Below are 121,896 nucleotides of genomic sequence, written 5' to 3'. Positions count from 1 at the left end.
AGGGTTCGTAGAGATCACAAGTAGAAAATGAAAAAAACTAAAAAATTAGGGTTTATGTTCTTCGATTGGAACTCAAGATTAATCGCATCTCTCATTGCTCTTCGATTCAATCAAAGAAGAACAAAACGACTCTTCCGATTTCTCTTTTCAGGTAAGGTTTTACTCTCTTTATCTTTCGTTCCATCTTTCGAGATTTGAGATTTTGAGATTCTTTGATCACATGAGGTTTCTACACTAGTGGATCGAATTACTTTAGGGTTGTTGTATGATCTGAGTATTTTTTTGGTAATTAGGGTTCGATTGGTTTTGTTATGGTTTGTTGAGATTTGGTAATTAGGAAAATTGAAACTTTGACCAGACACCCAATTTAAGGCTGTTTTTTTTTTTTTTTTCAAAAAATGGTTTCGATTTATCTTGAGCTAAATTTTTTTATTTTTTTTACCTTATTTATTATGCTCTTAAAGTGTTCAAAGAAGATTTTGTTTGAATGTATTTATATTTGATTCCAAGATTTGATATATTTTTCCACATTGGCATTAACTTAGCCTCTTGTCGCATAGAGTACGTGTGGCACTCAAGCTAATCCCCTTATATAGCCTCACCCAAGAGTCCATGGAGTTCCTTTGATTTCACTAAGACACTCACATACTCAACAAAATGCTCACACACTTAGAAAGGGGGATCCACATACTGGGACACTGGCGACAATGATTGTGGTAAGCTTTGTGTTGCTTCTCTTTTGTGTAGCTCTTTGTGAGGCTTTCTCGGCCTCTTGTAATCTTTTTCCCCTCTTTTTCAATATATTATACTTATCAAAAAAAAAAAAAATTGATTGTGGTAAGCTATGCTTCTTGTTGTCCTTTTGCTTTACCCTCCAATTCCATCACTTTATGTTTCTTGCAAACCATCATTACTTAGTTTTTAGTTTTAATTTGCTTCTAGTTTAATTTATTTTCCTACTCATTTAGTTGTTGTATTTTGTGGTTCACATTCATCATAAAAACAAAGTAACAAAAAAATTAAGAAAAAAAACGTGAGAGTAGAGTGCATCTGCTTCTCTCTCTTGGTTGGCAACAATCAACCCAGTAAGTTAGGTTGTATCTGCTACATATTAGTCTTTTTCTTAACTTGTTAGTCTTGGTTCCATATAGTTTTCCTTAATGCTTTTGGTTTGGTCTTTTTCTTCCCTTATAAATAATTGTGATTACTAAAAGTTAGCAAGTGGTTCTTCCCTTATAAATCGAACTTAGTATTGCAGCAGTTTGAGACTCATTCAGTGTGGACGACAATCCCGCACTTAACCTTCTGGCCAGTGTGTCATCTATTTGTAAAGAACAGCGATCACAGATTTCCTTGGTCTGCAAATAAATAAACTTCAAATCATTTTGTACATAGTTTCATCTAATATAATAATAGGCTTCTAATTGCATTTTCTATCCAAATCCAATTAGACTTTTATAAACAGCGATTAAAGAAGAACAGAATGCACTATTAGGAAGAAAATTAAACAAGAGTCCCAAATGAAGTGGACCCACACTCACAATTTGACATATTCAACATTGGAGATTTCATAGTAAAAACAATGACTAAAACTATAACTTAGTCATAAGCATCCAGCTTGTAAGTCTTCTTGTTCCATTCGACACAAAATTCCATAGTTACAGATGATTACAATACCAAAAATGGTCTAGATTATTTAGTTAAGAGATATCAAGCCATCCAACTGTGAATATGAACCTCCTTCTTGTCCATCATGTGTCCTACACATGACCGGGACAAGACCAAGGTTTTATATATCATACTGATTGAATGTTTTGGTTAATGGGACCGATATGGCATCGACCGATACGTTTGATACAAACCAAAACATACCAAAAACATTCAATGTTTCGTATTCATCTTGGTCGATACCGATACGTATCGACCGATACCTTCTGATATTTTTAACCATGTACAAGACATTAACACGTTTCGGATAAATCTAGATTCTTGAACTAGTGCACATTTCATACCGTGCAATTGGGGAACAAAACCTCCTTGATAATCGTAACATTTCCCAACATGTGAAGCGCTTTCCATATCCTATTGTTGTTATATTTATCAGAAATACTGCAAAAAGTGATTTGCCCATGCCCTCTTTGGCCTCTATGGGTTTTGAAGTTATGATATTAAAATGTGCGTGCATGTCATGATTATCCTGAGAAACTTTGGAATCAGTGGTCAAACGCTCATCCTCCGAAACTTTAGTGATTGATGCAAAAGTCCACGTCCTTCCATAACACTCTAAATGAGAAACAATTTCAGGAACAACAGCTGACAAAAAGAAAACATCTTCGGGTTTTTGTTTGTATAATTCCTTTGCCACTTACACCAGACATGTTTCTCCAAGAATCAATCTTAACAACATATGAGCATGACCCATGTCATTTACACTCCTCTAGGGAAATCACTTCGGGCGAAAGGTGCCTTGGACATAACTTCCATACTTGAACACAACTCGGCATGAGTTTCTTCTATTAAGGGAAAAAAGAAAAGAGCAACTCGGCATGAGTTTCTTCAATTAAGGGAAAAAGAAAAGAGTCAAGATAATGCTCTACTGATTGAAAATATTCGGGAATCTTTTCCACCAACAAAATTCATTAGAAACAGTTAAATTTTAACAAATAATCCAACGGAAGCTTGTAGTAGACAATCACAATTTTTGAAATATACCAATACATTGACAGAAATTTTCCAATAGAAGAAAAAGAAAGATACAAGTATATATATATGACAGAAATCATAAAATTTTAGTGAATGTCTTCAATATCTTTATTATTATTATTTTATTTTTTTGTGGAGCAAGCTATTTTTTATTTTTCAATATAAGAAGGGGTTCAAGGGGTTTGAACCTAAGACCTTGAGAACATCCTCCCAAGGTCTTACCACTTATCTTTATTTGTACAACATTTGAATCATATTTTTCTTACATGAGAATGCTCACAAATAAACTCATTAGATGTTAGCTGAGATGGTAAGGGCGACTGGCCAGTATGCTCCCTAGGTCACACCTTTGAGTCTCTCTATGTCCCTCCACATAAAGTGATATATTTAACTATTGTCACGTGCAAGTGGTTGGTACGTACGGTCCACCAAAGCAAAAAAAATGTTAGCACCATTATTTCTATTTAACCATCATTCCTCTACACCATAGGATCTAGAGTTGATCGAGCAATCACCACCCTTGGACTCTAATTGAAGATTACGAGAGTAAAGTATTAGATAAGGCAATTATTTAGCTCATGTTGTGACAAATCATGGTGTTAAGTTTAAAGTATCTTTTCATTTTTGTTCATCTTCTCATCAATATGTAATTTGCCTACTTAGAAAAATAAAAGTGTCCATTGTTTAGAACTTGAAAAATGGGATTTGATATGATGGCATGGCAACAAGGACTACTGTTTTTTCATTCGAGTTGCATCTATAAACATACAGTGACACTAAAGTATTGTTTTTTTACTATTGTCAAAATGATCTATAACAATGTCGATTTTCTTTGCAACTTAAAATTTTCCAATCAATTATGACTAAAGTGAAGGCTTGGTCAATTCCTTAATTAATCCTACAATAATTCGATTTAAAATGGAAATTTTTTTAGAGTTGCTATTGCCACCCTAACTTTTACTTATTACACTAACATTTACTTAAATTATTTATCACACCCCAATCAAAGATTAAAACGCACTCTTCAACCATTACAAAAATTTGGCTCAAATTATTATAATCTCAATATTACAAAATATTATATCACTCGTTCAAATAATTTCAGTAGTAATTCTAAACCCTTATAAAAAGAGGGGGAGAACTTCTAATGACACCCCAACTTTTACTTATTCTGAAATCATTCACTTATTTTCTTTATTTTTTTAATTGGGGTGTAATAAGTAAAAGTTAGGGTGCCAATTAATAACACAATTTCCGAAGAAATTAGAATGAAACCCTGACAGACGACGAACTTCGATCTATTCTGTCGAAATTACGATAGTAATTAGATCTCTCTCAATCTGCTTCTCGTTCGTTCTATCCTGGAGTCACTGATTCAGATCTCTCTGTCATTGCCTCTGGATTTCGTTGCTTACAGATTCTCAATCTTCAGAATTGTAAAGGTGATTTTTTATTTATTTATTTATTTTGTTATCTTTGATTATTTGAGATTATCGGTATTTTTCTGTGCTTGTGTGGTGAATTTAGGGGTTTGATCGGATAAAAGATGATGCCTTTGTTTGGTTTTATTTATTTATTTTCATAATTGTTATACTTTTGGAGGGAAATTCACTTTGGAATTACTATAAGAAATAGAGTATTTAGGTAAACTTGTGAGATCGCATTATTGCTTTATGTGGCAATTCAATTTAGCTCATGCTCTATTTATATTCAAGTCGTGGGATCCGAAAATGTTCATTTCAGATTCTGATAAAATATTGAATTTGGTGAACTCGGGGTTTTGTTTGTAGTGAATTTCACTCTGGATGATTAAACAAACTGGGATTTCTTTTGTTGATTTGTGCTGGAGCTCACCGTAGTAGTTCCTTCTGTTTTTTTTTTTTTTTTTTTTTTTTCAACAGATTCCGTAAGTTGGAAGTGTTCATAAATTGGAATCTTGTGTTTAGTAGCTTGCTCTGTTGAAGTTAGTTTCATGATTTGACCCTCATGGGAGTGTTTGAATTATTCTCTATATTTGACAATATATGTTTGTGCATGTAAACTAGGGTCTGGTTCTTGTGATCTTTATGGAGTTCTTTTTGAAAGATGAAATGCATGTCGCATTTGGTGAAAGAGATTGAATTATGCTGTTATTATTGAATATGCTATATATATATTTTTATTGACAATGATCAATGAAAGGTTCTTTCTTCTTTTTTTGGTGTTAACTATTTCATAAAATATTATATTGTTTGAATGTCAGAGTAATAATGTACTATGCATGCATGGGATGTCACTCACTAACCACTTTGACACTCTTGAGATCGGTTGACATTCTTAGTTACTTTCTAACTTCTTGTAACTCCTCGCACACTTGTATAGTGCACTTTTCATATAGGACAAGTAGTTGTAACTATCGGATGACAAGGTAAGACACTTGTCTATTCATTCTTTGTTTGTAATTCTATAAATAATCATTGTAGTAGGATGAGACAAATCGATAAAAGAAAACCAGAGATCATTCTCTGTTTATTAAAAGCATTTCATCATGTTCTCTGTTTAGTAAAATCAATAAAGTTGTGAATTGGTAACAGCTTAACTGATTCTTGACTGGAACCAGAACTAATTATCATGGTTTTGAGGGTACCTTTATCTGTGTTGGAATCGAAACCGATAGGAATAAGAATAGTTGTGTATGATAACGGCCATGGTTTAAAATATTGTTTTGTTCGATGTTTCGATTTCTAAAAGTTGTAACGATACAGAGATTACCGAAACATTCTAATACATTTAAAAAGGAGGTGAGGAGAAGAAGAGAAATTGACTCTCTAAGAATGTTGAAACAACAAAATTTTCGATTCTATGCCCATATCATCTAAGAATGTTGAAAAAAGGAGATGTCTTGATCAATACATTCCAAGACAATACAACATTTTGAACCACGACAATATTGGTAACCAATTTGAACTGATCTATAACTAGTTAAGACTGATAACCATCAATTATAACATTGCCAATGGTGTCAATTTCTTCTAAGAGAGTCAATTTTAATTTTTTTTTATACGAATCTTGTAGGGAATGGAATTTTTTTTTAACTATCAGAAAAAAATGATAGTACCGTGATAGTTGAGCACAATAGGTTTCTGCCTTGTGTACATTAATACTCGAACTAGAACCTGCCCATCAAAACCTCTGCATGTCAAGCCATAAGGTCTAGATCCGTTGACTTTTTGATTCAATATACTTGTATTTTTAAATTGTTGGTTTGCTTGTGGAATACTATTTGAACAATGCATCCCAATCAAACTAAAAGAATTTTTTTATAAGACGACGGTAAGACTAGCTATGCCCTATAGAGAAGAAAGCTGGCAACAAAGAAACATGTGCATGATTTAGCATCGCAAAGATGAGGATGTTGAGTGGAAAAATTAGGAAAGATAAAGTTAAGAAAATGTTGGAGTAGCTCCAATGGGTAATAAACTAAGCCGATTGAGATGTTTTTTTATGTGCAATGAAGCCGTTACAGCACCCAGTTAGAAGGAATATGCAAGTTGATGGTTCTAATAGGTCAAGGGGGAGATAAAAAGAATGTGGATTGTATAGATTTAGGACAAAACAGGTCCATCTCCAGTGTTTATGTGTTACAAAGACACGAAAACATGTGTCGGTGTTTAACATAGGTATGAAATGTCTAACATTGGACTTTTGAGAAGCCCAAAAACACAGACAAAGCCCCCAAATATATATTAAAAAAAAGTCTACATATTTCTATTATACTGTAGTGCTTTAGTAATGGTAAATTATAATATTTTAAAACAAAAATAAGGAAAGAAATATGAGATGTAGAAGAAAACATTTCATTTATCACAGAGTTCTTCATTAACTTAATAAATATAGGTAGATTTATAAGAGGGGATACTATCAAACAACTATGGTTGTGTTCAACAACTTAATAAAGAAGGCACCGAGGATGGAACACATCAACTTTTTTTTTTAATAAAAAATTTAAAATAAAGAATGACACAAGCATTAGTGTTAATCAGATAACGCTAGCCATGTGGCAGAAAGATGTATAATTCTTTCCACTTTTGTCCTCTAAAGAATTTTACAAAATCTAATGGATTTGTGTGGTCATAGCACAAACCTGGATCAAAACCCTACTGTCACACGTACGCCTAGCAAAAAATGCTACGAGAGTTTGTAAAAACATCTATGAAACCTGCCAATTATTTCTTGCCTCTTCCCTGCTGTAAACATGGGTTTTGTAAATTTTTTTAAATTAAAAAAAAAAAACACTAGGTAGTCAGGCATGACAGATTGATGTCTATTGGATGGATATGGTCTGAGTTGGCATGTGTTGGTGTTCAACATAGGTATGAAATGTCTAACATTGGACCTTTGAGAAGCCCAAAACACAGACAAAGTCCCCAAATATATATATATGGGAGCGGTTCGGCAGCCCTAAAGTTTGCCAAGTTTGGTGCCAAACTTTTTTTGTAAATCACTTTTGATGGGGCTAGAAGTTTTGGAATAGACTGATTTTTTGTGAGGATGATCTCTACGGTGAAGAGATCATCCTCACAAAAAATCAGCTCATTTTGAAACTTCTAACCCTAGTTTACAAGTTGAAGAATCGTGGACCGTCCAATTTTTGTAAATCACTTTTGATGGGGTTAGAAGTTTTGGAATAGGCTGAGTTTTGGTGAGGATGATCTCCTCATCATAGAGATCATCCTCACAAAAAATCAGCTCATTCCAAAGCTTCTAACCCATTTTGTAACATATAAGAACCACCAAAGCACATTTTACACTTTGTGGTGTAGAAGATAGTCATCTGACGCTTGAAGTGTGGTTGTGTCATACCAACTTTAGGCTGAATATGGAAGGAGATTTCTCTGTCCCGTAAGAAATTGGATTACAAATTCTGTTACGCCTTTACATGAAAGACTATATAAGGTTTTCTTTTGGCATTTGTCAATAAGGTTTTTTGTAACTCTTAGTTTTGCTTTTGTTTGTTCTTTTGTTTTGCTTTTCTCCTTTTCTGTGCTTTCTCTTGTTTGGGAGTTATCTCGGCCTCCTTTGTACTCTTCTTCTCTTTTGGTATTTATAAAATCTTTATACTTATCAAAACAAAAATAAGGTTTTTGTTCTTCGTGTTGAACCGTTTCAGTAATGGGAATGTTGCTTTTGAAATGGTATCTCATACACATCTCTTCAGGTGGGTTACTCTATCCCTCCTGTCTGTCTGCACCTTGGAGTGAGAGCATTGATATTGAGAAGGTATCTCATAATGGTTTATTAGATCATAGGGTACTTCCATTCTTGTTGTGAGCTTCGAGGAGATTCATCAAACCTATATAATTATACTTTCTTGAAGGTGTGACCTGGGTGAGGTGGTAAAGTCTGTATTCCAGTGATCAAAACCCCTTCTCCCCACTTAGACCTATATAAAAAGATATATTTATAGTTCCATTCAGCATTGTGTCACCTGGGTGAGGTGGTAAAGTCTGTGTGCCTGGGATCAAAACCCTACCTCCCCACTAAAACCTATATAAAAAAGACATATTTATAGTTCATGCAGCCTTGATTCCCTAGCTCACAAGTCAAATTGACTGGAGGCCAACCAGATGATAAATAAATGTTTGATATAGAACTAAACCAGTGACGGCTGATAAAATAATGTTACTGGTTGAAAAAATGTTTCTTACATGTTACACCATGGGGTTTGGTGTATTTGTGTGCTCTCTCTTATATTGGAAGGATGCCTCGTACAAAAGGCGCCTCCAATACTCTCTGGATCATTGAATTGGTAGTCAGGTCTGATATCTATCAAGGTCTACATGTTCTAAAAGCATCGATACTTTCCAATGAATCCACATTTTCCCCAAGTGAGTTTTTTTAAAGGACTTTTCATTGACAACATGTCAATTCATATTTCTCTGTTGCAGGTGTTACAGATGCTGGGTTGATTTCTCTTGGAAATGGTCTTCCATGTCTACAGTCATTGGATGTATCCTGCTGTAGAAAGCTCAGTGACAAGGGGCCGATTGCCATTGCTGAGAGCTGCTGCAACTTAAGAAGCTTGCACCTTTTGGCCTATAGATTCATTACGGATGGATTATTAAAATCCCTTTCGAAAAACAGCCCCAATCTTGAAAAGTTGGGGCTACAAGGATGCATCAACATAACCAATTCGGGTCTTGGAATTCTTGTTGAAGGATGTTAGCGAATCAATTTTTTGGACATCAGTAAATGTAGCCATATTGGAGATACCGGGGTTTCGAGTGTTGCCAAGGCTTGTTCTTCTTCTCTAAGAAACTTAAAGCTATTAGATTGTTACAAAGTTGGAGACAATGCTATATTTTCCTTGGCCCAGTCGTGCAAGATTCTTGAGACTCTGGTCATTGCACTACGTCACAAACAGTTAAAAACGACTAAATATTGCGGAAAAAACGACGGACTAAAGCCGTCGTTTATATACGACGGCTTTCACCAATTGTTTAACACTTAATGACGATTATAATAATCGTTTATTAACAACTAATTTAATCCGTCATTTAATTAGTAAAAGAATCATTACTGCCACACCAAATTTTACTAATGTTACATCGATTGGTGTGGCATTAATAAAATGTGATAATACTATTGCCGCACCAACTTTACAAAATCCCATATTCGATTTCTTCTTCGATTTCTTCTTCCTTTCTTCTCTGTATCTTCTTCCTCTATAACACCCTAGAGTTTTAAATCTCTAAAGAATAAATCCTATTTTCGATTTCTTCTCTCGTTTATATCTTCTTCCCCTAAAAAAAACCCTAGAGTTTTAAATCTCTAAAGAAAATATCCGATTTCGATTTCTTCTCCGTTTCTTCTCTCACGATTTTGAGTTTCGGACTTACGAAACCAGGCGAGGTTCGTGCGGCAATTCTCTCTCTCTCTCTCTCTCTCTCTCTCAGGCATAATGTTTTCTACATCCATTTGGGAACAATCTCTATCTATTTCTTGAATTTAAGCTAGGTTTTGCTTGAATAATGGAGATTTCTTCTTAACTTTTATTTATTTGTAGATCTCAAAGTTCTGATTTTATCCTCACTGATTTTATTCGCAGATCTCACAGTTCTGATTTTATTCTCACTGATTTCGGACTTACGAAATCAAGCTAGGTATGATTTTAACGATTCTCACTGATTTTTTTAGTTTATATAGTGAACAATCTCCCATTATTTATTTCTTTGTATCCACTTGCTGTGAGAGTTCAAGTTATGGTTAAGGATTGAGCTAGTGTTGTTGAGAAATGATGTAGACATAACTGTTTTTTAGTTTGTGTGTTTGTGGGTGTGTATGTGTACACAAGACAAGAGTCCAACAACATAAATAGATTTATGGATCTTAGCTATTAACAATTAGATTATCAAATTAAGGTTCTAGAGACCTCATAACGTATCTTAAAATTTTCTTTGACTTTAAAACAGTTCATATTGGGTTCATCAAAGCTTTTGCAATTTGGCTCTTTTAGTAGCTTTACAGAGATTTGAAATATTTTACCAAGTTTCCCTTAACTTTTCATTCAAAATCAGAGCCTTTGTTTACAAATGTGCTACAGCTTTAATTTGTTGCTGTAAATCTGGATTGAACACCTCATTCTTGTAAATTTGAGATGGGGGTCAATTTGAGACTAATCCAACAAGGATTGGATCAAAACCGTAACTGATCTGATAAACATCAGATCAGATTCTTGTTGAATCAGGTTTATTAACCCTGTATCATGGTATTTATGGTTCTAAAATTTGGGCACTTGGCAAGTCATTCCAGTCTTTGGAAACTATTAGGTGAGATGTCCAATGTGAATTCTCTTGCCACCCCATCCACCGTGAAGTATCCTGTCTTTTGGGATGAGATTAGTCCTTACGGTCACACGTTTTTCGTATCTTCTTTGAAGTAAAATGAGATTTCTTGGTGAAGGTTGCACAAGAATATCAACCTATTAAACATTAGATATAAACGTAAGGCAAGAAGCAATGGAGAGAAATTTAGCCAAAGTCATCCAGTTTCATTATTTGCACTTGTTAAAGAAACTACTAACAGTTGATTATTTGAGAGATATTGAACACTTGCACCTTAACAAATAGATACACAGACATAATGAACCTTTATCTTGGTTGGGCTTTTATTCTCTTGATCTTATTGTAATTATGTGTATCACGATGGAAATCTGTTATGAGGAAAAATGAGTTTTGTATAAGAATAGCACTTAAGTCTGTATGGTTGGCTGTAGCAAAAACATTTTGGAAGGGAAAATGGTCATGTTAAAATGAATTCTGTTGTGTCATTGCATCTAGGAAAATTTCAAAAAGAGTGGATGTTTTTAAAAAAAAAATTTCAACGGATCATATTCTTCATTGCTTGGAGGCAAGGGCTGTTTGGGTGCATTTTCTTCAAAGTATTACTAGAATTCTATGCACAATTTTAAATATATTTTGGGATTAATACTATAAGGTTTTGAATCTTGGCCTATACCTATCTTATCTTTTCCATTCTTTGCCTAGGACTTTCCATGTCAACTTACATCATTCAGTGACAGTTTCCATCGCCTTACAATGTGATATGGAAATAGTTATTTTCGTTACTTGTTTGCTGGTCAACTAATCTATTTTATTTATAAATGCTTGTAGACATTGGGAAATTCAAATTGGGCTCATTACCAAGGTTGGGAACATCCAGGTTCGTTGTGCTCTGCAACTTAGTGCTTACCATGTGTTGCTCATCTTTAAATAGTATGTTATCTGTTGAACCAAAGCAAAGCATGTTAGCTGATCATGTGGTCCAATTGGGCTTAATCTCTTGTATCGAGCTTTGCTTTATTAATATTGATTTCTCTAGTCATGGGACTGTAGCAGTGGGCATGAGGCAATTTTTGCCATTATCTTGGTGGCCCATTGCTAATAGAAGCATAAGAATTGAACTTAATGTTTTTCCTTTTCTCCATTCTTAGAAGCATAAGAATTGAACTTAATGTTTCCACCACCATTCTTTATGAGTCTTATAAAAACAATGTTAAGTCTGTTAGCATAGTCCCACATCGTCTGGGTACTCGGGTTGTGCAAATGTATAAAGCAGGGGAAACCCTCTCCTTGCAAGCCAGTTTTCAAGGATAAGTTAGGCCCATTGGTTAGAAATCATCAATCACTCTTGTTATTGGTATTAAGGTCTACAAAGGATGGGTATAAACATTAATAGATCACTCTAGACGCTTGAATTTGAATTGGCTTTTGTGAACTGTTATGTACTTGGACTGGTTCCAAGCCATGAAAGAAAATGCTTGAACCCAACATCTGGAAATCGTCATCAGTGAGATTTTTGATGTGCAGCTCCATAAAAAATTGAACCAAACATTTATGAGTTAGTAAGCCAGAAAAGAATATTACAAGACGAACAATGATTCGTAATGATGTATGGTCTCATTACTAAACATATAGAGAAGTTTAGATCCAAAATTGATATTTTCACCCATGTTTGTGTTTTTATATGGTTTGTCATTGGAGGTTTAGTGAGTTTGGGCTTGTACATGTTAGGCATATACTTCATCTTTTCTTATAGTTGTCTTAAAGGTCTTTACAGCCCCTCTTTTTCTTTGGTCATTATTTTTGTCTGCTCCTGGTGTTGTATGTATGCATTCTTGAGTGCAAAACATGTCCATAGTGTGGTTACTATACTGGAACACCAAATTCCAAATATGCCCAAACACTCGTAAACTTTAACCAACGATGGTACCTTGCACTTTTGATATTTCTGAACTTGTGAAAAATGATTTACAAGTATAACTATTATGGACTCTTAATCATTATTAACTCAAATGGTTGCAACTCTCAAAGTGGTGCGGGATGGTTGAACAATTACATAAAAATCTTGTAATTTGATCCCTCTTAGAGTTGAGGGAAATATATTTATATATATATATATATATATATATATATATATATATATATATATATATAGTTTATTATTTTATATGAGTTGGGTTTGATAGACAAAGAGGTATGTCCTATATAGGTTAAACATTTCATAATAATGGTCTGATTTTATATGAGGATGATTTTATCATAAAAAAAATTAAATTTTCTTTCCCGATATTGTCTACCAAATGCCGTTTATTATATATATATATATATAGATTTTAATTTAAAACGTTCGGTCAAAGACTTCACAAATTTCTTCAAAGGTTATAAGCAACCTGATATTGTGGCTTAGATCATGAGATGTTTTTAGAGATTTGTGTAGTGCAGTCTGGAAGCAACTTCGGCTGAACGATGTTAATAATCTTCATGAAGAAAGACAATAAATAAATAAATTAAAGAGAGCGAACACTTCAGCATTGAAATTAACACTTAAGCATTATTGAAATTGACCCCAGGACTTGACTTGACTTCAATTATTGTTATGATACACTTCAGCATTATTGTTATTATAGTTGATTGGCAGAATTGGCTTGATTTACTTCAATTATAGTGCACATTGTACACTATTTCTCTTTAGTGGAGCTATGGAATAAATGCTCTTAAATTCATCATTTGTTGGGGGAGGGTATGTAATTGGTGGAGGTTTATGGGTTGGGGGTCGGTATGTAATTGGTGGTGGCTGTATTGGTGTTGGTTTATGTGTTGGGGGAGGATATGTAATTGGTGGTGGTTTATGTGTTTGGGGAGGATATTTAAGTCATTCTCCACCTTATGGACCTCATGACTTGGGAGTATTCAACTTAGAAGATGGGAGTATTGAAAAATATTATATGATACAAGGGTGAGTTATGTTGAGGTTGAGGTTGAGGTTGAGATGAGAGAGATGGGGGCCAGTAGAAAAGAGTAGAGTAATTGCAGCCTTTGAACATGGGAATTAATTATGAGTACAACAAGTTTTGTATGGGCCTTTTTGTTTGGGCTGATCCTGCAACTTGTTTCTCGATAACTCTTTTAAAAAGAAGCCTTCACCGAGATCATTGTACTTGATCTAAAAATGATCTAGAGTTATTGGTAACCAATTTAATTCATTTTAATACAATCCTAAATGATTTATCCCAACCTGTTCTCTCTTTCTTCACCTTCATCATTTTTTTTTTTTTTTTATTAACTTTTTATGCTGCCTAGGATTTGAACCACAAATCATACAGTGAGTACTTTTTTTTTCCATAGAGACCAATATTTGGTCATAGAGTACTAGATTGAGTGTGATATTGAAAGGTCCAACTTGCAAGTCCCTTCAAACTTGCTGACTCCTCAAATTCTCCAAACAATAGTTCTAAAACTTGGCCACTCGGCAAGTCATTCTAGTCTTTGGAAACTATTAGGTGAGATGTCCAATGTGAATTCTCTTGCCACCCCATCCACTATGAAGTATCCTGTCTTTTGGGATGAGATTAGTCCTTACTTGTTGTTGTTGTTCATGAATAACTTTATGTGATTTAATTAGTTCAATTGGTTTTGGTTTTTTGTGGGTCTTCTCTAATCATGTTGAGAAACAAATCAAATTTAAAGGGATTTGTTTTGTTTTTTTTTTTAATAGTTGTTATTCTTTATATTTCTTAATTATTATTTATTTTGCAGGAGGCCATCAATAGAATGATTGCTAATGACCCTTCTAATAAACATAACGATCTAGACCATGACCCTGTGGCTGTGGTATGTACATTATTTTAATTAGGATATTTTGTAATTATGATATAATATTGTGTAGTAGGCATTAATATTAGTAAGTATGATATCATATCGTTAGTAGATATTGATATTAGACACTTTTTGTACATGTTTGTGGTCCTGATAGTCGGGGTCGTGTTCGGGGAATGGGTTCAGGTGTTTCCAAGACTTCCGTGTGTGCTTCAATTCCTTACAAGCAAGCCTTGGCGTATGAGACGACAATCCTTCATAATAGAGTGGATAAGTTGACGGAAGCGGTGCAAAAGATGAATGAGACTTTACAACAATCAAATTTTTCTACTAGAACACTAATGCGGTCTTCTACCAATCTCGGTAGTTTTTCACAGGTATTACATTGGCATTTTACTTTTGATAGATGAGTGAACTTCTATTGTTGCAATGATATTGTCTACATTATTTTATAGGTAAGGCCCGATTATCCACATCATGAGTCACATTCTAATCCACCAAGCATACAAACAGGTCATTGTAAGGTGAATCGCTTACAACGACCACATGATTGTGTTGCCGAAGGAAGAGTGATAGATGCATCTAATGCAGATTCAGATAGTTACGATATTCTTATAGATGAGGTCCTTAATGGTAATGTGATTCTACAGAGTGGAGAAGGAACATTCGCTGATTTGACATGTGGTGATATTATTGATTGGCCCAAATTTCGAATAAAGTTTTACTGAACAAAGGTACTTTTCTTACTTTATATGGTAGATAGACACTAAACATAAAAAATTATAATAAAATAATTAAATGTTTGACAATGATAGTTATGAGAACTCTTTTATTTTGTAATTTAGTATATTCATCTTTCTTGCATAATTACTTGGATTGCTTTAGGTAGTCGGTATCATTACTATATATCTGACAATGTTTTTTAATTTTTCAATCACAGATTTCGGCAATATGTCATCCTTACGAATCGCTGCGTCATTCTTCCAAGGACCGAGAAAGACATACGTTGGTTTTGATTTCTACAAGTAAAGTGAAGTTGGTAGAAGATATTTTTTGAAAAACATCTTTAAACATTGGGATGTATATTAAAATCGACACCATGAAAACGGGGCATGTTGGACTATGATTGCACATGTAAAATTTGAATGAATATGGTTTCCATTTGAAAAATGTAAAATTTTGTTTTTTTGGTGTATTTATTTATTTTGTTAGATTTTAATTTTCTATCCAATGAAAATTGTTATTTTCTTTTTAGGTGAAAAATAATAAAAATAACAAACAATATTGGCTAAAATTTAAAAAAAAAATTTTGACAAAAAAAACGACGGCTTTAAGCCGTCGTTTATATCTACTAATTTAATTTAAAATCGACGAATAAAAATGACGGGTTTGAGCCGTCGTTTTTTTTTGACAGATTATGACCGTCGTTTTTTAGAACAGTTTGTTGACGCGTGCCAACCGTCGTTCACCAAAAACAACTTCGTTATTTACAACTGCTCTTGCGACGGCGGGGGCCGTCATTTTTCTTAAAAAACGACGGCTTTGGCCCGTCGTTTTTTGTGAAATATGACGTAGTGTTGGTGGTTTCCGTAAAGTTTCTGATGAATCCATAAAATCATTGGTCATCAACTGTAACCATAGTCTAAAACACTTGAGGATGGACTGGTGTTCGAGTGTTTCCGATTCTTCCTTGGGTTTCATCTTCTCGCTATGCAGAAACTTAGAGGCCCTTGATATTGGGTGCTGTAAGGAGGTGACGGATGAATCTTTTCGTGAATTGAGGAACATTGGTTTTGAGTCTCATCTAAAGGTTTTGAAGATCAACAACTGTCCGAAGATTACAGTTTCTGGAAAAGGCAAGCTTCTGGATTCCTGCAAATACCTAGAATATCTCGATCTGAGGTCGTGCCCAAATGTCACAAAGGCTGATTGTTTTCAGGCTGGGTTAGGGTTTCCCGTAAGTTGTAAAGTCAACTTCACAGGTAGTTTATCGGAGCTTGATGCTTTTGTTGACGTTTTTCTTTGAATTGAAGATGCCCAATGGTTCGGTAAGCCCAGGGATTCTTTGAAACAAATACTAAACAAGCAGCTCTAAGTAGTCTGGGCAACAGATGATCACCAGTCCAACTTTTAATTATTTGTGTCAGTTGTTCATGTTTTATATGTGGATTTGTTGTTTGAAGAACATTTCTTCTGTCATATTTGTCACAATATGCAGAGAAAAATACATTAAGGGGAGTGTATGTTTTAAAATCTGTTAGTAATTTGTTGATATAAGAACCACTTTGAATGGCAATCTCTCTAGTTTTTCTTGGTGAAGGCAAGACTTGAACCGATCCTCCATTAGGTCTCCTTGACCTCTTTGTTTGTTTCCGCCCTTTGGTTTAATGAAATTATTATTATTTTTTCTATTATAGGTGGATTTGTAGGTCAGTTTTTTTAAATTCAGCTAAGATTTTCAAAACACGAAAGAATAATCTTGGATCTCATATCATATATGTCTAAGATGAGTTGAATCGTTCAAAACATTGACCATCTTGCCTGATAACCTCATAGACTGCGATGACTAATGACTTGCCTTAGAAAGCCTGAGCACATTTCCCCTTGAATTCTCAATCTAGGGTTCGAGTTCTGATTTGTTCCAGTTTCAGTCCGAAAGTTGAAAAGAAAATACTGTAATTTGAAAGATCAAGAACACGACTGGAGCTCTAATTCTAACAGCAACATCATTGATGATCGGGAAATTCTGTGTTTTTCTTGGGAGAACTGAAAATCCGATTTCCATAGTTGAAGTAGGAGAGAGAGATAAAGAACAAAGAATCTCCATTGTCGGAGTTAATGGAGTCGGATTCTGAGTTAATCGATGCCTTGAAATCTCAATTATAACGACAGATCAAAGATCGAGAAGATGAAAAAGCTTTGGAGATCTTGAATCACGTGATTTCAGCAGAATCGATGGGAAGATCAGAAGTTAGAAAGGTTTTGGAAGCGATTTTGGCTATAAATCCTCTCTATTATGAAGCTCTCTTACAGAAATCCTTGATCATGGAAACATGCGGAGAAAGCCAAATCGCGCTCTAACAGCTTGAATAAACCCTAAAACTTGCTTACGAAGAATGAAAGGAGAAAGAAGTTTGAGATGTTCAGTTGGTCATCGCCCCAATTCATCTTCTACAGAAGAACATTGAAGAAGCAATGAAGATTTATCAAGATCTTGTTGATGAAGATCTTGAGGATTATCGGTCGTTTTTCTGCCAAGGTGTGATTTTTTGCTTGCTCGATCTGATCGATGAGGCGAATGAGCGATTCACGAAGTGTAAAGAGGTCTATCCTCCAATCAGACTTAAGGTGGAAGGATTCTCACTGAATCCACTATGTAAACAATATTCTTTGAGACAAATGCAGATAATTGAATTTGGAACATTTTTCAGATTGTAATCAAGAAAATAATTGGAGATTAGAGGGTTACTTCATTTTGGTAGACTTTCTGCATTTTTTCCTCTTTCTTTTTGAAGAGATGCTATTGAATCTGCATTGCACGACACACCCAATCAAGTTCCCATTCTTACAAAGACTTCTGTCATCGATTTCTTTCTTCCAATAGGCATTATTCTTTAGCAACGTGTAGAAGGTACTCTGATAAACTTCATTTTCCGTGCACCCAAGAAACCCAAACAGAACTCCCCATAAGTCATGTACTCTCTTTCATGCGGTGTTCCAAGAGATCGAAAGTATCTAAATATATTTATAATTTTCTCCCTCCATAAATTCTGAAAGTAAACGAGAGATTCAATAGAAACATCGTTACGTGAAATCACATAGTCTACGTGTGAAAATGGACATCAAGGATTTTCCAAGCAGGTGTAACAAGCTAACATCTTGGTTTGACAGTATGCTCGCCTCTGTACAAACTGACTCGTAGAAGACATCTGACATGTCTTTAGCAATCATCTTGGCTTTTGTAAGAAGTTCTTTCTTCGTTGTAAATTGCTTTGAAGGCCAACACTTGCTTTTGGTTGCCCAAAGAGAGTTCCCAAGAACATACAATAGAATCAGACTTGATGCATCTTCTCAACTCCCACCCTTTCCTAGAAAATAAGCCTCAAGAAGATCACCTTTCAGCATTGCGCTGATCGCTTCAAGAAAACTCCCCCATTCTTTCTCCAACAACATGAGGTCGCCAAGATAATTCCGAGTTCTTAAGAAAGTATGTATGGAATTCATAGAATGGAAGGCCATAACAAACTTCATCAAAGTTGAGGTATCTTTCAACTCATGATAGTGAAGTGCACCTCTCCACAAAAGCTTGCTCCATTTCTTTTAATTCTTTACTTCTTCTAACCATATCAACGGTTGTATCTGCACTCCCTTTCATGAAGTGAGAAACGTGTTTGAGGACTCAAATTAGGAGATCCGTGTCAGAGATGTCATTGCCAAAAATCCTACTGATGAGATGGTTGTAAAACCCTACAATTTTAGTTTTTTTTTATAGTAATTTCTCAATTAGCAAATGGTGAGAGTTCTCCCAGATAATCAAATTCAAGACTGTCTGATTCGTGTGCACACTGTAGTGTTCTGTGTTCTCATTGTTTGTCTATGATTTGCATTTTAATAATCTAAACGAAAACCTTGTATTGGTAAGATTTAATGGAAGGTAGTAACACATCAAAGACGGGTCCAATACATGATAGTGTCTCACACGCTCAAACACTAACTAGAAGACAGTCCCTCCAAAAGGTTGGTTCTCAATCAATAGTGACACTTGTTTCTTAAAAATGAAATGCGAACTTGGGCACTGAGTGAACTCTATCGTAAGACATGAAAAACAAGAGTAGCTACTAAAAGACTTCAAAAAAAGAAAAAAACATAAATGATATTGCGAATATGCAAGTTGACAAACCCAACTGAAGGTTTCCTACTTCAGAAAGATAACAGAAAATATTTCATAGAAAGATCGCATACATACAATCAAAAAACCCAACCAAAATTTTCAGAGACAAGATATAATACAATGACAAATCTAAAATATATACATTCCTCTAACTCAATAAAACATTGGGCAGCTATCTCAGCATTGCCAATAGTTTCAAAAATTGTGGCAGCCTCCATAAGGGCAATACGAGCCAATTCAAGATTTGAACTAGGCATACGTTCGGCTGAAGCTCGAAGGCCAGCAGCCCGCGCCCATTTCTCCCTGTACAGGTCTCCAGCTCTTTCAAAGCACATTGTTGCCATCTCAAAGTTACCCTCGTTGAATATCTGCAAAGATGTTAAATACGTAAGAGAATCCTCGGAATGACTCAGAACTTCTCTACCAAATATAAGAACAAGTGATGAAGTCGAACAATAAGGAAAAAAAAACAAATATGAAAAAAGAAAGAAGAGAAAACTCAAACATCCCAGTTCAAACCTTGATACCACATGAACTCCAATCCTCTTTGCTGCTAGCAACTTGCATCACCTGTGCAAGTGAGTCATCAAGTAATCTAACTTGGACAAGGCACAACTTCTTCCAATAGTCAAACATAGGCTTCGAAAATCTTCTATATTCTCACAAATCCATAACCTTTGCCTTGTACGTTTTATGGCAACGTTCCAATTGCTTAAGTTCAGATCAAAGGATGTTGTGTTTGGCCTTACCAAATTTTGTGAAACTTGGTGCAGCGGAGTCAAGCACGTCTTGCTCCTTCATATAAACATAGATTACTATCAATTGATTTTTCAGAGGAGATGTGCCAAAAAAATTGTACATCAATACATCCTGCAAAAGCAACAAAATGTAAGAAGACATATGATCTAAAAGGAAAAAAGTTACAAAAATTGATTAGACCAATATTTGAACTGAGCTAACATTTTATGCCACATTGCAAATGAAAAATCAATACATGTATGTCTTGGACATGAAAATGGGATTTATCCTAGAAATGAAATAATCAATCACCTGAAACTCTAGGCCCTTGCACTCAAGTATTGTCAAAACAAGGGCGAAACCCCAAAATTAGGCATTGAATTCATAGACGGACCCTGAAATCCAATTAAGCAAATACCAAGTTCACAAAAAAATTTAAATGTAAAGTTTCTTACATTGTAAGCTATCTCTGGCCATAAGTTCTCCTTGGAACTATTGGTGACCTTTCAGAATCAAGTGAGCTTCTACTTATTGTTTCTGCATTAAGCTTGTCTTCCGCTGTATGAGATGCCAACTTTTTCTTTCGCTGCAGCTCCTATGCATGTCGACACCATAGGGATTCTCTATCTTTTCTCGGCATCCTAGGATCAGACTTTAGAAGGCGTTTAGCAGTCGACCAAGAAGTAAGAACGGTCTTCCCATCTTCAGTCACTTTGGTAGCTGCTTCTGCAGTTATAACATCCTCTAATAGAGTTTGGAAGTCACGTGCACATCGTTGAAGGGAAAATCAAGCATTGAATTTATGTTCTTTGAATGTCTATTTAAGTTGGCCAAGAAATTGAAATATTTTGATCAGAGTGGCAATTATAGATTCTTGAAGGAATTGATGGAATAGGGGAAATGTGTGAAACTTTAGGACATCATGAAACAAGCATAAAACCTATGTCATCAGATTAAAATTAAAATAAGAGTCATGATATCTGACATACGCCCCCATCATAGAATCGTAGATTATTTGCCTCGAGATACGCAAGGAAAAGATTTATGGTTCTGTGTATCCCGAGGAAATGATCTATGGTTCTGTGATGGGGCATCAGAAAATCATTATTCTTAAAATAACCATATGGTATGTGAAAAATGACGATTGATTACATTTCGTTATATGTTGGTGTGAGTATCGAAGAGTAAAAAATTCCCTTCTAAAATGATCGTAACCATCAAATTGGAGTCCGACTTTGAAGCAGCCTGGCAACTTCAAAATTTTGGAGGAACCCTCCTAGCAACACAACACGTAACCTCTTTTGTTTTTATTTCACTCCTATTTTTCGTTAATATTTGGGATACCTCCTTGAAGAAGCACATGTCATCTAAGCGAGAGGGTTCTATCGAAATTTTAAAGCGGGATGGGCACTTCAAAGTTTTTTCCATCAAATTGTTCCACACAAAAAAGCAAAATAGAGATCTTTGAAACCTTATTGCCTCCATCCTAGCTAGGACATTCAAAGAGCGTGTACCTTCAATAATTACAGGATCAACAACATGGTGTAATAGCAACAATTCTGATATGGAAATCCTAACAGGTGACACGAAATGGTTGTGGAATTACCTTGTGAAGTGCCTTAATGTGCTCCCGAAAGAACTTTTCTGTGTCAGCTTGATCTAATTCAGAGTTAATAGTACGCCTTTGGGGATCTGTCTCCAATTTAGGCTTTGATTCATTCCACGATGCCTAAAAAATGCATATGCAGGCACAAAAGTTATATTTAATTAACTCAAAGTAGGTACTAACCAGGAAACTATAAACTTGGGATCCAATTAGATAGTCACAAAACTCTCCGAATTAGGGATTAACCGATTAAATCGGCAAATTGATGAATTAATTGAGTATTCCTCAATTAATTGGGGAACATTTTTACTCTTCACCTCCAAAATTTTAAATATTTACAGGGTTTTTAGAGAGTTTGAAGATGTTGGGTTTTGGCAAGAAACTCAAAAACATATTTTGTATAATCTCTGAAATTTTGCCGATTTTTCACGAAACTTTCCCGAATTTTTTTTGAACTAACCCCCCCACAGTGAATAATTAACAAATCCGAATTTTGATACCATTATTAGCCAAAATAGGAAATTTAATTTGAAGTAATAGACTTCTAGAGAAGAATGTTAGGTGTGAATCTAGTTTTGTGTTGCATGGTCCACCAAACATCATTGAACTAGCCAAGGTAAGATTTGGAAACTACCTGAGGATCTTTAATTGTTTCTACTAGTAAAGCTTGATAAGAAGCTGAGAACTTTCAACAAAGAGCTCATTCCAACATATCTAGCATTACCAAAAGAGGATCACAAATTGAAAAAATTTGGGTTGTCCATTATACCATTAACTTGAAACCCTCATTTGACATGGTCAGAAGTTCCAGAAAGAGATTATCTTTCACCCAGATAATCTCAAGTGATTCAACATATAACATCTACACCAATATCTGTCATCATCCAAAAATGAATCCCTTCATCAAATCATTGGAATCACTCTGAAGTGCGCAGATCAATGACCACATGATCATATTGATTGGTTTTGTGCAAACTTTGGAACCTAAGTTTCACATTTAGGTTACTTGGGTATAGTTCGGCATCACCTTGTATATAACCCATTCCAAACAGTTCAATAGCAAAACATGTGTGCTTACCGACTCGTCCCTTTTGGCTTTTGTTGCTTGTTCAGCTTCCTCTTCCACAACCCTCAATTCAGATATATACTTGTCAAATAAAATCCCTCTTTCTTCATGCTTGACAGATTTGTACCTAGGGTCATTCCTTAGCCTATCCTTTTTTTTTTATAAGTATAATATATTGAAGAAAAGAGGAAGAACAAAGTACAAGGAGGCCAAGGACGCCTCACAAATAGCAGCAAACCAAAAGAAAACTACAACATTAGTTATTACATAAAGAGTTCCATCTAAAAACAAAATCATCAAAAGTAATCCCCACAAACTCTATGTAGTGTTTTGATGAAAGGTACAAAAAGCCCAAGATCTCCAAGAAACCTGCATGAGAGCTTCTAATCTTATTATTGAACACCCTGCCATTTCTCTCGTTCCACACCCCCCAAGCAATAACCGAGGCCATCCTTCATCTGTACCAATAACAATTAAACATATCCTTTATAAAGATGAATAAATACGCAATGAAAGGAACATCAAGAGAAAAATACCCCATGCATGTGTGTAGCAATGTTGTCAAAATCAAATCAGTGTGAGAAATTGTAAGATTTAGAATTCATACTGAATCAAAAGATTCATGAATATTTTTCTTTATGAGCTAAAACAAATGGGATGATACACTCCATGTAATGACAAAACAATCTATGTACTACAAATACGTAGGTCTAAGCTCATAGTCATTTGCACAACAAATCTTTTCTCGAAAAGAAGTATCAAACCCATGTATCATTTATCATGCCATAACTTTTTGTAAACAATCAATGATATGCAAACCAATCAAAATTGTACAATTGATAAAACAACTCTTGAATGGACCATAACCAAAACTCGCCCCCATTGAGTATTGATGATCCAATCAATCCATTTCTTTTGGAATCAATTAAGTAGGTGTAATCTTCTTCTAAAATTTCATCACTAAGTCCAGTTCTCTTGGAATCAATTATGAATAATATAGGTGCAATTTTGCAAAAATTAATGTGATTTTGATAATGTCAAGAACACAAAATCCTGTTTTGGTCCCCATTTCTCTAAGACCCAAATGGATCAGGAAAAGAAAAAAAACAAGTTTCCTGAGAACATATGATTTGAAATTTCAAATCTGAAGAAGTTCATTTGGCTGATGCAACTCATCTTTCTGATGTGCAGAATGTTTTCACATGCAACTCATCCTTCAGTACCTTTTAATAGGTGTTTGTAAACAATATAAAGAAGATATGTTAAGCCAAACATGTGATTTCATACAAAATCACCTACCTGGGACCAACGGGTATTTGTATTTATATCCCATTTGTCGCAAAGCATGGACTTGAATATTAGAATACACCATTCAAACATTACAAAAGTTAGATTTAAGGTATTACCTCAGCATTACAAAGAAATATAACATATTCAACTTCAGCAAGTGTTTACAATTGGCACCTCAATTTTTACTATATCTAACAAATAGAAATCTAAACCAAACAAAACAAAAAAGAGAAGATAGAGAGTTTCTATTGGCACCTCAATTTTTACTATTTCTCAACCATGACTTATTTTTTTATTAGATATTTCTCAAAACGTGGGCAACTTATGTCAAAATTCTCTTTCCGGTATAGTGTTCATTTTAATTCCTAAAACATGTTTTTCCAATAAAGAAACTATTGGCAATGCACGACTTTTTCTCAACTATTAAAGAAAATATGGGAGTCAGAGATTCAGTCCATGTCTCTCTATGTACCCTAGTGGTACTTATAGAAAAGAAAACATAAACACGTATCTATAATTTTGGACTTCTTCTCTGATTGGACCACTGTTATCATCATATTTTTTTTATCTTCATTCTTCTTTTAATGATTTTCTCATTTTTCTTTTATATGATTTAACTTTAATTTTGAATTACAAACTAGTTTGTTTGTTAAATCAGATTTCTACTTAGAATTACTAGAGTGGTTGAATAATTGGGACAGTGCACGTTCCAAAATACTTACCAATCCCTGTTTTTTCATTTTGTGAAATATATTTAAATTTTAAAATGGTTAGCTTTTACACTAAAATACCCTAAATACTCCTTACCCATGTGCATTAATTGTAGGGGCACAACAGATGCTCAAATTCGAATTGGAAGTTTATAGATGTATGTATGTATGTATATTTAAATGATTATTATCTATTAAAAGGTGGTTCAATTCAACAGATGCTCAAATGCTTAACCACAAATTCATATCTTATATAGATCACAACCATTTAAAGTACTAGAAGACAATATAAAATATGAAATTACATTGGTTAATTAGGCTGACTTTTCAAAAGCTTCACCAAGATTTCAAAATATCGGTTGAGTCATCCCAGATCACGAATGATTCAATTTGACTTTCTCGCATGATTGCCTCCAAGACCAAGATGACATTCTTAATTTATCTCAACCTCTTTAATGCATTTAAAATATAAAAAAGAAGAAAAAAAATGCTTCATAATGCTTAGTCTTTCCACATTAATGGGTTTAAAAGTGTAGTCACATTTGAGAAATTTCTATAGACCTATCAAGACCATCCAGCATCTCTATATATATTTAACACAAAGAAAGCTCTTGTAACCACAATTCATAAGTTGATAAATAACAACCATTTTTTAACACCATCGATCAACATGTTGTCAAGAAATAAAATCTAAAAGTGAAGAATTTTACCAATAAAACTCTATCCTTGGGATGTGTTTGATCTTATAATTCTCTGGGCCTCTGTCACGACTCAACTTCCGTGCAAGATCACCGTGACAACTGGGCATACTCAATTTTCGGAGTGTGGTGATTAATTGCAAACCTTCGGGGAGAGTTCTCAATTTCGGACATCTAAAGATGAGGAGCTTCAAGCTTGGAAGAGATCCTTGTTCAAGCTCCGTCCATTCAATTAGAGAATGGGATGTAATTTTGAGAGTCTCTAGACTAGGAAACCCACCAGACCTGCAGAACTCTCTACCAATATACCTTGCTTTGTAGGCGTCAAGTAATTCAAGAAATTTCAAGTTAGGAAGAGACTCAAGGACAGAAGCTGGGTTCTCCAATAGATTAGAAAACCTTAAAACTAAGTGAGTGAGGTTTTTGATGGAGCTGAAGCAATCAGGCATTTCCTGTAAGGACCCTACTAGACGAAGCTTTTGAAGGAGAGGCGGAGGCGAGAATGGTTCCAAAGAAGGTAGGAAGTCTTCTTCGCTGTTACAATAGTCATCCCAGGCTGTTGGTGATAGAGATAAGGAGAGAAGTCCAGTCATCTTCATTATAGAAGCATATAACTCACTTGCATCTTCTTCCGTTAACTCAACAATTCCAAGCTCTCTGATTTGGGTTAAGTTACTTAACTCACTGGCAATGCCATCACCGACGTATAAACCACTCAAAGTCTGGAGGTTCGTCAATCGTCCTATCCCTGTAAGGGCCAAAGTTTGTTTCCCCCCAAAACTCAGTAATTTAAGGTGCCTTAATTGTAGCAGATTCAGAATTCCACTTGGTACTTCTTTCAACGGACGATTTTCAATTTTCAAAGTTTGGAGGTTTCGAAGATTGCCTATACTCTCTGGAAGCTTCTCTAAACCAAACAATGTCAAATATAGATATCTTAGGTGTATCAGATTTCCCACTTCTTCTGGTATAATGTTACTTTCATAATTGTAACATTTGAGTTCCAACACCCGCAACAATTTCAAATTGAATAATTTTTCCAAGGAATTCACATGAGAGTTCTTGAAAATAGTACGTAGAGATCGAATTGATGAGATATGGATATTTTCCCAGAAAGATGCTATTTCGCTGCTGTCGTGAAAAGAGATACTTACGTGACGAATATTGAGAGGGATAATTGTATATCCATCGTAAATTGTGTTGAAATATTCATCTCCAATTTTGGACCGAAATGTATCTCTTTTCAAATATTCATTTTGAACACGAACCATTCCTAGTTCAATTAACTTGTTGATATTGCCTTCAACAATATCCTCCATTCTCTCTCCTCCTGGAATTTCTTCAATTACACCTTCGGCCATCAATAGCTCAACCAACTTGTCTTTGTCTGCATTCCAATGTCGAAGGTAATAGCCAAAGTACATGAAGCAGGATTTAAGGTCTATTGGTAAAGAATTAAATTTTTGTATAAAAGAATTTGCACCTTCATCATGAATAATAGAGGCAATTGAGGTATCCAGTTGAGACTTGGCATCCAAAATTTCAACGAGACATTCGTTGATAATTCTCAATTCACACCCGAGCAGAGCAGCAGCTACTATTCGATCTGAGTCGTCCAACCCATCTTTGTTATTATTATTCATCCGAATGATGAATAGATCGATACAATCATCGGCATCATGGATGGTTTCTCTGAACCTAACCAACCAATTGTGAATCGATTCTTTCAATTTGATGCTTAGTATCTTGGACGTGGCACCATCTTCTTCAGTCTTGAAATAACCGATTTCAACGAGTTCGCTCTGGAAAGGTTGGATATGAGAATTTAGATGTGAAAGTTGGGACTTGAGAAGTAGGATTTCATCTTCTAGGCCACCAAATATTTCAGACTCCTCACGTAATAGTGAATTTAATCTCCGAAGGAAAATGGTTGCTATGACTTCTTCCATCAATTCTCTTGATTATGTGAAGAAATAGATAAAATCATAGCTTTTTTGAGGTTTAAGAGAACAAGGAGCTCTTGATTGTTTAAATAAATAAATAGCATATGAGATAAGAAAAATATGGAACATCATTATAAAGTCAAGGTCGTCTCCGTCGTCTCTCTTTCTCTCTGTTTTATTTTTATTTTTCTAAAGCAATTATTGCACCTTCTTTCTTAAAATAATATCACAACTAATCCCCACTTCTCTCTTTTTCTAATGCCATTATCTGTCTTCTTTCTCTATAGAATATCAAAACTAACCTCGTTGTCAAAGGAAGAGAAAGTAAAACATTAACTCACTTCTTTCAAAGAGAGATACCATTTAAAAAATATTCTTTTACCGAAATACCCTCACATCCTTATTCCAAGGTTTACGTATCGCATCCGTTAAGTTGTTAATAAAACCATTTTAATTATTACATCCCAATTTCTTAAATTATTTATCGAGTCGAGTCGTGCTAGAGTAACATTGAAATTGACATCCTTTCAAACATTGGTGTACACATAATCCTAAATGCTTCTCCTTGTATCTCGATGAAAGATACAGAAAAAGATGTGCGTTTTGTGCCCTTGTCACGTCAGCTATGTTCCTTCATCATTATTCAAACATTAACTCACCTTTATCAATTCGAAGAGAGATGTTATTGGCACCCGAAATTTTATTTAGGGTTTTGTTAACATGTGCCTTAAACTAAAGTTCAATAAATACACTTTGAAAATGGATTTTGTATCAAAAATGCCCTTTTAAAAAATATTTTTTGTATCAAAAATGCCCTTTTAAAAAATATTTTTTTTGCCAAAATACCCTCACATGCTTATTTCGTAAATCCTTTTACCTGGAGTCGTGATGAGTGCATGCGGTTTTGGTACATGATTGGGTATGTAGCTGACTTGGCAAGTGCACAAAATCATTGATCGATCTTTTTCATTCGGATACATAAAAAAAAGATGTGTGGTTTCATACCCTTGCCACGTCAACAACATATCCAATTGTGTGCATTCATCATTATTCTTTTACTTATTACATCCCAATTTAATAAAGACTAGTGCTGGAATGACACAAACAGAGAGGTGACACAAAGGATGTGGTGGTGTGCGCAACCGTAGATGCTTTTTACTCATATCTCGCGGAAAAGCATCTATGGTTGTGTGCACACCACCAAGTCATTGTGTCACTCCAACAAGACTCTTTCATAAATTATTTATCAGTCTTGCTAAGGTAATATTGAAATTGACATCATTTCAAACATTGGTGTGCACATAACCATAGATGTTTCTCATTCGTCTCTTGATGAAAAAGTATCTATGGTTATGTACCCAAATCCACATCAATAATGTTTGAAATGATGTCAATTTCAATGTTACCTTAGTAAGACTGATAAATAAATAACATCAAAGTATCTATGATTTTTTAAACAAATAAATAACAAATGAGATAAGACATGGAATCATTATTGGAGTCAAGGTCTTCTCCATCTCTCTCAATCTCTTTTTCCAAAGCAATTAGTGCACGTTCTTTCTTTAGAGAATACCAAAACGAACCTCGATATCAATGCAAAGATTCTCTAGAGAATACTAAAACCAACCCCATTGTCCAAGCAGAAAATAGATTACACAAAAGATTCTCTAGAGAATACCAAAACCAACCCCGTGTTGTCGATGCAAAAGATAAATCACCGCAAAAGATTCTCTAGAGAATACCACCACCAACCCCGCTATCAATGCAAAAGATTCTGTAGAGAATACCAAAACCAACCCCGTTGTCGATGCAAAAGAAAGAGAAAGCAATGCACGCGGTTTGGATGGGCGATTGGGTACGTGCCTAACGTGGCAAGTGCACAAAATCATGAATCTTTTTCCATCGGAATACATTAGAAACTCGCCATGTCAGTCTGTGCATTCATCATTATTCAAACATTAACTCACTTCTTTCAATTCGAAGAGAGATGCTATTGGCACCCGAAATTTTACTTAAGGTTTTGTTAACATGTGCCTTAAACTAAAGTTCAATAAATACACTTTGAAAATGAATTTTGTACCAAAACTACCTTTTTAAAAATACATTTTTTTTTTACCAAAATACCCTCACATGCTTATTTCGAAAACCCTTTTACTTAAAGAGTCGTGATGAATGCATGCAATTTTGGTACGGGGTTAGGTACATGGCTGACTTGGCAAGGACACAAAATCATTGATCTTTTTCATTGGAATACATAGGAAAAAGATGTGTGGTTCCATTCCCTTGTCATGTCAACAACATATCCAGCTGTGTGCATTCATCATTAATTATTACATCCCAATTTTCATAGACTAATGCTGGAATGACACAAACAAAGATACAAGGGTGACACAAATGACGTGGTGGCGTGCACAAACGTAAATGCTTTTTACTCATATCTCGCGGAAAAGCATCTATGGTTGTGTGCACGCCACCAAATCATTGTGTCACCCCAACATGACTTTCATAAATTATTTATAAGAGTCTTGTTGAGGTAACATTGAAATTGACATCATTTCAAGCATTGGTGTGCACATACCATAGATGTTTCTCATTTGTATCTTGATAAAAAAGTATCTATGGTTCTATACCCAAATCCACATCAATGATGTTTGAAATGATGTCAATTTCAATGTTACACAGTATTTTCCTTATTTATTACAACCTAATTCAAGATTAAAATTTAGAACACACCATTCCAAAATTAAGAAAGTTTGATTCAAGTTATAGCCTCAACATTACAAAGAATTATAACACATTCAACTTCAACAGTTGTTTACTATTAGAATCAAGCTCATATAAAATCCTAAATCTAACCAATAGAAATCTAAACTAAACAAAATAAAAAGGGAAAGAGAGAGAGCTTCTTTTTGCACCCGAATTTTTACTATTTCTCAACCATTACATATTTTTTTTATGAGATATTTTCCAAAACGTGCGCAACTTATGTCAAAATTTTGCTTCTAGCACACTGTTCATTTAATTCCCAAAATATGTTTTTCCAATGAATTCATCACTTTTATATCAACAGATTCATTGATAAATTACCAATGAGATTGTTGATATGGAAAAATCATTGACGATTCACTGAAAAAAATGATTTGAGAATTAAAATGAACAGTGTACTAGATTTGAAATTTCGTCATATTCAACAAACGAAATGGAGATCCTTCTTTTTTTTTTTTTTGATTAGTGTAATAAGTCAAAAGTTGGGGTGCCAACAACTCTCTTTTCGAAACACACTAACTAATTTCAAACTTGCCAGAAAACGAGATGACTCGGCCAAGTCATATGGATCTGGGGTACCAAGCAAGTAGGTCTGTCAATGGATCGGGTCTAGATGGGATTGTGGTCAATCTGGGACCAATACAATGAGGATCGTATTCGATTTGGACTAGAACTAATTATGCAAAACAGGCAAAGCCACTAACCCTAGTTTACGAGACTAAGGAGCAACTGTTCTCTTACTGATCATTTGTGAACAAACCTGTCTCTATAATATTATTCGGTCAACATTTTGAGAATTCCCCACAAGGTTTTGATTCTTGGTCATGATTCTTGTCTCTTGACGCTGGGAAATCACCCAGTCCATTAGTTACCTAGCAAAAAAAATGAGGAAATTTATGAAAGTATGGCTCTTCTAGAATTGATGAGTACCCTATCAACTGATTTTTCATCGAGATGATACCCCATAGACTAAACAATCAAAATGTTGGGTACCTTACCTTCAACATTAGAAATGTCGGGCACCCCATCTTTTACTTATTACACCCAAATTTCTTAAATTGTTTATCACCCTATTAAAGATTAAAACATACCATTCAAACATCCAAAACGTTTGGTCCAAGTTATTACAAAGCATTGTAAGGCATTTAAACAATTTCAACAATTGTTTACAATTAGAATTAGGCTCATATAAAATCCTAAATCTAAAAAATAGAAATCTAGAGTTTTTATTGGCACCCCAACTTTTGTTGACAAACCATTTCCCCAAAAAATCGATATGTTGGAAAAAGGGAGAACAATGAATATAAAAGGGTCAGGGGACTTGACTGGGGTATGGCACGCTCGAGTGGAGGAAAATATACACTCAACACTCCCCCTCACTCACCCATAAGGGTGGAAAGATTTGAACCCGTGACCTATACGAACCTAACGCTCTAATATCATGATAAGTTTGGGGGTCCAACTCAAAATCAATTGGCAATGAGTGAAAACGCCCATGAACTTATAAGAAGAGACAAGGAAATTTGTGTTCGATGTAGGACTACACTCAACACACCCCTGCAAGTATGGGCCGAACTGGGCAAAAGCACATGAAGATATGAATTGGATGAGGAGAGGAGAGGAAGGCCCGTTCTGATACCAAGTTGACAAACCATTTACCCCAAAAAACCAATCTATTGGAAAAAGGGAAAACAATGAATATTAGGTCACGGGACTTGATTGGGATATGACACACCCGAGAGTGGAGGAAAATATACACTCAACTATTACATATTTTCAACCATTGACTTATTTTATTATTTTTAAAGGGGTGCAATAAGTAAAAGTTGGGGTGACAATAGCAGCTCACTAAAATTATCATTTCAGGTGAAACCCCAAAATTAGACGTTGAATTCATAGACGAACCCTGAAATCCACTTAAGCAAATACCAAGTTCATAAAAACAATTGAAATGTAAAGTATCTTACATTCTAAGCTATTGCCAGCCATGAGTTCTTGAAATTATTGGTGACCTTCCGAATCAAGTGAGCATCTACCTATTATTTCCGCATCCGCATTAAACTTGTCTTCCGTTGTATAAGATGCCAACTTTCGCTTTCGCTGCAGCTCCTCCGCATGTCGACACCATAGAGACTTTATCTTTTCTCGGCACCTTAGAATATCTAGGATCAGACTTTAGAAGGTGTTTAGTAGTCAACCAAGAAGTAAGGCAGTCTTCCCAACTTCAGTCACTTCGGTGGCTGCTTCTGCAGTTATAATATCAACTAATAGAGTTTGGAAGTCACGTGCACATCGCTGAAAAGGAAAATCAAGCATTAAATTTATGTTCATTGAATGTCTATTTAAGTTGGCCGAGAAATTGAAATATTTTGACCAGAGTGGCAATTATAGATTCTTGAAGGAATTGATGGAATAGTGGAAATGTGTAAAACTTTAGGACATCATGAAACAAGCATAAAACCTATGTCATCAGATTAAAATTAAAATAAGAGTAGTGCTAATTTGACGTCCCCTTCTGACATACGCCCCCATCACAGAACCATAGATCATTTGCCTCAAGATACACAAGAAAAAGATTTATGATTCTACATATCTCAAGGAAAATGATCCACGATTCTGTGATGGGGGCATCAAAAAATCATTATTCTTAAATATAACCATATGGTATGTGAAAATGACGATTGATAACATTTCGTTCATGTTGGTGTGAGTATCAACGAGTAAAAATTTCCCTATTAAAATGATGGTAACCATCAAATTGGAGTCCGACTTTGAAGCGGCCTAGCAGCTTCAAAATTTTGGAGGAACCCTCCTCGCAACACAACATGTAACCTCTTTTGTTTTTATTTCACCCTTATTTTTCGTTAATATTTGGGATACCTCCCTGAAGAACCACATGTCATCTAAGCAAGAGGGTTCTACCGAAAGTTTAAAGAGGGATGGGCGCTTCAGAGTTTTTTTCCATAAAATTGAAATTGTTCCACACAAAAAAAGCAAAATAGAAGAGTATGTGATACATGAGGTCACAATTATAGAGATCTTTGAAAACTTATTGCCTCCATCCTAGCTAGGACATTCAAAGAGCGTGTACCTTCAATAATTACAGGATCAACAACATGGTGTAATTAGAAACAATTCTGATATGGAAATCCTAAGAGGTAACATGAAATGGTTGTGGAATTACCTCGTGAAGAACCTTAATGTGCTCCCGAAAGAGCTTTTCTGTGTCAACTTGATCTAATTCAGAGTTAATAGCACGCCTTTGGGGAATTTTCTCCAACTTAGGCTTTGATTCAGTCCAAGATGCCTAAAAAATGCATATGCAGGCACAAAAGTTATATTTAATTAACTCAAAGTAGGTACTAACCAGGAAACTAGAAACTTGGGATTCAATTAGATAGTCACAAAACTCTCCGAATCTTTCAAAAAAAATGTAAAATTCTCCAAATTAGGGCTTAACCGATTAAATCGGCAAATTGATGAATTAATTGTATTCCTCAATTAATGGGGAACATGGGAATAATTTTTCCCTTCACCTCCAAAATTTTCATTTTTTACAGGATTTTCAGAGAGTTTGAAGATGTTGGGCTTTGGCAAGAAACCCAAAAACATATTTTGTATAATCTCCAGAATTTCGCCAATTTTTCACGTAACTTTCGAACTAACCGAATTGAATCCCCCACTGAATAATAACAAATTCGAATTTTGTTACCATTATTAGCCAAAATAAGAGATTTAATTTGAAGTAATAGACTTCTAAAGAATAAGTGTTTGGTGTGAATCCAGTTTTGTGTGAAACCACAAAAAAAGAAGGGTATTTAATGCCATTTCACAAGTGTTTGCACGGTCCACCAAACATCATTGAACTAACCAAATAAGATTTGGAAACTACCTGAGGATCTTTAATTATTTCTACTAGTAAAGCTTGATAAGAAGCAACTATCTCCTTTCTACAAACTTTTAATCGCACTCTCTCCATTTCTTGCTCATCTCTCTTTCCGCTTCCTCATTTCTCTCTCCCTTTCCTTTAATTTATCCTAACAATCAACAAAAGCACACCAAAATCATGTGCGCTTCCAAAACAAAACAAACAAAAAAAACCAATGACATCTCTTCACCATCGAGAACATACTCGCAACAAAGAGCTCATTCCAACATATCTAGCCTTACCAAAAGAGGATCACAAATTGAAAAAAATTGGATTGTCCATAATACCATTAACTTGAAACCCTCATTTGACATGACCAGAAGTCAACAACTTTGTATTTCAACACCTAATGGAGTGCCTAGAGAAGGTGAAGCGATTTGGCCTTGCATGGCAACACCTAGACAAGTGTCTTTTGCCCCTTTTGATAACACTGATAAAAAAGGAAAGGAACGACAGGTGCCCCTATCTCAACCCTATGGAGCTTTGAAATATGTTGAAAAAGACCCATAATTAGGATGACGAGAAACATGCATTTTTTGCACATACCTTCACCACTTCAGGACAATATCTTCTTTCAAGGACTATTATTCCTTGCAATTTCCTTTATTATTTTAGTCATAATGTATTTATAATCCATCGGTATTTGAATTTATACCAAGCAAGAAAAATATTAATCCTACCGATGTATTCTTTATTTTTTTTTTAGTAGAATTTCTTTGCAGAAAATTATGTTGTGTTGCATATTCATTCTCAAAAGAACTTTCAGTCAACTCAAAGATTTATGTAAAACATTTTTCATATAGTTTGCTAAGTTGGTAAAGTCGATGAGTGTTGATGCCATGATCTATGTTCGAATCATGCCTTCACCTACAAATTTCTAACCTCTATGATGCTACTTATCAAAATATTATAGAGCTATAATATTACATTGTCATAGATTCTAGCTTCAATTTGGAAATATGGCTAGCTCAACAAAAAAAGGGTTCTATGAATAGTGTAGTTATCTTTGTAAAACGGTTATGATTTTTATGTATCTTTCTTAAACTTATAAGGTCTTATAAAATTGCCTCATTAAGAAAATAATTTTCCTAAGAAGCACACACTAATATTTTTTTTATAATGTTTTTTTGGGTGTCAACAATATCTATAAAGATCATATAATTGACTCACTACACAACCTTGCATAATTCAACATTAGCCCTATGATACATGCACAATTCAATTATAACGTATAAATTGTAAAACCTAGGCACAAAAAAGAATAGTAGCAGCACATTGGCAAAGCATCTCCAGAAGGCACAGCCCCTTTTTTTCTATTAAATAAGCCCAAAAGGAAAGATGTCACCTTCTAGACATATATAAATGAATAGGTGGGAAAAAAATAGAAAAATGAGCTGATAGAATCAATTATGAATATCAACCTTCGAAACTTTCCAGAAATCCCACAAAGCATGCAAACGATCAAACTAGAACACAAGTTAGATTAATCTTACATTGGACAAGACCAATCATTTGGACCAAAGAGCCCTGTAGGAGCACCAACTGGATGGCCACGACCCCCAGATTCATCACCTCCACGACCCCTCCCACGACCACCAGCACCTCCACCGGTACCAGAGACACCAACAGGCCGAGCACTTCCACAATGGTTGCACACACCACGAAATGCGAAGTTTACATTGGAACAACTACTAGCAAAATGAAACAGAATCCCCTGATGTATCCTTAATAATATATAACACAACAAAAGAGTCAAAAGAGTCTAAAACTAGATGTACAAGAAAGAGCTGCTCACCAATGTCACATAACAGACGTTGAATTTGGACACAACCAGTCTCCTTTTTGTTGCCGTGCTTTCCCTGAAGCATCACCCCAACCTCTACCTCTACCTCTTCCTCCACTCTCATTCATATCACTAGCATCCTCTTGCCCAACAAAATCACCAACCAAACCTGGATCTTCCGTCTGATTCATTTGATTCCCCGAGTTATATAATTGATCATCTTTATTCTTTGACTCAGCTATAAATACTCCAATGATACTCCCATGGAAATCCTTGTTGTTGAACCATTCCACGGCAGCCAATGCTGCATGTGGATCCTCATATGTGACAGTTGCATCTCCCTTTGGCTCATTCGTGACTTTGTTTCAGACGAAACATTTCGATACAAACGAAACATTGAAGGATCATTAGATTATTGCATGTTTCTTCTTGGCAAGTTAAAATTCCGAAATGTTTCGTACAAAACGAGATGAAATTTTAAACCATGAATGAGACCTTTGGTTCTTGGTATGGTAAAAAATCGCGAAAGAGGGGGTTCATTGAAAAAATCAATGATTAATGGGTCGATTGCAAAAATCCGCAATTTTTTTAATAAGTCATCAATTATTTAGAAAAAAAAACTCACCGATTTTTCAAAATAGTCAGAAATTCTTTTAATCTATCCCTCTACTTGAATTTTTTGTAGCCTATTCCTCCACCTGAAAATTTCCCAAATTTTTGTGCATTATCCGAATTTAATCAAACTGACCCATGCGAAATAATTTTCAGAATCCAAACTTCGTTGCTATGGTTTCTTGAAATAGTAACCAATTTTGGATTGGGCAAAACAAAAATAATAACTTGAGCAGAGCAATAGAGTCAAAATTCTAATTTTGCAACAACATAGGTTCCTGAACTATATATTATTTTCTGATCCGTAAAACATGATACATTATTGGGACAATTTAATTTAACAAATACATCTGGTTTGAGAAATTTATAATGTCGATTAACAATTTGAGAGACCGCCCGATCTCTCAAATTCTAATTTATTTATTTATTAGGGTTAAGGTTTAAGAGAAACAAATTTCAACAAACAATATACACTGAAATCGATCGATCGATCGATTCGATGTACATCAAGAGAGAAGAAAAAAACCAAACCCTAAAATCAACCTCCTGGATGAGATTCAAATTCCAAAGAAACCTTAATTCTTGTAAAAAAAAAATAATTAAATTAAATTAAAGAAAGAAAGTTCGATCCACTCACCTAAAGATAAATCTGCAGACAATACAAAGCACATTGTTGCCATCTCAAAGTTACCCTTGTTCAATATCTGCGAAGATGTTAAATACGTAAGAGAATCCTAGGAATGACTCAGAACTTCTCTACCAAATATAAGAACAAGTGATGAAGTCGAACAATAAGGAAAAAAAAAAACAAATATGAAAAAAGAAAGAAGAGAAAACTCAAACATCCCAGTTCAAACCTTGATACCACATGAACTCCAATCCTCTTTGCTGCTAGCAACTTGCATCACCTGTGCAAGTGAGTCATCAAGTAATCTAACTTGGACAAGGCACAACTTCTTCCAATAGTCAAACATAGGCTTCGAAAATCTTCTGTATTCTCACAAATCCATAACCTTTGCCTTGTACGTTTTATAGCAACGTTCCAATTGCTTAAGTTCAGATCAAAGGATGTTGTGTTTGGCCTTACCAAATTTTGTGAAACTTGGTGCAGCGGAGTCAAGCACGTCTTGCTCCTTCATATAAACATAGATTACTCTCAATTGATTTTTCAGAGGAGATGTGCCAAAAAAATTGTACATCAATACATCCTGCAAAAGCAACAAAATGTAAGAAGACATGATCTAAAAGGAAAAAGTTACAAAAATTGATTAGACCAATATTTGAACTGAGCTAACATTTTATGCCACATTGCAAATGAAAAATCAATACATGTATGTCTTGGACATGAAAATGGGATTTATCCTAGAAATGAAAAAATCAATCACCTGAAACTCTAGGCCCTTGCACTCAAGTATTGTCAAAACAAGGGTGAAACCCCAAAATTAGGCGTTGAATTCATAGACGGACCCTGAAATCCAATTAAGCAAATACCAAGTTCAAAAAACAATTGAAATGTAAAGTTTCTTACATTGTAAGCTATCTCCGGCCATGAGTTCTCCTTGGAACTATTGGTGCCCTTTCAGAATCAAGTGAGCTTCTACCTATTGTTTCTGCATTAAGCTTGTCTTCCGTTGTATGAGATGCCAACTTTTTCTTTCGCTGCAGCTCCTCTGCATGTCGACACCATAGGCAATGCACGACTTTTTCTCAACTATTAAAGAAAATATGGGAGTCAGAGATTCAGTCCATGTCTCTCTATGTACCCTAGTGGTACTTACAGAAAAGAAAACGAAAACACGTAGCTATATATATATATGGGATTTCTTCTCTGATTGGACCACTGTTATCATCAGATTTTTTTTATCTTCATTCTTCTTTTAATGATTTTCTCATTTTTCTTTTATATGATTTAACTTCAATTTGAATTACAAACTAGTTTGTTTGTTAAATCAGATTTCTACTTAGAATTACTAGAGTGGTTGAATAATTGGGACAGTAAACGTTCCAAAATACTTACCAATCCCTGTTTTTTCATTGTGTAATATATATTTAAATTTTAAAATGGTAAGCTTTTACACTAAAATACCCTAAATACTCCCTACCCATGTCCATTAATTGTAGGGGCAGAACAGATGCTCAAATTCAAAATGGAAGTTTATAGATGTATTAAAAGGTGGAAGTTTATAGATGTATATTTAAATGATTATTATCTATTAAAAGGTGGTTCAATTCAACAGATGCTCAAATGCTCAACCACAAAATCATATCTTATATAGATCACAACCATTTAAAGTATTAGAAAACAATATAAAATATGAAATTACGTTGGTTAATTAGGTTGACTTTTCAAAAGCTTCGCCAAGATTTCAAAATATTGGTTGAGTCATCCTAGATCACGAATGATTCAATTTGACTTTGTCGCATGACTGCCTCCAAGACCGAGATGACATTCTTAATTTATCTCGACCTCTTTAATGAATTTAAAATATAAAAAAGAAAAAAAAAATTTCATAGGCTTTCCACATTAATGGGTTTAAAAGTGTAGTCACATTTTGGAAATTTCTATAGACCTATCAAGACCATCCAACATTTCTATATATTTAACACAAAGAAAGCTCTTGTAACCACAATTCATAAGTTGATAAATAACAACCATTTTTTAACACCATCGATCAACATGTTGTCAAGAAATAAAATCTAAAAGTGAAGAATTTTACCAATGAAACTCTATCCTTGGGATGTGTTTGATCTTATAATTCTCTGGGCCTCCATCAGGGCTCAACTTCCGTGCAAGATCATCGTGACAATTGGGCAAATTCAATTTTTGGAGTGTGGTGATTAATTGCAAACCTTCGGGGAGAGTTCTCAAACTCCAACAATGAAAGTAGAGGAACTTCAAGCTTGGAAAAGATCCTTCTTCAAGTTCCGTCCATTCAATTAGAGAATGGGATATAATTTTGAGAGTCTCTAGACTAGGAAACCCACCAGACCTGCAGAATTCTCTACCAATATACCTTGCTTCATAGGCCTCATAGAATTCAAGAAATTTCAAGTTAGGAAGAGACTCAAGGACAGAAGCTGGGTTCTCGAGTATATTAGAAAACCGTAAAACTAAGTGAGTGAGGTTTTTCATGGAGCTGAAGCAATCAGGCATTTCCTGTAAGCACCCTACTAGACGAAGCTTTTGAAGGAGAGGCGGAGGCGAGAATGGTTCCAAAGAAGGTAGCAACTCTTCTTTGCTGTAACAATAGTCGTTCCAAGCTGTTGCTGATAGAGATAAGGAGAGAAGTCCAGTCATCTTCATTATAGAAGCATATAACTCACTTGCAGTTGCATCTTCTTCCCCCAACTGAACAATTCCAAGCTCTCTGCATCTTCTTACCCCAACTGAACAATTCCAAGCTCTCTGATTTGGGTTAAGTTACTTAACTCACTGGCAATGCCATCACCGACGTATAAAATACTCAAAGTCTGGAGGTTCGTCAATCGCCTTATCCCTATAAGGGCCAAAGTTCGTTTCGGCTCAAAAATGTATCTGTTTATTTTACAATTAAGGTGCCTTAATTGTAAGAGATTCAGAATTCCACTTGGTAGATCTTTCGACGGAGGACAATCAATATCCAAAGTTTGGAGATTTCGAAGATTGCCTATACTCTCTGGAAGCTTCTTTAACTTATGAAATGTCAATTTTAGATATCTTAGGTTTATCAGATTTCCCACTTCTTCTATCATGATGCTCTTACTTCCTTCATAATTGAGTCTTAACACCCGCAACAATTTCCAATTATATAATTTCATTTCCAAAGGATTTGAAATAAATAGAGATCGAATTGATGAGATATGGATATTTTCCAAGTTGACTACTATTTCTTTGTCGTAGATACGTAGGTGACGAATATCCTTAATGTACAAATATGCATCTCCTTTTGCAACACAGTGATGATATGGCTTGGGAACAGAGCAGAGAAGAGAGTCGGGCAGATATTCATTTTGAACTTGAACCATTCCTAGTTCAATTAACTTGTTGATATTGCCTTCGACAATATCCTCCATTCTCTCTCCTCCTAGAATTTCTTCGACAATATTACCTTCGGCCATCAATAGTTGAACCAAATCGTATTTATTTGTACACCTACTTTGAATGTAAAAGCAAGAGTACATGAAGCAGGATTTAAGGTCTATCGATAAAGTAATAAATTTATTTATAAAAGAATTTTCACCTTCATCATTAATAATAGCACTATGTTCGATCGACAATGACGCGATTGAAGTATCCAGCTGAGACTTGACACCCAGAATTTCAACGAGACATTCGTTGATAATTCTCAATTCACATCCGAGCAGAGCAACAGCCACTATTTGATCTGAGTCGTTCAAACCATCTTTGCTATTATTTTTCATCCGAACGATGAATAGATTGATAGAATCATCAGCGTCATGGATGGTTTCTTTGAACCTAACCAACCAATTGTGAATCGATTCTTTCAATTCGATACTTATTATGTTGGACATGGCACTGAAGTAACCGATTTGAACGAGTTCGCTTTGGAAAGGTTGGATATGAGAATTTAGATGTGAAAGTTGGGACTTGAGAAGTAGGATTTCATCTTCTAGGTCACCAAATATTTCAGAATCCTCACGTAATAGTGAATTTAATCTCCGAAGGAAAATGGTTGCTACGACTTCTTCCATCAATTCTCTTGATTATGTGAAGAAATAGATAAAATCAAAGCTTTTTGAGGTTTAAGAAAACAAGAAGCTCTTGATTGTTTAAATAAATAAATAGCATAGGAGATAAGAAATATATGGACATCATTAGAGTCAAGGTGGTGTGCAAAAGAAAGAGAAATCAACGCACGCGATTTAAGTGGGCATGCGATTGGATACGTGGCTGATGTGGTAAATGCAAAAGAAAGCGAAATCAATGCACGCAATCTGGGTGGGTGTGTGATTGGGTACATGGCTGACGTGATAAATGTAGAATCATAGAATACACTAGAAAAAAATGTGCATTCCGTGCCCTTGCCACGTCAGCTGTTGTATTCATCATTATTCAAACATTAACTCACCTCTTTCAATTGGAAGAGAGATGCTATTGGCACCCGAAATTTTACTTAAGATTTTGTTAACATGTGCCCTAAACTAAAGTTCAATACACTTAGAAAAATTGGATTTTGTATCAAAAATACCCTTTTAAAAGAAATATTTTTTTACCAAAATACCCTCACATGCTTATTCCAAGGTGTACGTTTTGCATACGTTAAATCGTTAACAACACCCTTTTACTTATTACATCCTAATTTCTTAACTTATTTATCGAATCATTCTAGAGTAACATTGAAATTGACATCCTTTCAAACATTGGTGTACACATAATCATAAATGCTTCTCCTTGTATCTCGATGAAAAATATATATATGATTTTTACTCACATGCCCTTTAAAAAATATATTTTTAAGAAGAAAAATGTTGAAGTAACGTCTGACTAGAATCTCATATTGCACTTCTTGACGTGAAAGTGTATGGGAACCATATATACTTTTAATCGAGATAGGAGTGAAATAGCATACATAGTTCCTATCCACTTTCACGTGAAGAAGTGCCATATAGGATTCCACCTTAAGGTCACTCTAGCATGACTCTTTTAAGAAAGCAAGAAGCTTTTGTTTTGTTTAAATAAATGATAGATGGGATAAGAGATGGACACCAATATTGGAGTCAAGCCTTCTCCGTCTCTCTCTCTTTTTCTAAAGCAATTACTGTACCTTCTATCTCTAGAGAAGACTAAAACTGACCCTATTGTCGATGGAAAAGAAAGAGAATGCAATGCATGCGGTTTGGGTACGTGGCCAACATGGTAAGTGCACAAAATCATAGATCTTTTTCTTTGGGATACACTAGAAAAAGATGTGCGTTTTATGCCCTTGTCACGTCAGCTATGTTCCTTCATCATTATTCAAACATTAACTCACCTTTATCAATTCGAAGAGAGATCTATTGGCACCCGAAATTTTACTTAGGGTTTTGTTAACATGTGCCTTAAACTAAAGTTCAATAAATACACTTTGAAAATGGATTTTGTATAAAAAATGCCCTTTTAAAAAGTTTTTTTTTTTTTGTTGTCAAAATACCCTCACATGCTTATTTCGTAAATCCTTTTACTTGGAGTCATGATGGCATGCGGTTTTGGTATGTGATTGGGTATGTAGCTGACTTGGCAAGTGCACAACATCATTGATCTTTTTCATTCGGATACATAGAAAAAAGATGTGTGATTTCATGCCCTTGCCACATCAACAACATATCCAACTGTGTGCATTCATCATTATTCTTTTACGTATTACATCTCAATTTAATAAAGACTAGTGCTGGAATGACACAAACAGAGAGGTGACACAAAGGACGTGGTGGTGCGTGCAACCGTAGATGCTTTTTACTCATATCTTGCGGAAAAGCATCTATGGTTGTGTGCACTCCACCAAGTCATTGTGTCACCCCAACAAGACTCTTTCATAAATTATTTATCAGTCTTGCTAAGGTAACATTGAAATTGACATCACTTCAAATATTGGTGTGCACATAACCAGAGATGTTTCTCATTTGTCTCTTGATGAAAAAGTATCTATGATTATGTACCCAAATCCACATCAATAATGTTTGAAATGATGTCAATTTCAATGTTACTTGAGTATTTCCCTTATTTATCACAACCAAATTAAAGATTAAAATTTAAAACACACCATTCAAAAATTACAAAAGTTTGATTCAAGTTATTGCCTCAACATTACAAAGAATTATAACACATTCAACTTCAACAGTTGTTTATAATTAGAATCAGGCTCATATAAAATCCTAAATCTAACAAATAGAAATCTAAACAAAACCAAACAAAACAAAAGGGGAAGAGAGAGATATTCTATTTGCACCTGAATTTTTACTATTTCTCAACCATTCTTACTAATCGTGTGTGAATAACCCGTGTCAATAATATTCTTTGGTCAACATTTTGAAATTTGAAAGTGAAGCCATTTTGGAAATTTTTTCGTATAAATATATGAAAAGACTCAAAAATAAATAAATAAAAAATGAACCTAAAAATTAGAAGTGCTCAATAATGATAATTTTGGTATGTGTGTAAAGATTTGCAAACAACTTGAGAACTCAATAGTTTTACAAAAGGCAACAGAGCAGACCCAATCTCAATTTTACAAAAGGCAACATGATCCCCAACAGAGGTTGCAGCAGCAACAACAAGGTCAGAAACAAAATTTCAATTTTATGTTCTAAAGTTCTGTCGAAGTGTTCGACTCTGAAATAATGTACAAACTATAAACCTTAATGGTTATAATTTTGTGAACAACTCTATTGTGTTCCGAACTATTTGCGCATAACTTGGTCTCTGCTGCAAGGTTATTGGTTATGATTCCTGTCTCTTGACGCTCGGAAATCACTCAAGTCCATTACTTTACCTACCAAAAAAATGAGGAAAACAATGTAAGTATGCCTCTAGGATTGATGAGTATCCTATCAATTGATTTTTCACCGAGATGATACCCATTCACTAAACAATCAAAATGTTGGGTACCTTACCTTCAACATTAAAAAGGTTGGGCATCCCATCTTTTACTTACTACACCGGAATTTCTTAAATTGTTTATTACCCTATCAAAAATTAAAACACACCATTCAAACATCATAAACTTTTGGTTCAAGTTATTACAAAGCATTATAAGACGTTCAAACAACTTCAACAGTTGTTTACAATTAGGATTAGACTCATATTAAATCCTAAATCTAGAGAGTTTTTATTAGCACCCCAACTTTTGTTGACAAACCATTTCTCCTAAAAAATCAGTCTGTTGGAGATGGAGAGAACAATGAATATAAGAGGGTCAGGGACTTGATTAGGGTATGACACACTCGAGAGTGGAGGAAAATATACAAAAGCATCAATAAGGTTTTTTGTAACTCTTAGTTTTGCTTTTCTCCTTTTCTGTGCTTTCTTTTGTTTGGGAGCTATCTCGGCCTCCTTTGTACTCTTCTTCTCTTTTGGTATATATAAAATCTTTATACTTATCAAAACAAAAATAAGAACTAACTTCTTCGTCTCCATTGACTTTAAAATTCCAAATGATTTCCTAAAGTTATCGTTGAAAACAACCTGGGAATATTAGAATAAAATAGAAGACAATTTTGAAAACCTATATAAAAGAAAAATACAATAAATTGTGGTAAAAGTTTAGAACAAATCTTCCACTATTGAAGACAAAATTACCTTCCACTGTGCACTTTTGAAAAGTATGCTACCCCCCTTACGCAAATCATCCAACTAATTCAGTTCTTTCTTGACATTTAATATTTCTTTGGCGAGGGCTGTCTTAACATTTGCCCTAAAGTACAATAGAAAATTGGATTTTGTATCGAAAATACCATTTAAAAAATATTCTTTTACCAAAATACCGTCACATGCTTATTCCAAGATTTACGTATTGCATCCGTTAAGTCATTAATAAAATCATTTTACTTATTACATCCCAATTTCTTAAATTATTTATCGAGTCTAGTCGTGCTAGAATAACATTGAAATGGACATACTTTCAAAAACATTGCTTTGCACATAACCATATATATATTTCTCCTTCATATCTCGATGAAAAATATCTATGATTTTTACGTACTCATATGCCCTTTAAAAATATATTTTTAAGAAAATAAAAAACATTTTTTTTTAAATAAATAATAAGATAATAGATGGACATCATTATTGGAGTCAAGGTCTTCCGCATCTCTCTCTCTCCCTCTTTCTAAAACAATTATTCTACCTTTCTTCTCTAAAGAATACGAAAACTTACTCCTCTATCGGTGGTGTGCAAAAGGAACAGAAATCAATGGACGAGATTTGGTTGGGTGCACGATTGGGTACGTGGCTGACGTGGTAAGTGCAAAATCATAGAATACACTAGAAAAAGATGTGTGTTATGTGCCCTCGCCATGTCTGCTTCTGTATTCATCATTATTCAAACATTAACTCACCTCTTTCAATTGGAAGAGATATGCTATTGGCACCCGAAATTTTACATAAGATTTTGTTAACATGTGCTCTAAACTAAAACTTAATACACTTTGAAAAATTGGATTTTGTATCAAAAATACCCTTTTAAAAAAATATTTTTATCAAAATACCCTCACATGCTTATTCCAAGGTGTACGTATTGCATACGTTAAGTCGTTAACAAATTACATCCTATTTTCTTAAATTATTTATCGAATCATGCTAGAGTACCATTGAAATTGACATCCTTTCAAACATTGGTGTACACACAATCATAAATACTTCTCCTTGTATGTCGATGAAAAATATATATGATTTTTACTCACATACCCTTTAAAAAAAAATATTTTTAAGAAGAATAATGCTGAAGTGACCTCAGACTAGAATCTCATATCGCACTTATTGACGTGAAAGTGTATAGGAACCATAGATACTTTTCATTAAGATAGGAGTGAAAAAGCATACATGGTTCCTATCCACTTTCACGTGAAGAAATGTCACATAGGGTTCCACCTTGAGGTCACTCCAGCACGACTGTATTAAGAAAGCAAGAAACTTTTGTTTTGTTTAAATAAATGATAGATGGGATAAGAGATGGACACCATTATTAGAGTCAAGACTTCTCCATATCTCTCTCTTTGTCTACAGCAATTACTGTACCTTCTTTCTCTAGAGAATACCAAAACTGACCCTATTGTCGGTGGAAAAGAAAGAGAAAGCAATACATGCAATTTGAGTATGAGATTGGGTACGCAGCTGACGTGATAAGTGCACAAAATTATAGATCTTTTTCATCGGGATACACTAGAAAAAGATGTGCGTTTTGTGCCCTTACCACATCAACCGTGTGGATTCATCATTATTCAAACATTAACTCACTTTTATCAATTTGAAGAGAGATGCTATTGGCACCCGAAATTTTACTTAGGGTTTTGTTAACATGTGCCCTAAACTAAAGTTCAATAGATACACTTTGAAAATGGATTTTGTATCGAAAATGCCCTTTCAAAAATATTTTTTTACCAAAATACTAATAAGGTCCCAATAATATCATTTTGGGACCGTAATTTCACCGAGATTACCATCATATAAATACTAGTTCCCTTAAAATAATAATAAATTTTATTAAATCCCAAATTAATGTGACTAAGAATAGTTTGTTACTAATTTCAGGTGAAAAGGGCACATTCGAAAATCAACAAAAGAAATAACAATTATGGTTACAATACGCGGGCCGAAAGGAAGTTTCTAGAAAAATATCGATCGATTTGGGCGCCACGTCACCGCGCAGCGGCTAGCCAAGACCGCGCCGCGGTCATTTTGAGGAATTTATCCTCGAGATTTTTACATAAGCTTCTAGAAGCTTCGGTGGTTGTAACTGATTGGGTCATTTGAATCGAATTATCCGCTAAATTGACCCGATTACCCGAATACAAACATTATAAATTTGAGGGTTGATTTCAAAGAAGGGGTCCCCTCTTGGGTCCCTCTTAGGCTCTTTTCTTCTTTAATTTTCTTTAGTTTCTTCTTAGAATTCTCTATAATTTCCTTTTGGTGAGCTTTTGAGAGGAGTGAGAACATCAAGAGTAATCCATTAGCTTAATTGTAACTCTTTTGAGAGATCATCAAGGAAGGAATCAAGTTGCAACACTATTCTACATTCTCTTCTCCATCTATCATCTTCTTACTTTATTATTGTTGCAATATGATCCTTGCGATGATCGGCTAGATCCTCTTTAGAGAGATCAAGGATGTCGGAGCAAGTTCATTCTACTCATGTTATTTCAATTCTATATTTCTATGTTTAATGTTAAATCTATGAATCTCTTCATGATAAGATCATCTAACTTATGCTTCTAATTCAACCTTTGATGAGTATTACTTAGATAAGTTCAAGAACACTCATGCTCTGTGATGAATGGAAGCATAAGTCGGATAATCTTGCCTAAATCAGAGATCTTCATGGATACTTTTGGGTGCCAATCAATGGATACATCGAATCATCTTCCGATCCACGAGCAATGACTTGCTACGTGGATTGAGTCATATTTAGAATTAATTAGCATTTTGGATGACTTGCAATGGTAGACTTGAGCTCTCTAAGCCCTTTCTCACTAGTTTCAATTTCTATTTTCTATTGTTAATTTTCATTTTCTAATTTGCAACAAATCAATTCTGTTTTAAAATCAATTTGTTTCTAATTCTGTTTTTGTTTCTATCCGAATGAGATTTTGAATCCAAACTGTCCCTGTGGAACGAATTCGACTTGCCCAAAGTCCATTTCTTAATCTTAATCTTTGCATCTTTATTGCAAGTTTTACAACCGACCAAAATGGCACCGCTGCCGGGGACAGCGAGTTGATTCATGTTTCAATTCGGAAAGTATCCGAAATAGTTTCCGAAACATAACCGAATGTGTTTTGCTTAAAACAGAAGCCAAACGAACAGAAAAAAATTTGAAAAAAATTTCATTACAATCCTCAGGATATCAGAAACCATTTCCAATTTGAAAAATCGATTTTCATCAAAATTTTACCGCGCCGCGGTTTCCCCTTAGTGCGCCGCGGTGACGTGGCAACATTTTCTGCTGATTTTTGTTGGAAAAGTTTCTGACATCATGGACATTGTAATGGTCATATTTTTTTTTCTTAGTATTCTGATTTGAATAATTTTGTTCTGTTCAGGTGAAGGACTCGACGGAAGTCAACGGAAATTGACGGAAGGCGACACGTGGAATTTTTATCCACTGAATTGATTTCCTCACTAAGAAGATCAGTAATTTTCAATTCTCTGCATTTTATTTTATTTAGAAACCAACTTGTATTAGGAACTTGAATTTGTATTAATTTTTAATCGTATCCGAGAGGGCTCGGATTGTAATAGATTTAGGGACGGACGATAGTGGGACGAAACTATCTCAGCCCCTCGGGTTCGTACACCAAATTTGGTGTTGGTGGCCCGAGTCGACTCAACTCGATCATCCCCCGTCTAGAACGGGAGGTAAATTTCGAAACACTCACGCATCTCTCGCTAGTGAGTTTCTGTATTGATTTTGAGTGACTAATCTGTACACATTGGATTGCACCTAGTAATAAGGGCACCCTTACGAGGATGGTACCATAAGATAAGAATCGGATTTCATCACCGATATCTTGCCCTTTTAGGAAAATTGAATTCACAGCAAATTAATTAATTAAAATTTGATTAGACTGGACTCTAGGTTCCATCGAGCTCATTAAGCAAAGCTAATCAAAAGTTGCACCAATTGCACTTCTTGATCGTGAACAGTGCCTAGCGCAATCTTGCCCTGTAGTTCTACGTGAATTCAGGGGATAGACTACGTCTATTCAAGACGAGAGGTGATCTAAGAGTGCCCTTGCTCAGCATTGTGCGCCACCTCTCCTCTGGAGATTAAACTGGCTGTTCCGATTTCAGAGATTTGGGTTGGAGGCTTTGATTAATCCTTTGAACCAGTTAGGAGCTGTCTAGTAATAGGCACCCAGTTATCACGTGTGAATTCCTCCCTCTCTTGTGTGCAAGTCCAAAGTGTGTGTTACAGTAGATACAGAACCTCGAGCAGATTTATATTGTCATGGAGTTTAGGAGAGAATCCTTGATCTCATGCGGCTTATGTGATAATTATGGTCATTCTCCCGAGCATTGTCCGAGTCAGCCCATGCTTCATGCTACACAGGCCAATATGCATCATTCTCAAAACTCGTATTGGATGCCGACACCCAGTTCGTTCGACCAACCATACCACGTAGATAATTTGTTTCCCCAAAATTCCATGCCGTGTCAGAACGAGTTCACTCAGGGTAGTCATTTTGGTAACCATGAGGATTTTTATTTGCATAACACCTCGATGATGAATCCAACCATAATTTCCCAACAATCCTATGATTCTCAACATTTCTCCGATTATAGAGCTACAGAGCCTGAGCCAACATCCACTCACTCATATTTGTCTTCTCTTCAATCATCGTCATTAGAGTCTATGATGTCTGCCTTCTTAATTCAACAACAACAGTTAATCCAACAACAACAGCTCCATCAACAAATGTTGGTAAATCATCAACAACAGTTGTTAAATCATCAACAACAATGGGATATGGGTCAAGCCTTAGTCAACATAAGAACTCAACTGAGTCACCTAGCGTTATCCTTAGAAGAAGGAAAATTTGATAAATTCGAAAATGAGGATATCTCAATCCTAGAAAATCCACCATTCTTTCAAAATAACTTTAGTGACCAGTTTTATTCTTTTGAAGATGTCGATGATTATCCATCAACAATTGATAACCCTGTCTCAATTGAAGTTCAAATTCAAACCAATGAGGTTACAATTCCAACCGAAGCAACGATGGAAGTCCAACCAGGTCAGCTTATTGTACCCTCAGAAGAAAGAGAGAATGGACAATTTTCAAATGAGATAACCCATGAGAGCCAACCAATGTTTCAAAGTCCTAATGAGCAAGGTGATTGTACAAATTTGGCTAAGCAAATTGATCCGTCATCAGAGGAGACTGTTATCCAAGAGGAATCAACAACCAATTCTAATTTGTTAGTCACACCAATTCCGACCATTATTGATTCAACTTCGTATCCCATCCAACACATCATTTCACAAAAGTGTAAAGACCCTTCATGTCTTACAACTTTCATTCTCTTTGGGAATATGATGATTGAAACTTGTTTTGAAAAGGTGATGACCCTAAGAACTGAGGACAAACGAGGGTTGTTGATCATTTTAAAAAATCATTTTCAAGTCCTAACGATGATCAAAATCTGTCGGCCTATCAATTGGGGTGGGAAGTCAATCGTTGTGTCCGTCAAAATGAATTTTGGGAAAATTCCTATATATCAGACCTTTTGATAGGTCCGGCTGAAGACGTTAAACTTAGCGTTGCTTGGGAGGCAACCCATGTGTTTTTATTTTAATAAGTAGTGTAGTTAGGAAATAAAATTTTTCTTAAAAAAAAAAAAAAAAAAAAAAAAAAAAAAAACCTCTAACCTTAATCCCTTTCTCATTCTCTTCATCTTCAAGGCCACTCTTAACCAAACCAATCAATCAACGTCACTAGGACTGCAGCCTAGTCAGCAATTGTTGATTAAGTAATAACAACAGATGTTGGTCTATATTGAGGAGACGAAGGCACAGACCACTGAATGTTCGGATTAAGATAGGTTTAAATTTTAGATTATGATGTTCTTAATTTCTTCATTAGGTTGTTTTTCTATTTTAGAAAGGATTTCCTTTATGCAAAAAAAAAAAAAAAAAAAAAAAAAACTGCTTCGGAAATTCTCATTGTTATAACTTTCATTCTTTTCAGATTAGTTGTAATAAGACTTTGCACATTAATGCTCAATCCGTTTCAGGTGTGATCTAACCTTTTTATTTTTCCTTACTGTGTACATATTGAGGACAATATGTCATTTAGGTTTGGGGGTATTAGGTTAGTTCACAATTGCATTGCATTAGTAGTTTAGTTTCAGGTTTATTTCATTGCTAGTTTAATTTCATGTTTAAAAAAAAAAAAAAAATTCAAAAATATTCAACACTTTCGAAATATTTTCTTCAAAATCTTTGTATATACTTTTTACATATGAATTTCAAATCTCAGGCTCATGTTCTAACTTTTGATCAAAAGTTCTTTTTGGTTATTCCTCATTAAGAAAATTATGAAAGAATTACTTTAAAATTTTACTTCTGATTAAGTATTTGGAAAGATAAGATTTTATGGAACAAAAGTTGACCTTCTTTTCTGACTAGAGTGTTAGGGAAAACCTAGTCTAGTGAACTATGACTTCTTTGTCCCTTGGTTGGCTTGTTAGAAGAAAAACAGAATTGAAGTTAGTATTACTTGGACAGCAACCATAGGATTAGACTGGGTACCTTGAAAAGGGCTACCTGCTTTTTGTAAAAAGAATACCAGAAAATGGTGAAGTGTGATAAAATCTAAAAAAAGAAGCAGAAAATACGAGAAAAATGTCAAAGATGGCTACAACTGCAAAAATGAAAAAAGAGTCCAATGAGACCAAATAGTGCAGTAGGGTGAAAGCCGTCAATGGTAAAAACGTGAGTAAACTGGAATATCACAGATAAAGCCCCTTAGAGGTATTAAAGTGAATATCCACACCTCTCACAATCCCAGACAAGATGCTTAGTTTCGAGTTAGAACTTAGGTAGAACCGACCATTCTTAGCAGTTAGGAGGTGAAATCTTGTTCCTAAAAAGATATTGCTTTTAAAAAGAAAAAAAAATCAGAAAATCACAAAAGCACTCAAGTTATCCTTCAAATTTTCTGAAAATGAGGAATAAAAAAAAAAAAAAAAAACTTAGAACTTTGTTCAAACATAAATGACCTTTGACTGATTTATGAAATGTCGTTATGTTCACTTTACATACTTTGATTTTGATTTTAATATTTTTGTAAAATGTTAGAATTTTGTGGGTATATTCTTTCACTGCAAACCCTCACGAGTCAAACTCGTCCACTAGGGGTAACCTAGGGGTTTAAGGGCTTACTGCATAAGCTAAATGCAGTCGGGAACCTCACGAAAGAGGAGTTGTTTAGATTTAAGTTTTGCTCGGGACTAGCAAAATTGAGGTTTGGGGGTGTGATAAGGTCCCAATAATATCATTTTGGGACCGTAATTTCACCGAGATTACCATCATATAAATACTAGTTCCCTTAAAATAATAATAAATTTTATTAAATCCCAAATTAATGTGACTAAGAATAGTTTGTTACTAATTTCAGGTGAAAAGGGCACATTCGGAAACCAACAAAAGAAATAACAATTATGGTTACAATACGCGGGCCGAAAGGAAGTTTCTAGAAAAATATCGATCGATTTGAGCGCCACGTCACCGCGCCGCGGCTAGCCAAGACCGCGCCGCGGTCATTTCGAGGAATTTATCCTCGAGATTTTTACAGAAGCTTCTAGAAGCTTCGGTGGTTGTAACTGATTGGGTCATTTGAATCGAATTATCCGCTAAATTGACCCGATTACCCGAATACAAACATTATAAATTTGAGGGTTGATTTCAAAGAAGGGGTCCCCTCTTGGGTCCCTCTTAGGCTCTTTTCTTCTTTAATTTTCTTTAGTTTCTTCTTAGAATTCTCTATAATTTCCTTTTGGTGAGCTTTTGAGAGGAGTGAGAACATCAAGAGTAATCCATTAGCTTAATTGTAACTCTTTTGAGAGATCATCAAGGAAGGAATCAAGTTGCAACACTATTCTACATTCTCTTCTCCATCTATCATCTTCTTACTTTTATTATTGTTGCAATATGATCCTTGCGATGATCGGCTAGATCCTCTTTAGAGAGATCAAGGATGTCGGAGCAAGTTCATTTTACTCATGTTATTTCAATTCTATATTTCTATGTTTAATGTTAAATCTATGAATCTCTTCATGATAAGATCATCTAACTTATGCTTCTAATTCAACCTTTGATGAGTATTACTTAGATAAGTTCAAGAACACTCATGCTCTGTGATGAATGGAAGCATAAGTCGGATAATCTTGCCTAAATCAGAGATCTTCATGGATACTTTTGGGTGCCAATCAATGGATACATCGAATCATCTTCCGATCCACGAGCAATGACTTGCTACGTGGATTGAGTCATATTTAGAATTAATTAGCATTTTGGATGACTTGCAATGGTAGACTTGAGCTCTCTAAGCCCTTTCTCACTAGTTTCAATTTCTATTTTCTATTGTTAATTTTCATTTTCTAATTTGCAACAAATCAATTCTGTTTTAAAATCAATTTGTTTCTAATTCTGTTTTTGTTTCTATCCGAATGAGATTTTGAATCCAAACTGTCCCTGTGGAACGAATTCGACTTGCCCAAAGTCCATTTCTTAATCTTAATCTTTGCATCTTTATTGCAAGCTTTACAACCGACCAAATACCCTCACTTGCTTATTTTGTAAATCCTTTTGCTTGGGATTGTGATGAATGCATGCCATTTTGGTACGCGATTGGGTATGTGGCTGACTTGGCAAGTGCACATAATTATTTATTAGTCTTGCCAAGGTAACATTGAAATTAACATCATTTCAAACATTGGTTTGCACATGACCATAGATATTTCTCATTCGTATCTTGATGAAAAAGTATCTATGGTTATGTACCTAAATCCACATCAATAATGTTTGAAATGACGTTAATTTCAATGTTACTTCAATATTTTCCTTATTTATCACAATCAAATTAAAGATTAAAATTTAAAACACACCATTCAAAAATTACAAAAGTTTGATTCAAGTTATTGCCTCAACATTACTAAGAATTATAACACATTCAACTTCAACAGTTGTTTACAATTAGAATCAGGCTAATATAAAATCCTAAATCTAACAAATAGAAATCTAAACAAAATCAAACAAAACAGAAGGGGAAGAGAGAGAACTTCTATTTGCACCTGAATTTTTACTATTTCACAACCATTCTTACTAATCATGTGTGAATAACACGTGTCAATAATATTATTTGGTCAACATTTTGAAAATTCCTCCACAACGTTTTGAAATTTGAGAGTGAAGCTATTTTGGAATTTTTTTCATATAAACATATGAAAAGACTCAAAAATAAATAAATAAAAAATGAACCTAATCATTATAGATCGTTCTATCCTGGAGTCACTGATTCAGATCTCTCTGTCATTGCCTTTGGATTTTGTTGCTTGCAGATTCTCAATCTTCAGAATTGTAAAGGTGATTTTTTGTTTTTTTTTTTTAATCTTTGATTATTTGAGATTATCAGTGTTTTTATGTGCTTGTGTGGCGAATTTAGGGGTTTGATAGGATAAAAGATGATGCCTTGGTTTTATTGATTTTTTTTTTTTTTTTCATAATTATTATACTTTTGGAGGGAAATTCTCTTTGGAATTACTATAAGAAATAGAGTATGTAGGTAAACTTGTGAGATTGTATCATTGCTTTATGTGGCAATTCAATTTAGTTCATTCTCTATTTATATCCAAGTCGTGGGATCTGAAAATGTTCATTTCAGATTCTGATAAAAAAATTGAATTTGGTGAACTCGGGGTTTTGTTTGTAGTAAATTTCACTCTGGATGATTAAGCAAATTGGGATTTCTTTTGTTGATTTGTGCTGGAACTCGGGGTTTTTTTCCTTCTGTTTTTTTTTTTTTCAACAGATTCCGTAAGTTGGAAGCGTTCATAAATGGGAATCATGTGTTTAGTAGTTTGCTCTGTTGAAGTTAGTTTCATGATCGGACCCTCATGGGAGTGTTTGAATCATTCTCTATATTTGACAATATATGTTTGTGCATGTAAAATGGTTCCTGTGATCTTTATGGAGTTCTTTTTGAAAGATGAAATGCATGTCACATTTGGTGAAAGAGATTGAATTATGTTGTTATTATTGAATATGCTATATATATTTTTATTGACAGTGATCAATGAAAGGTTCTTTCTTCTTTTTTAGGTGTTAACTATTTCATAAAATTATATTGTTTGAATGTCAGAGTAATAATGTACTATGCATACATGGGATGTCACTCTCTCTCTATGAATGTTGAAACAACAAATTTTTCGATTCTATGCCCATATCATCTAAGAATGTTGAAAAAATGAGATGTCTTGATCAATACATTCCAAGACAATACAACATTTTGAACCACGACAATATTGGTAACCAATTTGAACTGATCTATAACTAGTTAAGACTGATAACCATCAATTATAACATTGCCAATGGTGTCAATTTCTTCTAAGAGAGTCAATTTTAATATTTTTTTATACGAATCTTGTAGGGAATGGAATTTTTTTTTAACTATCAGAAAAAAAAATGATAGTACCGTGACCACCGTGACCGTTGAGCACAATAGGTTTCTGCCTTGTGTACATTAATACTCGAACTAGAACCTGCCCATCAAAACCTCTGCACGTCAAACCATAAGGTCTGGATCCGTTGACTTTTTGATGCAATATAATTGTATATTTAAATTGTAGGTTTGCTTGTGGAATACCATTTGAACAATGCATCCCAATCAAACTAATAGAAATTTTTTATAGGACGACGGTTAGACTAGCTATGCTCTATAGAGAAGAAAGCTGGCAACAAAGAAACATGTGCATGATTTAGCATCGCAAAGATAAGGATGTTGAGTGGAAAAATTAGGAAAGATAAAGTTAAAAATTAACACATTTAAGAAAATGTTGGAGTAGCTCCAATGGGTAATAAACTAAGCTGATTGAGATGGTTTTTTTATGTGCAATGTAGCTGTTACAGCACCCAGTTAGAAGGAATATGCAAGCTAATGGTTCTAATAGGTCAAGGGGGAGATAAAAAGAATGTGGATTGTATAGATTTAGGACAAAACAGGTCCATCTCCAGTGTTTATGTGTTACAAAGACACGAAAACATGTGTCGGTGTTCAACATAGGTATGAAATGTCTAACATTGGACTTTTGAGAAGCCCAAAACACAGACAAAGTCGCCAAATATATATAAAAAGAAGTCTACATATTTCTATTATACTATAGTGCTTTAGTAATGGTAAATTATAATATTTTAAAACAAAAATAAGGAAAGAAATATGAGATGTAAAAGAAAACATTTCATTTATCACAGAGTTCTTCAGTAACTTAATAAATGTAGGTAGATTTATAAGAGGGGATACTATCAAACAACTATGGTTGTGTTCAACAACTTAATAAAGAAGGCACCGAAGATGGAACACATCAACTTTTTTTTTTTAATAAAAAATTTAAAATAAAGAATGACACAAGCATTAGTGTTAATCAGATAACACTAGCCATGTGGCAGAAAGATGTATAATTCTTTCCACTTTTGTCCTCTAAAGAATTTTACAAAATCTTTACTTTTGTCCTGTAAAGAATTTTACAAAATCTAATGGATTTGTGTGGTCATAGCACAAACCTGGATCAAAACCCTACTGTCACACGTACGCGTAGCAAAAAAATGCTACGAGAGTTTGTAAAAACATCTATGAAACCTGCCAATTATTTCTTGCCTCCCCCCTGCTGTAAACATGGGTTTTGTAAATTTTTTTAAATTAAAAAAAAAACACTAGGTAGTCAGGCATGACAGATTGATGTCTATTGGATGGATATGGTCTGAGTTGGCCATGTGTTGGTGTTCAACATAGGTATGAAATGTCTAACATTGGACCTTTGAGAAGCCCAAAACACAGACAAAGTCCCCAAATATATATATATATATAAAAGTCTCCATGTTTCTATTATAATATAGTGCTTTAGTTATTGCAAATTATAATTTTTTAAAACAAAAATAAGGAAAGAAATATGAGATGTAAAAGAAAACATTTCATTTATCACAGGCTTAACTAAAGCACTATATCAGTCCTCCATATGGGGTGTGTGTCGGGTGTGCATGCATGTTTGTAACATAGAAGAAGCGCCAAAGCACATTTTAACACTTTGTGGTGTAGAAGATAGTCATCTGAGGCTTGAAGTGTGGTTGTGTCATACCAACTTTAGGCTGAATATGGAAGGAGATTTCTCTGTTCCGTAAGAAATTGGATTACAAGTTCTGTTATGCCTTTACATGAAAGACTATATAAGGTTTTCTTTTGGCACTTGTCAATAAGGTTTTTTGTAACTCATAGTTTTGCTTTTGTTTGTTCTTTTGTTTTGCTTTTCTCCTTTTCTGTGCTTTCTCTTGTTTGGGAGCTATCTTGGCCTCCTTTGTATTCTTCTTCTCTTTTGGTATTTATAAAATCTTTATACTTATCAAAACAAAAATAAGGTTTTTTGTTCTTCGTGTTGAACCGTTTCAGTAATGGGAATGTTGCTTTTGAATTGGTATCTCATACGCATCTCTTCAGGAGGGTTACTCTATTCCTCCTGTCTGTCTGCACCTTGGAGTGAGAGGATTGATATTGAGAAGGTATCTCATAATGGTTTATTAGATCATAGGGTACTTCCATTCTTGTTGTGAGCTTCGAGGAGATTCATCAAGCCTATATAATTATACTTTCTTGAAGGTGTGACCTGGGTGAGGTGGTAAAGTCTGTATGCCTGGGATCAAAACCCCTTCTCCCCACTTAGACCTATATAAAAAGATATATTTATAGTTCCATCAGCATTGTGTCACCTGGGTGAGGTGGTAAAGTCTGTGTGCCTGGGATCAAAACCCTACCTCCCCACTTAAACCTATATAAAAATGATATATTTATAGTTCATGCAGCCTTGATTCCCTAGCTGACAAGTCAAATTGATTGGAGGCCAACCAGATGATAAATAAATGTTTGATATAGAACTAAACCAGTGACGGCTGATAAAATAATGTTATTGGTCGAAAAAATGCTTCTTACATGTTACATCATGGGGTTTGATGTATTTGTGTGCTCTCTCTTATATCGGAATGATGCCTCGTACAGAAGGCGCCTCCAATACTCTCTGGATCATTGAATTGGTAGTCAGGTCTGATACCTATCAAGGTCTACATGTTCTAAAAGCATCGATACTTTCCAATGAATCCACATTTTCCCCAAGTGAGTTTTTTTAAAGGACTTTTTCATTGACAACATGTCAATTCATATTTCTCGGTTGCAGGTGTTACAGATGCTGGGTTGATTTCTCTTGGAAATGGTCTTCCATGTCTACAGTCATTGGATGTATCCTGTTGTAGAAAGCTCAGTGACAAGGGGCCGATTGCCATTGCTGAGAGCTGCTGCAACTTAAGAAGCTTGCACCTTTTGGGCTGTAGATTCATTACGGATGGATTATTAAAATCCCTTTCAAAAAACTGCCCCAATCTTGAAAAGTTGGGGCTACAAGGATGCATCAACATAACCGATTCAGGTCTTGCAATTCTTGTTGAAGGATGTCAGCAAATCAATTTTTTGGACATCAGTAAATGTAACCATATTGGAGATACCGGGGTTTCGAGTGTTGCCAAGGCTTGTTCTTCTTCTCTAAGAAACTTAAAGCTACTAGATTGTTACAAAGTTGGAGACAATGCTATATTTTCCTTGGCCCAGTCATGCAAGATTCTTGAGACTCTGGTCATTGGTGGTTGCCGTATAGTTTCTGATGAATCCATAAAATCGTTGGTCGTCAACTGTAACCATAGTCTAAAACACTTGAGGATGGACTGGTGTTCGAGTGTTTCCGATTCTTCCTTGGGTTTCATCTTCTCGCTATGCAGAAACTTAGAGGCCCTTGATATTGGGTGCTGTGAGCAGGTGACAGATGAATCTTTTCGTGAATTGAGGAATATTGGTTTTGAGTCTCATCTAAAGGTTTTAAAGGTCAGCAACTGTCCGAAGATTACAGTTTCTGGAATAGGCATGCTTCTGGATTCCTGCAAATACCTAGAATATCTCGATCTGAGGTCGTGCCCAAATGTCACATAGGCTGATTGTTTTCAGGCTGGGTTAGGGTTTCCCGTAAGTTGTAAAGTCAACTTCACCGGTAGTTTATCGGAGCTTGATGCTTTTGTTGACGTGTTTCTTTGAATCAAAGATGCCCAATGGTTTGGTAAGCCCAGGGATTCTTTGAAACAAATACTAAACAAGCAGCTCTAGGTAGTCTGGGCAACAGGTGATCACCAGTCCAACTTTTAATTATTTGTGTCAGTTGTTAATGTTTTTCACTCATGTTTTATATGTGGATTTATTGTTTGAAGAACATTTCTTCTGTCATATTTGTCACAATATGCAGAGAGAAAAATACATGAAGGGGAGTGTTTGTTTTAGACTCTGTTAGTAATTTGTTGATATAAGAACCACTTTGAATGGCAATCTCTCTAGTTTTTCTTGGTGAAGGCAAGACTTGAACCGATCCTCCATTAGGTCTCCTTGACCTCTTTGTTTGTTTCCGCCCTTTGGTGTAATGAAATTATTATTATTTTTTCTATTATAGGTGGATTTGTAGGTCGGTTTCTTTAAATTCAGCTAAGATTTTCAAAATACGAAAGAATAATCTTGGATCTCATATCATATATGTCTAAGATGAGTTGAATCGTTCAAAACATTGACTATCTTGCCTGATAACCTCATAGACTGCGACGACTGATGACCTGCCTTAGAAAGCCTGATCACATTTCCCCTTGAATTCTCAATCTAGGGTTGGAGTTCTGATTTCTTCCAGTTTCAATCCAAAAGTTGAAAAGAACATACTGTAATTCGAAAAATCAAGAACATGACTGGAGCTCTGATTCTAACAACAACATCCTTGATGATCGGGAAATTCTGGGTTTTTCTTGTGAGAACTGAAAATCCAATTTCCATAGTTGAAGTAGAAGAGAGAGATAAAGAACAAAGAATCTCCATTGTCTGAGTAAATGGAGTCGGATTCTGAGTTAATCGATGCCTTGAAATCTCAATTGTAACGAAAGGTCGAAGATCGAGAAGATGAAAAGGCTTTGGAGATCTTGAATCACGTGATTTCAGCTGAATCGATGGGAAGATCAGAAGTTAGAAAGGTTTTGGAAGCGATTTTGGCAATAAATCCTCTCATTATGAAGATTTATCAAGATCTTGTCAATGAAGATCTTGAGGATTATCGGCCATTTTTCTGCCAAGGTGTGATTTTTTTGCTTGCTCGATCTGATCGATGAGGCGAATGAGCGATTCACGAAGTGTAAAGATAATTGAATTTGGAACATTTTTCAGATCGAAATCAAGAAAATAATTGGAGATTAGAGGGTTACTTCATTTTGGTAGACTTTCTGCATTTTTCCCTCTTTAATTTTGAAGAGATGCTACTGAATCTGCATTGCACGACACACCCAATCAAGTTCCCATTCTTATGAAGACTTCTGTCATTGATTTCTTTCTTCCAATAGGCATTATTCTTTAGCAACGTGTAGATGGTACTCTGATTAAACTTCATTTTCCATGCCCCCAAGAAGCTCAAACAGAACTCCCCATAAGTCATGTACTCTCTTTCATGCGGTGTTCCAAGAGATCGAAAGTATCTAAATATATTTATAATTTTCTCCCTCCATAATTCTGAAAGTAAACGAGAGATTCAATAGAAACATCGTTACGTGAAATCACATAGTCTACGTGTGAAAATGGACATCAAGGATTTTCCAAGCAGAGATAATTTCAGCTTGGAGATGCTTAAGTCTCTGGGAAGAACTCAAACATTCTCCAAGGTGTAACAAACTAACATCTTGGTTTGACAGTATGCCCGCCTCTGTACAAACTGACTCGTAGAAGACATCTGACATGTCTCTAGCAATCATCTTGGCTTTTGTAAGAAGTTTTTTCTTCGTTGTAAATTGCTTTGAAGGCCAACACTTGCTTTTGGTTGCCCAAAGAGAGTTCCCAAGAACATACAATAGAATCAGACTAAATGCATCTTCTCAACACCCACCCTTTCCTAGAAAATCAGCCTCAAGAAGAAGATCACCTTGCAGCATTGCAATGCTGGTCGCTTCGAGAAAATTCCCCCATTCTTTTTCCAACAACATGAGGCCATCAAGATAATTCCGAGTTCTTAAGAAAGTATGTATGGAATTCATAGAATGGAAGGCCATAACAAACTTCATCAAAGTTGAGGTATCTTTCAACTCATGATAGTGAAGTGAAGTGCACCTCTCCACAAAAGCTTGCTCCATTTCTTTTAATTCTTTACTTCTTCCAACCATATCAACGGTTGTATCTGCACTCCCTTTCATGATGTGAGAAACGCGTTTGAGGACTCAAATTAGGAGACCCGTCTCAGAGATGTCATTGCCAAAAATCCTACTGATGAGATGGTTGTAAAATCCTACAATTTTAGTTTTTTTTTTTAGTAATTTCTCAATTAGAAAATGGTGAGAGTTCTCCAAGATAATCAAATTCAAGACTGTCTGATTCATGTGCTCGCTGTAGTGTTCTGTGTTCTTATTGTTTTTCTATGGTTTGCATTTTAATAATCTAAACGAAAACCGTGTATTGGTAAGATTTAATGGAAGGTAGTAACACATCAAAGATGGGTCCAATACATGATAGTGTCTCACACGCTCAAACACTAACTAGAAGACAGTCCCTCCAAAAGGTTGGTTCTCAATCAATAGTGACACTTGTTTCTTAACAATGAAATGCAAACTTGGTCACTGAGTGAACTCTATCGTAAGTCATGAAAAACAAGAGTAGCTACTAAAAGACTTCAAAAAAAAAAACAAAAAAAAACATAAATGATATTGCGAATCTGCAAGTTGACAAACCCAACTGAAGGTTTCCTACTTCAGAAAGATAACAGAAAATATTTCATAGAAAGATCACATACATACGATCACAAAACCCACCCAAAATTTTCAGAGACAAGATATAATACAATGACAAATCTAAAATATATACATTCCTCTAACTCAATAAAACATTGGGCAGCTATCTCAGCATTGCCAATAGTTTCAAAAATTGTGGCAGCCTCCATAAGGGAAATACGAGCCAATTCAAGATTTGAACTACGCATGCGTTCGGCCGAAGCTCGAAGGCCAGCAGCTCATGCCCATTTCTCCCTGTACAGGTCTCCAGCTCTTTCAAAGCACATTGTTGCCATCTCAAAGTTACCCTCGTTGAATATCTGTGAAGATGTTAAATACGTAAGAGAATCCTAGGAATGACTCAGAACTTCTCTACCAAATATAAGAACAAGTGATGAAGTCGAACAATAAGGAAAAAAAAAACAAATATGAAAAAAGAAAGAAGAGAAAACTCAAACATCCCAGTTCAAAGCTTGATACCACATGAACTCCAATCCTCTTTGCCGCTAGCAACTTGCATCTCCTGTGCAAGTGAGTCATCAAGTAATCTAACTTGGACAAGGCGCAACTTCTTCCAATAGTCAAACATAGGCTTCGAAAATCTTCTATATTCTCACAAATCCATAACCTTTGCCTTGTATGTTTTATAACAACGTTCCAATTGCTTAAGTTCAGATCAAAGGAGGTTGTGTTTGGCCTTACCAAATTTTGTGAAACTTGGTGCAGCGGGGTCAAGCACGTCTTGCTCCTTCATATAAACATAGATTACTCTCAATTGATTTTTCAGAAGAGATGTGCCAAAAAAATTGTACATCAATACATCCTGCAAAAGCAACAAAATGTAAGAAGACATATGATCTAAAAGGAAAAAAGTTACAAAAATTGATTAGACCAATATTTGAACTGAGCTAACATTTTATGCCACATTGCAAATGAAAAATCAATACATGTATGTCTTGGACATGAAAATGGGATTTATCCTAGAAATGAAAAAATCAATCACCTGAAACTCTAGGCCCTTGCACTCAAGTATTGTCAAAACAAGGGCGAAACCCCAAAATTAGGCGTTGAATTCATAGACGGACCCTGAAATCCAGTAAGCAAATACCAAGTTCAAAAAACAATTGAAATGTAAAGTTTCTTACATTGTAAGCTATCTCCGGCCATGAGTTCTCCTTGGAACTATTGGTGACCTTCCAGAATCAAGTGAGCTTCTACCTATTGTTTCTGCATTAAGCTTGTCTTCCGTTGTATGAGATGCCAACTTTTTCTTTCGCTGCAGCTCCTCTGCATGTCGACACCATAGGGATTCTCTATCTTTTCTCGGTATCCTAGGATTAGACTTTAGAAGGCGTTTAGCAGTCGACCAAGAAGTAAGAACGGTCTTCCCATCTTCAGTCACTTCGGTAGCTGCTTCTGCAGTTATAACATCATCTAATAGAGTTTGGAAGTCACGTGCATATCGTTGAAAGGAAAATCAAGCATTGAATTTATGTTCTTCGAATGTCTATTTAAGTTGGCCAAGAAATTGAAATATTTTGATCAGAGTGGCAATTATAGATTCTTGAAGGAATTGATGGAATAGGGGAAATGTGTGAAACTTTAGGACATCATGAAACGAGCATAAAACCTATGTCATCAGATTAAAATTAAAATAAGAGTCATGATATCTGACATACGCCCCCATTATAGAACCATAGATTATTTGCCTCGAGATACGCAAGAAAAAGATTTATGATTCTGCGTATCCCGAGGAAATGATCTATGGTTCTGTGATGGGGCATCAGAAAATCATTATTCTTAAAATAACCATATGGTATGTGAAAAATGACAATTGATTACATTTCATTATATGTTGGTGTGAGTATCGAAGAGTAAAAAATTCCCTTCTAAAATGATCGTAACCATCAAATTGGAGTCCGACTTTGAAGCAGCCTGGCAACTTCAAAATTTTGGAGGAACCCTTCTAGCAACACAACATGTAACCTCTTTTGTTTTTATTTCACCCCTATTTTTCGTTAATATTTGGGATACCTCCTTGAAGAAGCACATGTCATTTAAGCAAGAGGGTTCTACCGAAATTTTAAAGCGGGATGGGCACTTCAAAGTTTTTTCATCAAATTGTTACACACAAAAAAGCAAAATAGAGATCTTTGAAACCTTATTGCTTCCATCCTAGCTAGGACATTCAAAGAGCGTGTACCTTCAATAATTACAGGATCAACAACATGGTGTAATAGCAACAATTCTGATATGGAAATCCTAACAGGTGACATGAAATGGTTGTGGAATTACCTTGTGAAGTGCCTTAATGTGCTCCCGAAAGAGCTTTTCTGTGTCAGCTTGATCTAATTCAGAGTTAATAGCACACCTTTGGGGATCCTTCTCCAATTTAGGCTTTGATTCATTCCACGATGCCTAAAAAATGCATATGTAGGCACAAAAGTTACATTTCATTAACTCAAAGTAGGTACTAACTAGGAAACTATAAACTTGGGATTCAATTAGATAGTCACAAAACTCTCCGAATTAGGGGTTAACCGATTAAATCGGCAAATTAATGAATTAATTGAGTATTCCTCAATTAATCAGGGAACATTTTTACCCTTCACCTCCAAAATTTTAATTTTTTATAGGTTTTTTAGAGAGTTTGAAAATGTTGGGTTTTGGCAAGAAACTCAAAAAAAAAAAAAAAAAATTGTATAATCTCTGAAATTTTGCCGATTTTTCACAAAACTTTCCCGAATTTTTTTTGAACTTACCAAATTGAACCCCCCCCCCCCCCCCCAGTGAATAATTAACAAATCCGAATTTTGATACCATTATTAGCCAAAATAGGAGATTTAATTTGAAGTAATAGACTTCTAGAGAAGAATGTTAGGTGTGAATCTAGTTTTGTGTGAAACCACAAAATAAAGAAGGGTATTTAATGCCATTTCACAAGTGTTTGCATGGTCCACCAAACATCATTGAACTAGCCAAGCTAAGATTTGGAAACTACCTGAGGATCTTTAATTGTTTCTATTAGTAAAGCTTGATAAGAACAACTGCGTCCTTTCTGAGAACTTTCAATCACACTCTCCATTTCTTCACCATCCAGAACATACTCGCAACAAAGAGCTCATTCCAACATATCTAGTATTACCAAAAGAGGATCACAAATTGAAAAAATTTGGGTTGTCCATTATACCATTAACTTGAAACCCTCATTTGACATGGTCAAAAGTTTCAGAAAGAGATTATCTTTCACACAGATAATCTCAAGTGATCCAACATATAACATCTACACCAATATCTGTCATCATCCAAAAATGAATCCCTTCATCAAATCATTGGAATCACTCTGAAGTGTGCAGATCAATGACGACGACATGATCATATTGATTGGTTTTGTGCAAACTTTGGAACCTAAGTTTCACATTTAGGTTACCTGGACATTGTTCGGCATCACCTTGTATATAACCCATTCCAAACAGTTCAATAGAAAAACATGTGTGCTTACCGACTCGTCCCTTTTGGTTTTTGTTGCATGTTCAGCTTCATCTTCCACAACCCTCAATTCAGATATGTACTCGTTAAATAGACTCTCTCGTTCTTCATGCTTGATAGATTTTGTATCTGGGGTCATTCCTTAGGCTATCCTTCACCTGTACCAATAGCAAAAGATTAAACATATCCTTTATAAAAATGAATAAATAAGCAATGAAAAGAACATCAAGAGAAAAATACCCCATGCATGTGTGTAGCAATGTTGTCAAAATCAAATCAGTGTGAGAAATTGTAAGATTTTGAATTCAGACTGAATCAAAAGATTCATAAATATTTTTCTTTATGAGCTAAAACAAATGGAATGATACACTCCATGTAATGACAAAACAATCTATGTACTACAAATACGTAGGTCTAAGCTCATAGTCAACTGCACAACAAATCTTTTCTCGAAAAGAAGTATCAAATCCATGTATCATGTATCATGCCATAACTCTTTGCAAACAATCAATGATATGCAAACCAATCAAAATTGTACAATTGATAAAACAACTCTTGAATGGACCAAAACAAAAACTCACCCCCATCAAGTACTGATGATCCTATCAATTCATTTCTTTTGGAATCAATTAAGTAGGTGTAATCTTCTACTAAAATTTCATCACCAAGTCCATTTCTCTTGGAATCAATTATGAATAATATAGATGCAATTTTTCAAAAATTAATGTGATTTTGATAATGTCAAGAACATAAAATCCTGTTTTGGTCCCCATTTCTCTGAGAAGCAAATGGATCAGGAAAAGAAAAAAAAAAACAAGTTTTCTGAGAACATATGATTTGAAATTGCAAATCCAAAGAAGTTCGTTAGGCAGATGCAACTCATCTTTCTAATGTGCAGAATTTTTTCACATGCAACTCATCTTTCAGTACCTTTTAATAGGTGTTTGCAAACAATATAAAGAAGATATGTTTAGCCAAACATGTGATTTCATACAAAATCACCTACCCTGGACCATCGGGTATTTGTATTTATGTGGGTTAATTAGGCTGACTTTTCAAAAGCTTCACCAAGATTTCAAAATATCGGTTGAGTCATCCCAGATCACGAATGATTCAATTTGACTTTCTCGCATGATTGCCTTCAAGACCGAGATGACATTCTTAAGTTATCTCAACCTCTTTAATGAATTTAAAATATAAATTAAAAAAAAAAAAAATGCTTCATAATGCTTAGTCTTTCCACATTAATAGGTTTAAAAGTGTAGTCACATTTGAGAAATTTCTATAGACCTATCAAGACCATCCAACATCTCTATATATTTAACACAAAGAAAGCTCTTGTAACCACAATTCATAAGTTGATAAATAACAACCATTTTTTAACACCATCGATCAACATGTTGTCAAGAAATAAAATCTAAAAGTGAAGAATTTTACCAATGAAACTCTATCCTTGGGATGTGTTTGATCTTATAATTCTCTGGGCCTCCATCAGGACTCAACTTCCGTGCAAGATCACCATGACAATTGGGCATTTTCAATTTTTGGAGTGTGGTGATTAATTGCAAACCTTCGGGGAGAGTTCTCAATCTCAGACAATTAAAGAAGAGGAACTTCAAGCTTGGGAATGATCCTTGTTCAAGTTCCATCCATTCAATTAGAGATCTGGATTTAATAATGAGTCTCTCTAGAGTAGGAAACCCACCAGACCTGCAGAACTCTCTACCAATATACCTTGCTGTGTAGGCATCATGTAATTCAAGAAATTTCAAGATAGGAAGAGACTCAAGGACAGAAGTTGGGTTCTCCAATAGATTAGAAGACATTAAAACTAAGTGAGTGAGGTTTTTCATGGAGCTGAAGCAATCGGGCATTTCCTGTAAGCACCCTACTAGACGAAGCTTTTGAAGGAGTGGCGGAGGCGAGAATGGTTCCAAAGAAGGTAGCAACTCTTCTTTGCTGAAACAATAGTTGTTCCAAGCTGTTGCTGATAGAGATAAGGAGAGAAGTCCAGTCATCTTCATTATAGAAGTATATAACTCACTTGCATTTTCTTCCCCCAACTGAACAATTCCAAGCTCTCTGATTTGGGTTAAGTTACTTAACTCACTGGCAATGCCATCACCGACGTATAAATCACTCAAAGTCTGGAGCTTCGTCAATTGCCCTATCCCTATAAGGCCCAAAGTTCGTTTCTGCCGAATACTGTCCCTGTTTATTATAAGGTGCCTTAATTGTAAGAGATTCAGAATTCCACTTGGTAGTTCTTTCAACGAAGGACAATTAATATCCAAAGTTTGGAGGTTTCGAAGATTGCCTATACTCTCTGGAAGCTTCTCTAAGTTATGAGACGTAAATTTTAGATATCTTAGGTTTATCAGATTTCCCACTTCTTCTAGTATGATGCTCTTACTTCCTTCAAAATAGAGTTTTAACACCCGCAAATTGTATAATTTCATTTCCAAGGGAGTTGAAATAAATAGAGATCGAATTGATGAGATATGGATATTTTCAAAGTTGGATGCTATTTCTATGTTGTTGATCACTAGGTGACGAATATCCTTAATGTACAAATAGTCATCTCCTTGTGCAACACAGTGATGATATGGCTTGGGAACATAGCAGTGAAGAGAGACGGGCAGATATTCATTTCGAACTTGAACCATTCCTAGTTCAATTAACTTGTTGATATTGCCTTCGACAATATCCTCCATGCTCTCTCCTGGAATTTCTTCAATTAGATCTTCGGCCATCAATAGTTGAACCAAAGTGTGATTATATGTACACCAACTTCGAATGTAAAAGCAAGAGTACATGAAGCAGGATTTAAGGTCTATCGGTAAAGTAATAAATTTATGCATAAAAGAATTTTCACCTTCATCATCAATAATAGCACTACGTTCAATCGACAATGACGCAATTGAGGTATCCAGTAGAGACTTGACATCCAGAATTTCAACGAGACATTCAGTGATAATTCTCAATTCACATCCGAGTAGAGCAGCAGCCACTATTCGATCTGAGTCGTTCAATCCATCTTTGCTATTATTATTCATCTGAATGATGAATAGATTGATACAATCATCAGCGTCATGGATGGTTTCTTTGAACCTAACCAACCAATTGTAAATCGATTCTTTCAATTCAATGCTTATTATGTTGGACATGGCACTGAAGTAGTCGATTTGAACGAGTTCGCTATGGAAAGGTTGGATATGAGAATTTAGATGTGAAAGTTGGGACTCGAGAAGGAGGATTTCATCTTTTAGGCCATCAAATATTTCAGACTCCTCACGTAATAGTGAATTTAATCTCCGAAGGAAAATGGTTGCTATGACTTCTTCCATCAATTCTCTTGATTATGTGAAGAAATAGTTAAAATCAAAGCTTTTTTGAGGTTTAAGAAAACAAGAAGCTCTTGATTGTTTAAATAAATAAATAGCATATGAGATAAGAAATATATGAACATCGTTAGAGTCAAGGTCGTCTCTCTTTCTTTCTGTTTTTTTTTTCCTTCTAAAGCAATTATTGTGCCTTCTTTCTTTAAAAAATATCAAAACTAACCACTGTCGGTGCAAAAGAAAAAAAAAAAAAAAACAAAAGATAGGACATCGTCAAATGTTATCCACCTCTCTCTTTTTCTAATGCCATTATCTATCTTCTTTCTCTATAGAATACCAAAACAAACCTCGTTGTCAAAGGAAGAGAAAGTAAAACATTAACTCACTTCTTTCAAAAAGAGATGCTATCGTCACTCGAAATTTTACTTAGGCCTTTTTAACATTTACCTTAAAGTGCAATACAAAATTGGATTTTGTATCGAAAATATCATTTAAAAAATATTCTTTTACCAAAATACCCTCACATGCTTATTCCAAGGTTCCGTATTGCATCTGTTAAGTTGTTAATAAAACCATTTTAATTATTACATCCCAATTTCTTAAATTATTTATCGAGTCAAGTCGTGCTAGAGTAACATTGCAATTGACATCCTTTCAAAAACATTGGTGTGCATGTAACCATATATACTTACATCTCGTATCGTATCTCGATGAAAAATATTTATGATTTTTACTCATATGCCCTTTAAAAAGATATTTTTAAGAAAATAAGAAACATTTTTTTTCTTTAAATAAATGATAAGATAAGAGTTTCTCTAAAGAATACTAAAACTAACCCCGGTGTCGGTGGTGTGCAAGAGAAAGAGAAATCAACGCACGCAGTTTAGGTGGGTGCGCAATTGGATACGTGACTGATGTGGTAAATGTAAAAGAAAGAGAAATCAATGCATGCGGTTTGGGTGGGTGCGTGATTGGGTACGTGACTGACGTGATAAATCTAGAATACACTAGAAAAAGATGTGCATTCCGTGCCCTCGCCACGTCCGCTGCTGTATTCATCATTATTCAAACATTAACTCACCTCTTTCAATTGGAAGAGAGATGCTATTGGCACCCGAAATTTTGCTTAAGGTTTTGTTAACATGTGCTGTAAACTAAAGTTCAATACACTTAGAAAAATTGGATTTTGTATCAAAAATACCCTTTAAAAAAAATATTTTTTTACCAAAATACCCTCACATGCTTATTCCAAGGTGTACATTTTGCATATGTTAAATCGTTAACAAAACCCTTTTACCTATTACATACTAATTTCTTAAATTATTTATCGAATCATGCTAGAGTAACATTGAAATTGACATCCTTTCAAACATTGGTGTACACATAATCATAAATGCTTCTCCTTGTATCTTGATGAAAAATATATATATGATTTTTACTCAAATGCCCTTTAAAATATATATTTTTTAAGAAGAAAAATGTTGTAATGGCGTCTGACTAGAATCTCATATTGCACTTCTTGACGTGAAAGTGTAAGGGAACCATAGATACTTTTCATCGAGATAGGAGTGAAATAGCATACATGGTTCCTATCCACTTTCACGTGAAGAAGTGCCATATAGGATTCCACCTTGAGGTCACTCTAGCACGACTCTTTTAAGAAAGCAAGAAGCTTTTGTTTTGTTTAAATAAATGATAGATGGGATAAGAGATGGACACCAATATTGGAGTCAAGCCTTCTCCATCTCTCTCTCTTTTTCTAAAGCAATTACTGTACCTTATTTCTCTAGAGAACCAAAACTGACCCTATTGTCGATGGAAAATAAAGAGAAAGTAATGCATGCGGTTTGGGTATGAGATTGGGTACACGGCCAACGTGGTAAGTGCGAAAATCATAGATCTTTTTCATTGGGATACACTAGAAAAAGATGTGCGTTTTGTGCCCTTGTCACGTCAGCTATGTTCCTTCATCATTATTCAAACATTAACTCACCTTTATCAATTCGAAGAGAGATGTTATTGGCACCCGAAATTTTACTTAGGGTTTTGTTAACATGTGCCTTAAACTAAAGTTCAATAAATACACTTTGAAAATGGATTTTGTATTAAAAATGCCCTTTTAAAAAATATTTTTTTTTTCCAAAATACCCTCACATGCTTATTTCATAAATCCTTTTACTTGGAGTCGTGATGAATGCATGCGGTTTTGGTACATGATTGGGTATGTAGCTGACTTGGCAAGTGCACATAATTATTGATCTTTTTTATTCGTATACATAAAAAAAAGATGTGTGGTTTCATATCCTTCCACGTCAACAACATATCCAATTGTGTGCATTCATCATTATTCTTTTACTTATTACATCCCAATTTAATAAAGACTAGTGCTAGAATGACACAAACAGAGAGGTGACACAAAGGACGTGGTGGTGCGCGCAACCGTGATGCTTTTTATTCATATCTCGCGGAAAAGCATCTATGGTTGTGTGCATGCCACCAAGTCATTGTGTCACCCCAACAGGATTCTTTCATAAATTATTTATCAGTCTTGCTATGGTAACATTGAAATTGACATCATTTCAAACATTGGTGTGCACATAACCATAGATGTTTCTCATTTGTCTCTTGATGAAAAAGTATCTATGGTTATGTACCCAAATCCACATCAATAATGTTTGAAATGATGTCAATTTCAATGTTACCTTAGCAAGACTGATAAATAAATAACATCAAAGTATCTATGATTGTTTAAACAAATAAATAACAAATGAGATAAGACATGGAACCATTATTGGAGCCAAGGTCTTCTCCATCTCTCTCGATCTCTTTTTCCAAAACAATTAGTGCAAGTTCTTTCTCTAGAGAATACCAAAACCAACCCCATTGTCCAAGCAGAAAATTGATTACACAAAAGATTCTCTAGAGAATACCAAAACCAACCCCGTTGTCAATGTAAAAGATAAATTACCGCAAAAGATTCTCTAGAGAATACCAACACCAACCCCGCTATCGATATAATAAAGAATACCAAAACCAACCCCACTATCGATGCCAAAAGATTCTCTAGAGAATACCAAAACCAACCCCGTTGTCGATGCAAAGGAAAGAGAAAGCAATGCACGCGGTTTGGATGGGTGATTGGGTACGTGCCTAACGTGGCAAGTGCACAAAATCATAAATCTTTTTCCATCGGAATACATTAGAAACTTGCCATGTCAGTCTGTGCATTCATCATTATTCAAACATTAACTCACTTCTTTCAATTCGAAGAGAGATGCTATTGGCACCCAAAATTTTACTTAAGGTTTTGTTAACAGGTGCCTTAAACTAAAGTTCAATAAATACACTTTGAAAATGGATTTTGTACCAAAAATACCTTTTTAAAAAATACATTTCTTTTACCAAATACCCTCACATGCTTATTTTGTAAACCCTTTTACTTAAGAGTCGTGATGAATGCATGCAGTTTTGGTACGGGGTTAAGTATGTGGCTGACTTGGCAAGGACACATAATCATTGATCTTTTTCATTGGAATACATAGGAAAAAGATGTGTGGTTCCATGCCCTTGTCATGTCAACAGCATATCCAATTGTGTGCATTCATCTTTATTCGTTTACTTATTACATCCCAATTTCACAGACTAATGCTGGAATGACACAAATGACGTGGTGGCGCGCACAAACGTAAATGCTTTTTACTCATATCTCGCGGAAAAGCATCTATGGTTGTGTGCACGCCACCAAGTCATTGTGTCACCCCAACATGACTCTTTCATAAATTATTTATAAGAGTTTTGTTAAGGTAACATTGAAATTGACATCATTTCAAGCATTGGTGTGCACATAACCATAGATGTTTCTCATTTGTATCTTGATAAAAAAGTATCTATTGTTCTGTACCCAAATCCACATCAATGATGTTTGAAATGATGTCAATTTCAATGTTACACAGTATTTTCCTTATTTATCACAACCTAATTAAAGATTAAAATTTAGAACACACCATTCAAAAATTAAGAAAGTTTGATTCAAGTTATTGCCTCAACATTACAAAGAATTATAACACATTCAACTTCAACAGTTGTTTACCATTAGAATCAGGCTCATATAAAATCCTAAATCTAACCATAGAAATCTAAACTAAACAAAATAAAAAGGGAAAGAGAGAGAGCTTCTTTTTGCACCCAAATTTTTACTATTTCTCAATCATTACTTATTTTTTTTATGAGATATTTTCCAAAACGTGAGCAACTTATGCCAAAATTTTGCTTCTAGCACACTGCTCATTTAATTCCCAAAATATGTTTTTCCAATGAATTCATCACTTTTATATCAACAGATTCATTGATAAATTACCAATGAGATTGTTGATATGGAAAAATCGTTGACAATTCACTGAAAAAAAATGATTTGAGAATTAAAATGAACAGTGTACTAGACTTGAAATTTCGTCATATTCAAACACACGAAATGGAGATTCACCTTTTTTTTCTTTTTTTTTTTGATTGGGGTGCCAACAATAACTCTCTTTTCAAAACACACTAACTAATTTCAAACTCGCCAGAAAACGAGATGACTTGGCCAAGTCATATGGATCTCAGGTGCCAAAGCAAGTAGGGCTGTCAATGGATCGGGTCTAGATGGGATTGGGGTCAATCTGGGACAAATACAATGAGAATCGGATTCGATTTGGACTAGAACTGATTATGCAAAACAGGCAAAGCCACTAACCCTAGTTTACGATACTAAGGAGCAACTGTTCTCCTACTGATCGTTTGTGAATAAACCCGTCTCTATAATATTATTCGGTCAACATTTTGAAAATTCCCCACAAGGTTTTGAAATTTTTGAGTGAAGCCATCTTGGAATTTTTTTCATAAAAATATATGAGAAAATTATATATATATATCTGTTGTGTTCTGAAATATTTTGCTCATAACTTGGTCTCTACTGTAGAGTTCCCAATACTTTCAGGGTTCTTGGTCATGATTCTTGTCTCTTGACGCTCGGAAATCACCCAATACTTTCGGGCACCCCATCTTTTACTTATTACACCCAAATTTCTTAAATTGTTTATCACCCTATTAAAGATTAAAACATACCATTCAAACATCCTAAACGTTTGGTCCAAGTTATTACAAAGCATTGTAAGGCATTCAAACAATTTCATCAGTTGTTTTCAATTAGGATTAGGCTCATATAAAATCCTAAATCTAAAAAATAGAAATCTAGAGTTTTTATTGGCACCCCAACTTTTGTTGACAAACCATTTCCCCAAAAAATCAATCTGTTGGAAAAAGAGAGAACAATGAATATAAAAGGGTCAAGGGACTTGACTGGGGTATGGCACACTCGAGTGGAGGAAAATATACACTCAACACTCCCCCTCACTCACCGAGAAGGGTGGAAAGATTTGAACCCGTGACCTATACGAGCCTAACGCTCTAATACCATGATAAGTTTGGGGGTCCAACTCAAAACCAATTGGTAATGAGTGGAAAAACCCAAGCACTTATAAGAAGAGATAAGGAAATTTGTGTTCGATGTGGAACTACACTCAACACGCCCCTGCAAGTATAGGCCGGACTTGGCAAAAGCACGTGAAGATATGAATTGGATGAGGAGAGGAGAGAAAGGCCCGTTCTGATACCATGTTGACAAACTATTTACCCCAAAAGACCAATCTATTGGAAAAAAGGAAAACAATGAATATAAGGTCACGGGACTTGATTGGGATATGACACACCCGAGAGTGGAGGAAAATATACACTCAACTTTTACATATTTTCAACCATTGACTTATTTTATTATTTTAAAAGGGGTGCAATAAGTACAAGTTGGGATGACAATAGCAGCTCACTAAGGTTATCATTTCAGCTGAAACCCCAAAATTAGAAGTTGAATTCATAGACGAACCCTGAAATCCACTTAAGCAAATACCAACTTCAAAAAAACAATTGAAATGTAAAGTATCTTACATTCTAAGCTATCGCCGGCCATGAGTTCTCCTTGAAATTATTGGTGACCTTCCGAATCAAATGAGCATGTACCTATTATTTCCACATTAAACTTGTCTTCTGTTGTATAAGATGCCAACTTTCACTTTCGCTGCAGCTCCTCCGCATGTCGACACCATAGGGACTTTATCTTTTCTCGGCACCTTAGAATATCTAGGATCAGACTTTAGAAGGTGTTTAGTAGTCAACCAAGAAGTAAGGCAGTCTTCCCAACTTCAGTCACTTCGGTGGCTGCTTCTGCAGTTATAATATCAGCTAATAGAGTTTGGAAGTCACGTGCACATCGCTGAAAAGGAAAATCAAGCATTAAATTTATGTTCATTGAATGTCTATTTGAGTTGGCCGAGAAATTGAAATATTTTGACTAGAGTGGCAATTATAGATTCTTGAAGGAATTGATGGAATAGTGGAAATGTGTAAAACTTTAGGACATCATGAAACAAGCATAAAACCTATGTCATCAGATTAAAATTAAAATAAGAGTCGTGCTAATTTGACGTCCCCCTCTGACATATGTTCCCATCACAGAACCATAGATCATTTGCCTCAAGATATACAAAAAAAAGATTTATGATTCTACATATCTCAAGGAAAATGATCCACGATTCTATGATCAAAAAATCATTATTCTTAAATATAACCATATGGTATGTGAAAAATGATGATTGATAACATTTCATTCATGTTGGTGTGAGTATCAACGAGTAAAAATTTCCCTATTAAAATGATCGTAACCATCAAATTGGAGTCCGACTTTGAAGCGGCCTGGCAGCTTCAAAATTTTGGAGGAAACCTCCTCGCAACACAACACGTAACCTCTTGTTTTTATTTCACCCTTATTTTTCATTAATATTTGGGATACCTCCTTGAAGAACCATTGTTGGAAAAAATCTGCATTTCTATCCAGATTTTTGTGATCGAGTAGGGATATTTGAGCTACGATTCAAGTGGGTCCCATTACTTTTTTGTAGTTGGACCACTTGGAAACTTATTCATCTCTTTGAAGAGAATAATTTCATGTTTTAAGATGTCAAAAATTCATTATGGGTGAATGACAAATCAGCTCCAAAGAACCCCTATTAGCCATGGTTTGTTGTATGTGGTTTATAAGATTATTGAGTTTATAAGAGAAACTCTTTAGTCCCACATCGGATAGGAATAAGAAAATTGTCTAGTTCTTATATAGAACTTCTTATATCACTTAAGTGTATATGAGAGAGAGACATGGATAAGCCCACGCACGCGCACAAGGGGCCCATGGGCTCAAGAAGGATTTGATCCATTGGTCCAAAATATCCTTAATGCGCGCGCAGGGGGGGTGTAAATCCCGTCAATTTGGCTTCACGTGGGTGCGCGCGACGGGCCCTTTTGCTAATTTCGTATTGGGCTTGGGCTGGGCTCAAAATCCGTTTTCTTATGAAGGGGCACACCCCTCACCGTCCATTAGAACACCATGGGTGCCTGTTCGGCCAGTAAGGACACATCCTTTGATTTCTTTGGGTGTCTCTTAAGAGACACTTGCACATTCCTTTTCCTAAGAGACACCTTGTCTCTTAAATTTCTATAATTAGGTCATCTCGACCTCAGTTTTATTCACTCAAAAAATTTTCTCTTCTTCTTCTTTGCTGTTTAAACGTGCAAGCATTCTATTTTCCTTTTGCATTCTTTGAGAGTATAAACAGTAGCGTTCGGTTCGCTAGACGTGTAGATTGTAGTGCTGCCTCTACACGTGTGATCGTTGTATCCTGGGAGACAATTGTTCTTGATCCGTGTGCACCAAGTTGCGGGAACAAAATTGTCTTAAGGACATTGTGTTCAACACAAGCCTCGGTCAAACTTTTATTTTGTTCATTCTCGGGTATCTACCGCTTCAACTATTCAACAAACCACATGTCATCTAAGCGAAGGGTTCTACCGAAAGTTTAAAGAGGAATGGGCGCTTCAAAGTTTTTTTCCATAAAATTGAAATTGTTCCACACAAAAAAGCAAAATAGAAGAGTATGTGATACATGAGATCACAATTATAAAGATCTTTGAAAACTTATTGCCTCCATCCTAACTAGGACATTCAAAGAGCGTGTACCTTCAATAATTACAGGATCAACAACATGGTGTAATTAGAAACAATTCTGATATGGAAATCCTAAGAGGTAACATGAAATGGTTGTGGAATTACCTCGTGAAGAACCTTAATGTGCTCCCGAAAGAGCTTTTCTGTGTCAGCTTGATCTAATTCAGAGTTAATAGCGCGCCTTTGGGGATCTTTCCCCAATTTAGGCTTTGATTCAGTCCAAGATGCCTAAAAAATGCATATGCAGGCACAAAAGTTATATTTAATTAACTCAAAGTAGGTACTAACCAGGAAACTAGAAACTTGGGATTCTATTAGATAGTCACAAAACTCTCCAAATTTTTCAAAAAAAATGTAAAATTCTCCAAATTAGGGGTTAACCGATTAAATCGGCAAATTGATGAATTAATTGAGTATTCCTCAATTAATGGGGAACAAGGGAATAATTTTACCCTTCACTCCAAAATTTTCATTTTTTACAAGATTTTCAGAGAGTTTGAAGATGTGGGGCTTTGGCAAGAAACCCAAAAACATATTTTGTATAATCTCCAGAATTTTGCCGATTTTTCACGTAACTTTCCCGAATTTTTTTCGAACTAACCGAATTGAACCCCCCACCGAATAATTAACAAATTCGAATTTTGTTACCATTATTAGACAAAATAAGAGATTTAATTTGAAGTAATAGACTTCTAGAGAATAAATGTTTGGTGTGAATCCAGTTTTGTGTGAAACCACAAAAAAAGAAGGGTATCTAATGCCATTTCACAAGTGTTTGCACGGTCCACCAAACATCATTGAACTAATCAAATAAGATTTGAAAACTACCTGAGGATCTTTAATTATTTCTACTAGTAAAGCTTGATAAGAAGCAACTGTCTCCTTTCTGCGAACTTTCAATCGCACTCTCTCCATTTCTTGCTCATCTCTCTTTCCGCTTCCTCATTTCTCTCTCCCTTTCCTTTAATTTATCCTAACAATCAACGAAAGCATACCAAAATCATGTGTGTTTCCAAAACAAAAAAAACAAAAAAAAACAATGACATCTCTTCACCATCGAGAACATACTCGCAACAAAGAGCTCATTCCAACATATCTAGCCATACCAAAAGAGGATCACAAATTGAAAAAAATTGGATTGTCCATAATACCATTAACTTGGAACCCTCATTTGACATGCCCAGAAGTCAACAACTTTGTATTTCAACACCTAATGGAGAGCCTAGAGAAGGCGAAGCAATTTGGCCATGCATGGCAACACCTAGACAAGTGTCTTTTGCCCCTTTTGATAACACTGATAAAAAAGGAAAGGAACAACATGTGCCCCTATCTCAACCCTATGGAGCTTTGAAATATGTTGAAAAAGACCCATAATTAGGATGATGAGAAACATGCATTTTTTGCACATACCTTCACCACTTCAGGTCAATATCTTCTTTCAAGGATTATTATTCCTTGCAATTTCCTTTATTATTTTAATCATAATGTATTTATAATCCATCGGTATTTGAATTTATACCACACAAGAAAAATATTAATCCTACCGATGTATTCTTTATTTTTTTAGTAGAATTTCTTTGCAGAAAATTATGTTGTGTTGCATATTCATTCTCAAAAGAACTTTCAGTCAACTCAAGGATTTATGTAAAACATTTTTCATATAGTTTGCTAAGTTGGTAAAGTCGATGAGTGTTGATGCCATGATCTATGTTCGAATCACGCCTTCACCTACAAATTTCTAACCTCTATGATGCTACTTATCAAAATATTATAGAGCTATAATATTACATTGTCCTAGATTCTAACTTCAATTTGGAAATATGGCTAGCTCAACAAAAAAAGGGTTCTATGAATAGTGTAGTTATCTTTGTAAAACGGTTATGATTTTTATGTATCTTTGCTTAAACTTATAAGGTCTTATAAAATTGCCTCATTAAGAAAATCATTTTCCTAAGAAGCACAAACTAATATTTTTTTTATAATGTTTTTTGGGTGTCAACAATATCTATAAAGATCATATAATTGACTCACTACACAACCTTGCATAATGCAACATTAGCCCTATGATACATGCACAATTCAATTATAATGCATAAATTGTAAAACCTAGGCACAAAAAAAAAATAGTAGCAGCACATTGGCAAAGCATCTCCAGAAGGCACAGCCCCCTTTTTTCTATTAAATAAGCCCAAAAGGAAAGATGTCACCTTCTAGACATATATAAATGAATAGGTGGGAAAAAAAATAGAAAAATGAACCGATAGAATCAATTATGAATATCAACCTTCGAAACTTTCCAGAAATCCCACAAAGCATGCAAACGATCAAACTAGAACACAAGTTAGATTAATCTTACATTGGACAAGACCAATCATTTGGACCAAAGAGCCCTGTAGGAGCACCAACTGGATGGCCACAACCCCCAGATTCATCACCTCCACGACCCCTCCCACAACTACCAGCACCTCCACCGGTACCAGAGACACCAACAGGCCGAGCACTTCCACAATGGTTGCACACACCATGAAATGTGAAGTTTACATTGGAACAACTGCTAGCAAAATGAAACAGAATCCCTGATGTATTCTTAATAATATATAACACAACAAAATAGTCAAAAGAGTCTAAAACTAGATGTACAAGAAACAGCTGCTCACCAATGTCACATAACAGACCTTGAATTTGGACACAACCAGTCTCCTTTTTGCTGCCATGCTTTCCCTGAAGCATCACCCCGACCTCTACCTCTACCTCTTCCTCCACTCTCATTCATATCACTAGCATCCTCTTGCCCAACAAAATCACCAACCAAACTTGGATCTTCCATCTGATTCATTTGATTCCCCGAGTTATATAACTGATCATCTTTATTCTTTGACTCAGCTATAAATACTCCAATGATACTCCCATGGAAATCCTTGTTGTTGAACCATTCCACGGCAGCCAATGCTGCATGTGGATCCTCATATGTGACAGTTGCATCTCCCTTTGGCACATTCGTGACTTTGTCTCCGTAAAACCATATCTTTGGGTGGCCAGTACTTTTGTCTTTCTGCAAGGTACAAAATTTAATTTGAAAAAGAAACATCAACACTATCAGCTTTTACAGGTATAGACAATCCACGGCAAAGGCTATCAAATTTATTATCAAGTGTGGATTAAAATTGTTACCTGGTCAGACTCCCTACCTTTAGCAGACCAATAGTGCCAAAAAACTCAGCTAGCATATTTTCATCAGTTCCATGTGGCAAGTAACAAACATATACAGAACCATTTGACGGGACTCCACTTCCTAAGTAGTTTGCCATGTCAACAAATATGCTCCAATCTCATGAAATCACAGCAAACATAACCAGCCCTGATTTCTGGAAATATCAAACACTTCTTACTTTAAAATGCATAAAGGATGTTATTGTATTATAATTTGAAGGAAAAAACACAGAAGAAACACATCACTTAAAATCATTATATACGTATTGGCCTGAAACCCACTATAAATGAAGCCTATCCCGTCCATACAGTAAAAAAAAAATGAGAACCGAACCTAACAAGCTAAATAAACTTGTTAATGATCTAAGCACACTTTTTTTTATAAATAAAATTAATTTTTTTTGATAAATAACTCTAAAAACTAACAAATTATTTCTCAAATATAAAGACCTTAAAATCTTCGAAAACTAAAGACAGCTTGATTATGGAGGCTTTATACTTCTCGATATTCTCATAAAAATAGCATAAATGAGACCAAGGTCTAAAATCTCGTTTTGTTCCGTTGTTTCGATTTTTTTAAAAACCGAAACATTACCGAAATATTCTGAAACATAAGAAACATTCCAAGACATAAATTTAAGCATTTATAGAGGTCTTTCAGAAGATACCTAAGTCAAGGGGCATGCCATTCGTTTAAAAACAGTGGTATCTTAAATATATTTACAAAATGTGAAGGGGAGTTGTATAAATGTGTCAGTCTTGAGAACATGATTTCACTCTCAAGTCTCATTTCTCAAACATCAAACCAGAGAAGAGAAAACCAGAAAAAGAAGAAGAACGAGGAGGAGGAGGAGGAGGAGGGAAAGAGCTTACTTGGATCTATCACTCCCAATTTTTTCCTTTTTTTTTTCTTTATTTGGGTTTTTAGGATTGTTTCAGTTTGTTTCGGACGAAACATTTCGATACAAACAAAACATTGAAGGATCATTAGATTATTGCATGTTTCTTCTTGGCAAGTTAAAATTCCGAAATGTTTCGTACGAAACGAGATGAAATTTTAAACCATGAATGAGACCTTTGGTTCTTGGTATAGTAAAAAATCGTGAAAGAGGGGGTTCATTGAAAAAATCAATGATTAATGGGTTGATTGCAAAAATCCGCAATTTTTTTAATAAGTCATCAATTATTTAGAAAAAAAAAAACTCACCGATTTTTCAAAATAGTCAGAAATTCTTTTAATCTATCCCTCTACTTGAATTTTTTGTAGCCTATTCCTCCACCTGAAAATTTCCCAAATGTTTGTGCATTATCCGAATTTAATCGAACTGACCCATACGAAATAATTTTCGGAATCCAAACTTCGTTGCTATGGTTTCTTGAAATAGTAACCAAGTTTGGATTGGGCAAAACAAAAATAATAACTTGAGCAGAGCAATAGAGTCAAAATTCTAATTTTGCAACGACATAGGTTCCTGAACTATATATTATTTTCTGATCCGTAAAACATGATACATTATTGGGACAATTTAATTTAACAAATACATCTGGTTTGAGAAATTTATAATGTCAATTAACAATTTGAGAGACCGCCCGATCTCTCAAATTCTAATTTATTTATTTATTAGGGTTAAGGTTTAAGAGAAACAAATTTCAACAAACAATATACACTAAAATCGATCGATCGATCGATTCGATGTACATCAAGAGAGAAGAAAAAACCAAACCCTGAAATCAACCTCGTGAATGAGATTTAAATTCCAAAGAATCCTCAATTCTTGCAAAAAAAAAAAAAAAAATTAAATTAAAGAAAGAAAGTTCGATCCACTCACCTAAAGATAAAGCTGCAGACAATACAAAGGAGATTTGTGTTATGTGTCTTGCTAATTTCAGCAAATTTGGAAGTAAATATGGTTACTTCGAGGGTAACCTGCCTCCTTAGACAGAATTTAATCTGGAGAAAAACCACTTGCTGTTTTCATTCATAATAGCAGATTAAATACACCCTTCAATCCCTCACTTGCTATTAACAACTACCCACAATGTACCCCACTAACTACAGCAATCCACTAACTACATAACTTCCACCACAACCCATTAACTACACATAACTGACTATACATTACAGCAACCTATTAACTACACATAACTGACTACACATTACAGCAACTCACTACTACATAACTTCTACTCCACAACCCACTAACTACCTAATGGACTAATTTCTCTACAGTGGACTCTACAGCAACCCACTAATTATAACTTCCTAACTGAATACAATCACTACAACTGTTAGGGACGTTACATGCCTGTCCCCTTGGAAAAAACCTTGTCCTCAAGGTTTATGTCAGGAAATTGTTCACACAACTTGTAGTACGACTCCCATGTGGCATCCTCCTCCTCCAATCCTTGCCACTTGATCAAGACTTCAGTAGCAGCTTGACGCCCCCTTTTTACCATACGCCTATCCAAAATCTTGTTTGGCTTAGGCTGAAAGATTCCATCATCATTTACAATGGGTAGAGCTGGCTGTACCTGGACATTGCTTCCCAAATTTTTCTTCAAACATGAGACATGGAATATGGGATGAATTTTTGCTCCTTCGGGAAGCTTCAATTGATAGGCTACCAGTCCTATTTTTCGAATAATTTGGAAGGGCCCAAAGTACCTTGGCGATAATTTAAGAACCTTTCGGAGAGCCAAGGACTGTTGGCGATAGGGTTGAAGCCGTAAGAAGACCCAATCACCTACTTCAAAGGAGCGCTCTGTTCGATGCCTATTCGCCAATTGTTTCATCCTCTGTTGAGCATCTTGAAGATTCTCCTTGAGGATTTGTATAAGATGATCCATGTTTTTCAGAACTTGCTCCACAGCTTGCACCTTAGTGGTACCCTTGATATAAGATTGTAAACGGGGTGGTGGCACTCCATATACTGCCTCAAAGGGTGTCAGACCTGTAGCTGAATGTGTATTGGTGTTATACCAATACTCCGCTAAGGAAACCCATCGATACCATTCCTTGGGTCGTGTACTACAGAAGCTTCTTAAGTAGTTCTGAAGACACTTCTTAACAATCTCAGTCTGACCATCGGTTTGAGGATGGTAAGCTGAACTCATTTTCAGCTCGGTACCTTGCAACTTGAAGAATTCCTGCCAAAATGCACTCGTAAAAGCCGGATCTCGATCGCTAACAATTAATGCAGGTATGCCGTGTAACTTAAAGATGTGGTAGAGGAAGAGTTTAGCCACCATTGCCGCAGTATAGGGATGCGAGAGAGGAATAAAATGAGCATATTTCGATAGTCGGTCAACTACCACCATGATGACGTTCATGTTATGAGATGAAGGTAAGCCCTCAATGAAGTCCATTGAGATATCCGTCCAGATACGAGAAGGGATAGGTAAGGGCTGAAGTAAACCCACCGGTGCCACATTTTCAGCCTTGTGACATTGGCAAATGTCGCATTCTTGTACATGCTTTCTCACATCACCCTTCAGGCCAAGCCAATAAAAATCAGCTTTCACCCTTTGTAAAGTCTTGTGAAATCCCGAATGTCCCCCAATGGGACTGTTATGTAGCTTGTGCAGGATTTTTTCTTTAAAAGGTGAATGAGGACTTAGATAGAGTCTACCTTTATAAAATAGAAGTCCGTTATGTTCCGTAAAACGAGTGGGATCCAATGATCCTTGCTTTAGTTGTTGCAACTTGTCTTGAATATCAGAATCTTCATTATATTCAGATTGTAGCTCATCCAACCAAGTGGCAATAGGGCTGGAAACAACCTTAATCTCGCCATCTTCATTCCTATGGGATAAAGCATCAGCAACCTTGTTGAGATGACCACTTCGGTACTCCACCACGAAGTCATACCCAATGAGCTTAGATACCCATTGTTGCTGTGAAAGAGTCCCTACTCGCTGTTCCAAGAGGTACTTGAGGCTTTGATGATCTGTTTTGACTATAAACCTTCTTCCGAACAAGTAAGGTCTCCATTTTCTGACTGCCATCACCAAAGCCAGCAGTTCCCTTTCCTAGGTTGAGAAAAATGAGGCTTTCCCCTTCAATGCTTGGCTGTAGAATGCGATAGGCCTTCCTTCTTGCACGAGCACAGCACCAACACCCGAACTTGATGCGTCACACTCGATGATGAAGGTCTTATTGAAATTTGGAAGTGCCAAAACAGGTGGGCATGTCACAGCTTCTTTGAGCTTTGCAAAAGCCTCTTGAGATTCCGGAGTCCAATGAAAAGAGTTCTTTTTTAGCATGTCAGTGAGAGGCTTGGCAATTTTTCCATAATCTCTCACAAACTTTCTGTAATATCCTATTAGACCCAAGAAACCCCTTAAAGACTTTAGAGACGAGGGTAACAGCCATTCCACCATAGTAGATATTTTACTAGGATCCGTCGCTACTCCAAACTTCGAAATTATGTGACCCTAGTAGTCGATTTCTTCACAGCCAAACCTGCACTTAGATTCTTTGGCAAATAGATGGTGAGAACGTAACAACCCCAACACTACGCTGAGGTGCGTTAAATGCTCATCTCATGAGTGGCTATAAATTAGAATATCATCAAAAAATACTAAGACAAACCTCCGTAAGTATGGTCCAAATATGTCATTCATGAGACTTTGAAAGGTGGATCGTGCGTTTGTGAGGCCGAAGGGCATTACAAGGAACTCATAGTGTCCCTCATGAGTTCTGAATGTTGTTTTTGGTATGTCATCTGAATGTACCCTAATTTGATGATAGCCTGAACGCAGATCCAATTTAAAGAACACCTCCGCTCCATGTAATTCATCTAGCAACTCGTTAATGACAAGAATAGGAAACTTGTCTTTGATTATTGATTGATTTAGTGCACGGTAATCCACGCATAAACGTCACGTATCATCGTTCTTCCTTACTAACAACACGGGCGAGGAAAAGGGACTGTGGTTGGGGCGTATTATGCCTGAATGTAATATCTCGCGAACCATTTTTTCAATTTCCCCCTTTTGATAATGGGGATATCGATAGGGTCTGACGCTTATGGGCTTAGTTCCTTCTTCAAGCAAAATTCTATGGTCCTACGGACGCTGAGGTGGTAACCCAGTTGGCTCACTGAAAACATCCTTGAATTTATCAAGAATGGCTTGGATACGTGTGTCGGGACGAGCATTCAAGCTACTCTTCGTCATGCAACAAATTTGAAGAAGCAAGCTATACTTCTCCTCCTTGTTAAATTTCTGCAAGTTACCTTCATCTAAGAACTCCATATTTTTAGCAGATTCACCCTTCAACTTACATTTCTTCCCACCATAGTTAAATTCTATGGTTAGAAATGAGAAATCCCAAGTTATTGGGCCAAGTGTTTGAAGCCATTGTGCTCCCAATACCGCTTCACAACCACCCAAGCGTAACAAATAAAACTCAACCTCTATTGAGACACCTTGCAAAGTTAATCCCACACCCATACATCTGCCCTCACAAGGAAGTTTATCGCCATTAGCAACCGTCACCTCAAATTTGTCACCCTTTTTTATGTTTAGTCCCGCTTTGTGGGCTGCCATTGTATCTAAAAAATTGTGAGTGCTACTCGAATCGATTAGAACTACTACCTCCCTTTTTCCAACTCTTCCCCTAACTTTCATCGTTTGTGGAGCATATGAACCGGCAATGGCATGCAAGGAAATCCGGGGTTGGCTGTTGGAATCCTCACCTTCTTCGTTATCTCCCATTTCCGCACCTTCCTCTATCCTATCTTCATTTCCTTCGTCCGACCAACTTCCTTCGAGAAGGAAAAGTTTTTGAACCTTACATTTATGGCCAGGAGCGAACTTTTCATCGCAATTGTAGCATAATCCACGATCTCTACGCTCCTTCATCTCCACCGGTGTGAGTCATTTGAGAGGAATTGTGTAAGATTTGTTAGTAGCTCCCGAAGTAGCAACTGTGTTAATGCTGTTTGGGGGTTTGATTTGTCGTCGCCGAGCTAGCACTTTTTCCTCTTGCATTCTAGCGAGCCCAACAGCCTCAGAAAGAGATGTGGGCCTAAGCATTTGAACACTTAGTCTTACATCCTCTCGTAACCCTCCAATGAAGCAACTAACCATGAAGGATTCTTTCAAACCCTCCGTCTTGTTAGCCAATTCTTCAAATTGTGTTTGATATTGCTCCACTGAAGACGTTTGTCACAGTTTGGACAGCATAGCCGTTGGATCTTCATATGGTGAAGGTCCAAACCTAATTTGCAAAGCAGAGGCAAAGGATTCCCAAGTCGAAATCGCCCCTGACCGCTCCATCCAATGAAACCATTGGAGTGCCTTACCTTCCATGTGAAAGGAGGCTATAAGCAGTCTTTGAGTGGAAGGAGTCTGCTGATGGACGAAGAATTGCTCTGCCCTATAAAGCCAACCATCTAGATCCACCCCAGTAAACCTTGGAAATTCCAAGCGTACTGTCCGAGTCTGAATTCCCTTGTCAACCTCAAATTGATGAGGTTCATCTAGTCTGTTAACAGTTCTGCTCGAGCTCTCCCCTATCTCTTTGCCTTGTTCTTTCGAGAAATGCTCAAATTTTGTGTCCATACTCGAAACCTTCATCATTAGTTCATTAAGCATCTTCTCGTGGATCTCTGTGGTTTCCTTCAAGAGACCCATTATCTCATCGAGTTTGGCATTTCGCGTTCCCGCCGCCATTCCAGAATCAACCACTCTGATACCAATGTTATGTGTCTTGCTAATTTCAGCAAATTTGGAAGTAAATATGGTTACTTCGAGGGTAACCTACCTCCTTAGACAGAATTTAATCTGGAGAAAAACCACTTGCTGTTTTCATTCAATCCCTCACTTGCTATTAACAACTACCCACAATGTACCCCACTAACTACAGCAATCCACTAACTACATAACTTCCACCACAACCCATTAACTACACATAACTGACTATACATTACAGCAACCTATTAACTACACATAACTGATTACACATTACAGCAACCCACTACTGCATAACTTCTACTCCACAACCCACTAACTACCTAATGGACTAATTTCTCTACAGCAGACTCTACAGCAACCCACTAATTATAACTTCCTAACTGAATACAATCACCACAACTGTTAGGCATGTTACAATTTGATCATAAATTCGGCGTTCCAGACTTCGAAATCGAATAAAAATGAGGGTTTCTTCGGCCCAGCGAACGGTTTGAATAACAAAAGGGGTTTTGGGAGGACAACAGAGTTTCGGCGATAGAAAACGAGGGTTGGCGGACACCCACACACCATGACAATTATACCCTTTAGTTAACAACTTATTTACGTGCGAATAAAGATCTTAGTTAGCAGTTCGGAATACGGCAAAAATTCAGTAGTATTTTTTTCAATCGAGTTTTATAAAAATTCGTAAAAAACATGTTTTAGTCTTTTTTAATTAAAAGTACATGAATTATTCAAAATAGTTCAAAAATTCAGAGAATATTACTTTAAAAAAAAAAATTGAAAAATTCATAAATTTTTCAAGAATAAAATGAGATATTGCCAACAAGGGTAAAAGATGCACTTCTTTTCGAAGATAGGTGCTATTGGCACTCCAAATTTTACTCAAGGTCATCTTAACTTGTGCCCTAAAGTGTAATAAATACACTTTGAAATTTGGATTTTGTACCAAAAATAATATGTTTTTACCAAAATACCATCACATGCTAATTCTCAAGGTGTATTGGACATGTTAACAAAACTCTTTTACTTATATCTCATTTTCTTAAATTATTTATCGAGTAACATTGAAATTAACATCGTTTCAAACATTGGTGTGCATAAAACCATAGTTAGTCTATTGGTAAAGTAATAAATTTTTGTATAAAGGAATTTTCACCTTCATCATCAATAATAGCACTATGTTCGATCAACAATGACGCAATTGAGGTATCCAGTTGAGACTCGGCATCCAGAATTTCAACAAGACATTCGTTGATAATTCTCAATTCACATCCGAGTAAAGCAGTAGCCACTATTCGATCTGAGTCGTCCAGCCCATCTTTGCTATTATTAGTCATCCAAACGATGAATAGATCAATACAATCATCAAAGTTAAAGATGGTTTCTCTAAACCTAACCAACCAATTGTGAATCGATTCTTCCAATTCGATGCTTATTATATTGGACGTGGCACCATCTTCTTCATCTTCAATCATGAAGTAACTGATTTCAACGAGTTCCCTTTGGAAAGGTTGGATATGAGAATTTAGATGTGAAAGTTGGGACTTGAAAAGTAGGATTTGGTTGTCTAGGCCACCAAATATTTCGGACTCCTCATGTAATAGTGAATTTAATCTTCGAAGGAAAATGCTTACTATGATTTCTTCCATTAATTCTCTTGATTATGTGAATAAATAGGTAAAATCAAAACTCTTTGAGGTTTAAGAAAGCAATTATTAGATATATGGACATCATTAGAGTCTAGGTCGTCTCCATCGTCTCTCTTTCTCTCTATTTTTTTTTTTCTAAAGCAATTATTGTAGCTTCTTTCTTTAAAGAATATCAAAACTAACCCCACTCTCAGTGCAAAAAAAAGAGATTGACATCATTGAAGTCAAGTCTACTCTTTCTTTTTTTTCTAATGACATTATTGTATCTTCTTTCTCTAAAGAATACCAAAACTAACCTTGTTGTCCGTGCAAATGAATAGAAAGAAAAACATTTAACTCACTTCTTTCGAAGAGAGATGCTATTGTCACCCCAAATTTTATTTTAGGGCCTTTTTAACATTACCCTAAAGTGCAATAGAAAATTGGATTTTGAATCGAAAATACCATTTAAAAAATATTATTTTACCAAAATACCCTCACATGCTTATTCGAATGTTTACGTATTGCATCCGTTGAGTCATTAATAAAATATGTTTACCTATTACGTCCCAATTTCTTAAATTATTAATAGTGTCGAGTCGTGCTAGAATAACTAATTGACATCCTTTCAAAAACATTGGTGTGAACGTACCCACGTATACTTCTCCCATATCTCCACGAAAAATATCTATGGTTTTTACTCACATGCCCTTTAAAAAAATATTTTTAAGAACACAAGAAGCTATTTTTTCTTTAAATTAATAACAAACGAGATAAGAGATGGACATCATTATTGACGTCAAGGTCTTCTCCATCTCTCTCTCTCTCTCTCTCTTTTAAAGCAATTACTGTACCTTCTTTCTCTAAAGAATACCAAAACAAATCCGGTTATCTGTGCAAAAGAAAAGAGAATGCAATGCACGTGGTCTGGGTCTGCAATTTGGTACGTGGCTGACATAGTAAGTACAAAGAATCATAGATCTTTTCATCATAATACATTAAAAACTGGCCACGTCAGCCTGTGCATTCATCATCATTCAAACATCAACTCACCTCTTTCAATTCGATGTGAGATGTCATTGGCACCCAAAATTTTACTCAGGGTTTTGTTAACATGTGCCCTAAACTAAAGTTCAATAGATACACTTCGAAAATGGATTTTGTTCCGAAATTGCCCTTTAAAAAAATATTTTTTTTACCAAAATACGCTCACATTCTTATTTCGTAAACCATTCGATCCCCTCTCTATCGTAGAGAATTTGTTGAACAATGCCAACCATAGTATCATAGCCCTATTCTAATTCTAAAAAAAAAAGTGTTTCAATGAGAGAATTTTTCATTGTGAAAAAGTTCCCTTGAAAAGATGATATGAAGTACAAAAGATGTTTGATAAGATAAATGTAACAATGTGGTGATATATAATCAAACTCTTTCCGCCAATTGGCACTAATTGTTTTTCGCAAAGCTACTTGAAGGTTGTAGGCTAGAGACACCTCTTGTGTTCTTGAAACTTGGTGCTCTTTAAGTTACTCAATATATAACCCATTCCAAACAGTTCAATAGCAAAACATGTGTTCTTACCGACTTGTCCCTTTTGGCTTTTGTTACTACTTCAACTTCCTATTCCACAACCCTCAATTCAGATATATACTTGTTAAATAAAATCTCTCTTTCTTCATGCTTGATAGATTTGTGTCTGGGCTCTGTTAGTTTAACTTAGTGGTCAAATGGTTAGTTATCACCACGTCTGTCATGTCCTTTTATTTAGGAATGTTTGTTAATTGTTGATTTAGTATTCTGCCACGTTATAGCAGTTGTAAAACGTAGGCTATATTTATGCTTTTCAGTTTCCTTTGTAAGGCTATTTAATAGTCAAGTTAGTTATTCAATTTGTAATGTGATTTCCTCCATCTCCTCTGTTTTCTATCTCTCCAGTCTCTATTTCCTAACAATTGGTATCAGAGCCCCATAACAGGGGCCTGATTAATTAGAAGCAGCAGCCTTCTATAAGTGATCTACAAATGACTACAGAGAGTTCATTTGTACAGCCAGCCATTCCAAAGTTTGATGGGTATTATGATCATTGGGCGATGCTCATGGAGAACTTCTTGCGATCGAAGGAGTATTGGGGGTTGATAGAAAATGGAGTTCCTACAGTAGCAGAAGATGTTGTTCTCACTGATGCGCAGAGGAAGCATCTTGAAGACCAACAGTTGAAAGATCTGAAAGTAAAGAACTATCTATTTCAGGCATTAGATCATTCTTTGCTGGAGACAATTCTTAACAAGAAAACTTCGAAGGATATCTGGGATTCTATGAAACAGAAATATCAAGGTACATCACGAGTAAAACGTGGGAATCTACAAGCTCTTCGAAAGGAGTTCGAAATTCTTCATATGAAACCGGGAGAATCTGTGAATGAGTATTTTTCTCGCACTCTTACCATCGCCAACAAGATGAAAGCAAATGGTGAGGATAAGGGTAATACTGCTGTTGTTGAGAAAATTTTAAGATCCATGACTCCTAAGTTTGATTATGTGGTGTGCTCAATTGAGGAATCAAAAGATACTGATACTCTAACCATTGATGAACTGCAAAGTAGTTTAATTGTGCATGAACAACGCATGAGTTCCCATGATGATGAAGAACAGGTCTTGAAGGTTACTCATGGTGATCACTCAGGAGGAAGAGGTCGTGGACGTGCTAACTATAGAGGAAGAGGAAGAGGTCGCAACAAGAGGTTTTTTTATAAGGCCACAGTGGAATGCTATAATTGTCACAAGTATGGACATTTTGCATGGGAATGTCCGAGCAAAGAAACAGAGGCAATTATACAGAGAATCAAGAAGAGATGTTGTTAATGACATATGTGGATCAAAACAAAGCTAGTCGAGAAGATATTTGGTTTTTAGACTCTGGATGCAGCAATCATATGTGTGGGCAGAAGGAATATTTTTCAGATCTTGATGGAAATTTTCGAGATTCTGTGAAGCTTGGCAACAACACAAGCATGGTTGTTGTGGGAAAAGGAAATGCTAGGCTGCAAATGAATGGTATAACGCAAATCCTTACAAGTGTATTCTATGTACACGAGTTGAAGAATAATCTGCTAAGTATTGGACAGTTGCAAGAAAAAGGTCTTACCATCTTATTTCAACATGGCAAGTGTAAGGTGTTCCACTCCCATAAAGGTTTGATCATAAATTCGAAAATGTCCTCAAATCGAATGTTTGTTTTGCATGATTTATCTCAGCCTATAGCCTCCACTTGTTTCAACACAATCACAGAAGATATTGTGTAGCTTTGGCATTGTAGATATGGACATTTGAGCTTTAAAGGTTTAAAGACTCTTCAACAAAGACAAATGGTAAATGGTTTACCACAATTTCAGACTCCTTCCAAGCTGTGCAAGGATTGTTTGGTAGGGAAACAACACAGGGCCCCATTTCCAAAAAGAAGCACCTGGCGAGCCGTACAGATTCTTCAGTTGGTGCATGCAGACATTTGTGGACCCATTACACCCATCTCCAACAGCAACAAAAGGTACCTACTTACTTTCACTGATGATTTTAGTAGGAAGACATGGGTTTATTTTTTGATAGAGAAGTCAGAAGCATTTACTGTTTTTAAGAATTTTAAGACTCGTGTTGAGAAGGAAACCGGTTCTCTTTTGAAAAGCCTGCGAACTGATCGAGGAGGTGAGTTTACATCCCAGGAGTTTGTAAACTTTTATGATGTAAATGGCATACAACGACAGCTAACAGCTGCATATACACCACAACAAAATGGTGTTGCGGAGCGTAAGAATAGAACTATCATGAATATGGTTCGAAGTATCCTGGCAACGAAGAAAATTCCAAAGACTTTCTGGCCTGAAGCAGTAAATTGGACAGTGCATATTCTGAATCGAAGTCCAACCTTTGCAGTTCAAAATAAGACTCCAGAAGAAGCTTGGGGTAAGGTTAAGCCTTCAGTTGATTACTTTAGAGTTTTTGGATGCATTTCTCATGTTCATATACCTGACAATAAGAGAACTAAGCTTGATGACAAGAGTTTTAGTTGTGTTTTATTGGGGGTCTGTGAAGAATCAAAGGCTTACAGGCTTTATGATCCAGTTTCACAAAAGATTATAATCAGTCGAGATGTTGTTTTCGAAGAAGACAAACACTGGGACTGGGATAAGCAATATGAAGCAGTTATTATAAGTGATTTGGAATGGGGTGATACTGAAGAAGAAGAAAATGAATCAAATTTTGATGCTGCTGAAGAAGAAAATGCAGAGGTAAATGAAGATGATGGTGTTGCTGAAGATGATGGTACTGCTATAATAGATTCTCATATTGCAACAAGACATCGCAGACCACTAGTCTGGATGAGAAATTATGAAACTGGAGAAGGTCTTTTTGAGGAAGAAAATGAAGCTCAATTTGCTATGTTCACAGTTGCTGATCCTATTTATTTTGAAGAAGCAGTTAAAAGTAAGAAATGGAGGATAGCTATGAACATGGAAATGGAAGCAATAGAGAAGAATGGTACTTGGGAATTGACAGATTTGCCTGAGGGAGGAAAGACTATTGGAGTAAGATGGGTTTATAAAACCAAGCTGAATGAACATGGAGAAATAGAAAAGCACAAAGCTCGACTTGTGGCGAAAGGCTACACACAGCAATATGGGGTGGATTATACTGAAGTTTTTGCACCTGTGGCACGTATGGAGACAATCCGATTGGTAATTGCCCTTGCAGCTCAAAGAGGGTGGCCCATTTATCAATTGGATGTGAAATCTGCATTCCTACATGGTGAGTTGAATGAAGAAGTCTTTGTAGAGCAGCCTTGTGGTTATGTGCAAAAAGGAAATGAACAAAAAGTGTATAAACTAAAGAAAGCACTTTATGGACTTAAGCAAGCACCTCGTGCTTGGTATAGTCGCATAGAAGCATATTTCATGAAGGAAGTGTTTGAGAAGTGTGAATATGAGCATACCTTATTCATCAAGACTAATAAGGAAGGTAAAATCTTGATCGTAAGTTTGTATGTCGATGATCTAATCTTCACTGGTAATGATGAATCAATGTTTGCAGAATTTAAGCATTCAATGAAGCATGAGTTTGACATGACTGATCTCGGTAAGATGAGGTACTTTCTTGGTCTTGAGGTTTTACAGAAATCTGATGGTATTTTTGTTAATCAAAATAGATATGCCTCTGAAATACTACACAAGTTTGGAATGGATAAAAGTAATCCTGTTTTTAATCACATTGTTCCTGGTTACAAGCTAGTGAAGGATGAAGGAGGAGTTAAAGTGGACAAGACTTACTTTAAGCAGATTGTAGGAAGTCTCATGTATCTCACAGCCACTCGACCAGATTTAATGTTTGTAGTGAGCATCATTAGTAGGTATATGGAGAATCCCACTGAGCTACATCTACAGATAGCAAAAAAGGTGTTGCGTTATTTAAAAGGAACAACAGATTTTGGGATCTTTTACAAAAAAGGAGGAGATGATGAACTTATTGCCTACACTGATAGTGACTATGCTGGTGATTTAGAAGACAGAAAGAGTACATCAGGTTTTGTTTTTCTATTAAGTTCAGGGGCAATTTCTTGGTCATCGAAAAAACAACCAGTGGTGAGTTTGTCTACTACAGAGGCAGAGTTCATTGCTGCATCTTCATGTGCATGTCAAGCGGTATGGCTAAAAAGAGTTTTGGGAAAACTGGATCAGATTCAAAGCAAGTCATGTGTTATTCAATGTGATAGCAGCTCTGCAATAGCACTATCAAAGAATCCTGTAATGCATGGTCGAAGCAAGCACATAGATGTTCGTTTTCATTTTCTTCGAGATCTTACAAAAGATGGTTTTGTGGAATTAGTGCACTGCAACACACATGACCAATTGGCTGATATAATGACTAAGCCACTCAAGCTACACACTTTTACCAAGTTGAGAGGACAATTGGGAATCTATTCTGAGAAAGATGTAAACTGAAGCACATAGCCTTCAGTTTAAGGGAGGAAATGTTAGTTTAACTTAGTGGTCAAATGGTTAGTTATCACCACGTCTGTCATGTCCTTTTATTTAGGAATGTTTGTTAATTGTTGATTTAGTATTCTGCCACGTTATAGCAGTTGTAAAACGTAGGCTATATTTATGCTTTTCAGTTTCCTTTGTAAGGCTATTTAATAGTCAAGTTAGTTATTCAATTTGTAATGTGATTTCCTCCATCTCCTCTGTTTTCTATCTCTCCAGTCTCTATTTCCTAACAGGCTCATTCTTTAGGCTATACTTCTCCTGTACTAATAACAAAAGATTAAACATATCCTTTATAAAGATGAATAAATAAGCAATGAAAGGAACATCAAGAGAAAGTACCCCATGCTTGTGTGCAGTAGTCTTGTTAAAATCAAATCAGTGCGAGAAATTGTAAGATTTAGAATTCATACTGAATCAAAGGAATCATAAATATTTTTCTTTATGAACTAAAACAAACAGAATGATACACTCCATGTAATGACAAAACAATCTATGTACTACAAATATGTAGGTCTAAGCTCATAGTCATCTGCACAACAAATCTTTTCTCTAAAAGAAGTATCAAACCCATGTATCATGTATCATACCATAACTCTTTGTAAACAATCAATGATATGCAAACCAATCAAAACTCACCCCCATCGTGTATTGATGATCCAATCAATCAATTTCTTTTGGAATCAATTAAGTAGGTGTTATTTTCTACTAAAATTTCATCACTAAGTCCATTTCTTTTGGAATCAATTATGAATAATATAGATGCAATTTTTCAAAATTAATGTGATTTTGATAATGTCAAGAGCACAAAATCCTGTTTTGGTCCCCATTTCTCTAAGAACCAAATGGATCAGGGTACAAAAAAAAAACTAGTTTTCTAAGAACATATGATTTGAAATTTCAAATCCAAAGAAGTTCATTGGGCAAATGCAACTAATCTTTCTAATGAGCAGAATGTTTTCACATGTAACAAGTAGTTTTAGTACATTTTCCTATGGAGCATCCAGATGGCTTTTAATAAGCGTTTGCAAACAATATAAAGAAGATATGTTAAGTCAAAATTGAGTGGACATAAATGCCCCCACTTTTATATTTAAATTTAATGTAATCAGGATCATTTTGGGGAAAACCCAAGAAATCGCAACCCACGACAGTATAATCACGGTGCTCAATTTTCAAAATTACAAAAGTATCCTTTTTTTACTATGTAATTTTCATAAATCTTTAATAAATATCTTAAATTGCAAATAAACCCTTCTGATACATGTGTGTTTGCACATGCTACCTTTTAGTATAATATAACATGAATGGGGAAAGAGGCATTGTATACAATGCATGGAAGATCTTAATGACCGTACAAAAATGATCACCATTGATCCAATGCATCACAAACTTCGTATCAATGGATCTGATGGCCAATACATTGTTAGTGCGGGTGCATCACCCGCCATGCTTCACTTTCTCCAAGAAATCCCAGACTTCATTCATGTAGACGTTGTCTGTATCAACATAGGTACCCTTGAACTAAAAAGCTCAAAACTCCTCCGTTTCTTCTTTTATTCATAAAGTGGTGCGATGACTTTCAAGTTAGAGTTGTTTCACTCTTAGTGTTGTTTTTGTTTTAATAGATTAAATTTGAAAACTCCTATGTTTCTTCTTTAATTGTTTATTTATCATTGAGGTATTGTAAGTCTTGATTGGTTGTGCTCTCATGCTCAACTGTAGACGACATATGGGCTTGAACACACGATGATCACAATCATTCTTCCTGATTGGTCACAGATGATAGGGCCACACATGATCACCCTCATTCATTCTACTAAGTAACCTGATGACACATCATAAGAAAATGATTCCTAATGGTGTCGCACACATGGGAATGAAATTGCAAATGCCTTTGTACTCATTTTCCACTTTGCTTCTCAAAGTTGTTGTGGATTGAATCTCTTTATGAGCACACTTGCGCTTGGCCCTATTGGCCACAAAACACTTGACCCTCTTGACTAGTTCTGATTAAATCATTGTGAATTTTTTGTCTCTACTATCTTTTCAGAATCCATGCTTTGTCAACATTTTTCTCGTTGGTTATGGGTCCTATTTCAATCAAGGATATCGATGCTCATTTGAAACTATTTTTTTATTATTTACTTATGGTGCAGTATTATTGATTGGGGTTGAACAAGGAACTCCCATTTTCATTGAGATTCAGATTGAATTTTTATTTTTTTGGAAATCTTGTGCATAGCTGAAGATGAGGAATGCATTTTGGCAGAAGTATATGGTTGTCCCTTGAAACCAGTTCCTCACACAAGACAAGTAAGTCCCTGTTCGTTGGATAAAACCTCCAGCAGGCTGGATGAAGGGTGAATTTGTGTGAGCGGGTTATTGGTAGTTCAACCAACAACATGACCCAATGTTTAGCCTTGTTGAAGGCATTATAGACTTTCAATCTTGTTGGGGTGAGGGTCTTTAGCGGGATGGATTCAACACTCCTAGTTGACAGCCTGAATGGTGGCATTCTCCCTTGGTGGATGGATCATTGTATATATGCTATCAGGAGACTCACTTCTAGAGAGGGACACCGTCTTTCAAGCATTCTTACTAGAAGGGAAATTCAATCGTGGATGCGCTTGCGAATGAATCCATTTCTAATAGAGAAAACAGGGCTTTTAACTCCTCGGGGTCTCTTCGATTTCTTGTAAAACAATGCTTCATGGGGATTCTTATAAAAAAAATAATATGTATATTTAATGATTTGATTATTAGAATAGTTCAAGTAGGGTATAAAAACCCATAGTCATTTGCCTAACCCGACCCAACTTGACCTTGGGGTTTTTTGGAAGCCCAATCCAATCTGAGGCTGATCGACCCAGACAAGTAAGTTGTGTGGATGCATTCATCAAAATATATTGATTTTAATTATTTAATTTAATTTAATTTAATTTTTTTTTTTTTTTAAGAAAATAGCATATACCAATAACAGTAAAGTCTGTCGGTAAATGTGTAACCAAGAAGAAAAAAAATACATTTTTCCCACTAAATTTTTTTTCACATGCAAAACATTTTCCAGAAAATAGAGATGTAGCGATGGCTGGTTGATATGGCTGTCTCTAAAACTATTACCGCCGAGATCCTGGATCCTGACCGTCACTAAAAGTGATTTTTCTTGTAGTAGGCTCTTATCACCATTAAGGCCTTATTCAATAATCGGGGGGATCCGCTTAAAATACAGTTCAACATATCAATTTAATGAAACTTAGACCTAGCAAAGAACTCATTGAACATCACTTCAACAATATCCAAGTCACCTATTGGTCGCTTTCTGACTTGGATAAAAATTGCTTAGAAATTTGGCCATTACTGAGTCAAATGACCAGAAATTATACATAAGTTTAACAACTTCGCTAAGGCATACCACATTCGGTCAAGAAGTTTAAAATCATCGTTTCACCTTCTAATGCCACAGCTGAGATATTTTGGTCTCATGGATGGGCAGAACGAGACATTGGTGTGATTTAAATGGCATGAATCAGAGTGGTAAGAAGACATTATTTGACAAGTCCTACAGATGGATTAGGTCAAATAGTCTTGCCGGATAACCTCATAGACTGCGAAGTCTGATGAGTTGGATCTCATATCATATATGTCTAAGATGAGTTGAATCGTTCAAAACATTGACTATCTTGCCTGATAACCTCATAGACTGCGACGACTGATGACTTGCCTGTGAAATCCCGATCACATTTCCCCTTGAATTCTCAATTTGGGGTTGGAGTTCTGATTTCTTCCAGTTTCAATCCGAAAGTTGAAAAGAAAATACTGTAATTTGAAAGATCAAGAACACGACTAGAGCTCTGATTCTAACAGCAACATCATTAATTATCGGGAAATTCTGTGTTTTTCCTGTGAGAACTGAAAGTCCGATTTCCATAGTTGAAGTAGAAGAGAGATAAAGAACAAAGAATCTCCATTGTTGGAGTTAATGGAGTTGGATTCTGAGTCAATCGATGCCTTGAAATCTCAATTGAAACGAAAGATCGAAGATTGAGAAGATGAAGAAGCTTTGGAGATCTTGAATCGCGTGATTTCAGCTGAATCGATGGGAAGATCAGAAGTTAGAAAGGTTTTGGAAGCAATTTTGGCGATCGCCTCAAGGCGAGGAGGAAGGCGCCTTAATACACGTTCACCCGAAGGTCAAAGGCTAGCAGCCCGTGCCCATTTCTCCCTGTACAAGTCTCCAGCTCTTTCAAAGCACATTGTTGTTGTTGCCATCTCGAAGTTACCCTCGTTGAATAACTGTGAAGATGTTAAATACGTAAGAGAAGCCAAGGAATGACTCGGAACTTCTCAACCAAATATTAGAACAAGTGATGAAGTCGAACAACAAGGAAAAAAAAACAAATATGAAAAAAGAAGGAAGAGAAAACTCAAACATCCCAGTTCAAACCTTGATACCATGTGAACTCTAATCCTTTTTGCCACTAGCAACTTGCATCGCCTGTACAAGTGAGTCATCAAGTCATCTAATTTGGACAAGGCACAACTTCTTCCAATAGTCAAACATAGGCTTCAAAAAATCTTCCATATTCTCACAAATCCATAACCTTTGTCTTGTACATTTTATAGCAACGTTCCAATTGCTTAAGTTCAGAGCAAAGGATGTTGTGTTTGGTCTTATCAAATTTTGTGAAACTTGGTGCAGCGGAGTCAAGCACGTCTTGCTCCTTCATATAAACGTAGGTTACTCTCCCTTGATTTTGAGAAGTATAATATTTTGATCAAAGAGGGCAAAAAAACAAGGAGGCCGAGAAAGCCTCACAAAGAGCACCAAAGGTAAGAAAATTATAGTGTTAGTAATTACATAAAGAGTGCTATCTAAAAACAAAATCCTCAAAAGTAGTTCCTAAGAACTTTATGCTCTGTTTTGACCAAAGGTATAAAAAACCCTAGATCTCCAAGAAAATTGAATGAAAGGTACTACTCTTGTTGTTGAACACTCTGTTGTTTCTCTCGTTCCAGACCCCCCAAGCAATAGCCAAAGGAAGCATATTCCATAGGATCCGTTTTCTATTGTGGAAAGAAAGCATATTTCATTGATTTTTTAGAGGAGATGTGCCAAAAAAATTGTACAACAATACATCCTGTAAAAGCAACAAAATGTAAGAAGACATATGATCTATGCTACATTGCAAATGAAAAATCAATACATGTATGTCTTGGACGCGAAAATGGGACTTATCCTAGAAATGAAAAATCAATCACCTGAAACTCTAGGCCCTTGCACGCAAGTATTGTCAAAACAAGGGCGAAACCCCAAAATTAGGCATTTAATTCATAGCCGGACCCTGAAATCCAATTAAGCAAATACCAAGTTCAAAAAATAATTGAAATGTAAAGTTTCTTACATTGTAAGCTATCTCCGGCCATGAGTTCTCCTTGAAATTATTGGTGACCTTCTAGAATCATGTGAGCTTCTACTTATTATTTCTGCATTAAGCTTGTCTTCCGTTGTATGAGATGCCAACTTTTTCTTTTGCTGCAACTCCTCCGCATGTCGACGCCATAAGGATTCTCTATCTTTTCTTGGCATCTTCGAATATCTAGGATTAAACTTTAGAAGGCATTTTGCAGTCGACCAAGAAGTAAGAACGGTCTTCCCATCTTCAGTCACTTCGGTAGCTTCTTCTACAGTTATAACATCAGCTAATAGAGTTTGGAAGTCACATGCACATCGCTGAAAGGAAAATCAAGCATTGAATTTATGTTATTTGAATGTCTATTTAAGTTGGCCGAGAAATTGAAATATTTTGACAAGAGTGGTAATTATAGATTCTTGAAGGAATTGATGGAATTGGGGAAATGTGTGAAACTTTAGGACATCATGAAACAAGCATAAAACCTATGTCATCAGATTAAAATTAAAATAAGAGTCATGAGATTTTGACACCCCCCTCTGACATATGCCCCCATCATAGAACCGTTGATTATTTGCCTCGAGATACTCAAGAAAAAGATTTATGGTTCTGCGTATCCCGAGGAAAGGATCTACGGTTCTGTGATGGGGCATCAGAAAATCATTATTCTTAAAATAACCATATGGTATGTGAAAAATGACGATTGATAACATTTCGTTATATGTTCGTGTGAGTATCGTAGAGTAAAAAATTCCCTTCTAAAATGATCGTATCCATCAAATTGGAGTCCGACTTTGAAGCAGCCTGGACCCTTCAAAATTTTGGAGGAACCCTCCTAGCCACACAACACGTAACCTCTTTTGCTTTTATTTCACCCCTATTTTTCGTTAATATTTGGGATACCTCCTCGAAGAACCACATGTCATCTAAGCGAGAGGGTTCTACCGAAATTTTAAAGCGGGATGGGTGCTTCAAAGTTTTTTCCATCGAATTGTTCCACACAACAAAGCAAAATAGAAGAGCATGTGATACATGAAAAGGTCACAATTATAGAGATCTTTGAAACCTTATTGCCTCCATCCTAGTTAGGACATTCAAAGAGCGTGTACCTTCAATAATTACAGGATCAACAACATGGTGTAATAGCAACAATTTTGATATGGAAATCCTAATAGGTGACATGAAATGGTTGTGGAATTACCTTGTGAAGTGCCTTAATGTGCTCCTGAAAGAGCTTTTCTATGTCAGCTTGATCTAATTCAGAGTTAATAGCACGCCTTTGGGAATCTTTCTCCAATTTAGGCTTTAATTCAATCCAAGAAGCCTAAAAATGCATATGCAGGCACAAAAGTTATATTTAATTAACTTGAAGTAGGTACTAACCAGGAAACTAGAAACTTGGGATTCAATTAGATAGTCACAAAACTCTATGAATTTTGCAAAAAAAATGTAAAATTCTCCAAATTAGGGGTTAACCAATTAAATCGGCAAATTGATGAATTAATTGAGTATTCCTCAATTAATCGGGGAACATAGGAACCTTTTTACCCTTCACCTCCAAAATTTTAATTTTTTACAGGGTTTTTAGAGAGTTTGAAGATGAGAGTTTGAAGATGTTGGGTTTTGGCAAGAAACCCAAAAACATACTTTGTATAATATCCAAAATTTTGTCGATTTTTCACGAAACTTTCCCGAATTTTTTTTCGAACTAACTGAATTGAACCCCCCCACCGAATAATTAACAAATCCAAATTTGATACCATTATTAGCCAAAATAAGAGATTTAATTTGAAGTAATAGACTTCTAGAGAAGAAATGTTTGGTGTGAATCCAGTTTTGTGTGAAACCACACAAAAAATAAGGGTATTTAATGCCATTTCACAAGTGTTTGCATGGTCCACCAAACATCATTGAACTAGCCAAGGTAAGATTTGGAAACTACCTGAACAAAGAGCTTTCAATCGCATTATCTTCATTTCTTCACCATCCAGAACATACTCTCAACAAAGAGCTCATTCCAACATATCTAGCCTTACCGAAAGAGGATCACAAATTGAAACCCTCATTTGACATTGCCAGAAGTTTCAGAAAGAGATTATCTTTCACAAAGATAATCTCAAGCAACCCAACATATAACATCTATACCAATATCTGTCATCATCCAAAAATGAATCCCTTCATCAAATCATTGGGATCACTCTGAAGTGTGCAGATCAATGACCACATGATCATATTGATTGGTTATGTGCAAACTTCGGAACCTAAGTTTCACATTTAGGTTACCTGGGCATAGTTCAGCATCACCTTGTATATAACCCATTCCAAACAGTTAAACATGTGTGCTTATCAACTCGTCCCTTTTGGCTTTTGTTGCTTGTTCAGCTTCCTCTTCCACAATCCTCAATTCAGATATATACTCGTTAAATAAAATCTCTTTCTTCATGCTTAACAGATTTGTATCTGGGGTCATTCCTTAGGCTATCCTTCACCTGTACCAATAACAAAAGATTAAACATATCCTTTATAAAGATGAATAAATAAGCAATGAAAAGAACATCAAGAGAAAAATACCCCATGCATGTGTGCAGCAATGTTGTCAAAATCAAATCAGTGTGAGAAATTGTAAGATTTAGAATTCATACTGAATCAAAAGATTCATAAATATTTTTCTATATCAGCTAAAACAAATGGAATGATACACTCCATGTAATGACAAAACAATCTATCTACTACAAATACGTAGGTCTAAGCTCATAGTCATCTGCACAACAAATCTTTTCTCGAAAAGAAGTATCAAACCCTTGTATCATGTATCATGCCATAGCTCTTTTTAAACAATCAATGATATGCAAACTAATCAAAACTAACCCCCATTGAGTACTGATGATCTAATCAATCCATTTCTTTTGGAATCAATTAAGTACGTGTAATATTCTGCTAAAATTTCATCACTAAGTCCATGTCTCTTGGAATCAATTATGAATAATATAGATGCAATTTTTCAAAAATTAATGTGATTTTGATAATATCAAGAATACAAAATCCTGTTTTGGTCCCCATTTCTCTGAGAAACAAATGGATCGGGAAAAGAAAAAAAAAAACTAGTTTTCTGAGAACATATGATTTGAAATTTCAAATCCAAAGAAGTTCATTGGCTAAAGCAACACATCTTTGATGTGCAGAATGTTTTCACATGCAACTCATCTTTCAGTACCTTTTAATAGGTGTTTACAAACAATATAAAGAAGATATGTTTACCCAAACATGTGATTTCATACAAAATCACCTACCCTGGTCCAACGGGTATTTGTATTATATCCCCTTTGTCGCGAAGCATGGACTTGAATATTATAATACACCATTCTAACATTACAAAAGTTTGATTTAAGGTATTACCTCAACATTACAAAGAAATATAACATATTCAACTTCAGCAAGTGTTTACAATTAGAATTAGGTTCATATAAAATCCTATATCTAACAAATAGAAATCTAAACAAAACAAAACAAAAAAGAGAAGATAGAGAGTTTCTATTGGCACTCCGATTTTTACTATTTCTCAACCATGACTTATTTTTTTATTAGATATTTCCCAAAACGTGGGCAACTTATGTTAAAATTCTCTTTCCTGTATAGTGTTCATTTTAATTCCTAAAACATGTTTTTCCAATTAAGACACTATTGGCAATGCACGAATTTTTCTCAACTATTAAAGAAAATATGGGAGTCAGAGATTCAGTCCATGTCTCTCTATGTACCCTAATGGTTGTTATAGAAAAGAAAACAAAACACTAATGGGACAGTGCACGTTCCAATATACTTACCAATCAGAGATTGGACCACTGTTATCATCAGATTTTTTTTTATCTTCATTCTTCTTTTAATGATCTTCTCATTTTTCTTTTTTATGATTTAACTTTAATTTTGAATTACAAACTAGTTGTTTGTTAAATCAGATGTCTACTTAGAATTACTAGAGTGGTTGAATAATTCGGACAGTGCACGTTCCAATATACTTACCAATCCCTGTATTTTCATTGTAGGGGAACGAACAGATGCTCAAATTCGAATTGGAAGTTTATAGATGTATGTATGTATATTTAAATGATTATTATCTATTAAAAGGTGGTTCAATTCAACAGATGCTCAAATGCTCAACCACAAAATCATATCTTATATAGATCACAACCATTTAAAGTATTAGAAAACAATATAAAATATGAAATTACGTTGGTTAGTTAGGCTGACTTTTCAAAAGCTTCGCCAAGATTTCAAAATATCGGTTGAGTCATCCCAGATCACGAATGATTCAATTTGACTTTCTCGCTTGGTTGCCTCCAAGACCGAGATGACATTCTTAATTTATCTCGACCTCTTTAATGAATTTAAAATATAAAAAAGAAAAAAAAAATGCTTCATAATGCTTAGTCTTTCCACATTAATGGGTTTAAAAGTGTAGTCACATTTGAGAAATTTCTATAGACCTATCATGACCATCCAACATCTCTATATATTTAACACAAAGAAAGCTCTTGTAACCACAATTCATAAGTTGATAAATAACAACCATTTTTTAACACCATCGATCAATATGTTGTCAAGAAATAAAATCTAAAAGGGAAGAATTTTACCAATGAACCTCTATCCTTGGGATGTGTTTGATCATATAATTCTCTGGGCCTCTATCAGGACTCAACTTCCGTGCAAGATCACCGTGACAATTGACCATATTCAATTTTTGGAGTGTGGTGATTAATTGCAAACCTTCGGGAAGTGTTCTCAAACTCGGACAACGAAAGAAGAGGAACTTCAAGCTTGGGAATGATCCTTGTTCAAGTTCCATCCATTCAATTAGAGATTCGGAATGAATAATGAGAGTCTCTAGAGTAGGAAACCCACCAGACCTGCAGAACTCTCTACCAATATACCTTTCTTCATAGGCCTCATTGAATTCAAGAAATTTCAAGTTAGGAAGAGACTCAAGGACAGAAGTTGGGTTCTCCAATAGATTAGAATACGTTAAAACTAAGTGAGTGAGGTTTTTCATGGAGCTGAAGCAATCAGGCATTTCCTGTAAGCACCCTACTAGACGAAGCTTTTGAAGGAGAGGCGGAGGTGAGAATGGTTCCAAAGAAGGTAGGAAATGTTCTTCGTTGAGAAAATAGTCTTCTTCACAGGTTGTTGCTGATAGAGATAAGGAGAGAAGTCCAGTCATCTTCGTTATAGAAACATATAACTCACTTGCATCTTCTTCTATTAAATAAGCAATTCCAAGTTGTCTGATTTGGGTTAAGTTACTTAACTCACTGGCAATGCCATCACCGACGTATAAACCACTCAAAGTCTGGAGGTTTGTCATTCGCCCTATCCCTATAAGGCCAAAAGTTCGTTGCTCATCAGAACTGTAACTGCTTAATTCAAGGTGCCTTAATTGTAAGAGATTCAGAATTCCACTTGGTACTTCTTTCAACCAATGCATGCTAATCTTCAAAGTTTGGAGGTTTCGAAGATTGCCTATATTCTCTGGAAGCTTCTCTAAATTTGTACATTTCAAATCTAGATATCTTAGGTGTTTCAGATTTCCCACTTCTTCTATTATAATGTTACTATTATAACAATGAAGTGCCAACATCCGCAACAATTTGAAATTGTATAATTTTATTTCCAAGGGATTCAAAGGAGAGCTCTTGAAACGTAATAAAATAAATAGAGATCGAATTGATGAGATATGGATATTTTCCAAGAAGGATGTTGTTTCGTTGTGGTCAGCATGCATACGTACATGACAACAAATATTGAGAGGGATACTTGTAATGTCATTGTACAAATAATTATCTCCTGCTACATCAAAGTGACGATATGGCTTGGGAACAGAGCAATCAAGAAGGTCGGGCCGATTGTCTTCTAGAACTTGAATCATTCCTAGTTCAATTAACTTGTTGATATTGCCTTGGACAATATCCTCCATTCTCTCTCCTGGAATTTCTTCAATTAGACCTACGGCCATCAATAGCTCAACCAAAAGCAAGAGTAAATGAAGCAGAATTTAAGGTCTATTGGTAAAGTAAAAAATTTATGTATAAAAGAATTTTCACCTTCATCATCAATAATAGCACTATGTTTGATTAACAACGATGCAATTGAGATATCCAGTTGAGACTTGGCATCCAGAATTTCAATGAGACATTCATTGATAATTCTCAATTCACATCCGAGCAGAGCAGTAGCCACTATTCGATCTGAGTCGTCCAACCCATCTTTACTATTATTATTATTATTCATCCGAATGATGAATAGCTCGATACATTCATCAGTGTCATGGATGGTTTCTCTGAACCTAACCAACCAATTGTGAATTGATTCTTCCAATTCGATACTTAGTATGTTGGACGTGGCACCATCTTCTTCAGGCCTGTAGTAACCGATTTGAACGAGTTCCTTCTGGAAAGGTTGGATATGAGAATTTAGATCTGAAAGTCGGGACTTAAGAAGTAGGATTTCATCTTCTAGGCCACCAAATATTTCGGACTCCTCACGTAATAGTGAATTTAATCTGCGAAGAAAAATGGTTGCTACGACTTCTTCCATCAATTCTCTTAGATTATGTGAAGAAACAGATAAAATCAAAGCTCTTTGAGATTTAAGAAAGCAAAAGAAGCTTTTGTTTGTTTAAATAAATAAGTAACAAACGAGATAAGAGATAAATAAATAACAGATGAGATAATCTCCGTCGTTTCTCTCTGTTTCTCTCTGTTTTTTTTTTTTTCCTAAAGCAATTATTGTACTTTCGGTGTAAAAGAAAGAAAAATAAAAATTATAAGAGATGGGATATATATAAATTAAGGGCCTGTGTGGATACACTTCTCTGCGCAAGAGCAAAAGCTCAATCACTCCCCGCAAGAGCAAAAAACCTCTCTGCGGAAGAGCAGGTCCTTGGAACTTCTCAACAAAGAGCAAAAAACGTCTCCCCGCAAGAGCAAAAAACCTCTCCGCGGAAGAGCAGGTCCTTGGAACTTCTCAACAAAGAGCAAAAAACGTCTCCCCGCAAGAGCAAAAACCTCTCCGCACAAAAGCAAAAATCTATCCAAACGTTTGCTAGCTCCCCGCAGGAGCAAAAGTCGTCAAGAAGCTCTATCCAAACGCAGGCTAACTTTCGGTGCAAAAGTTTAGATAGCTTTTGTTTGTATCTTTCTTTTTCTAAAGAATTTCAAAACTAACTTCGTTGCCCGTGCAAAAGTAGAGAAAGCAAAACATTAACTCACCTCTTACGGAGAGAGATGCTATTGTCACCCCCATATTTTATTTAGGATTGTTTTAACATTTGCCCTAAAGTACAATAGAAAATTGGATTTTGCATCGAAAATACCATTTAAAAAATATTCTTTTACCAAAATACCCTCACATGCTTATTCCAAGATTTATGTATTGCATCCGTTAAGTCATTAATAAAATCATTTTACTTATTACATCCTAATTTCTGAAATTATTTATCGAGTCTAGTCGGGTTAGAATAACATTGAAATGGACATCCTTTCAAAAACATTGTTGTGCACATAACCATATATATTTCTCCCTCATATCTCGACGAAAAATATCTATGATTTTTACATACTCATATGCCCTTTAAATAAATAATAACATAATAGATGGACATCATTATTGGAGTTAAAGGTCTTCTGCATATCTCTCTCTCTCTAAAACAATTATCGTACCTTTCTTCTCTAAAGAATATCAAAACTTACCCCTCTGTCGGTGGTGTGCAAAAGGAAGAGAAATCAATGGACGAGATTTGGTTGGGTGCACAATTGGGTACGAGGCTGACGTGGTAAGTGCAGAATCATAGAATACACTAGAAAAAGATGTGCATTATGTGCCCTCGCCATGTCAGCTTCTGTATTCATCATTATTCAAACATTAACTCACCTCTTTCAATTGGAAGAGAGATGCTATTGGCACCCAAAATTTTACATAAGGTTTTGTTAACATGCGCTCTAAAGTAAAGTTTAATACACTTTGAAAAATTGGATTTTGTATCAAAAATACCCTTTTAAAAAAAGATTTTTACCAAAATACCCTCACATGCTTATTCCAAGGTGTACGTATTGTATATGTTAAGTCGTTAACAAATTACATCCTAATTTCTTAAATTATTTATCGAATCAAGCTAGAGTAATATTGAAATTGACATCCTTTCAAACATTGGTGTACACACAATCATAAATACTTCTCCTTGCATGTCGATGAAAAATATATATGATTTTAACTCACATGCCTTTTAAAAAAAATAATTTTAAGAAGAATAATGTTGAAGTGACCTCAGACTAGAATCTCATATCGCACTTATTGACGTGAAAGTATATGGAAACCATAGATACTTTTCATCAAGATAGGAGTGAAAAAGCATACATGATTCCTATCCACTTTCACGTGAAGAAGTGCCACATAGGGTTCCACCTTAAGGTCACTCCAGCATACTGTTTTAAGAAAGCAAGAAACTTTTGTTTTGTTTAAATAAATGATAGATGGGATAAGAGATGGACACCATTATTAGAGTCTAGCCTTCTCCATCTCTCTCTCTTTTTCTAAAGCAATTATTGTACTTTCTTTCTTTAGAGAATACCAAAACTGACCCTATTGTTGGTGGAAAAGAAAGAGAAAGCAATGCATGGTATTTGAGTATGACATTGAGTACGCAACTGACGTGATAAGTGCACAAAATTATAGATCTTTTTCATCGGGATACACTAGAAAAAGATGTGCGTTTTGTGCCCTTGCCACATCAACCGTGTACAATCATCGTTATTCAAACATTAACTCACCTTTATCAATTTGAAGAGAGATGCTATTGGCACCCGAAATTTTACTAAGGGTTTTGTTAACATGTGCCCTAAACTAAAGTTCAATAGATACACTTTGAAAATGGATTTTGTACTGAAAATGCCCTTTTAAAAATATTTTTTTACCAAAATAACCTCACTTGCTTATTTTGTAAATCCTTTTGCTTGGGGTTGTGATGAATGCATGCAGTTTTGGTACGCGATTGGGCATGTGGCTGACTTGGCAAGTGCACATAATTATTTATTAGAGTCTTGCTAAGGTAACATTGAAATTGACATCATTTCAAACATTGGTGTGCACATAACCATAGATGTTTTTCAATCGTATCTTGATCAAAAAGTATCTATGGTTATGTACCCAAATCCACAACAATAATGTTTGAAATGATGTTAATTTCAATGTTAATTCAGTATTTCCCTTATTTATCACAACCAAATTAAAGATTAAAATTTAAAACACACCATTCAAAAATTACAAAAGTTTGATTCAAGCTATTGCCTCAACATTACAAAGAATTATAACACATACAATTTCAACAGTTGTTTACAATTAGAATCAGGCTCATATAAAATCCTAAATCTAACAAATAGAAATCTAAACAAAACCAAACAAAACAGAAGTGGAAGAGAGAGATCTTCTATTTGCACCTGAATTTTTACTATTTCTCAACCATTCTTACTAATCATGTGTGAATAACCCGTGTCAATAATATTATTTGGTCAACATTTTGAAAATTCCTCCGCATCGTTTTGAAATTTGAGAGTGAAGCCATTTTGGAATTTTTTTCATATAAATATATGAGAAGACTCAAAAATAAATAAATAAAAAATGAACCTAATCATTATAGATCGTTCTATCCTGGAGTCACTGATTCAGATCTCTCTGTCATTGCCTTTGGATTTTGTTGCTTGCAGATTCTCAATCTTCAGAATTGTAAAGATGTGCCTTGGTTTTATTGATTTTTTTTTTCCATAATTGTTATACTTTTGGAGGGAAATTCTCTTTGGAATTACTATAAGAAATAGAGTATGTAGGTAAACTTGTGAGATTGTATCATTGCTTTAGGTGGCAATTCAATTTAGTTCATTCTCTATTTATATCCAAGTCGTGGGATCTGAAAATGTTCATTTCAGATTCTGATAAAAAATTGAATTTGGTGAACTCGGGGTTTTGTTTGTAGTAAATTTCACTCTGGATGATTAAGCAAATTGGGATTTCTTTTGTTGATTTGTGCTGGAACTCGGGGTTTTGTTCCTTCTGTTTTTTTTTTCTTTTTTTTCAACAGATTCCGTTAGTTGGAAGTGTTCATAAATGGGAATCATGTGTTTAGTAGCTTGCTCTGGTTCTTGTGATCTTTAACCAAAGATGAAATGCATGTCACATTTGGTGAAAGAGATTGAATTATGTTGTCAGCTCATTCCAAAACTTCTAACCCCATCAGAAATGATTTACAAAAAATGGACGGTCCACGATTTTTCAACTTGTAAACATGAGGCTAAAAATCTCGAAATGGACTGATTTTTGGTGAGGATGATCTTCTAATCATAGAGATCATCCTCAGCAAAAATCAGCCCATTCCAAAACTTCTAACCCATGTAGGACAAAACACGTTGGTTAAAGTGTAGGGTAAAGCTTAGGGTGTTGAACATTTCCATATATATATATATATATAAGTCTACGTTTTTCTATTATAATATAGTGCTTTAGTTATTGCAAATTATAATTTTTTAAAACAAAAATAAGGAAAGAAATATGAGATGTAAAAGAAAACATTTCATTTATCACAGGCATAACTAAAGCACTATATCAGTCCTCCATATGTGGTGTGTGTCGGGTGTGCATGCATGTTTGTAACATATAAGAAGCGCCAAAGCACATTTTACACTTTGTGGTGTAGAAGATAGTCATCTGAGGCTTGAAGTGTGGTTGTGTCATACCAACTTTAGGTTGAATATGGAAGGAGATGTCTCTGTCATATTTGTCACAATATACAGAGAAAAATACATTAAGGGGAGTGTATGTTTTAAACTCTGTTAGTAATTTGTTGATATAAGAACCACTTTGAATGGAAATCTCTCTAGTTTTTCTTGGTGAAGGCAAGACTTGAACCGATCCTCCATTAGGTCTCCTTGACCTCTTTGTTTGTTTCCGCCCTTTGGTTTAATGAAATTATTATTATTTTTTCTATTATAGGTGGATTTGTAGGTCAGTTTTTTTAAATTCAGCTAAGATTTTTGAAATACGAAAGAATAATCTTGGATCTCATATCATATATGTCTAAGATGAGTTGAATCGTTCAAAACATTGACTATCTTGCCTGATAACCTCATAGACTGTGACGACTGATGACTTGCCTTAGAAAGCCTGATCACATTTCCCCTTGAATTCTCAATCTAGGGTTGGAGTTCTGATTGTTACAAATTAGTGAAACTTACTGTCACATTATGGATAGTTAGAAGTTGTTGAATTAGTCTTTGCTGAATAAGTCTAGGTTGTTTTCAGTCTTCCTTTTATTTAGGAGTTAGTGGCTTTTAATTAGGCAAATAAAACTCAGAGAACACTTGGTGTTAGTTGAGATATTTTAGGAAATTCTTTAGTATTTATAAAGTCTGTAATTGTAGGTTTAAATATATCTCCATTGAGCAATAAAAATCAGTTCAGCAGAATCATCTCTGTTTTGTTCCTTCTTTTGGCTGCTTCCTTTATTTGTTCTTTTTGGTATTTGGTATCAGAGCAAGGTTGCCTAGTAGGTGTTTGATTTTATTGCTCTTTGAAGATGAATGGTGGAAGTGCTAACTCCTATGCTTCTGTAGAAAAGCTTGTTGGTAACAACTATAGTTACTGGAAGCTTTGTATGGAAGCTTTTCTACAAGGGCATGATTTGTGGGATCTTATAACTGGTGATGAAACAGTAATTCCAGAAGATAATCCCGAAAATGCTGAATTGCGACGAAAATGGAAGATAAAGTGTGGCAAAGCTTTGTTTGCCTTACGAATATCAATTAGTAAAGAGTACATGGAGCATGTTCGTGATGTAAAGTCGCCAAAGCAAGTGTGGGAGACACTTGAAAGGTTGTTCACACAAAAGAACACAATGAGGCTACAATATTTGGAGAACGAACTTGCTGGGATGACACAAGGTAATCTTTCAATTTCAGAATATTTTCTGAAAATTAAAACTTTGTGTGCTGAAATTTCAGAATTGGATACGGATGAGCCCGTGAGTGAAGCTCGTTTGCGTCGTTATCTCATTCGTGGATTGCGGAAGGAGTTTATGCCCTTTATTTCTTCGATACAAGGGTGGGCAAATCAACCTTCTATCATTGAATTGGAGAATTTGCTCTCAAATCAAGAAGCTTTGGTGAAACAGATGGCCAGTAGCAGCAAGCAATCTCTCTCACAAGTGGAGGATGTTCTTTACACAAAAGACAAAGCAAAACATAATGTTTCTACTAAGCATTCTTCAGGTGACAGCAAACAATCCAACACTGAAGGGCAGTCCAGAGGAAATTCAAAAGGTTGTTATAGGTTTAGAAAGCTGGGACACTTAAAGCGTGATTGTCGTGTGAAGGTGATGTATAATCGGTGCGGGAAATCAGGCCATATTAAACAAAATTGTCGAGTAAATCTCACAAAAGCAGGAGCAAATATTGCACATGAAACTACTGAGTCTGAACAACCCAAATGGGAGCAATGCTTATCCATTGAAGTCATTGATCAACCGGTTAATGTGTCTTCTGTTGTGCACCAAACCAACATAGAAACATATGTTGATGTTGCCATAGACTACAACAAGGAATGGATCATTGATTCCGGTTGCTCTCATCATGCAACGGGAAATGTTTCTCTACTTTCTGATATTCATCCGCATGGTGGAAAAAGGGCCATTGTAACAGCTGATAATTCACTACATCCTGTAGTGAAAGAAGGGCATTTCAATATCAAGGACAGCAACTCAAATGGAGAAGGTGTCTCTCTCAGAGATGTTTATCATGTTCCAGGTTTAAAAAAGAATCTCGCTTCCGTTTCGCAAATGGCTGATTCTGGGAGGTATGTTCTTTTTGGTCCAGATGATGTGCAAATTATTTTCAATATAAAACACATTGAAGCTGATGTTTTATTTACTGGAAAAAGAAAAGATTCACTATATGTATTGTCTGCAAGTGAAGCATATGTGGAAAAGACAGGTCAGAACGCAAGTGCAACACTTTGGCATGCTCGGTTAGGCCATGTTCGCTATCAATTGCTGCAGAAAATCTCTACAAAGAAACTTCTTGATGGAATTCCTCTCTTTAAGGAATTTCATCATGATATGGTTTGTGCTGGTTGCCAATACGGAAAATCACATTGTCTCCCTTTCCCGCATTCAAAGAATAGAGCTTCTATTGCGCTAGAGCTGGTGCATTCAGATCTCTTGGGGCCAACAAGAACACCTAGATATGCTGGTTTATGTTATGTGATGGTTATTGTGGACGACTTCTCTCGGTTCACTTGGGTGTATTTCTTGGAACACAAGAGTGAAGCTTTCTCCAAATTTATTCAATTCAAAGAGCAAGTGGAGAAAGAATTTGGGCAACAAATAAAGTGTTTACGCACTGATAATGGAGGGGAATTCATGTCCGATCAATTTCTTGAATATTGCAGGGAGCATGGGATTCGGCGTCAAATGACTTGTCCAGAAACTCCACAACAAAACGGAGTTGCTGAGCGTAAGTTGGCACATCTTACAGCTATGTGCTTGTCATGGTTGCATGCAAAGAATCTTTCAAGGGAGCTGTGGGCAGCAGCTATTAAATCAGCCTGTTATGTCATCAATCGCTTGCCTCCATGGCCAGGGACAGAATCATCTCCTTTTGAAGCATTATACCATTGCAAACCAAATGTGAGTTATTTTCGAGTTTTTGGCTCAATTTGTTATGTTCATATATGAAAAAGTAATCGGACTAAACTTGACCCAAAGGCAAGGTGTTGTATTTTTGTTGGTTATGACACTCACAGAAAGGGATGGAGATGTATGGATCCAGAAACAAAGAAGGTCGTTGTTTCTCGTGATGTGGTGTTTGATGAAATTTCATCGCATCAAGTTTCAAATATGGATAGCAACAAAATTGATCTTACGCCTTTCTTTGGTGATGTTGCATTTAGTGAAAGGGAGAGCAATGTCACTCCATCCAGGGAAAATATTCAACAAGATGAGACTACTGAGGCTGTAATTCGAAGGTCTTCTAGACAAAGAAAGCAACCTGATTATTTAGCTGATTATGAAGTTCAGTTAAATCATTGTTCTGTTGTGTCATGTTTTATGATGGGCGATTCGTGTGAAAATGAGCCAAAGTCTTACAATGAAGCTAAAGGGATTTCTGAATGGGAAGATGCAATGCGGGAGGAAATATCAGCTCTAAACAAGAACTGCACGTGGGAACTTGTTCCGAAGCCAAAGAACGCTGAATTAGTTACTTGTAAATGGATTTACAAATTAAAGAAAAGGGTTGATGGCACTATTGAAAGGTATAAAGGTCGTCTTGTTGCTCGTGGGTTTTCTCAACAATATGGTTTAGACTACGAGGAGACTTTCAGCCCTGTTGCCAAAATGGTGACGATTCGAACAATTATTTCATTGACTGCTTACAAAGGCTGGAAATTGTGGCAACTAGACGTGAAGAATGCATTCCTCTATGGAGAGTTAGATCGTGATATCTTTATGGAGCAACCGCTTGGATTTACTTCTAAGGAGTTTCCTGATTATGTGTGCCGACTCAAGAAAGCTTTGTATGGCCTCAAGCAAGCTCCACGTGCTTGGTATGGTAAAATCGCTCAATACCTTGTTTTTTGTGGTTTCAAGTCTTCAAATGCAGATCCAAGTTTATTTGTTAAGAAAACATCCTCAGTGTGCACAATACTACTTCTTTATGTGGATGATATGATTATTACCGGTGATGACAATGCTGAAATAGCTCGTCTTCAAGATGCGTTGTCTCTTCGTTTTGAAATGAAGAGTTTGGGAGAAGCTAGTTGTTTTCTTGGCCTGGAGGTTATAAAGTCAAATGGATATTTTGTCTCTCAAAAAGGATACGCAGCAAGTTTATTGAATCGTTTTTGTATGGGGGAGTCGAAGGCAATGACTACTCCTATGGAACCATGCTTGAAGTTAACTAAAGATGGAGGAAAACTATTGGAAGATGCAACACTTTTTCGACAGCTTGTTGGTAGTTTATTCTATTTAACCATCACAAGGCCGGACATTACATATTCCGTAGGAGTCATCTCTCAATTCATGGACAAACCACGTGAAAGTCATTTAATTGCAGCAAAGAGGATTCTTCGTTATGTAAAAAACACTCTGAATTTTGGGTTATTATATAGGCAGGATACACCAATTTTTTTGACTGGTTTTGTAGATGCAGACTGGGCTGGTGACGTGAATGATAGGCGCTCCACAACAGGGTATTGTTTCAATACAGGTTCAGCAGCAATCTCATGGTGCAGCAAAAAGCAAACTACTGTTGCTCTTTCAAGTTGTGAAGCTGAATATGTAGCAGCTACCATGGCAACACAAGAGTGTATTTGGCTTAAGAGGCTTATTCAAGAAATGTTTTCAGCCTTGGACTATCCAGTTCCCATTCACTGTGATAATGAAAGTGCAATTAACCTTGCTGGAAATCCAGTGTTTCATGCCCGCACAAAACACATTGAAACACATTATCATTTCGTTCGAGAAAAGGTTTTGACCCAGGACATTCAGCTGCGGAAAGTACGAACTGAAGATCAAGTTGCCGATATGTTTACCAAAGCACTTGGCAAAGCAAAATTTGAAGAGTTTCGAAGTGCTCTGGGTGTTGTTGATAGTAAGTTTGCACTAAGGGGGAGTGTTACAAATTAGTGAAACTTACTGTCACATTATGGATAGTTAGAAGTTGTTGAATTAGTCTTTGCTGAATAAGTCTAGGTTGTTTTCAGTCTTCCTTTTATTTAGGAGTTAGTGGCTTTTAATTAGGCAAATAAAACTCAGAGAACACTTGGTGTTAGTTGAGATATTTTAGGAAATTCTTTAGTATTTATAAAGTCTGTAATTGTAGGTTTAAATATATCTCCATTGAGCAATAAAAATCAGTTCAGCAGAATCATCTCTGTTTTGTTCCTTCTTTTGGCTGCTTCCTTTATTTGTTCTTTTTGGTATTCTGATTTCTTCCAGTTTCAATCCGAAAGTTGAAAAGAAAATACTGTAATTCGAAAGATCAAGAACACGACTGGAGCTCGGATTCTAACAGCAACATCATTGATGATCGGGAAATTCTGTGTTTTTCTTGTGAGAACTGAAAATCCGATTTCCATATTTGAAGTAGAAGAGAGAGATAAAGAGCAAAGAATCTCCATTGTCGGAGTTAATGGAGTCGGATTCTGAGTTAATCGATGCCTTGAAATCTCAATTGTAACGAAAGGTCGAAGATCGAGAAGATGAAAAAGCTTTGGAGATCTTGAATCACGTGATTTAGGCTGAATCGATGGGAAGATCAGAAGTTAGAAAGGTTTTGGAAGCGATTTTGGCTATAAATCCTCTCTATTATGAAGCTCTCTTACAGAAATCTTTGATCATGGAAACATGTGGAGAATTATCGGCCGTTTTTCTGCCAAGGTGTGATTTTTTGCTTGCTCGATCTGATCGATGAGGCGAATGAGCGATTCACGAAGTGTAAAGAGATCTATCCTTCAATCAGACTTAAGATGGAAGGATTCTCACTGAATCCACTATGTAAACAATATTCTTTGAGACAAATGCAGATAATTGAATTTGGAACATTTTTCAGATCGAAATAAAGAAAATAATTGGAGATTAGAGGGTTACTTCATTTTGGTAGACTTTCTGCATTTTTTCCTCTTTAATTTTGAAGAGATGCTATTGAATCTGCATTGCACGACACACCCAAGCAACGTGTGGATGGTACTCTGATTAAACTTCATTTTCCATGCACCCAAGAAACCCAAATAGAACTCCCCATAAGTCATGTACTCTCTTTCATGCGGTGTTCCAAGAGATCGAAAGTATCTAAATATATTTATAATTTTCTCCCTCCATAAATTCTGAAAGTAAACGAGAGATTCAATAGAAACATCGTTACGTGAAATCACATAGTCTACGTGTGAAAATGGACAACAAGGATTTTCCAAGCAGAGATAATTTCAGCTTGGAGATGCTTAAGTCTCTGGGAAGAACTCAAACATTCTCCCAGGTGTAACAAGCTAACATCATGGTTTGACAGTATGCTCACCTCTGTACAAACTGACTCGTAGAAGACATCTGACATGTCTTTAGCAATCATCTTGGCTTTTGTAAGAAGTTCTTTCTTCGTTGTAAATTGCTTTGAAGGCCAACACTTGCTTTTGGTTGCCCAAAGAGAGTTCCCAAGAACATACAATAGAATCAGACTAGATGCATCTTCTCAACACCCACCCTTTCCTAGAAAATCAGCCTCAAGAAGAAGATCACCTTTCAGCATTGCAATGCTGGTCGCTTCGACAAAATTCCCCCATTCTTTCTCCAACAACATGAGGTCGTCAAGATAATTCCGAGTTCTTAAGAAAGTATGTATGGAATTCATAGAATGGAAGGCCATAACAAACTTCATCAAAGTTGAGGTATCTTTCAACTCATGATAGTGAAGTGCACCTCTCCACAAAAGCTGGCTCCATTTCTTTTAATTCTTTACTTCTACCAACCATATCAACAGTTGTATCTGCACTCCCTTTCATGAAGTGAGAAACGCGTTTGAGGACCAAATTAGGAGACCCGTCTCAGAGATGTCATTGCCAAAAATCCTACTGATGAGATGGTTGTAAAATCCTACAATTTTAGTTTTTTTTATAGTAATTTCTCAATTTGCAAATGGCGAGAGTTCTCCAAGATAATCAAATTCAAGACTGTCTGATTCGTGTGCACGCTGTAGTGTTCTCATTGTTTGTCTATGGTTTGCATTTTAATAATCTAAATGAAAACCTTGTATGTGGTAAGATTTAATGGAAGGTAGTAACACATCAAAGATGGTCCAATACATGATAGTGTCTCACACGCTCAAACACTAACTAGAAGACAGTCCCTCCAAAAGGTTGGTTCTCAATCAATGGTGACACTAGTTTCTTAAAAATGAAATGCAAACAAGAGTAGCTACTAAAGGACTTCAAAAAAAAAAAAACATAAATGATATTGCGAATCTGCAAGTTGACAAACACAACTGAAGGTTTCCTACTTCAGAAAGATAACAGAAAATATTTCATAGAAAGATCGCATACATACGATCACAAAACCCACCCAAAATTTTCAGAGACAAGATATAATACAATGACAAATCTAAAATATATACATTCCTCTAACTCAATAAAACATTGGGCAGCTATCTCAGCATTGCCAATAGTTTCAAAAATTGTGGCAGCCTCCATAAGGGCAATACGAGCCAATTCAAGATTTGAACTACGCATACATTCGGCCGAAGCTCGAAGGCCAGCAGCCCGCGCCCATTTCTCCCTGTACAGGTCTCCAGCTCTTTCAAAGCACATTGTTGCCATCTCAAAGTTACCCTCGTTGAATATCTGTGAAGATGTTAAATACGTAAGAGAATCCTAGGAATGACTCAGAACTTCTCTACCAAATATAAGAACAAGTGATGAAGTCGGACAATAAGGAAAAAAAAACAAATATGAAAAAAGAAGAGAAAACTCAAACATCTCAGTTCAAACCTTGATACCACATGAACTCCAATCCTCTTTGCTGCTAGCAACTTGCATCGCCTGTGCAAGTGAGTCATCAAGTAAATCTAACTTGGACAAGGCACAACTTCTTCCAATAGTCAAACATAGGCTTCGAAAATCTCCTATATTCTCACAAATCCATAACCTTTGCCTTGTATGTTTTATAGCAACGTTCCAATTGCTTAAGTTCAGATCAAAGGATGTTGTGTTTGGCCTTACCAAATTTTGTGAAACTTGGTGCAGCGGAGTCAAGCACGTCTTGCTCCTTCATATAAACATAGATTACTCTCCATTGATTTTTCAGAGGAGATGTGCCAAAAAAATTGTACATCAATACATCCTGCAAAAGCAACAAAATGTAAGAAGACATATGATCTAAAAGGAAAAAAGTTACAAAAATTGATTAGACCAATATTTGAACTGAGCTAACATTTTATGCCACATTGCAAATGAAAAATCAATACATGTATGTCTTGGACATGAAAATGGGATTTATCCTAGAAATGAAAAAATCAATCCCCTGAAACTCTAGGCCCTTGCACTCAAGTATTGTCAAAACAAGGGCGAAACCCCAAAATTAGGTGTTGAATTCATAGACGGACCCTGAAATCCAATTAAGCAAATACCAAGTTCAAAAAACAATTGAAATGTAAAGTTTCTTACATTGTAAGCTATCTCCGGCCATGAGTTCTCCCTGGAACTATTGGTGACCTTTCAGAATCAAGTGAGCTTCTACCTATTGTTTCTGCATTAAGCTTGTCTTCCGTTGTATGAGATGCCAACTTTTTCTTTCGCTGCAGCTCCTCTGCATGTCGACACCATAGGGATTCTCTATCTTTTCTCGGCATCCTAGGATCAGACTTTAGACGGCGTTTAGCAGTCTACCAAGAAGTAAGAACGGTCTTCCCATCTTCAGTCACTTCGGTAACTGCTTCTGCAGTTATAACATCATCTAATAGAGTTTGGAAGTCATGTGCACATCGTTGAAGGGAAAATCAAGCATTGAATTAATGTTCTTTGAATGTCTATTTAAGTTGGCCAAGAAATTGAAATATTTTGATCAGAGTGGCAATTATAGATTCTTGAAGGAATTGATGAAATAGGGGAAATGTGTGAAACTTTAGGACATCATGAAACAAGCATAAAACCTATGTCATCAGATTAAAATTAAAATAAGAGTCATGATATCTGACATCCCCCTCTGACATATGCCCCCATCATAGAACCGTAGATTATTTGCCTCAAGATACGCAAGAAAAAGATTTATGATTTTGCGTATCCCGAGGAAATGATCTATGGTTCTGTGATGGGGCATCAGAAAATCATTATTCTTAAAATAACCATATGGTATGTGAAAAATGACGATTGATTATATTTCGTTATATGTTGGTGTGAGTATCGAAGAGTAAAAAATTCCTTCTAAAATGATCGTAACCATCAAATTGGAGTCCGACTTTGAAGCAGCCTGGCAACTTCAAAATTTTGGAGGAACCCTCCTAGCAACACAACACGTAACCTCTTTTGTTTTTATTTAACCCCCCTATTTTTCGTTAATATTTGGGATACCTCCTTGAAAAAGCACATGTCATCTAAGCGAGAGGGTTCCACCGAAATTTTAAAGCGGGATGGGCACTTTAAAATTTTTTCCATCAAATTGTTCCACACAAAAAAGCAAAATAGAGATCTTTGAAACCTTATTGCCTCCATCCTAGCTAGGACATTCAAAGAGCGTGTACCTTCAATAATTACAGGATCAACAACATGGTGTAATAACAACAATTCTGATATGCAAATCCTAACAGGTGACGTGAAATGGTTGTGGAATTACCTTGTGAAGTGCCTTAATGTGCTCCCGAAAGAACTTTTCTGTGTCAGCTTGTTCTAATTCAGAGTTAATAGCACGCCTTAGGGGATCCTTCTCCAATTTAGGCTTTGGTTCATTCCACGATGCCTAAGAAATGCATATGCAGGCACAAAAGTTATATTTAATTAACTCAAAGTAGGTACTAACCAGGAAACTATAAACTTGGGATTCAATTAGATAGTCACAAAACTCTCCGAATTAGGGGTTAACCGATTAAATCGGCAAATTGATGAATTAATTGAGTATTCCTCAATTAATCGGTTTTACTCTTCACCTCCAAAATTTTAATTTTTTACAGGGTTTTTAGAGAGTTAGAAGATGTTGGGTTTTGGCAAGAAACTCAAAAACATATTTTGTATAATCTCTGAAATTTTTCCAATTTTTCACGAAACTTTCTCGAATTTTTTTTGAACTAACCAAATTGAACCCCCCCCCCCCCCCCCCCCCCGCGCACACAGTGAATAATTAACAAATCCGAATTTGGTACCATTATTATCCAAAATAGGAGATTTAATTTGAAGTAATAGACTTCTAGAGAAGAATGTTAGGTGTGAATCTAGTTTTGTGTTGCATAGTCCACCAAACATCATTGAACTAGCCAAGGTAAGATTTGGAAACTACCTGAGATCTTTAATTGTTTCTACTAGTAAAGCTTGATAAGAAGCAACTGGCTCTTTTCTGAGAACTTTCAACAAAGAGCTCATTCCAACATATCTAGCATTACCAAAAGAGGATCACAAATTGAAAAAAATTGGGTTGTCCATTATACCATTAACTTGAAACCCTCATTTGACATGGTCAGAAGTTTCAGAAAGAGATTATCTTTCACCTAGATAATCTCAAGTGATCCAACATATAACATCTACACCAATATCTGTCATCATCCAAAAATGAATCCCTTCATCAAATCATTGGAATCACTCTGAAGTGCGCAGATCAATGACCACATGATCATATTGATTGGTTTTGTGCAAACTTTGGAACCTAAGTTTCACATTTAGGTTACCTGGGTATAGTTCGACATCACCTTGTATATAACCCATTCCAAACAGTTCAATAGCAAACACATGTGTGCTTACTGACTCGTCCCTTTTGGCATTTGTTGCTTGTTCAGCTTCCTCTTCCACAACCCTCAATTCAGATATATACTTGTTAAATAAAATCCCTCTTTCTTCATGCTTGACAGATTTGTACCTGGGGTCATTCCTTAGCCTATCCTTTTTTTTTTATAAGTATAATATATTGAAGAAAAGAGGAAGAACAAAGTACAAGGAGGCCGAGGAAGCCTCACAAATAGTAGCGAACCAAAAGAAAACTACAACATCAATGATTACATAAAGAGTTCCATCTAAAAACAAAGTCATCAAACGTAATCCCCACAAACTCTATATAGTGTTTTGACGAAAGGTACAAAAAGCCTAAGATCTCCAAGAAACCTGCATGAGAGCTTTTAATCTTACTATTGAACACCCTGTCATTTCTCTCGTTCCACACCCCCCAAGCAATAACCGAGGCCATCCTTCACCTGTACCAATAACAAAAGATTAAACATATCCTTTATAAAGATGAATAAATACGCAATGAAAGGAACATCAAGAGAAAAATACCCCATGCATGTGTGTAACAATGTTGTCAAAATCAAATCAGTGTGAGGAATTGTAAGATTTAGAATTCATACTGAATCAAAAGATTCATGAATATTTTTCTTTATGAGCTAAAACAAATGGGATGATACACTCCATGTAATGACAAAACAATCTATGTACTACAAATACGTAGGTCTAAGCTCATAGTTATTTGCACAACAAATCTTTTCTCGAAAAGAAGTATCAAACCCATGTATCATTTATCATGCCATAACTCTTTGTACACAATCAATGATATGCAAACCCATCAAAA

General features: G+C 35.6%; 10 protein-coding genes and 1 long non-coding RNA gene across 73 annotated transcripts in view; 3 read left to right on the top strand and 8 right to left on the bottom strand.

Annotated features, from left to right (window-relative positions):
• Positions 1-4,027: 4,027 nt before the first annotated feature.
• LOC147397849 (uncharacterized) lies at positions 4,028-59,194 on the top strand (the record flags this gene model as incomplete). Its single annotated transcript, XM_086446901.1, has 3 exons — positions 4,028-4,145; positions 57,830-57,943; positions 58,005-59,194. Coding segments are annotated over 3 exons (1,035 nt in total), but the record flags the coding sequence as incomplete, so codon positions are not given.
• Positions 9,183-15,558, top strand: LOC147397854 (uncharacterized). 9 transcript variants are annotated; one of them, XM_086446900.1, is made up of 8 exons: positions 9,183-9,594; positions 9,791-9,845; positions 11,355-11,403; positions 14,280-14,356; positions 14,482-14,716; positions 14,795-14,863; positions 14,990-15,073; positions 15,280-15,558. In XM_086446900.1, exons 4-7 carry the CDS (start codon positions 14,295-14,297, stop codon positions 15,065-15,067), a joined length of 444 nt encoding a protein of 147 aa, XP_086303026.1. In that variant the 5' UTR covers positions 9,183-9,594; positions 9,791-9,845; positions 11,355-11,403; positions 14,280-14,294; the 3' UTR covers positions 15,068-15,073; positions 15,280-15,558. The 9 variants fall into 9 exon arrangements, with proteins under 9 accessions (XP_086303026.1, XP_086303017.1, XP_086303020.1 ...); XM_086446891.1 differs by having other exon boundaries at positions 9,362-9,594; positions 14,795-15,073; XM_086446894.1 differs by having other exon boundaries at positions 9,362-9,594; positions 11,355-11,456; positions 14,795-15,073.
• Positions 19,271-27,442, bottom strand: LOC147397853 (inactive disease susceptibility protein LOV1-like). 5 transcript variants are annotated; one of them, XM_086446846.1, is made up of 6 exons: positions 25,351-27,442; positions 22,209-23,098; positions 21,575-21,697; positions 20,424-20,712; positions 19,750-20,100; positions 19,271-19,598 (listed from the first exon to the last, which is right to left on the bottom strand). In XM_086446846.1, coding segments are annotated over exons 1-2 (1,938 nt in total). In that variant the 5' UTR covers positions 27,288-27,442; the 3' UTR covers positions 19,271-19,598; positions 19,750-20,100; positions 20,424-20,712; positions 21,575-21,697; positions 22,209-23,097. The 5 variants fall into 5 exon arrangements, with proteins under 5 accessions (XP_086302972.1, XP_086302971.1, XP_086302969.1 ...); XM_086446845.1 differs by having other exon boundaries at positions 20,424-20,694; XM_086446847.1 differs by having other exon boundaries at positions 19,276-19,598; positions 20,424-21,697; positions 25,351-26,725; positions 26,822-27,442.
• On the bottom strand, positions 32,349-34,078 carry LOC147397852 (pre-mRNA-processing protein 40C-like). The gene is made up of 3 exons (XM_086446903.1): positions 33,940-34,078; positions 33,232-33,354; positions 32,349-33,138 (listed from the first exon to the last, which is right to left on the bottom strand). The coding sequence occupies exons 1-3, from the start codon at positions 34,024-34,026 to the stop codon at positions 33,124-33,126; spliced, it is 225 nt and encodes a 74-aa protein (XP_086303029.1). The 5' UTR covers positions 34,027-34,078; the 3' UTR covers positions 32,349-33,123.
• LOC147397851 (transcription initiation factor TFIID subunit 15-like) lies at positions 35,610-41,154 on the bottom strand. Of its 18 annotated transcripts, none has more exons than XR_015179615.1 (6): positions 39,088-41,154; positions 37,756-38,081; positions 37,008-37,578; positions 36,384-36,456; positions 35,771-36,116; positions 35,610-35,666 (listed from the first exon to the last, which is right to left on the bottom strand). XR_015179615.1 is itself a non-coding variant. In XM_086446880.1 (6 exons), exons 3-5 carry the CDS (start codon positions 37,342-37,344, stop codon positions 35,776-35,778), a joined length of 525 nt encoding a protein of 174 aa, XP_086303006.1. In that variant the 5' UTR covers positions 37,345-37,578; positions 37,756-38,081; positions 39,088-41,147; the 3' UTR covers positions 35,610-35,689; positions 35,771-35,775. The 18 variants fall into 18 exon arrangements, 3 of the variants coding, with proteins under 3 accessions (XP_086303006.1, XP_086303004.1, XP_086303005.1); XR_015179614.1 differs by having other exon boundaries at positions 35,771-36,456; positions 37,008-37,074; positions 37,228-37,578; XR_015179611.1 differs by lacking the exon at positions 36,384-36,456 and having other exon boundaries at positions 37,008-37,074; positions 37,228-37,578.
• On the bottom strand, positions 42,964-44,742 carry LOC147397850 (uncharacterized). The gene is made up of 3 exons (XR_015180145.1): positions 44,646-44,742; positions 43,961-44,032; positions 42,964-43,839 (listed from the first exon to the last, which is right to left on the bottom strand). It is a non-coding gene; the product is annotated as an uncharacterized LOC147397850 (long non-coding RNA).
• Positions 59,195-61,567: 2,373 nt separating the features above from the next.
• On the bottom strand, positions 61,568-68,586 carry LOC147397848 (putative disease resistance RPP8-like protein 2). 20 transcript variants are annotated; one of them, XM_086446861.1, is made up of 7 exons: positions 66,577-68,586; positions 65,153-65,297; positions 64,652-64,785; positions 62,869-64,068; positions 62,654-62,736; positions 62,353-62,473; positions 61,568-62,173 (listed from the first exon to the last, which is right to left on the bottom strand). In XM_086446861.1, the coding sequence occupies exons 1-2, from the start codon at positions 68,484-68,486 to the stop codon at positions 65,294-65,296; spliced, it is 1,914 nt and encodes a 637-aa protein (XP_086302987.1). In that variant the 5' UTR covers positions 68,487-68,586; the 3' UTR covers positions 61,568-62,173; positions 62,353-62,473; positions 62,654-62,736; positions 62,869-64,068; positions 64,652-64,785; positions 65,153-65,293. The 20 variants fall into 20 exon arrangements, 18 of the variants coding, with proteins under 18 accessions (XP_086302987.1, XP_086302991.1, XP_086302984.1 ...); XM_086446865.1 differs by having other exon boundaries at positions 61,568-61,970; XM_086446858.1 differs by lacking the exon at positions 62,654-62,736 and having other exon boundaries at positions 62,796-64,068.
• A 5,808-nt stretch (positions 68,587-74,394) lies between these two features.
• Positions 74,395-81,625, bottom strand: LOC147397847 (transcription initiation factor TFIID subunit 15-like). 7 transcript variants are annotated; one of them, XM_086446884.1, is made up of 7 exons: positions 81,609-81,625; positions 80,987-81,059; positions 79,758-79,934; positions 79,245-79,621; positions 78,926-79,123; positions 76,675-76,797; positions 74,395-74,784 (listed from the first exon to the last, which is right to left on the bottom strand). In XM_086446884.1, the coding sequence occupies exons 3-6, from the start codon at positions 79,875-79,877 to the stop codon at positions 76,728-76,730; spliced, it is 765 nt and encodes a 254-aa protein (XP_086303010.1). In that variant the 5' UTR covers positions 79,878-79,934; positions 80,987-81,059; positions 81,609-81,625; the 3' UTR covers positions 74,395-74,784; positions 76,675-76,727. The 7 variants fall into 7 exon arrangements, with proteins under 7 accessions (XP_086303010.1, XP_086303011.1, XP_086303012.1 ...); XM_086446885.1 differs by lacking the exon at positions 81,609-81,625 and adding an exon at positions 76,547-76,581 and having other exon boundaries at positions 80,987-81,547; XM_086446889.1 differs by lacking the exon at positions 81,609-81,625 and adding an exon at positions 77,398-77,542 and having other exon boundaries at positions 74,720-74,735; positions 80,987-81,544.
• Positions 81,626-90,130: 8,505 nt separating this feature from the next.
• LOC147397846 (uncharacterized) lies at positions 90,131-90,970 on the top strand. Its single transcript, XM_086448881.1, has one exon. It carries the CDS (start codon positions 90,131-90,133, stop codon positions 90,968-90,970), a length of 840 nt encoding a protein of 279 aa, XP_086305007.1.
• Positions 90,971-97,167: 6,197 nt separating this feature from the next.
• LOC147397845 (uncharacterized) lies at positions 97,168-106,298 on the bottom strand. Of its 3 annotated transcripts, none has more exons than XR_015179609.1 (5): positions 102,423-103,054; positions 101,497-102,043; positions 100,756-100,878; positions 98,588-99,874; positions 97,168-98,436 (listed from the first exon to the last, which is right to left on the bottom strand). XR_015179609.1 is itself a non-coding variant. In XM_086446876.1 (5 exons), exons 1-3 carry the CDS (start codon positions 106,140-106,142, stop codon positions 102,040-102,042), a joined length of 1,863 nt encoding a protein of 620 aa, XP_086303002.1. In that variant the 5' UTR covers positions 106,143-106,298; the 3' UTR covers positions 98,896-99,874; positions 100,756-100,878; positions 101,497-102,039. The 3 variants fall into 3 exon arrangements, 1 of the variants encoding a protein (XP_086303002.1); XR_015179608.1 differs by lacking the exon at positions 102,423-103,054 and adding an exon at positions 102,126-102,408; XM_086446876.1 differs by lacking the exons at positions 97,168-98,436; positions 102,423-103,054 and adding exons at positions 104,186-105,551; positions 105,650-106,298 and having other exon boundaries at positions 98,896-99,874.
• An 11,308-nt stretch (positions 106,299-117,606) lies between these two features.
• The window catches only part of LOC147397844 (putative disease resistance protein At1g58400), a 12,139-nt gene continuing 7,849 nt past the window's right edge, over positions 117,607-121,896 (bottom strand). For 2 of the 7 annotated variants that reach the window (XM_086446848.1, XM_086446855.1), the window contains 2 exons: positions 118,122-120,084; positions 117,607-117,974 (listed from right to left, as the gene is read on the bottom strand). The gene's annotated coding sequence lies outside the window, so the exon portion shown is untranslated. The remainder of the gene's footprint in view (positions 117,975-118,121; positions 120,085-121,896) is intronic. The other 5 variants (XM_086446852.1, XM_086446851.1, XM_086446853.1 and 2 more) reach the window with 5 other exon arrangements.

This window comes from Akebia trifoliata, chromosome 7 (genome assembly GCF_017979445.1).
Source record: "Akebia trifoliata isolate Shusen 1 chromosome 7, ASM1797944v1, whole genome shotgun sequence".
Taxonomy (NCBI): Eukaryota; Viridiplantae; Streptophyta; class Magnoliopsida; order Ranunculales; family Lardizabalaceae; genus Akebia; species Akebia trifoliata.
This window is presented reverse-complemented; position numbering and strand designations above follow the sequence as displayed.

Coding starts and splice junctions, on each gene's coding strand:
- LOC147397854 (XM_086446895.1), top strand. CDS start 14,295: ATGATTGCTAATGACCCTTCTAATAAACATAACGATCTAGACCATGAC. Junction 14,357..14,481: donor CATGACCCTGTGGCTGTGGT/ATGTACATTATT, acceptor TTTTGTACATGT/TTGTGGTCCTGATAGTCGGG. Junction 14,717..14,794: donor ATCTCGGTAGTTTTTCACAG/GTATTACATTGG, acceptor ATTATTTTATAG/GTAAGGCCCGATTATCCACA.
- LOC147397853 (XM_086446846.1), bottom strand. CDS start 27,287: ATGGAAGAAGTCATAGCAACCATTTTCCTTCGGAGATTAAATTCACTA.
- LOC147397852 (XM_086446903.1), bottom strand. CDS start 34,026: ATGGAGAGAGTGCGATTAAAAGTTTGTAGAAAGGAGATAGTTGCTTCT. Junction 33,355..33,939: donor AAATAATTAAAGATCCTCAG/GTAGTTTCCAAA, acceptor TGCATTTTTTAG/GCATCTTGGACTGAATCAAA.
- LOC147397851 (XM_086446880.1), bottom strand. CDS start 37,344: ATGTTTGACTATTGGAAGAAGTTGTGCCTTGTCCAAGTTAGATTACTT. Junction 37,075..37,227: donor GGAGTTCATGTGGTATCAAG/GTTTGAACTGGG, acceptor ACATCTTCGCAG/ATATTGAACAAGGGTAACTT. Junction 36,117..37,007: donor GTCTGCAGATTTATCTTTAG/GTGAGTGGATCG, acceptor TCTGAAACAAAG/TCACGAATGAGCCAAAGGGA.
- LOC147397848 (XM_086446864.1), bottom strand. CDS start 68,486: ATGGAAGAAGTCATAGCAACCATTTTCCTTCGGAGATTAAATTCACTA.
- LOC147397847 (XM_086446884.1), bottom strand. CDS start 79,877: ATGGCAAACTACTTAGGAAGTGGAGTCCCGTCAAATGGTTCTGTATAT. Junction 79,124..79,244: donor TGGTTGTGTCCAAATTCAAG/GTCTGTTATGTG, acceptor TCATTTTGCTAG/CAGTTGTTCCAATGTAAACT. Junction 76,798..78,925: donor AATGATTGGTCTTGTCCAAT/GTAAGATTAATC, acceptor TGCATTTTTTAG/GCATCTTGGACTGAATCAAA.
- LOC147397846 (XM_086448881.1), top strand. CDS start 90,131: ATGACTACAGAGAGTTCATTTGTACAGCCAGCCATTCCAAAGTTTGAT.
- LOC147397845 (XM_086446876.1), bottom strand. CDS start 106,142: ATGGAAGAAGTCGTAGCAACCATTTTTCTTCGCAGATTAAATTCACTA. Junction 105,552..105,649: donor TGCTATTATTGATGATGAAG/GTGAAAATTCTT, acceptor TGATGGCCGTAG/GTCTAATTGAAGAAATTCCA.